The sequence below is a fragment of the Puntigrus tetrazona genome, chromosome 19 (assembly GCF_018831695.1).
Source record: "Puntigrus tetrazona isolate hp1 chromosome 19, ASM1883169v1, whole genome shotgun sequence".
NCBI lineage: Eukaryota > Metazoa > Chordata > Actinopteri > Cypriniformes > Cyprinidae > Puntigrus > Puntigrus tetrazona.
Genome location: NC_056717.1, coordinates 14,239,908 through 14,361,240, shown reverse-complemented (window position 1 = coordinate 14,361,240; position 121,333 = coordinate 14,239,908). Strand labels below are relative to the sequence as shown.

At 36.7% G+C, this 121,333-nt stretch overlaps 3 protein-coding genes and 1 long non-coding RNA gene across 4 annotated transcripts in view; 3 read left to right on the top strand and 1 right to left on the bottom strand.

Moving 5' to 3' along the window:
- krit1 (KRIT1 ankyrin repeat containing) overlaps window positions 1–4,510 on the top strand; it is a 6,539-nt gene extending 2,029 nt beyond the window's left edge. The window contains exons 6-17 of the mRNA XM_043216966.1: window positions 376–619; window positions 952–1,067; window positions 1,204–1,347; window positions 1,496–1,652; window positions 2,178–2,285; window positions 2,364–2,520; window positions 2,608–2,759; window positions 3,215–3,381; window positions 3,468–3,555; window positions 3,670–3,876; window positions 3,973–4,089; window positions 4,168–4,510. Of these exons, the coding sequence (XP_043072901.1) occupies window positions 376–619; window positions 952–1,067; window positions 1,204–1,347; window positions 1,496–1,652; window positions 2,178–2,285; window positions 2,364–2,520; window positions 2,608–2,759; window positions 3,215–3,381; window positions 3,468–3,555; window positions 3,670–3,876; window positions 3,973–4,089; window positions 4,168–4,257 (1,747 nt within the window). The 3' untranslated portion in view covers window positions 4,258–4,510. The remainder of the gene's footprint in view (window positions 1–375; window positions 620–951; window positions 1,068–1,203; window positions 1,348–1,495; window positions 1,653–2,177; window positions 2,286–2,363; window positions 2,521–2,607; window positions 2,760–3,214; window positions 3,382–3,467; window positions 3,556–3,669; window positions 3,877–3,972; window positions 4,090–4,167) is intronic.
- A 12,853-nt stretch (window positions 4,511–17,363) lies between these two features.
- On the bottom strand, window positions 17,364–18,632 carry utp23 (UTP23 small subunit processome component). The gene is made up of 3 exons (XM_043218208.1): window positions 18,248–18,632; window positions 17,992–18,166; window positions 17,364–17,907 (listed from the first exon to the last, which is right to left on the bottom strand). The coding sequence occupies exons 1-3, from the start codon at window positions 18,433–18,435 to the stop codon at window positions 17,509–17,511; spliced, it is 762 nt and encodes a 253-aa protein (XP_043074143.1). The 5' UTR covers window positions 18,436–18,632; the 3' UTR covers window positions 17,364–17,508.
- A 299-nt stretch (window positions 18,633–18,931) lies between these two features.
- Window positions 18,932–70,700, top strand: eif3hb (eukaryotic translation initiation factor 3, subunit H, b). The gene is made up of 8 exons (XM_043218207.1): window positions 18,932–19,210; window positions 28,458–28,614; window positions 50,573–50,740; window positions 53,682–53,781; window positions 55,744–55,893; window positions 65,412–65,532; window positions 67,809–67,941; window positions 70,358–70,700. Exons 1-8 carry the CDS (start codon window positions 19,136–19,138, stop codon window positions 70,453–70,455), a joined length of 1,002 nt encoding a protein of 333 aa, XP_043074142.1. The 5' UTR covers window positions 18,932–19,135; the 3' UTR covers window positions 70,456–70,700.
- A 17,822-nt stretch (window positions 70,701–88,522) lies between these two features.
- Window positions 88,523–92,974, top strand: LOC122324095. The gene is made up of 3 exons (XR_006247102.1): window positions 88,523–88,695; window positions 89,788–89,835; window positions 91,818–92,974. It is a non-coding gene; the product is annotated as an uncharacterized LOC122324095 (long non-coding RNA).
- The last annotated feature ends 28,359 nt before the right edge of the window (window positions 92,975–121,333 follow it).

Here is a 121,333-nt window from a genome sequence, read left to right as displayed (position 1 = left end):
AGATGATATAATTTCCTAGAAATAATGTCACTAAAATGTAAATTATTTTACAAGGGATTTTTAATAAGGGAACACGTCTGAAATCAGGGGACACCAATACAATAGATAGTATATATATATATATATATATATATATATATATATATATATATATATATATATATATATATATATATATATATACTATGCCAAAAACATTGCTTAACAATGAGACTGAATTGTGTTCATGTAAAAAATGTATGAATAAAAAAATGCAAATGTGATTGTTATATCATTTTCCAAGTTAAAACCTGACCAAAAAGATTAAGTCCTTTTGGGAATACACTCAAACTCTCTCAAAGCTTTCAGACAACTGTACGTCTCTGTTTGTGTCAGGTGGTTAGCAGAGCAGCACACTGTGCCTCATGCCATTCCCGCTCTTTTTCGGCCGGCTCCGGTAGACCGTGTGAAAACTAATGTGAGTAATCCGGCCTATGCAGTGGAAAGCAAGAAAACTGACAGCCTGCTCCACATGGGCTATACGGCTTTGGAGATCAAGAGCAAGATGATGTCCCTAGAGAAAGCTGACTTGTGCATTGAGAACCCGCTCTATGGGACAGATCTGCAGTACACTAACAGAGTAAGACTCGATTTCATTCGGGTTCATAGACCATGCCTATAATTGAAATGACCCAAGTGTTCAAAAGTGTGTGCTCAATAAGACAGAAATTAGTACTTTTCATTGAGCAAGGATGCATTCATTGGATCAGAAATGACAGGAAAGACATTTCTAATGTTATAAAAGATTTATAAATGCTGTTGTATTATATTAAGTAAAAATATAAAAAATGATATTCATACAGAGGTTTTAAAAACCTTAAAGCACCTTTAAACTCAGTAGTCCTATGTATTTTATTTTCACTTGAATGCTTAATAATATTTCTGATATAACTATTAAACTCTTGCATCAAGGTGGACAAAGTCATCATCAACCCTTACTTTGGCTTGGGAGCACCAGATTATTCCAAAATTCAGATTCCAAAGAGAGACAAATGGCAGCACAGTATGACCAGCGTCACAGAAGACAAGTCAGTACATGACATTAAAAAGCCATTGCTCTTCGGCGTGTTGTCTTATTAAGCCGTTAAACATCGGAGATCATTCAATACCAAAATAATCCAAATATACATCCGCTGTTGGTATGATCATGTTTGTGTCCTGTAGGGAGCGCCAGTGGGTGGATGATTTCCCTCTTCACCGCAGTGCCTGTGAAGGAGACACTGAGCTGCTGTCCAAACTGCTGGAGGGAGGTTTATCAGTTAAACAGCTGGACAGTGACCACTGGGCACCCATTCATTATGCATGCTGGTATATATCAGCTTCCTGTTACTTTAAATTAGTAACTGCACACAAAGTGTTTGTTTAGGTCTCTTTGTTTCTCATTAGGAAACAGGAGATCTCCAGATGTAAAAGGCCATCTAGAATATAAATTCATATGTTTTTCCTCTGACTTCAGGCATGGGAAGGTGGAGGCCACCAAGCTCCTGTTGGAGAAAGGGAACTGTAACCCCAATCTGTTGAACGGCCAACTGAGCTCTCCTTTACACTTCGCAGCCATTGGTGGTCATGCAGAAATCGTCCAGCTCCTTCTTCAGCACCCGGAGATAGACAGAGTGAGTAGTACCACATTTTATATTTAATTGTCTATGCTAATTTTAAAACACTATTCTTAATATAAGTCATATTAATATATGTGTTAATTAATATTATGCATCACATGAAAGCTGTAAAAGCTTTTCATTGATGTATGGTTAGGACAGGACACTAATTGGCTGAGATAAAAACTATTTGAAAATGTGGAATCTAAAGGGTGAAAATAAATCAAAGTATTGAAAAACTCGCCTTTAAAGCTGTGGAGTCCTCATCAATGCATATTACTAATGAAAAATTATGTTTTGATATATTTATGGTAGAAGTTTTCCTATTTCTTCTTGGAACGTGGTCATTACTTTAGTATCCTAATGATTTTTAGCATTAAAAGAAAAATAAATAATTCTGACCTAATGTATTAATTCAAATGTATTCCTTTTTTCTATTCTTGCCTCTCACTATGAATACAACTGTTACACCTGACATGACTCCAAATTCTAAACAGACAAATTAATGTGATTATTTTTGGGATTTCTTTTCATTTTAAGCACATTGAGGACCAACAGAAAAGATCCCCCCTTCAAGTATGTGAAGAGAGCAAACAAAACAACTGGGAAGAGACGGTGAAACTTCTTCAGCAAGCCAACAATAAACCAGTAAGTGTGAAACCACTATGTTCTACAACACAACAACAGTCCTGCAGATGATGAGTAGCGTGTTTTGGTGTCTTTCAGTACGAGAAGGTGAGAATTTATCGTATGGATGGATCATATAGGACCGTTGAACTGAAACATGGGAACAACACAACAGTGCAGCAGATCATGGAGGGCATGAGACTGTCGCAGGAGACACAACAGTACTTCACCATCTGGATCTGCTCAGAGAACCTCAGTGAGACATCACACCTGAAAAATCACATCACCTTAACTTTCTTATTTGATTTGAAATGAGACAAATCTGACCCTGTGGTGTTTTTAGCTCTACAGCTGAAGCCATACCATAAGCCCTTGCAGCACTTAGGGATCTGGAGCGAGATAGTGACTGATCTCACTGCTCTAGATCCCCAAAGAGAAACTCCACAGCTCTTCCTGCGCAGAGATGTCCGGCTACCTTTAGAAATAGAAAAAAAGGTTTCTGACACATTATCTTTGATCAATCAGTTTTTTGGTTCGGCTGATCCACATGACGTTTTTAAAGGTGCTGTATGTAAGTTTTAGACTCTGCTAAAGCCTAAAAATACCATAATATGTTTGCAGATATTAATGAACATAAGTTAACATGCTTCTCTGAAAAAGTGTTTTTCTGAAAAACAATGCCACAGTCAGACTGATTGTCCTTTGAAAGTGTTCCGGGATTAAATATCTGTGTTTGTTTTGGTCTGTGTAACCCTCGTTTCTGTGGGTGCTGTCAATCTAGAAACTTGCGTTTGTCAAGTCTGAGGACGAGGGGTGAAAAATTATTTTGAAGACTGCAATTCTTAATTTAACGACTATGTTCTACAATTCTACATTCAGCACATTTAAAGCAATGGTTTGGAGTCTCCTTCTGCATCCTGCTGTGAAACTCATGTGAGTTTTCCTCTTAGGTTGAAGATCCAAAGTCCATCCTCATGCTGTTTGATGAAGCTCGCCACTGCCTCCTCAAAGGCTTCCTATCAGCGTCAGACAGCAAGCTAATTACTCTCGCCAGCCTCCTCCTGCAGATCATTTATGGAAACTACGACAGCAAGAAGCACAAACAGGGCTTTTTGAAGTATGTCGCACCATCCCTAATCGATTTCTTCATATTGTCAGTCACTGTTAGTGATGAAAGACGTGAATATTTCTTGTTTAATGCAGTGAGGAAAACCTCAAATCCATAGTTCCGATCTCGAAGGTCAAGAGCAAAGCACATCATTGGACTAACAGGATACTTCACGAGTACAAGGTGTGTCAGTTCAGGTCATTTTCAAATTGTTGGTTATGGTAAGATTTTTAACATAATTGCACTCTTACGCTTATCGAGGTGATACGATTTTCTCAATTCTTTGCGTGTCTGTAGAGTTTGAGCACCAGTGAGGGTGTGAGTAAAGAGATGCACCACCTCCAGAGACTCTTTCTGCAGAACTGCTGGGATATCCCCACCTATGGGGCGGCTTTCTTCACAGGACAGGTGTTCACCAAGGCCAGCTCCAGTACCCACAAAGTCATTCGAGTGTATGTGGGGGTGAACACCAAAGGCCTGCATCTAATGAACATGGAGACAAAAGTGAGATTCCAGTCACTTTATATCAGATGGACAGATGCTTTTGCATTTAATTTATCCCTTGAATTTTGTGTGACGTTGTTGTGTTTTATTAATCAGGTGCTTCATCTCAGTTTGGAGTATGGGACATTTATGTGGCAGCTGGGTCAGGCTGACCAATACGTCCAAATACACAGTCTAGAGAACAAGAAGAACTTTATTGTGCACACCAAACAGGTTTGTGTCTTCGCATCTTGAAATTCATTGTGACAACGTGAAACCAAAGGTTGATCGTCTGTGTGTTTTTTACTTCAGGCTGGCCTTATCGTCAAGCTGCTGATGAAGTTGAGTGGACAGATCACACCAAACGACAGAGCTGCATCAGATAAATATGCTTATGGTTAGTTCAGAGAAGCACGTTGTTTTTGCCTTTTGCCTTTTTTTTTGCAGTTGTTTTGATTTTTAAGCTATTATGAAACTACATGACTAAGAGTTGTTTATACCAAAATGTGAGCTATTACATATCCTCATAAATGTTAACCTTATTTACCATACAATATTTTCTTACTGTATATGACATGCATTTTATAATGTAATGATCAGTTTTTGCTTTTAACAGTTTTTGTAAATATTAATGGCCATTTTAATAAAAAAAATCAGTTTGAAGCGTGTTGTGATGAATATTAACTAAATGTTTTTATCATTAATATTCTGATTTAGATAGCACATTACTCATTACACATGTAAATTAGTATATAACTATATACACACACATGCACAAGTTTTGTTTTGGTTTGTTTATTTTTAAAGCCTATCTCCAAAACGTATTTCAGACTAATTTGTAAACCTGCTGGAATAACTGGGAAAAAAAAAAATATATATATATATATATATATATATATATATATATATATAAAATATAAAATATATACAGACGTGGACAAAATTGTTGGTACCCTTTGGTCAATGAAAGAAAAAGTCACAATGGTCACAGAAATAACTGTTATCTGACAAAAGTAATAATAAATAAAAATTCTATAAATGTTAACCAATGAAAGTCAGACATTGTTTTTCAACCATGCTTCAACAGAATTATTAAAAAAATAAACTCACTAAAACAGGCATGGACAAAAATGATGGTACCCCTAGAAAACACTGAAAATAATGTGACCAAAGGGACATGTTAATTCAAGGTGTGTCCACTAATTAGCATCACAGGTGTCTACAACCTTGTAATCAGCCATTGGGCCTATATATATGGCTCCAGGTAATCACTGTGTTGTTTGGTGATATGGTGTGTACCACACTCGACATGGACCAGAGGAAGCAAAGGAAAGAGTTGTCTCAAGAGATCAGAAAGAAAATTATAGACAAGCATGTTAAAGGTAAAGGCTATAAGACCATCTCCAAGCAACTAGATGTTCCTGTGACTACAGTTGCACATATTATTCAGAAGTTTAAGATCCATGGGACTGTAGCCAACCTCCTGGACGTGGCCGCAGGGAGGAAAATTGATGACAAATCTAAGAGACGGATAATCCGAATGGTAACAAAAGAGCCTAGAAAGACTTCTAAAGAGATTCAAGGTGAACTTCATGCTCAAGGAACATCAGTGTCAGATCGCACCATCCGTCGTTGTTTGAGCCAAAGTGGACTACATGGGAGACGACCAAGGAGGACACCATTGTTGAAAACGAATCATAAAAAAGCAAGACTGGAATATGCCAAACTACATGTTGACAAGCCACAAAGCTTCTGGGAGAATGTCCTGTGGACAGATGAGAGTTTTTGCCAAGGCACATCAGCTGTATGTTCACAGACGAAAAAATGAAGCATATCAAGAAAAGAACACTGTCCCTACTGTGAAACATGGAGGAGGCTCTGTTATGTTCTGGGGCTGCTTTGCTGCGTCTGGCACAGGGTGTCTTGAATCTGTGCAGGGTACAATGAAATCTCAAGACTATCAAGGAATTCTAGAGAGAAATGTTCTAGCCAGTGTCAGAAAGCTTGGTCTCAGTCGCAGGTCATGGGTCTTGCAACAGGACAATGACCCAAAACACACCGCTAAAAACACCCAAGAATGGCTAAGAGGAAAAAATTGGACTATTGTAAAGTGGCCTTCTATGAGCCCTGACCTCAATCCTATTGAGCATCTTTGGAAGGAGCTGAAACATGCAGTCTGGAAAAGGCACCCTTCAAACCGGACACAACTGGAGCAGTTTGCTCATGAGGAGTGGGCCAAAATACCTGCTGAGAGGTGCAGAAGTCTCATTGACAGTTACAGGAAGCGTTTGATTGCAGTGATTGCCTCAAAGGTTGCGCAACAAAATATTAAGTTAGGGGTACCATCATTTTTGTCCAGGTCTGTTTCATGAGTTTATTTTTTTAATAATTCTGTTGAAGCATGGTTGAAAAACAATGTCTGACTTTCATTGGTTAACATTTATAGAATTTTATTTATTATTACTTTTGTCAGATTAAAGTTATTTCTGTGACCATTGTGAGTTTTTCTTTCATTGACCAAAGGGTACCAACAATTTTGTCCACGTCTGTATATATATATTATTTTTATACATAATTCTACTTTTCCTGGTATACGCAATAATAAAGTTTACAAAATAATTATTTTATAATTAAGTGAAACATCTGTCATCCCCCTTTACAACTCTTAGACTCAAGAACATGTTAATTGTGCAGATTTCCATTCATTATTGGAACAGAGGCTGTCTTTTCTTAGATAAATGGCTTATTCCTGATAGTCACGCCAAGCAGCTCATTCAGACTCTATTATATTGTCATGTCGTTCTCTGCTTTATGGCCAGAAAACGTAATCTCATTTTTATGTGCGGTCCACTGAACGCAGCGTAAAGGTTGCATTATTTCAAGCAACGCGTCCAGCAATTGTTAATGTTTTGTTTGCATAATCTATCACATTTACTGATGCGCTGAGACCTCATTAAGTTAAAGACCTAATCCATAGTCTACAGATAACTGAAGGAAATGCATTTGTGCTTGCATTTTATTCTCCTCTATGCACATATTGTGTCTCTCATTCAGCTTTCTTTAGGTGATGTACAAAAGATCCTTTAAGAGCTGATAGGATTTGATCAGTCATGTCTTTCAATACATTCCCTCCTTCCTTTTCTCACTTATTCCCTTGTCGCAGTCATTGTACACAACAGAAGGCAGAACACTAGACTTCTGTTCCTGTTTCTCTAGAGAGCGAAAAGATTGTTCTCGGACTGCCAAAACGATGTGGATTTTCCCGTCCTCTGAGAATCCCGTGTCTTTATCCGCAAAAGTGATAAAAACGTTCTCGCTCTCAACAAACTGTTGAGTAACACGGTGTCCGACTTCCCAACCGCTCATTTGTTTGCGGCGCTGAAAGGGAGAGCTTTCAGCTGCTAAAACCAGTCTGAAGGTCAGAAAAAACTTGCTGTAAAACAGAGACAGTGATGCCTCACAAAGACGCGACTGAGATCTTTCTCACACCCTATTTCTCACACAATGCTTGAATGGGGGCTTAGAGGAGCAGAATGAAGGAGAAGGGGAGGGGAATCTTTTCAGTTCTTCAAATGCAACAATAGTCTTTGTCTACAATGTCCCTCCATTCTTATTGGGGTTACTGACGGGGTGGAGGGGCTGGATTGCCATAGAAACAGTGACAAAACAAGCTGGTCCCAGAGCAAGAGAGACACAAAAACATGCTTCAGATTCGGGACGGAATCTCTGTATCGATCTCTGCGATTTAGTTAGAGGAGACAGTGTGCCAAAGGAGGAGGAAGACTTGTGTGAAAGAATGGATGCAGCTTCAGTTGGATAGAAGAATAGGCAATAAGAAATACTGGTGCGGTATAAAAGCACTGAATTCTTTCCGAGGGACGTTTTGGACCAGGACTCAGTTGTGCTCGACCGGATATCACAATGAACTCCGAAACTCAGTATGAGGACTCTGTGTCCATCATGGTTCTGGAGAACATCAAGAACAAGCTGTTGCATGCTTTCAGAACATCAGCAGAACCGAGAACATCTGCTGAGACAGCTATTCATCCGATCGGAAAGAGTTTACAAGTGAACGAAGAGCTTCGGAGAGCCAAAATAGATGGAGCCATAACTTGGTTAAGATTAGAACTGGTAAGTTTAGAAACCACTTTTACATCTTAAGTGATTTTTCAGAATGGATTGTTTGGTTGTTGCATTTGTTGCATGTTGTTGGTTAGATTTGGACATAAAAAAAACAGATATATGGATAGATAGATAGATAGATAGATAGATAGATAGATAGATAGATAGATAGATAGATAGATAGATAGATAGATAGATAGATAGATAGATAGATAGACATGGGCCAAAAAAAACATACATGGAAGGATGAATTACAAAAAGACAGATATATGAAAGGAAGGGTGGACAGAAAAAGAGATAAATGGAAGGATGGATACACAGAGATTGATGGGCAGAAAAACAAATAAAAGCATGCATGGTAGACAGAAAGACGTGAATGGATGGATGAAGGATGGATGGACAGAAAAACATGGATGGAATGATGGATGAATAGAGATGGAGGGACAGAAAAGCAGATAAATGAAAGAATGGATGATAGACACATGGAAGGATGGATGGGTGATAAATGAGAGATAGACCGAGATGGATGGAGAGAAAAGCAGATAAATGTAAAGCTAAGTGATAGACAGAGATATATGGATGTACAGGCAGAAAAACAGATAGATGAAATGATGGATATAGACAGATTGACATATATGGATGGATGGAAGGATCAAGAAACAGAGATAGAATGACAGACAGAGATAGATAGATAGATAGATAGATAGATATGTTATAGAATGTGTCTGATCTGTTGTGATTTTCATGCAGCTGGAGATGCGCTCTCAGGACCGTCAGCTGGCTCAGACTCTGCTGGGACTCAATAAGGAGATTCAGAGGCTCAGACGGGAGAACGGATCTCTGCTCCTGGACGCTGACGGCGCTGAGCACCTGTGACCCCACGGAGCAGAGCAGAGCTTAATGAGAGAACAATGCCCCGGCGAGCAGATAACTCTCCTGGAGTGCACTTCGCTGGCACTTTGTTAAAACGTCTTGTTGGGAAAACACAGTGATGGCATGCTCATGTACGTGAAAACCTGACCAAAAATGAGTCAAACTGGGTGCTGAGTTTTTAAACTCAAAACAATATATACCTCCCTTTACACCTGGCACTAACATACTGTTTTTGGTGATCAAATCACGATTGGAAAGCAATGTAAATGCATCCCAAACACAATGTAATCATAGATGGGTTCTGATTTCTAGGTGATGATCAGACTGGAGAAGCATTGGAATAACAGTGTAAATGCAAATGTCCTATTAATAATGTGTATAATACTATTTGGATACAAAAAACGTTAATAGGAGATGTAAAGGGAACTAGCCTTAAGAAGGTTAGATGAGACTTACATGCTTGGCATAGATACAATTTCTATGATTATTTTGTCATATCTGCTCTTATTACTAATAGTATTGTGTGATTATCTGCTGTATGACTGAAAAGTCAAGTGTTGATATTTGTTCAGCTTTGAACATGAATTATTAGCATAGTATGCAAACATGGCAACATCTGTTTATTAAAAATGTCTTGATTTAAACCCCCTACTGCACCGTGAAATGATTCATCTCGACATTGATCAGGTTTGTAGGTTTTTATTATAATACTTGTGGTAATGTGTCAAGTATGACGTCAAAGCATGTCATAGCATATCGTTAGTGATATTTGTCACAGAAAAATTAGATTATCAGTGAAAACAAACAAACCAAAAAAAAGCGTTCTTTATTTTCCATTGACTCCAGTTGTTCGTTGTTTCAACTTTCAAAACAATGTTCTGGTAACTTTCTTTTGCTGTCAGTGTTACACACTTAGTTCGAAGAGGCACTTCAGTTTTGTAATACGAGAGAAAGTATAAGCGTCGTTTGATTAAAACAAACCTCCTCACTGTATTCTATGTATCTCTATTAGTCTATTCAGATAGAATATCAGTCTATCACAGTGTAAAATGGATTACCTTTTCACTTCGTAGCATATAGCATGTTTCCCAGTTGTTTTAAATACAGTATCCTGTATGACAAGTCATGTTTTGTTCTGTGAGACTTGACACTAATGTAACATGCGTACTGAAACGTGTGAAGTGATCTGAAAGGGAGGTTTCAGGGAACAGAGCTGCGTCTGCTAAAGGCCCGTTTGGGCAGGTAGGTTCCAAGAGGAGCGGGGCTCATACATGTGCTAAAGGAGAAGATAGAAGGGTAAAAGCTCATTTCTCCCGAGAAGGAGGACATAGTGCTCCCCCCGCCCTCACTCCCAGAATCCCAACACGGTTCCTCTTCCTCCTCGTCCTCATCTATGGCTTTTGCGCACTCCTGCTTCAGTTCCTGAATGCCGTCATGAAGATCCATCAGCTGACGAATCAAAGCTTGGTCCTGAGAGCGCATCTCCATCTACAAAGCAGAGGAATGTTTTTTTCAGATTTAATAAACGCTTTAAACAGTATTTAGGGTAAGCAATGCTCAATATTTAAGTAACATTTGTACACTCTACAATGACTAAAAAACATTTTTAAGAATTTAATTCAGTTAATAATGCACAGTGCAGAAAGTAAACATTACTTAGTTAAGCGTTGGAGCTATATAGCTATATTTTATTCGTATGTATGTATAGCATAACCCACATGAAAAAATACTATAGTAATTTATAGTAAATACTATAGTGTTTTTGAACCATTATACTCTAGGTATATAATATATATATATATATATATATATATATATATATATATATATATATATATATATATATATATATATATATATATATAAATGTAATATTTACAGCAATTTATAGTATTAACCACAGTGAACTAATAAACTACAATAAATACTGTAGAATATGTTGGTTTTTACTGCAGTTAACTGTAGGGTATTGAAGTATAATATTATAGATGAAAACTAAGTAGTTTTTGATAAAGTAATTTGTTTATATTAGGCTACTACGTTGTTATATTACCACAGCTATAATAACTATAGAATTATTTTGAATACTTTAATATAGCATGGTACAGAAAATATATAGTATATAAACTATTACTCATTGTTTTCTGCCTGCATATACTGATGTTTGTCCAGTTACAACAGTGGAGCCTGCTTTTAGGGTAAGACCTGTTAGTGATTCTGATGTTATGAGATGAGAACTATTAGATCTCTTAAATCATCTAGAGTAAGCGATACATCTGGTTTAGATGCTGTTGTGCTCAAAGAGTCAGGTTTAATTAGAGTCAAACTAATTTCTAAACGTATTAATCTTTCAATTTCTCATGGATCATCCCTAAGTGTTTGAAAGTCGAAGTTGAATATTGGACTGTTTCTCGACATTGAAACTCTCTTAGACAAAAATGGTACATTCAGAGTAGTGTTCCTTGATTTAAAGAAAGTCTTTGACACTGTTAATCATAAAATCCTTATGTCTTTTCACCTGTTTTAATTTCTCATCACATTCACTTACCTGCTTAGAGTCATATTTATCAGTGTGTTAGAGTACAAAATCACATATCCAATGATTTACGTACATCAACTGTTGTTCCGCAAGGATCTATCTTGGGTCCAATTCTTTTTGCTATGTATGTGAATGATGTCCTGGCATCAATATGCAAATGATACATTAATTTATATACATGGTATAATTTGACACAAGTATGTATGTTTTTAGCAGCATTATTATAGAGCCGGATGTTTAAGTGTCAGGGTGAGACTGCAGGTAATGCCTCATATATACGAGTACCGATTGAGTCCAAACTTCCATTTTAAGCATACGTTTAAAAGGTTTGTAAGCAGGTTAAAGCTATCATATGATAATTTGATTTGTTCTCTGTTGTTTTGTAGAATTTTGTTTACTTTGAAAGGTTTATCTTCAAAAAACCCCCCCCAAAAAAACACACACACACACACACACACACACAACACACAAAGATGAGAACCGACGATAAAACAGAAGCAAACTGGAACTTAAATACACAGGAATTGACTAAACTAGCAAGACACAGTTGACGACAAATTTGACAATTAACTGAAAGTAGGTCACACTGAACACATTGCACAGGACAAAACAACAAAAGAGTCCACGTGTGACATATCGCCCCCCTTCCCGAAGGTGCGTTCTCGCACCGAAAAAACAAAACAAAAACAAAAAAAAGTCCAGGGAGGTGCAGACGGAGGGAGTAGCCAGGAGGAGGAATGGCTGACCGATGGTGGCACAGCAGGTGGTGGAGGAGATTGAGGCAGAGATGGAGAGCCAGGGTGACACCGAGGTGCTGGAGGACCTAGGCGACGCTGTGGGCTTCGGCGACCAATGCTGAGACGGGGGACGAGAAGGACGCGGCAGAGCCAGAGCGACAGAGGACTGAGGTGGAGCCGGAGGGATGGAGGAGCCTGACAGAGCAGGAGGGATGGAGGGACGAGGTGAAGCCAGAGGAGAGGAATCCTGAGGCGACGGATGGTCGACGACTGACTAAGGTGGAGCAGGAGGGACGATGGAGCCTGGTGGAGCTGGTGGACTGACAGACCACGGTGGAGAGGAGGGAGCTAGGAGCCTAGGGGGAGCCGAAGGGTCTACAGGTCTCTCGGAGGCGGGACGGTGAGGAGAGGGATCCTACATCCACAGCTCAGGCTGGGGGTCCGCGACGCGGGGAGATGGTGGGCTGGGCTCTGGATCGGGACTAGGGCTGGTGTCGTTGTCTTCGAGTTGGACAGTCATTGGTGAGTTACATGACACCAGCACCCACTCCAGCAGGAGGTCGATGAACGGGGAAAGCATTTAGAAAAAGCAAAAAATGACTGTTAAAAACTGCTAATTACTTTAGTACGGTCGGCTTTTCTGTCTGTGCGGTTAGCGAGAGAGAGCACTCAACGAGGAAAAAGTCAACTTAAACGGTTTTAATCTTCTAAAAACTAAATAAACAATATATTTACAGGCTGGCAGGCAGACAGGACGAAAAACACACAAAGACGAGAACTGATGATAAAACAGAAGTAAACTGGAACTTAAATACACACAGGAACTGATTAAACTAACAAAACACAGCTGACGACAAATTAGACAATTAACTGAAAGGACACACTAAACATATGGCACAGGACAAAACAACACCAAAAGTCCACGTGTGACAGTTGAAAACGTTTTAATGACAACGTTGTAAATATTTTTTGGTGGACCAAATATATATATAAACCAAATGCTTAAGTCTTGAGTTAAAGACACGTTTAAGATAGGGCTAGTTGACGACAAACTAATGGATCTGAAAAGATGCCTAAAAACTGCCAGAAATTTCTTTATAAAGCGACCCCCTTAAAGCTTTCTATAATTCCTACAGGTAAAGCTGACGTAGGTCCTACTTTGCATATCCACATCATAAACCATCAAAACCTTTTTGCCTAAAAACCCTATTCAATCCTCATTCTGGGAAACGGTTTGGATTACAATTATCCTTCACCTCAATTTACATTTTGCTCTTTATCCAAAACATCTTTCTAAACTAAACCTCAAGAAAATAAACAGAGTGAGACACTGGGAAAGCTCTGACATTCAAAGTCTCTGAAAGGAGTGACCAGAACAAACATTACAGTTCTAACATATTCACATATTCATGCCAGAATGATCTGGTCAAGGTTAAAGTGTTACTATGCTGAATAAGTTCTTATCCTTGTATTCAACAGCGCGAGTTGAAAGTATTTTAGACGGGCAGTGTCTTTTTCAGATGCAAATGTCTTTTTCCTCTTTCTGCTCTTTTTATTGGTGACCATGGCAGTCTAATTGGATGTATTGAGAGGAAATAATATCCTGCATTCCAGCACATTTCATGAGCCTGTTTCTGACGGAAGAAAGGACGAAACAAGAAGGGTTCCCGCCAAAAACTGCATTAATTACACTGGCAGACTAATAATGGAGCCTGCTTCGGAAGATTTAATCAAAGCAAATTAAAGAGAAAGGGACATGAACTTTGCTGGAAGCAGGTGAAACCATTCCTGGCCACTGAACTGCTCGTAAGAGTGAACAGTACATCTGCTCGAGTGTGTTTATGTGCTTTTCTCTATTCCACTGAAGCACATTTAATGGACCTCAATTTAAACCTGATTTCCTATAGGAGAAAACACAAAACAACACTATTTATGTGGGCAGCTGAGTAAATTGGCATAAATGCTGACTGGAAGTGAACACTGGAACCTGTGGGAGTCATTGGAACTGTGTTAAGGCTGGAAAAGAACAATGACGTGAATGCTCTTTTAGTTAATGAGCAGAATATAGAGTGTGGAACCAGAAGACCCGAATTCACCTTACTCCAGAAGCAGCTTTCAAACGACCACACACTCACTCTTATCAAAGAACAGTCATAAACATGTTCTAAACCAAGCACAGTTAAAATAGCGCTAAAGGAAGAACAATAGACATTGTTCGTGATTTATATTGGAAGTCACAGATGTACTGAAGTGATGAATATAGACCAATGAGACGTAATATTAGCTCGTCTTAAAGGGTTTCTGTGGTGTCTTTTGTGTGAAAGGTTGCCATGAGTACAGAGGCTGTAAATGCCAAGCAATATATCTAGTGAGAACGGGCCCGCTCAGAATTTAACCCCTGGGACGTTGTAAGGGTCGCAACACGAATGTTAATGACGAGACGGTCGTAATTTTTTACTCATGAGGAGTAACGTTGTAAAGACGCAAGCTGACCTTTGATTTCACTCGAGTTTGAAACAACATGACCTATGTCTACAACAATAGACACGCACAAAATGTTTAGACCACCCAGGACACCCACTATACACAGGGAGGAAAAAACTGATCAATAAAATACAAGATTCTTATGAGACTCTTATAAGTGTCTTATGCCAACCACTTAACATTGTTTATATGATAAAAATTATCAAAAATTATTGTAATTATAAATTTAAAAAATAAATAAAAAATTCATTTGTTCATGTGATGGCAATTTTCAGAAGCCGTTATTCCAGTCTCCACATGATCCTTCAGAAAATATTACAGCATACTGATTTGCTGCTCAAGAAACATTTCTTATTCATTTCAATATTCATGTTGAGAAGTTCAAACTATCAGCATTTATTTGAAATATATGTCTTATATTATACAATAACTATTTTTACTGTCAATTGTTATCACTTTGATGGACCCTTGATAAATAAAAATACACTTTGAAACTATAATTATACACATACATTTATTTTATCGTTACAATATGAAAATGTAAATTATAATGTAAATAAACAATCTGCCAAAATATAGGATAATAAAATTATTAAATGATTAAGAATTTATACATTTGGATTTTTGTGAACTAAAGATGAATTCCAGATGATTCTTTATAAGAAAGAGGTTGAAAACAAAACAAACTGTATGGCAAAATATGACAAGAGTTAACTGAAAAAAGTAAGTCTTACACCAGGTAAAACAATTATATTACATAATAATATATGCTAGAGCTTTAATTAGTTTTCCTAAAAATGATCCCCTGGGGGATGCCAAGTCAAAATATTGTCCAAATCCCTCATATTTGCATCCAAATTGCTAACAATGTATCAAACAGTGCTAAATCCTTACCAGCTCTTTCCTGAGCCAGGCCAGAGCGCTCTCAATGTCCAGCCGGCCTGCGTCCCCGTCTCCAGCCATACGCTTCCCTCTGCACACCTCCTGGGATGAGGAATGGTCCCTGCACATCGCTGCTGCTTTACAATGATCAAAAGAAGTTTCTTTACAGGAGAAATCTCTCAGTCTGGTAAGAACTACTTCCATTGTTTCTAAAGGTGCTGATGAGGTGCACAGAGCTCTCTGTTCTTCCTGTCAGCTGTAGATACAGCTCTGTCACTGTGTCACCCTGTCCACTACTGGCGAGTCCACTCTGGGATGGACACTTAAAACACCCCCTCCCTTCACCCCCCGCAATGCCATAAACATGCGCACACTCTGATTTTGCGTGCGACATAAGTCTGTTTATGTGCAAGGGAGTGACGTAGAGAGACCGACGTCAGCCTCGTCTGTAGTGTTTCTGATTTGCCACGAGCTTTGTAAATGTTTAATGCAGTTGAATAGATGACGTGTTGATCTGGAGTTGCTACGGCTTCGCAGGAAGTACTAGTGAAGGCAGATGGAGTCTATGGAATGTCCTTGGCAGTGCCAGGATGGTAAATAGCAAGTGGACTTCTGTGGACTGGATAGACCACAAATTACGTTTGCCAGGTCATAGCTCTGATCCCATGCAGATTTTAGTATTAACTCATATCAGCTACTGCTGATCCTTAAACTACTCGTGGGTCTGAAGTCAATGGTTGTGAATCACCCAGGCAGCCCTGTGGAGCCGCATGCTGTCACGGCCTCTCTGCGTTTCCCAAGCAACCGGCTCAAATAAGCAATGCATCCCAACTCGGGACAAAAATAGTGAAGACACAATTGAGGCTATATTTAAACCCAATAGATCAAACCAACAACGTCTCTGACGTTACAGGCTTTCAAAGAGACAGAATGGGACCAAGTTCTCTTCATCCATGAAAAGAGAGTCTAGCCTTTCGGTTCTCTTTCAGAACCTCCGCCATGCATGAATCACCAGACTTAAATTCTAGTGTCCTACAAAAAGTTTAGCCAATTTGATTAAATGACCTACATGAAAACATACTGTGCATGTGGTAAATTCCCTTGCGAAAGCATTGGGTTGCAATATTAATGTAATGTAACATTAACAAATGCAGTTTTCACGAGGTCATACTTATAGGATATAGGTTATACCACCCTCTTGTGGTAAAAAAAACATTTAACCTCCCATCTGCCCTCAAAATACCTAAAATTATGACTTCGAAACGTAATTATTAAATAATATCAAACCTTATTGCATTATAATAAATATTATTACATAATTATTAATCACATGTGACCATGGGCCATAAAACATATGTTTTTTGGAAATTGAGAGTTCCTCAACTGAATTCCATCAGTTGAATAAATAATCTTTCTATTGAAGTCTGGTTTGTTAGGATAGGACAATATTCGTCTGAGATACAACTATTTGAAAATGTGGAAACCGAGGGTGCAAAAACTTACTACTAATCAAAAATTAAGTTTCTATACAATTATGGTAGGAAATTAACTAAATATCTTCATGGAGCATGATCTTTACATAATAGCCTAATGATTTTTGTCATACAAGAAAAATTGTTAATTTTGACCCATTCAATGAATAGTTGGCTATTGCAACAAACAGGTACCCGTGCTACCTGTTTGAAGATTTCGAAAACAATGTTAACCATATATATAACATCATTATTTTTGAAGTCATCATTATCTGTGCCCTCCCTCCCTCATGCATTTTTCATTATAAAAACACAAAGCATATATCTAACGTAATGCAATTTAATCTATCCTTAAATAATGAAACGGTCACAAAATGGTAAATGGTCACAAAACAGGTATTGATAATAAAAGAAACACTTGTTTATTAGACAAAACAAGCTGTTTGCTTGCACAAATGTGTGGTCTGGGAAAAGCAAAAACTTTACAATAAAAAAACCGCTGAGGAACAAATAATTGGTACTCTGGCAGAAGCGAGGCTCGTCTCTAGGCAGTTGTGGGATTGGAGCTGGCTGCCGCTTCCTCTCCCCCAGCAGGCTGTAGCTTCCTATGTCTACTCCGCTTCTTTTTCTCTCCATCTGTCTTTTTGGGCTGCTGAGGCATGGGTTTCTTCTTTTTCTTCAGGCAGCTAAGTGGGTTGGGATTGCCGGATTTCCTCTTACGTTTTTTGCCTCTCTTGTCACTACCGTCTTTGCTGAGGCCCTCCTTCTCTTTCAGAGTCTGAATGCTTGACTGTTGTGATGGACTCATCAACTCCCCCCGCTGAACCGCTTCGACGTGCTTCAGCGTTCGCTCCGAGAGCTTGTCTAGCACCATGGTGTTGAGAACAATGTAGAGCAGAGGAACCCCAGGAATCTTCTTCAAAGCCTTTGTCAACTCTTGATCCTGGTGATAAGGATTATTATATGCCATTTTATTATATTTATTTTACAAAATTACATTTTTTTGGACCAGTTATAGAGTCCTTACCTGAGTTGCAATGAAGTAGTGCTGCGGATTTGTCTCCCCAACCATTGACAACAAACACTCTGATGCAGGAACTGGATCTTTCGTGTGCTTGCATTTCCTGATCTGAAATTTCTGTAAGATGAGTTTTGCTCCGTAGAGGTCTTTTGCAAGGGTTTCAAGCTCGTCAAGCGCGCAGCTGCACAGAACGAAACAAAAACGATGTTACACAAGCATACACTGGCAATAAATACGAGAAATAGCGAGGGCGTTAAGTTACCTTGTGGTACAGAGCTGAACTTCTCCCATGAGATACTTTGGCAACTGCTCTTTGATTTGAATTTTATTCTTTAACGCCGCGTGACAAAACGTCCCATCGATTAATATTTGGAAAGGTTCCCTAAAGCAAAAGTTGTACTTGTAGAAACTGACGGTTTTCTTTGCGTGTTTCTGACGTTTTATCTTCATGGTGAATTAGTGATACATGAAGCTCAGACAGTTCAAGCAAATAGATTATCTTGGCTAGATAATAAAAGAATATGAATAAATCTGAACACGCGAGGACTGACGCTCTTGATTTGCGTAAATATGTCAAAAAACAGTTCAACGAAGCTCACGCCAGTCTCAAACATACCAGCATGGTACTGGAGTGGTTACAGTAAATGGTCACCGGGTAGAAAACGGCAAACGGCTGTTGGCTATCTCGTTAGTTCTAAAAAGTAATTATAGATAATGAATGTATAATAACTACTATTAAATATACAAGTTTAATGTATTATTATTAGATAAAGGCTTTCAGAGTGTTATAGTTAACTCACTCTAGGAACACTTCACTGCAGTCACTGTTTCTTCTTTCCACTTTTACAGCTGCACGTTTTAGTGAAGGGAAGTCCGCTCGCGAATCGATTCTTTTCTTTCGAATCGATTCATTTGAACAGCTCATTTCTTGTCAAGTTACCAGTTCAAAAACACAATAACGTGGCGCATAAAAAAAATCACTTGTCACATATTGTTCTTTATTGCTATTGATTTGTAATTGCGTTCATTTTTTCGAACGGTTTAACCCTTTTATTGACTGGGTCCGATTCTAACGAACGATTCATTTGTCGCTATCAAGTTCAACGGAAGGGACCGGTTTAGCGGTTTTGTATCACCGGAGCGCGTGAAGATGGCATCCCGTAAAGAAACACCGGCTGGAACAACCCTGTATTCTCTCGTCAAAAAAATCCAGATCGAAGGACTGGTAAGACACCGTTTAACAGAGTCACCGGAGCTGAGCTTAGGTGTTTGAACGTTTCTGTTGCTTAGTATCATCTGTGCAGGTGTCACACCTATAATAATAATAATAATAATAATAATAATAATAATAATAATAATAATAATAATTTTCTAGTTAGTTACAAATGCAATTAGTGGAAAATTTATAAATGCTGATGATGTTAGAAATTACAATATTTTACTAACTTGCCTTTGTATGATTATCCTTTTAGGGGTTTATTTGTAGTTCTCCTATTTAATTCCACAGGAACATTAGCAACGTTTACTTTTAAGTTAAAATTATCTGCGGAGATGTCAACTTTAAAGAGCGCTTAAACATAAAAGTCTTGAGTTCATGTAAATATAAATCGTTTCATGACTAGAACTGTTTAATTCCTGTCTGCTCCTCTGACTAATTGTAACTTGATAATAAAACAACTACAGTCTATGCATGTGCTCACTTGGCTGGAAAAGATTAACATGAGTTGATGCGTGTTAACAACTTAAGTTGCTATATATATATATATATATATATATATATATATATATATATATATATATATATATATATATATATATTTTTTTTTATTTCGCTTTGGATAAAAGCGTCTGCAAAATGACTAAATGTAAAATGACTAAATGTATTTATGATTTCTACAGAGAGACTTAACATTGTTATCAGTGAACACAGACATGGATATTTTTCCATATTTATCAGCTATTGTTTATGTTGTATGCATCTAGGTTACACATATGTTGGACCCATCTAATCCCTCTGTGCTCCTGTACAGGTTATGTTTGCATTAGTCCCCATTGTAAAGTTGAAAAGGATGTGTCTTACATTAATGAATGAACTTATACATCTTTCTCTTTAGTCAAAAGTGCAGAATTACACTCTTGTTACTCAGTATACATTTTTGTGCCTGATATTTCAAAGTGATGTTGAAACTCACCCTGTTTTTTTATAATTATAAAGTAAACAGCAATGTCTTATTATAAAGCATTTACCAAGCAGCTGTTTGGTTTTTATGCATAATTTAATGGAAATTCTATATAATTGTTCTTAATCACTTTTGTTTTGGTATTACATGTATGTTTTTGTATATTTCTACTTGTATTTCTACTTGTTTTGTTTGTTTATATATATATATATATATATATATATATATATATATATATATATATATATATATATATATATATATATATAATATACACACACAATATGTGTGTGTGTGTGTGTAAATATATATGTATACAAATGTATATGTATATATATATATATATAATTGGTTAAGTGGTTGTTCCATCAGATTGTAGATCATTGCTTCAGTTTTATGGGCTTGAACAGAAGTCAATTTTTTTTTTTTTTTGCTGTGTTTTTGTAGTTAATCTGTTTGTGTGGCCACAATAGGTTTACTGAACCTAATTAAACTCAGTGATGCTTATGGAAGTTTCTCACTCAGCTTTCTTGTCATGGTCCCAGCTGCTAATTGAATGAGTGCAAAATTTTGTGAATGTACAAAAATATTCATTTATAAATTTTTCTTGAAAACCGTTACACTCGGTGTTCTACTTTTTTTAGTTTATAGCCCAAAAAAGCTTTTTTTTTTTTTATCAAGGTGCCTCAAGCAAAGCTGTCATCAGTGATTTCATTGATTTTCTATCCACTTGCCCCACAGCCTTTTTTTGGGGCTTTACTAAAGCTCCCGGTTTCCTGTTGGTTGGAGCTGTTTGAATGATTTTTTTTTGCCCGTGGGCTTTCCAGAACACTCTCTGCTGTGTCTTGATGCTCAAACTTAAAGATGCTGACGGTTCATGTGCCTTCTTGCACATTCTGAGCTGGAACGATGCTTTTGAGGAAACATTTTGGGCTTCCTGAAGGTTATTTGTTGTTTTTTGTTTGTTAGTTTGGTTTTGTCTGTCCCGCGATTTTACTGACTAAGGTTTTTCTTTCGTCTCTCATGCATGCATCGCTGAGAGTTTTGTTCTTTTTGTTCATTGCTCAGTATATGCAGACATCATCATTCATTGTCTTTCCAGCTCTGTGCTGCAGAAAAATGTGTACAGGCATGGATGATGTGTTCAGAATAATGTACCACTTTCTCCTTTTTTATGTTTACCTAAAAGATAAGAACTGTCAAAAGTTTTGTGACTTTTAGATCCCGTTTGAATGCAAGTGTATTGTAAAAAGTTGTTGAAATATACCTTAAGCAAATATACATTACAGTTCAAAAGTCAGTACGAGTAATACTTTTACGTTTACATACTTTTCATTTAATGAAAAGTGACAAGAAAGACAGACTATAAAATATGAAAATTTCTTATTCAAATAAATCAGAAAATACCCAAAATCATAATTTTCATACAAATATTAAACGGCATAACTCTTTTTAAGAATAATATATTACAATCTAAAATACATTAAAATAGGAAAATGTGTTTTTTTTTCTTCTTTTTTATTAAATAAATGGGAGCCTTATGAACTTCTTTCAAATAATTAATGCCAACCTCAAATGTCGGAGCTGTTTTTGTCTCTTTTCTGTAACAAACAGCTATTTTTAAAAATACACGAACTACAGTATGAAACAAATAGTCTGTTTGATGTAAAATATTGTTACAAAAAATTTAATTTAAATGTTTTTAAGCTGAAAAACTTTTGAAACATGATTGATTATTGCTGTCGCTTTCTCATACCCCTGTAATCAACCCCATCCCCATGAAACAAACAATTAGGAGGCTTTGTGCACGTTCATGTAAACTTTAATAGATGCCGTCATCAATCTTGGTTTGTCATTTGGTGACAAATTGTGGTTATGATGGGTACTAATGACAATATCAGTTGACAGTGGATGTCTGTCTTTGGAGCCCCTGGAGTGCTCTAAAGTCTGTCCATCTTCCTTGTTTTTAATAATCAGAATCTATCTATTTTTTCTTTTTCTTTTGGGCTCTTAGTAAAATCACCAGATCCCTTTACATTTTATTCCACAAGGCAAAAGCATATGCAGGTCACTGGAAATGCATCTGATGTGGCTGTTATTGATATGCTAGTTTTCTTGTTAATCCTCCCCCGTGAGCAAAACGGCGACTTAAGAAGGGATAGAGGAAGACCCTGATATTAACCATCTGCTGTATTTTCCCTTTCGGTTCAGCCACCTGAGCATCAGGCATTGTTGCTGTGCTCCATTTTGTAGACCTGCTGTTCACAGAGTTTTTAGATGAATACAAATAAGCTAAATGTATAAAGCAGGTGGATTAGAGGCAACTGCTTCAGGGTGGGTAAGCAGCTTAAGCGGAGAGCTCTACAAATCCCTTCCAGGGATATGTATCTTCTCAGCTCTCTCCGTTATGTGAAACTCTTTATTTTTGACCTTTCAGGCAAAAGCTAAGCACTTTTTAAGCAGTGTGAAATAAGGTCTGCTTATGCATGAGAATAGTGGCAGGGTGATGTGTAACTCATTTGTGATTTATGATTCCCCTAAGATTTTTTTTTCTCTTTTTTATGCAAAAAATATTAGTGTATGAGATGTATAGATTTGCTATATATATGATGAATATTATGTGTGTGTGTATATATATATATATATATATATATATATATATATATATATATATATATATATATATATATATATATATATATATATATATATATATATATATATATATATATATATATATATATATATATATATATATATATATATATATATATATATATATATATATATATATATATATATATATATATATATATATATATATATATATATATATATATGTATGTATGTATGTATATATGTATGCATGGATGTATATATGTATGCATGGATGTATGTATGTGTTTATGCGTATGTATACACACACACACACACACACACACACACACACATATATGTATGAGTATTTACTCACTGTATGTAAGTCTTTGCAAGAATGTTGCCTGTCATCCAGGTGTGAGGCACATGGTCAACAGGGGGCAGCAGTGGTCCACTGAAATCAATGAACTGTGTCGCTCTTTGCTTCATGCACTTCAGCACTACCTTACATTTTTTCAAATAGTGATATTGGTTGTCAATTTTCTTTTGAGAGCACTAAATAAAGAGCAATAACTAGGCATCAATGGGTGCCACTGAGTACTAAGCAGACAGGGATTTGGAATGTTCCACGTTTTATAGCCATATTTTTTCCATATTTATTTATAGATAATAAGATTTTTAAGAGTTTTAAGAGTTCTAAGATTTTTATCCTCTGCTGTAGTTTGTCAGCAGTAATTAATAGTTTGCATCAAACATCCATTTTGCCATTAATTGTAATAATTGTTTTCTCACTGTGCTCCACACAGAGATCTTATTTCATGATCATTATGTCTGTCTGGAATGGCATATATATATATATTAATGTGTGTGTGTGTGTGTAAATATGTACATACATACATATATACATACACACACACACACACATATATCATATTCATCATATATATTGTAAATCTATATAGCTCAGGCACTAATATTTTTGCATTAAAAAAACAGAAATAATATTTTAATAATTTCGGACACCACTGTACGTTTATGCACACGCATATAAATATACACCTTGTCCGTCATCCAGTTGTAGATGTGTGTAGACAGTAGTGTGTGTATATCTGTTTGTATATGTATACACTACTGATCAAATTGAGACCAATTCTCACTATTAACTATGCTTATTAGCGTGCATATTACTATTGTATCATATTGACTATTTGTTTGTTCTTATAATGCACATATTAATGCCTCATTCTGTATGACCATGTTTTAGATCCCTTAAACCTGCCTCAAAACTAAACTTACAGTTACCTCAATCACTTTTGATAAACAACAAATTGTGAGTTTAAAGAAAAACACTTCATTAATAGTGAATGTTTTCCATATTCTAGTGCCACCATAGTAACTGTAAAACAATTAAGATTCAAGTTTCACAGTCTATTTCTTTTTTAAAGACGTTTCTTATGCTCACAAAGCCAAGGCTGCATTTATTTGATGAAAAATTATTATTATTATTATTTCTTTGATTACAGTTTTATTACCGTTTAATTTATTTTATAATGTAATGTATTCTTGATGGCAAAGTTTTTTCAGTGCCTATTACTCTAGTTTTCAGTATAATACGATCCTTCAGAAATCTTTACATTTAAAAATGCAGAGTTACCTCGTTTTTTTCCTATTTAAAAGAAAATGGATGAGTACATATAGTTTAGGCTTTGCATTTTTAAATGTAACGGAGAAGGATTCAGAGTTGCCTTTTCTTGGTAAAAGGAAGGTCTTTTTCCTGTTTAAAAGGAAATGGAAGAATGCATATGGTTTAGTCTTTGAATGCCTTCTATGTTACGATCAAAATTGCCGGTTCCCAACATACCAGTGGATAAATACCCACAGTTTGCACAGTATTGGCAGGTCAGGTTACTTTCCTCCGGTGCTTTTTATGACTAATGTGTTTAGGTTGCTTTAAAAGATGTAGACAAAGTAATTCACTCTCTCAACAACCTTTTGGCAGATTCAGATGGTGACAGAAGGTGAGTGTGAGTGGAGCTTATATACGGCCCTTGAGGGCCCTCTGCGAGGCGATAGCACAGTGACGGCGGGCTGTGAAGTGCAGATTAACAGGCTGAGAGAAGAACTTGATTCGCCGTAAACCTGGAGCACTTCTACAGCAAGCGTAAAAGATTGATGGCTGAGTTGGTGCAGAGGGCGCGCAAAAAGATTCTGGCAAGCAACAGGAAGTAAAGCGAATCTGGATTTTGTATTTGTCCTTCAGCATTCCTCACAATTGCCCGCTGTGCCATTTTCTAGCTAGGGTCAGTGTGCCAACAGGATACTATCGCCATTCCAACTGAAAGCTGTTTTCATCGCCTTTTATAACTCGTTTTTTGTCACTTTAAAGTTTTAAGCATCTTTTAAAGCAGCTTTTATATGGCTTCTGCGCTTTTCCATACACTGACAAAAATGTTGACAAAAAGTTGATGTCCATCTGCCCGAGGTCGTACGTCCACTTTTTTTTTTTTTTTTTGTACAGGAAAGCCGATTGGTGTGCACCTTGCCAAACAGTCTTGCTTCTCTTCCTCATGACTTTCAGTGTCTGAGTTTCAACGTGCTTGACAGATGGACTACAGGGACTAGCACTCAATGCCTGCCTCATTCTCACTCGGGATCCCTGGTGACTTCGGCTTATGTTAGAAATCACTCTCTTTTGGACCTGTGAATGCCACTTGCTCTGTAGCTCTCCCAGTCACCTTGTCCCACCAAGACAATGAGCAAGGGCTTTGTCGAAACTTGACACATCCTGATGTACACATTGCTGTGTGAACCTGTTATTTTCCATTTTAGCCGTTTCTTTGCTGCGTTCTGTCAGAACATTTTGTGCCACTATATACCATTATCCAGTATCAAGTAGATCTACGTAATTACTATCTGTTTAAGCGATAGCGGTTGTTCATGTTTAATTTTGTTATGGTTTACCAACACTGATAGGTTGCATATCCATCCATTTGCTGGCTTGTTTTCAAATTATATAGCATTGCCATTGTTCATTTTTTTGGTCCTAATTTGTCTTTGGACAAAGTTATACTTAAAATATACTGAGTCTGTATTTTGCAGCAACGTATTCACTATTGGCTTTCTGACTAAATTGGCAGAATAGTATTATTGTTTAGATATTATCATAAAATCATACAGAAAAAACTGTTCACAATGTGTTCAGTTTCATTCACTGCTTAGTTTTCAACCTCTGCTACTCAAGTGGGTCAGTACTAGACTACTTTTCTTTATATCTTCAAGAACATTTTGTTAATATCTTGCATAGTCTTTTTTCTTGTAATATTACCATATAGGTTATCAATTAGTCGGGAATGTTTTGTCGGCACCAACGAAAATATTCCTTAATAAAGTTTTGTTTTGACATCATAACATTCACAACTAGTTGATAAGCTGTGGGTAGTGTCTTGTAGAGTCCTGATTAGTACTGAAGGCATAGGAGACCTGGCTTAATGTGACTAAAGCTACAATGGGCTCTTCGGCCTGCTGGAGTCTTGCCTAATGGCCTAAGTGCTCGCTTATTCAGAAACTGTCAGTTTTATTGATAATCAGATGGCAAGCCACCAATACAGCCATCAACTGACAACCAGGAATTCTAGACCCCTGCCAGCTTACAATCATTCATACCACTGTCTCTCGTTTAAGCCATTATGGGCACGAGTATTTGCTGTCAGATTTTGAGGTTGTAATAATTATGTACATTCTCTAAGTGAAATTGGAAGATATGGTCATTTTCACTAATAAAATAGTTGTTCATTCTAGCAGGCTCTGTCAGCGTTTGGATTAGAAAACGGGTAGAATTTAAGGGTAATTAAATGTAAAAGTGAATTTAAAAGGGATCCAGATAATGGAAAAAATGTATAATTTACCCCTGTATTATTTTACTATTTTATTTTCTCATAAAAGTTTATAAATGAGAATGTGAAAGGCGTTTTGAGCCTACCTTGTGAAGGAAGGCAGGAAGGTGTTTTGGAGGTTCCACTATGAGAACTCTAGATTCTGGTTATAAGTGTCTTCTTAGCTCTTATAGAAATTGCTTCCAAGCACAAGGTCTGGATGAGGATCAGGCTTTGAAGATGAATGGATGGTGTGTTGTATTGATTTTTTTTTTCTTTCCCCGCATTGGTTCCTTAATCCTGGTTAAGCATTGGGAGATTTAAGCATGGACCTATGTCAAAGGTTTCTGAACCAAAATCTTGTTAACCATGTCTATTCTTTTGTGCCCCACTGACCTTTCAGTACTGGTTCGGTGAATACAGTGCACACGTTTAGCAGTTTATCTCTCACCTATTTTTATTTGAAACCTTTGAAACATTTTTTGTTGTTAGGATTTAAATACGGTTGTGCCTGCTGTTGGTCACAATTGAAAATCTATTATTGTGTTAGATGCCAGGCCTCCTGGACCCAAGGATCGATACTGCTTTGTCGACAGATTTGAGCCCCTGCTCTGCTCGGCTGAAGATGAATTAGATTTTTCTATAAAAAAGTGGAGCTTCGCTCTGCTATTGGGCTTATCGCTGCCGTGTGGGACGCTTTACACTTCACCTGTGGTATTTCATCCACTGTTATTACCGCTGCCCCACTCCTGTGCCTTCTCGGATTTTCCCATTCTCTATCTGTCCTCATCTGTTATCTATAGGGGACATTTCTAATTCCAAATGGTTATGATCTGTATTAAAGTTTACGGATTAAAGATTAAGCTCTATTTTGTCTCAAATCCACCTGCTACCAAAGTCCTCTCAGCACCTTTTGAATTCCTTGCACTGTCCACCCTTTATCATTTACAGCTCTAGAACATGCTTTCAGATGGACTATTCAACCTATTCAGAATCTACACACATTTAGACACACCACCAGTCAAATGTTTGATGACATAAGGTCATGTTTTTGTTTTGATTTTGAAAGTCTCTTATGTTCCATAAGGTTACATTTATTTAATTAAAAAAAACATAATTTTTAACAGCCATTACTCCAGTCTCCAACATCATGTGATTCTTCAGAAATGATTAAAATATGCTTTTTGGTGCTCAGATGTTTTCAGTTGTTATTGGTGCTCATTTTTTTTAGAATGATTCTTATTAATTTAAAGTGCCCCTATTATAGATTTCTGAAAATGACTTTTAATGGAGTGTCTAACACAGCTTTATGGGAATGTAAACATCCTGCAAAGTTTTAAATATTAAAGTGATAACTTCATCAATTTAATGCCTCTTTGCTGAATAAAAGTAGTGAATTTCTGACCACAAATTAATTTCTAAAAACAAACAAAAAAAAGAAAACTTGAAAAAAAGTTCAAAATGGCTGCTGAAATTCATTAGAAGAACAAAATAAAATGTAAAAAAATGTAGTATAATTGAAAATGGTATACATTTGACAATTATTATTTGTAACAATATTTTAATTATTATATTTGACAATGATAAAATTTTACTGTATTTTTGATCAAATATATGTAGCATAAGACGCTTCTCAGAAGAAAAATAAAAGCTTTTTAATAATTTCAAAGTTTTCTGTAAATAATAATAAGTACTTTTGAATATGTGCAATTTGTTTAGTTTTAAGCACTCAAGCCACAAGATTTTGAAGAGCATGGAAAAACAGGAATTCAGCCAAGTGTGAGTGTTAGCAGATCTTTAAGGTTGTGTTTCTGTGTTTCAGGTGGTGATGAAGATCATCAAGCATTACCAGGAGGAAGGTCAGGGCAGTGAGGTGGTGCAGGGGGTGCTGCTGGGGCTGGTGGTGGAGGACAGGCTGGAGATTACCAACTGCTTCCCTTTCCCTCAACACACAGAGGACGACGCTGACTTTGATGAAGGTGAGGGAATATAGCTGTGCCCGTTGTTTGAATCGTCCGTTAGCACTATTCAGACAAGATTCATTTTCTAAATGCCTTTTGAGTTTGTGTTTGTAAAGTAGGCCATCTGCTATCATTATTGTTTCTACCGTTTGATTATTTGAATTTTACCCACAGATCAAATTTAGCTTCATTTTGCTTCTCATTGTATCAGCGCACTAAGTAATACCCATCACCCATGCCGCCCGGTCGACTTTCTCTGAAATGAAATCTTTGCTGAATATATTTTTGGCTCCCTGAAGAAGTATTGAAATAATCACTTTAAGCCGCTTTGTGGAGAAAGCGAATGATTTAGTGACATGGATGTTGAGATGTGCTACATTAAGTACTGATGGAGTGCAGATAGAGAATACATACAAATACGTTTCCTGGGAACATTATAAATGTGTTCACCGCCAGATAGTGACCCAAATGCAGTTTAGATCGTTCTGCCTTCAATTGTACCTGATACAGCTCTCTGATTTTGTACGCAGGCATTTGATTAGAAACACCTTTATTATGCAGGGTTCTTTCTCTCCTTTTATTCCCCCCTTGCCTTTCTCAGCTTTTTCACTATGCGCAAACACGTAGAAAGTAGGGAGGGGAATAAGTAGACGTGTTACTAATCATGAAAAGTATTGAACCACCGAAATTGGTGTTGGAAGCCTGTATTTTTAACTGCAAATCTGCTGTTGCTCTGTTCTTCAGATAGCATAAAATGGTTTGGATGCGGCTCATTTGTGCCTTACTGTAGATTTTCGATGACTGCTTAATAGGAAAGCAGACACAAAAATGAAAATTCTGTCATTAATTACTCACCCTCATGTAGTTTCAAACCCTTAAGAAACGAATTAAATCATTTTTTATGAAATCCAAAAGCTTTCTGACTCTGCAAAGACGGCAACGCAAGGCAAGGGCTACATGTTCAAGACCCAGAAAGATAGTAAGGACATTGTTAGAGTAGTCCATGTGACATGAATGATTTAACCATAATTTTATTTTTCCGGTAACAAGTAATCAAACTAATTGCTCTTTCGCCGTTACAATGCCATTAGTGTTACTTACAGTAAAATGCATTGTTACTGTAATTTATTATAGGCTCGGTTCAGCTTAATGGATGCGCAGTGTAATGTACCTGTATTTAACGTACCATAAACTCTAGTTTGAAGTATTGTGTGAGGCACAAAAAGTATTCTCAAAACTTCATTAAAAGTTAAGCGAACTATCCCTTGAATGGTCTCACATATACAATCAATTACAAATACTGATGCTATTATTCAAATTCAAATATTATACAAGTTCTAAGAGGATGCTTTTATTCAAATTTTAGTGTTTAACCAACTGTAAAATTCTGATATATTGTTTTATTTACTGCTGTTTTATGCACACAAAATCTAAATTAAGCAACATTTATTTCAATTACGCCAGGAAATTTGCACTTTTATCGTTCTTCCTTGCAGTTAATCACATTAAACTCCTCTACAAGTGTAAACTTTTCTATTTTATCACAGCGCCGTCTGGGCACAGCTTCCGTTTACAAGCTGCCAGCTCGTCAGTGATAACTAAGGCAGAAAAACGTCATCGTCAATAGTCGAGCTAGTAAACGGCGAAGTAAATTGCTGTGTAATTCAACAGAAACCTGCATCGGAGCAAAGGTTTGGGGCTCAGCTTTTATAGGGCTTCTCCAGAGAGCGCTAGCCGGAACGCCTCATCAAGCTCAGTCTGGAAAGAAGTGAGAATGAGAATGGTCTGCTTTCAGCGCAGAGCAAAGCACCGCGAGTTGTTTATTCGCTTTTACGGCCCGTGAGATCACAAGTGTAGCCGGTGAGATGGCTGTGCGTCATGGGAGGGAGAATGTGGCAGGGTTGCATTATTAAAGTGTAATGGGTTGTAGAGGCTCAAAAATTGAGGCTGCGAAGGATCCAAAAATCGACTAGGGTAGGGTGTTGTTTTGTGGGCCGCCAAAATAGAGCTGGGGTGATATGACCGTATACACTACAATTATAGAAAATATTTTGTTATCCTGTTTATACCGTTTTATGGGGAATCTGGGGGGGAAAAACAACAACAACCCGAGGCCATTTCTAATTTATGTCATCTGTGATCTTGCCTTTTGGTGTGCCTCAATGAAGTTAAAAATGAAATGTTAAAGCATTTTAGTCACTGGAATAAGAATATGCATACTACGTGACTGTATGTGTAACATTAAACTTATTATTTATAAAAAAAAAAACCTACAGATTTCTCAAATGCAAATAACAACGTTCATAATAATTTTAAAACATTTTATTATGTAGTTATTGATGTAGTTACTAGAATAAAAGTAAAGTATTTCATATAAAATAAAAGAAAGAACCATATATTACAAATATTATACAAAATAACAATTTATTATTAGTAGTAGTATTATGGCTGTTGTTAATTGTAATATATATATATATATATATATATATATATATATATATATATATATATATATATATAAGTGCATTTTATATATATATATATAAAATGCACTTATTATATATGTACACTTTGTTCATTGTTACTGTGATAAATTTGTCACATTTTGTTCATACTGTCTACCCCTAACTCCTCTGTGGTGCAGACTAAAAAGCACCTTCGACTCCACAACTGACTGTGATGACTTTCGATGCATTTATTAAGAAGAGTTGAGTTAGTACTAATTCTAAATGATAAGCGTTCAGCCTCAAGTGTAGTACATCGCATCTCTAAGTATACATTAACTCAGTGACTCTGACACTGCCTGTGGTATCCCCACGGTTAATTTATTCTCCTCCTCCGCTACAGGGTGTGTACATATGACAATGTGTGTTTGGGTGACCCTCTCCCACCCTTCCCATCACAGCATGTTTTTTTATTTCCCTGTCTTTAGCCCGTAGGGCTGTGCCTGACAAATTATGGCGTCTAATGGATATTTAAACACCCTTCATATTCAAAGCAAGCATCCTTGAACCGTACAGGCTGCAGAAAGGTGTAAATTCAGTCTTTAATGAGCAGTCACAACTCCTTTGCTTGTTTTTCCTGCGAGGCAATTGCTTTATTTATTACTAGAGTTTAAAAAGGTGAGTTTGTGTTGGCCGCAGTTCTTTACCTCCTTGTGAGTGTTCATTTTTGTTCGTTATGAAAACCTGCCAGTGACCTGAGGTGACTTCCATCATTTCACTCTATTTTTACCTGGTGTTTGACTGCCTCAAACAGAGCAGAAGTCTTTCAGGTGGCTGGATTGAGTCTTATCTGATGGAGGAGTGCAGGTTTGCTTTAGAGAGACTGAAACAGGAGGGTGGAACACCTAAAGAGCGCAATACAAACAGACCGTCCCAGTCGAGATAAGCTTTGTCTGTGACCTTCCATTTTCAGTCTCAGTCAGCCCATAGAAGGAACATTAGATTCAGCTCTGCATATTTATTAAATCTGCATTAATGAATGTTTTTGTTTTATGTGCCTTTTGTGAAGTATGTTTTTAGTTTAGCCAGTGCATGTTATAACCAATGCAGCATCTAAATGCACCTCCAGACTGAAGTTAAAGCTGATTAAAAAAATTTTATAATGAAATTTAAATATTTTTTTTCCTATCATGTTTAGGATTGGTGTAAAAAAAGCCCAGTGTGCAATAAATTTACAAAATTCTTTACAAAATTTACTGTAATATATGAATATTTCTATTAGGGTTTTTTTTTTTACACAACTGTTTAAACGTTTGGTGTCAGTAGGAGTTTTTTAGGAGTAATATATTTAGCAAGGATGCATTAAATTGTAAAAAAGAAAAGACAAATGCATTAATGATCTTACAAAGCATTTGTTTAAAATAAATGCCTTTATTTTGACCTTTACATTCGTCGAAGGATCCTGCATCCTGCAATCCAGCAAAAGTATCACAGTTTCCAAAAAAATATTAAGCAGCAAAACTGTTAATAGACATTGACAATTTATTTACATCTTTTCCCAAATCAGCATATTAGATTTCTGAAGGACAGTGTGACACTGAAGACTGAAGGTGTGATGCAATTTAAATTTAACTTCACAGGAATATATTCGATTTTTATATTTTTAATATTTCACAATACTGGTGTTTTTATTATATTGTGTATATCTTGCAGACCATAAGAGACTTTTAAAAAACGCCTAGAGAAAAAATATTAACAAAACCTACCACCCTCAAACCTTTAAACTATATTAATCCAAAATGCCTAAATATTCTGTGTAATTAACATGATGGCCAAGAAACATTACTATGGAAATAGCCCAAAAAATGTATAAAAATACCATGGTACCTTTTCAAAAAAGTATTATGCAATAAAACAGTTATGTAATGTTAGGCTAATTAAAGAACAAACAAACAAAGTTTCGTTGTTTAGTAGAATTATGTAAGCCGCAGCGATGTTATGGTAATGTGCGTGATATCACCTCTGGGTATTGTTTCTGTGTACATACTTTGACACAGCAATGATTTGATTTCACGGGCATGATTCTGGAGAAATTTGTGAACGTGAATGGAAACTCCAAATATTGGCAGCATACAAAATTGTCTACCGCTGTTAGTCTTGTTTTAGAGTTTGTTTCTATGGCTTCAGCCAGAGAGACTTCAGCCCCTGCTGCTATAGGCAGACTAACTGTTATAAACTCCTCTTAAACTGTGTTTACTGCACTGAATCCAAACTAATCGTGAACAGCACTGTTTCTCTCGGTCTCGGCCTTGCAATCGGTCTGTTACGAATGTTTTTGCTGTTATTTCTAATCTGCCTTCTGCGCCTTGCTCACTCTTTTCTCGTTTTCACGTGGTCACCGGTCTCATCTTTAGCTTTTTTGCAATAGTCGGTTCCTGTTAGATTCCTTCTGTAAGTCTCATAGTCTCTTCCACTAAATGAGCTCAAGCAAAAATGATATCTGTGACAGTACACAGTAGGCAGAGGTTTCTTTAACAGCTGGTATAATGAGTCTTTGAGTGTTTGTCAGGGTTAATTACATTTACACATACACGTTTCAATGTTTATTGCTGCGCTGAACTCTCGTTGTGCGTTTTGTGCTGTTTTTTGCAGCAAAGATTCATCTTTTCATCGTGTTCCAGTTCGGCGCCGAAGCAGTCAATGAGATAACGGCAGCTGTTACCTCAGCCCCTGTCCCACGTGAATGCATCATGATACATTGTCATGCTGTGCGTTTTGTCTTTTCCCTTTCAACCTTCTCTGCGGATCCATTTTGCTGTTTCCTCTTTTGCTTCACCGCAAGAACGTATCAGTAGTATTAATAATCATTACAGTCTGCTAGCAACATTTGGATTTTCCGCTCGCGTTTCTAAAATTTCTGCCCAGTCATGGCCGCGGATGGCACTTTTTCAAATGCCTCATTATCTTTGGGCAGCACTTCTGAATTTTGGAACTGGTGGACATTAATTTTGCGTATTTTGAAAGGCCGCTTATTGGACACGCATAATTCGGGTCGCAGGGCACCAGCAAATGGGTTAATCGGTGGAATTGGGTTTGTTTGAGGAAGCGAGGCTTTAAAAATGTGGAGAGTTGGGTGTCCTGCAGTCAGTCGGTTACTGAACAGACAGCGTTTCTGTATGAAAGTACCTCAGCAGACCCCATAAAGTCATGTTTAATGATCTAGAACAAATTCAACTGAGCTTTACACCGTGTCCTAACCAGGCGCGACACAATACATTTCCAGCATCAAGTAATTTGTCAGTCTCCACACTGAAAGTGAAAATGCTGTCTGACACTACACTATTACAGCCAGTCAGAACATATTCGCTGGTTAGACCAAAGACTCTTGAATGGAACGTTTTTTGCTTGTTGTGTGTGTGTGTATAAAAATAGACGGTCATTATTATTATCTGTATTTCATAAATATACACTATCATAAATTTGTAAGATTTTGAAAATGTATTTGAAAGAATTCTCTTATACTCGTGTGGCTGCATTTATTTGATTAAAAATACAGTAATAACTGTAATATATGTGAAGCAGTAATTTTCCATTACTCTGTTCTTCGATGCCACACAATCCTTTAGAAATTTCTATCTTTCTGTCTATCTGTCTGTTTGTCGATCCGTCTGTCTGTCGTTCTGTCTGTCAATATTTAAGATATTTAATATAATGATTTGATGCAGTCTTCGCACCCACACAATTTATCTGCAAATGAAGCATTTTTAGGTTAAAAATAACATTTTATTCGCCAGTAGATGGCAGTATGGGGCTTGTCAAATATGCCTGTGTGTGTGTGTGTGTGTGTGTGTGTATGGCAGCTCAGTGACTCCAACTGGGTGGGGGTTTTTATCTGATAAATGCATAAATAAAACTGTGTATGACTTAAAGATTGCAGCTCTGTGCTGTCGGAGGTAATCCGCATCCCATATTTCCTGGCAGAAAAATTGAGTATTCATTGTGGAAATGATCTTGTAGATTAACTCGGTTTCAGGCAGAGGTGCGCCGAGAATGGATTATCCATTTAGGCTGTTTGTAAGTTTGTATTTTGTACATGAGCGGAGCATTACGGCTTCACCTCCGTGGCAGGAGTGATATATTTTTAAGTTGATTTCAGGTTTGTGACAGAGCAGGGGAGGAGAGGTGTGTGCCACAGTTAACAGCGCACGGACGAAGAAAAATGAACGCTTTCAGGGATGTCGTCAGTCAAGTGCCGTGCCTGGCATCCTAATGTGCTTGGGCTGCGATTTTTATTTTTTATCTTCTTCATTTTCCTGAACTTGATGTTATATAATGGCAGACCCTGCTGAAAACATCTTTAAACGGTCTAAGCTGGTTTACTCCTGCGTGATTGCTAGTTTAAAGAGGTTAGGGGGCTTTTCAGCTAGTTCGAATAGACCAGATTAAACCAGCTCAAACCAGCCTATCCAGGTTTAAGATATTTCAGGGGAGTGTGCTTAAGTGCCTGTAAGGAAAAGAAAATAATGGACTATTGATAGGAAGTTGTCATGAAGCCTGTATCTGCCTCTCTTGTACCATTGATTATTTAAATGCAGTATTTTATTAATCAGGTTGGTCTTAGTCTGTCTGACACATTCGACTAAAGCAGTACAACCTGAATTCTGGAAATGTTGAAACTTTTTTTTTTTTTTTTTTTACATAATAAAAGCTAAAAGACTTTCAAATCAGATGAGCCTATATTTTATTCACAATAGAACATAGAGAACATGACAAATGTTTAAACTGAGAGATTGTACATTTTTATGCACTAAGTGAGCTCATTTCAAACGAAATGCCTGCTACAGTTGGCACGGTGGCAACAAGGGCTGAAGAAGCAAGAAATCTTGAAAAGATTCAGCTGGGAGAACATCTAGCGCCTGATTAAGTTAATTCACAACAGGTCTATAACATGATTAGCTATAAAAGGGATGTCTTGGAGAGGCAGAGTTTCTCAGAAGTGTGCTTTTGTTTTCAAAAACAGGTAGACCGTATACAGTGGTCGTAATATTCTTAATTTTTTTAATTTGATGCTTTGAAGAGGATAAATTAAAAGAGCCAACTTAGCATAGTATGCTAGCGAAAGCTCTGCTGTGGTCTAATAAAAAAGTCTATCTAGTTACCTTGCTACTAGTCATTTGTTGGGTGACAAGTTGACTTTTGTGACTTATTCCTATTAGCAACTCATTTGCTAAACTGATTTGTCTGTTTCAAATTGGGTTCAAACTCAGGTTGTCCACTTTTAATTGGATGGAGGTTTTGTTCCTAATAAATAGGGCTGCACAATTATTCTAATCGCAATTACAATTATGGATGCCACAATTACGTAATTGTTCAAAAAGGCAATATCGTTATTCTGAGTGCTTAAGATGTGTTTTTTCCCTTCAGGTTATCCTAAGGGTTTTTTCCATTGTTTTAATTATAGTTTTAGTTTACGTTTATAATACTATGTATCTTTTTAAATTTAAGAATTTAAAAAAGAAACCAGTCCAGTGTACACTTGAAATTTAAGACTTAATACTATGGGAAAGCAATACGTTTTAAGTTTTATTTTCATAAAAACATGACATGCGGTTGCTTAAAACAATGGTATAAACATCATTTTGTGTAAATTGTGTTAATCGTTATTAATAATCGCAGTTACATTTTCAAGGCAATGATAAACAATTATGCTGTTTGTCATAATAATGCAGCCTTACAAATAAACTCTAATTAAACTAACATTCAAAAGCATTCATTTTTTCTTTAAAAATTGGTACTTTTAAGTAAAGACATTTCAAACGTAACAAAAGGATTTGTGCTTCAAAAATGCTGTTCTTTTGAACTTTCAATTCATCAAAGAATCTTACAAAAATCCATCATGGTTTCCATATATACATTTTAAATTCTGATTAAATGTTTTAAAAGTTTTACCAGCCCCAAATGTACCCAAAATGCTTAACATTCGTTAATGGCATAGCCCATTCTTTCGACATGTATCATATTTTCACGTTTAATGAGCATTTCTTCTCTAAAGCTTATTACATTACCAACTAAGCTCTGAAAAAAGAAACCGTCTCTTACATATCTTTCTTCTAGTGTACACACACCCTGTTTTGGAGCCCTTCCTGTTGAGTTGACATCCCAAATGTGCAATCCGCCTGAATACCCCATTGCATGCGCTCACTTGTTGTCTCAAAGCGGGCGAGGTTAAGTGTCGCTTGCAGGGACGGTAAGCAGTCTTGTGAAGTTTACAGCATGGCCTAATGACTTTTTGCTCATCAGAGCGAGATCATGTGGCTCTGTCATTTGCTCTGTCGAGGGTGGAGCGTGGCCCGTCACGTCTCCGCCGCAGCCTGTGGCGAGGATTAGAGTCGCGGTTAATCTCCGGTTAGATCAGATCAGGCGAGTGCCGCTTCACTGCCCCCTGGGCACCGTTCACCACCCTCGCTCTCCCAGCGCGAGGCCAGAAATATTTGCTTTGAAATGCATTGCTCCGCAGCTTGTCTCCACCATAACAAACCCTTATTTTTCATTTCCTCCCCTCCAGCAACTTTCCTCTACTCCCCCTCCTCTTTTTTTTTTTTTTTTTTTTTTTCCTCCCTCACTTCTCCCCATGTCTTCTCCGTCTGTCCCGGAGGATAGGTCTAGGACGGTAATGAGTGCCCAGAAGGCCCGTCCCGTCTCACAAGCTGGGCTGCATCTCACCCCGAGGCGAACCTAATTCGGGTCAGGGTCAGTGGGAAGCATGTGTGTTTGTGGCAGATGTTTGGGTATGTTTGTCCACTAATGGCACGAAAGACTGCGCTCACGTCCATTTCCATCTTTCCATTTGTAAATTTCACCCTAAGACATATTTTGATACTCCCATTAGCATATTTCAGCCTGCGTTATTGCACATCATTCATTGACTAGTGTTTATTTCCTGTGATTTGTTTTCATTAGGCGGTCAGCATCACAGAAATGACTTCTGCCTCTCCTCATGGGCTCAGAATATCATATTAGGCACTGCGCCTGTGGTTCCTTTACTTCGGACAACATATTAGTTGTTTTGCACTATTGGGGGAGCGTTGTAGCATTCAGTATGCACCTTTACAACCGTTCCCGATCCGTGCCTGCTACCTATGACCTGTTCTATCATTTTGAGTCATTTTGTAACACGCGTTAGATTTATTCTCTTAATGAAGGTTGACATTTTCTAATTATATTATTACTATTATTCCACCAGCATGTTCAAGATTTTAAGGGTTTTAGAGGGTTATTCCTCCCCAAAATGAAAAATTAGAAAAATCACAGTCCCATTGACTATGAAAGACGTTGTCTGAATACCCGTCTGCCATCAGTGGTTAAACCTTAATGTCATGAAGCTACAAGAATAATTTTTGTACAGAAAGTAAACAAAAATAACGAGTTTATTTAACAATTCGGCACTGTAAAGTCGCTGTAGCGTCATTTTGTAGATCAACCCAAGGACGCTCATTATCAAAACAATTTGACATTTTCAAATTAGTCCAGTTTAAAGATGTCGTTATCTTGAGTAGCACACGTAGCCACTTAGTTGCTGCCAGTACCTAATGTATTAAGGCAAATTTCATGAGAAAAAGTTTAGCTTGTAAACAGAAATAACATTGTTTGAGGAATTAAATTAACTACACACTTTGATTGTGCTAAATGCCCATGATTATCTATTGTCTTGTGCATGAAGCTTCTTGGACAGGAGAGTTTGAAATAATACAAAAATACATGATTTATTCTAGTTTGTAGTATTTATATGATTTGTGATTAGTTCGATTTTTTGATTATTTTAATGGTTATGACCACAAATTACCCATAAAAAATAAACGAATTCATAAAACTACGAAGCTGGCACTGTAAAAACAGTGGTGTTCCTTTGCTATCCCAACTCAAGGAATTGATTTTTCAATCCCTTATCAAACAATGATGGAGTAATTACACAAGTAAGATTTTTTTTTCCGACGCACTTTCATATGTTTTTTATTTTGGCATGTATAACTAGTAGTAAAGTCTAAAAGAGAGGTCACAGAATTAATTTGTGCCTATCTCCTCGGATGCGCGGTCTATCAGATTACACTTTGTGCCTTGCTTCGGACGACATTCGACATTAGTTTGTAGGGGGGGTGGGCACAGCGTACCTCTGCAGCCGCTTCCGATCCCCGCACAAGTGTTATTCACATAGTGCCCAAATTGATGTCTCACCTCTTGCATTTGCGTGGCTTTGCTGAGAGTAAGGAGATGTCTGGGCCAAGGTGTTTGGCAGGCTTGGGATTTGAGCGTTTCAATGGGTGCGCATGTCTGTGTCGGGAGATAAAGTTATCTGTGTCGGGCACACACTGGGTCGGCTCCATCCTTCACGCAGACTCCTGAGTGGAGAGCGACGCCGGAACTCTGTGTGGTAAAGTGGAGGTGGTGTGGTGCGGGATACTAAAAGGGTTTGTTTCGCACAGCAGCGACAAAGTGGATGAAAGCGCTAATGCTGCTAATGACTCGCATCTTCCCCGACACCACCTCCTCATCCTCCTCCTCCGCATCCCCCGCTCTGTGCAGCTGGTAGGCACAGCAACCGAGACAAAGGTGAGCGCCTGAGGGAGAATTGAGGACAAGAGGTGACCGTGTGAGTTGGGGATAATTGGAATGATGCCGTGCCCTGTATGCTAGTTTCAAGATGAAAAAGTCGTCTTAAAATGTTAAACGAATTTGCTAAATGTGACCTTCTCTATCATTTTGAGGTGTTTTAACCTAGAAGTTTTCTTATTATATAATTATTATGTTTCTACTTCAGATATCATCAAGCTATGATCATTTAAATGGTAGCTGTAATAAAAAGTTTGAGAAAATTTGAATATAGCCCATGTGATATTAGCGTTTTGAAACGTAATTGAAACACTAAGCTTTGAGAAAACGAAGCTATGGGAATGCTTTTTGCGCACAAGCAAAACAAAAATATTCTAAAAGTATTGTCATAACTTTATAACCACTGATGTCACATAGACTGTTTTAACAATAAAGACATTCAAAATTGCGTTGTTTAAATTGCATGATAAAACTGGCATTTTGAAGTATGGGTTATGAAACTTGATATTTTGGTTTTGGCAGTCCCAAACAACAGGTTGATGCAAGCAAGGTCAAAATGCTTTCATTTTCTTATATGCATTTATTTTTACCTTATTTGTTTAACAGCTCCCAAATTATTTATTCAGTGATTTATTTTTTCCAATCCTCTCCGGTTATTTCATTTAAAGGAGAATTTGCTCCGAAAGCGGCACTTAGTGGCAAAGAATGAATTTGCATTTTCATTTAGACCAACTAGAAAAGACCAACAAGTGGGCGGAGTTGACTTGTTCCTTTGAGAGACAATCATTTTATACACGATACACTTTTAGATTTAAATCTTTGCAGGATGTTTTCATTCACACCGCATGAAAGGTCATTTTCAAAAACCAATAACAGGGGCATTTACCAAATACCAAACATCAACAGTTTTTTTTCAGTTGGCTCATTGTGACTGTGTAACTAGAAATGTGGCACCTAAATATTCATTATGTTGTTGACATTTTGCATGTGCATATGAGGTCATTATCACATTGAATATGGCAACATCATGATTAAACCATGTTTGTGACATATGGTGCACCTGCTCTTGTAAAACAGCCTTATGCTCCTTGGTCGTTATATGATCATGAAGAATAATCATTGGATGAAATGACTTCCATTCGACAGCTGGCCTTACATTTAATGCCCTTGCATTTACCACTTGACAACCGACATTGATGGTTCAAGGGCTTTTTTCAAAAGTAAACCCATTTGCTTTTGAGAAATTGGGGTGAAAGAAGATACAACAAACTAAAATGCTTTTCCCATCATTTTAGAGAGCTCCTTACCGCAGGTTATGCTCAACCAAGGAAAAGGTTTCATTTTCAGGAAAATGAACAAGAAATTGCGATGCTTAAGTCAATATGGGTGTAGGATGCAGAGTCCCCACTCTCAGTTAAATTTTCAGCTATAATGTGTGCGTTAGATAGAGGAAACTGAAGAATTGTATATCTTTTAGACTGATTGATCACACTTTATGTAAAGTGGCCTTTAACTACTATCTACTTGCATCAAAACATAAGTACAATGTACTTATTGTGGTTGAGGTGGGATATGGGTACGGTTAGGGAGATGTTTGGTGGGATGGGTAGGTTTATGGGTGGGTTAAGGTGTGAGGGATGGGTCAGTAGTGTAATTATAAATGTACAGTTTTAATTATAAATGAAAAATATAAGTGCAATGTAAAAACATAATATATGAAGACCACAATATGATATTTATTGCAATATTTAAAACGGCAGTTTTGTGTTCAAAATGTACAAAATTAATATCATAAGTGAGTGCATCATTTTCCAAACTGTCTTTTTGGCTTATCCTGCCTGAATCACTATGGTGTACCTATGATAAATGCTATTAAGGGTTTATTCTGACTATTTCAGACTGGTGTAAGTGCTGTGGAGTACCACAGTACCTGCATGATTCTTTAAAGACTGAGAGAAGTAGCTCCAGCTACACTGTTCTTCTTCAACTTCTGTTTATTAACCAATAGTTAAATAGTGGCGGCAATAGTTATAGACGGCAGCTTAAAAAAAGGCACATTTTGTACATTTTAAAATTAAATTATTCTATCTAATGCACTTTAATAGTTCACAATTAAGAGCTCCAATACATGTCGTTAACTAAGAAAACTTAATCAGAAAAAAGTTGGTAAAACCTGTACCTGAACTTTAAATTTGAAATGCAATGCAGGGAATTCTGGAAACATCAATTTTATAGGAATTTGCCATTAACCATTTAACAGGTTTCTACTGCAGAATTTTGACTTTTTTTTTTTTTTTATCACAGCCATTTTTACAGTGTAGCTACAGTGTTTCATGTGGCTTAGCTGCTGAAACCAAACCTTAGCATTAGCAGAAAGAACTTGTAAATGCTAGCTCTTTGGTAGATTCTCATAGCTTGAGGTACTAATAACCAACGCACTCATAACAATGAAGAAAGATAAGCTCAAGATCCAAAATTTCAATAAATGTTCACCGTTTTAATGTTTAAGCATTTGATCACAGTAATTCAAACTGCAGTGGTAGTAGCAGTATAAATGAGCCTTATGCTATTCTGCCAGGGGATCGTTTGTGGAAAATGGGGATTTACAGGACTGTGTGGGTCTGTGATTCTGTCAAGACACTGCAGAGTTGAAGCAGCCAGAGCAGATGCCTCAGCAGATGGAGTGTACAAACACTAGTCCATTTTTGGGTTGGTTTGTGGATCTTGGGCTTAATGTATTATGGTCTGTATGTGGAGAATTAGACATGGTGTGCAGTAACTTGCATTGTTGTCTAACTAGATGTTTTAAGACCAAAACTCTAATGAAAGTCAAAGTTCAAAGACCAGATCCAGACCAACATGTTTTGAGACCAAGACCGCAGACCTTTTGAACTTTGCAGGGTACTTTCTGATCGACTACTCCAGTCCCTCGCAAAGTTTTTTTTATGAACCTTACATCAAATAAATCTCGTCCACAACTAGATTTGGGAGTTTTTGTAGTTCATGCGCTGTCCAAGACCTTATTCAAGGCTTTAATAGCTTATTGCTTGTTCTGGGAACATTTTAGCGATTCCTGGCAATAACACGCCCTGTTTCTGGGGCACACTTACTTCTACCCAACCTTAGTTTGTGTTCTCCAAGGGTACTTACTGACTTTGTTGGTCTTGTCTCATTGGCTGTACTCAACGTGAGTTGGCTGACTTGTACAGCACAGAGTTCTCCGAAGAAACGGGCTTATCGCCACAGGGGCCCCTCCCTGCCTTCCTCACCACAGGCCGTTCACTAGCATCAGAACACTGTGTGCTGTGTGTGATTCACGGTTTTATTTTTGTGGGACCCCTTGTGTCATAAAATAGGGCGTCTTTCTCGGCGCCTGACAGAAAGCAGCAACTAAGTGATGGATATGAGCTTCTTGCTGAGGCTCGCTTTGGTCATGCTCAGCAAGACATCAGCACCAGGTTATCTCTTTAACATTGGGGAATCAGACATCCTTCATATGTCTCCCTTAAAGCCTGGATCTCTCATGTTCCCATTTTAGTTCGTTTTTTTCACCCCGCTGGTATCTTCTTAGGAATGCACTCTCTGTATTCACATTGGTTTCAAAAACTTTTTATGACATTTTCAACACAGTTTAAATTACATCTATACATATATATATATATATATATATATATATATATATATATATATATATATATATATATATATATATATATATATATATACATTTAGCAAATTTTTCAACTTAAAGTCACAGTAAAGGCATTTATATTATTACAAAATATTTGTATTTCAACATTAAATGCTGTTCTTTTGAATGTTCTGCTCTTCGACAAATCTTGAAAAAGATATCATGGTTTCCACAAATATTTTAAACAGCATAATTTTTTTTTTTTTAGCATATTTGAATTTCTGAAGGATCTTGTCTTGTCTTGGCTGCTGAAAATTCAGCTTGGCCATCACATACATAAATTACATTTAAATATATTAAAATGGAAATCAGTTCAATGTATTCACAACATTACTATATTTACTATATTTTCATCATGTAATGGCATCCTTGTTGAGCGTATGACACTTTCTTGCAAAAATACTATATTCATACAACTGCAAGCGTTTGATTGGAAGCATATAAATTGTAGTGTGAATAAATTAATGTATAAAATACAACTTACATTTCTGGACCCAGGAAGCTTTGATATACCTTCAACCTCCTATATCTTCATTGCTTTTAATCTATATCTGTCACATGTATATTTGCAGCATTTCGGCACATCTTTTATGACTGACGAATTGCTTTGTTGTTCTTTCCATCACAGCACTCACGCCCTTTGATTTACGAGAATGATCCTGAGTAAAAATAATAAATAGAACTAGATCAAAGAACAGCAGTAATACAAGACAGTAAAGGGGATGTACGAACACACAGACAGCAGACTCGCGCCTCTTCCATCCGAGCTTACGGAGCCCACCAGGGAGCTGTCGATCTCCTTTAGCTTTCTTTCCTTCTCCATCTCTTCAGGGCAGAAGCAATGCCTTGCTGCTCAGCGGAAATATGATTGACAGATCGGCAGGAGCTTGTGATGTGGTGTAGATGATTCCTCTGGTGTAATTAGGAGGCAGGGACCATGGAGTAACGGAGAGAGAGACCGATACACCTCCCGCTTCCCGAGGGGCATAGTGTTCACCGAGGCGGTCAGATAGCTGAAGGGGTTACAACAGCTTAGTTCGGCTTGCCTAGCAGAGAGAAAGGCCTCAGGACATGATGCTATTAAGCGTTGGGACGTATTGACACTGTGTCTTTGTTGAGAGACGTGTACGGGGCCGTGTCAAGCTTAAGACCTTAGCCAAACAGCCAGGAATGTCTCCTGTTTGATTTAGATTCAATTTATGCCGTATATTTATGAATTATGGAAACCAGTAGCACGCTTGTTTGTTTTATTTGCCCTGCTGATTACTTGCTTGTTTGTGTGTTTACATGTGTGTGTCGGTGATTGCCTGCAGATCATACAGATTTCCAAGTAGAGGTTCTGATTTATTTAGGACATGACCAGAAAAAAGTGCTTACCCTAGGTGGCGCCATAGCTCTTTAGCTAAACTCTAGCTTTTCGTTGCGCTTTTTTTAAAGCATGAATAGTGTCTTTAATGCTTCACATCCTTGTTTAGATCGGCACAAGTATGACTTCAGCTTTGACAGGTCTGCTATTTCTGCTCCTGAAAGTTCTTATCAAAAGGACGAATATAGAAGAGCATAGTAGACTGTCGATGCGTAACGGCTGGTGTGACGTTAGCTGTGGAATTATAGGTTTAAGAGACAGGAAAAAGCACGTTAAGAAACAAAAGATCAAGGTTTTTTGAGCTCTGAGGATATATTTATTGCTGGTGTAGCCATTTTTGAAGTGTATAGTATTGAATCAGAAACCCATGCCTGTTAATTCTTATGAGTTTGTGACATCCGTAGAGGAACGTATAGTCTCATATGAATGAGTATGTGAACCTGATTTATGATGTTCATTATTAAACAGCTCATAGTTATCCCTCTTTGAAACAAAAACAAACAAACAAAAACAAATCTGCACTGGTTGCAGAAAAAAATATTTTTGGAGCTTGAAATCCCCTGTGAAAAGTTATGCAAGTTTTTGATGACAAGAGAGGATGTAAATGATGGCAGGATTTGTAGAAATTGTAGACAAACTATTTAATGACAGTGTGTTATTATTAGATGTATTAATTCTTTTTTTTAAATATATTTTTGCATTAAGCGTCGCCATCTTTTAACGTTTAAATTTAGTACCAGTGTTACCTTATTCCAAAATAATTTTTTAAGAGAAATATTAAAATGAATAATAAATACTTTTCTTCAGCATTCAGTCATTAAATGTATTAAAATGGGACAGTATAGTCTAGGTTTGTTGTCAAAAATTATTTTATATTAAAATAAATTCTTTGAACTTCACTTCCAAGAATAAATAACGAAAAATAGTAAGAAAAATACTTGTTTTCAACACACACACACACACACACACACACACACTATACAAAATTAAAATAAAAAAGAAAGCACATAATCAGCATGTTTTACTATATTTTTGATTAAATAAATGCAGCATTTATAAGACTTAAATCTCAATGTTATAAATCTTACCAACCTCAATCTTCTGAACAGTAATACATTTTTTATTCATAGTGATGTGATGTTCATTTTATATGTATTTTAATTTTTGATTTATTTATAGAATTTTACCATGCATGGCTGTTAATTAGTTACCGGCAGTATTGTGAAAATAATACTGGTTTTCCTTGAATTTTCATTTTGGATGACCTACAGCTTTAAGTGCGCTGAGATCTTGAATTTGCATGCCTTTCGGCGAAGTAGATCTTCACACATTTTTCGTGGCTATCTTACCCTGTCGCAGAGACCTGACAGGCTGTCACTTTCTGAATTTATCTAACAAGTGAGACAGGAGCCTTGTATCAGAAACGGAAATGAAGAAAAGGACCAAGAGATCGAGAATGGTGCATAGACGGAACAAGAGTGAGATGGCGCCTCTCATTAGCACCCCAGGTGCTGGGCTGTAGCATCGCGAGCCACTGCTCCTGGTTTCAGCGTGTGGAGACAATGACATGTGTCACCTGTGATCCTGTTCTTATTTATCCAGGACACGATGAAGGAACACACCTGTCTGAAAATAAATAATAATAAGACTAGTGCTGTAGTGGTCAGGTTTTTTTTGCATGTTTTATTCAGCCAATAAACATTTTAATTAATATGATTTAATAATGATTATTATTCATTTGTTGATAATCAGTGACTAAGTCTTATCAATTATCTTTCACAGTGTCTATTTTATAGAGGAAAAACAGGTTCATTTTGCACATTTTATTTAGCTAGTAAATATTTTAAAATTAAAATTATTTGTTTGATCAATGATTTAATTATCATTCAAAATGTTCTGTTTTATTTAGAAATTATTATTTTGAACATTTCCTCTAGCCATTATTTTATCCATAATTATTATGCATTGATAATCATTGAATTTACCATTTAAAATGTCCTATTTTATTAAAAAGAATAGCTTATTTGCTTACAAATTTTGACATAATGATACTTTTCATCAATATCTGAAATAAAATGCATTCAAGCCTATCCCAGAATGACTGGTCCCTGTCCTGAATGCCGCACTTGATGTGGATTCGCGGCCATGGGGTGTCCCGTTTGACATTTTCAGGTGCTCACGAATGGCACAATGTGCCCTTTTGCATTGGTGTGGTCTTCACAGCGGATTATTACCCAGTAGGCCATGTTACAAAGTGTAGACTCTGGTGCCGTTTGGGATGGGGCCAGTGGCCCCAGTGTCTTATGTAAGTTACAGACTGAGCCGATTAGCACAACACAGGCCTGTTTTTAATATATATATATATATATATATATATATATATATATATATATATATATATATATATATATATATATATATATATATATATATATATATATATATACCCATCCTCCCATCCTCTGCATGGAACTGAAGGATTTAGAAAAAGTCACATGATGAGCTCTCGTGTTGAGTCTTTGGTATTAGAATTAAATTTAGTTTGAGGTTGTATTAAGATTACTTTAAATAATATACACGGTTTCCTGTGAAAGTAGGATTCTGGGATGGAAAGTACTTTTTGGTTTCCTTTTGGTTAATTTGGATCCAAAACATATGAACAAAAAATATACTTTAGCATTTTTCACAAGTTAATCACCACCATAATATGGTTGCCAGGGCGTTTCTGTTGGATTACTAACATGTTCTGAGTGTTTTTTTATCATGTTGCTAGCGTGTTGAGTGGTTGTTTGCGCACCCTAACACTGAGAATATCATATTCATAGTTTTATGGTTTGCTAGGTGAAAATTGTTAGTCCAGTTGCAATATAGCACATTTCTCTGTAACAAGCCACATGATTCAAGTACAGACAAAAGCAATGGTTATAATATTTACACAACCCAAAATACACTCTGCCTTACTACTTTGACCTTGAGGTGATAAAGAGCGATGATGATGATGTACTGTTTAATTTGACGTCTTTAATCATTTCTTTTTTTGGCTCTACTTTAACATTAGCGTTTTGAAATCGAGGCGCCTACATTGCTGTGCAGATCTGCCATTTTTAGGCCTCCTTGTTTTTCTGTTTGTAAACCACAACATTTGAAGTGTCCACAGAAGAAGTCAAAAAGTTAATGCGAGGTCTCGGATCATGCAAAAAAAAAAATTCTTCCATGCAAAAAATCTGCTGGGTTTGGCCTTGTTTTTATATTTTTTTAGGGTGGTGTTTTTTCCGTATGAAAATCCATTTAATTACAGGATGCCATCAGCAAGACTCTCATTATCTTGTTTTTTGTGTTGTTGTTTCAAGTGTTTTAGGGGGTTTGGGTTTGTTCGTTTTGTCTCTTTTTTTTTTTTTTTTTACATCTTTTCAGTTTTTTTTTTCTTTATTCTCATGCAACTCATTTGTCCTTGCAAAATCTGGTTTGTGGTTTTAAAACTGTGCCGTGTACTGGAATGCACACATTTTTAACTGCTTTTGAAGTCCCTTTTTGTATCCACTCTAAAAGAGCCATTTGTTTTAGTCCCCTCCAACCCTCTTTTCTCACACATTTCCTCTCAGATATGTGCTCCCCCCAAAGGATCAACCATTTGATTAGTTTCAATTTTTGAGTTACTGTTGCCTTGCATCCTACGGCTAGTCCTCATATCGCAGATGTTTTCTCATGAGAGCAGACCACTTCTTATTTAATGTACCTTATGAGACTTTAATAAAATGAAGACCCTTGTTATGTTCATCCTCGACATGTTTCCTCTGTTAATAATCCTGCTATCTCCCTTTTGCATTCAGGATAAAACCAAATGGCCTTTGAATTGTCAGAGGGGGTATTTTCGGGACATCGGGATTCTGGCTTGGCACACGAGAGTGGAAATTGTTGTCCGGCTAAGCCGAGGAGTTAATGTGTCTGTGTTCGTACATTTATCGCTATCTGTAGTACCAAATCTGGCCGTGTTTGGGTTGAAGTTTCCAGGGTTGACAGGAAGCCCAGTGCTCCATAAGTGCATTCTGCTGAACTGCATTTCTGTCCTGAAAGTCTGTGTCCTTGCACAGATATTCCTGCGATCATACACTAGAGGTGTTCTAATATGAGTTTTCTTAGCCCTCTATAACATGCTTTTTGCTATTTTTAATACCCTTGTCAATATCTTCTTTTTAGTAACATTGACCTGTTGTGCAGCTTTGTTGATCATTCGCTTGTGTATACGCTGTAGAATTTAATTATGGTGCATAACCTTTTCATCCAGAATGAAATGTAGTGTTTAATAGTAGTCCAGTAGTAAACAATCATAACTGGCTGTACCACAGTGAGATTGGACTGCTAATAGAGGTCTTAATTGTCCAAGACTTAGAATCCATTTCATATAAGCATGAAAATCCCCATCAAGTTTGTCAGAGAATATTTTTTTGCTAATAAGCTCGTGGTGCATATGCTATAAAAGAATAGAATGTGTTTTTACATAGCACTGAAGCACAGCCGATTCATAAACCGAGCATGAACAGACTTCTGTTTAATCATTTGTGGCTTTCAATAAGATTACCACGATCTTACTTTGGTTGTCCTCGGTTATCCTCAGTCATCCTCAGTTTATCCTAAAAGCCTTCTGAATATTAAGGCATCCAGATGCTATTGTGCTAAATTGTGAATATAGGTTTTAAAGTTTTGAGTTTAACAGGATAACAGGATGCTCTTCTTTTCATATGGCTGAAGCATTCAGTGACCAAAGAAAGTCAGTAAAAATAAAATACACCTAATGGAAAATATACTTATTCATTTCTGAAACAAAGATGAATTATTATTAATTATTTTACTATTTAAATAGCAGAATTGTAAATACTATGTACATATAGTAGTAATTACAATTATGCAGGTATGCAGTAAAATAATTTTTAATTGTGTGTGTTAATAATAATAATAATAAGAGCAATTTAATAGTAATGATACAAAATCTATAATAATATTTGTGAAAATAATTGTTATTGTTTTTATTATCTTGGGTCCCACTTTATATTAGGTGACCTTAACTAATATGTACTTGCATTTAAATTAATAATTTGGTACAATGCACTAATTGTGTACATACATTACATTTCATTTTTACATTGTACTTATATTTTTTAAAATACCTATATGTAATCACATCTGTAATACATTTTTGTACTCGCATTTACAATAATACCATCGACCCATCCATTACACCTTAACCCACCCATAAACCTACCCATACCACTAAACCTGTCCCTAACCATACCACTATCCCAGCTCAATATGAATACAATAAGTGCAGTCAAGGCCACCTAATAAAAAGTGTGACCTTATCTTGTTTTGAGCATTTAGACCGTTTCACTGGAAAACTAGAAAGAGTCCTTTTTTTTGCACTGTAATAACCAAATGCATTATATTTGTGTTTTGTTTTATTGGTGTGTGTGTGTGTGTACAATTAAGTATTCTTACTTGAATTTCTAGGTTTTATTTCTTCACAATGATTTTCAAATGATTTGTGTATTGATCAAAATGTCAACATCTTCAATTAAGAAATATAGATCTTCACAGCTAAAATCTCATATTGGCTGAATATCGGTCCCCAGGCCCCAGCTTTTAACTAAAATGAAACAAAGCATGCATGATTTTCTGTAAGCCATTTTCCCTCTCAAGGCACTTTGCATGTCCTTTTTGTTTGTTGTGACTGTGACCTATTCTTCAGGTGAAGAGCTGCTCAGAGCTCCATCTAATGAGACAATAATCATCAAGCAAAGTGTGCAATTGAGAAATCACAACATCACACCTACTCCCCCTCTCTAATGCTATTCTCTCTCGTTTCTCTTGTAGTTCAGTATCAGATGGAGATGATGAGAAGTTTGCGGCATGTGAACATCGATCATCTTCATGTGGGTTGGTACCAGTCAACTTTCTATGGTTCTTTTGTCAGCCGGGCCCTTCTGGACTCTCAGTTCAGCTACCAGCACGCCATCGAGGAGTCAGTCGTGCTTATATATGGTAGGTTATAAAACGTTTGTCCTTGTCACTTCGCCAAATGATTTCAGCTATTTTAAAGAGACAAAACCCAAAACAACACTGACCAGTAAAATAGTATAATTTCTGAAGACTCACGTGGTATGATATGTGGATGTCAAATATAAACAGTTGTTAAACATAAAGGTATTGAAGAGAAACACATCTGAAATGAGAGAGACTCAAATGTGTTTTCTACTAAAATTTGATCACAAACCAGTAATAAGTAGCATGATATATTTAGAGCAGTAGCCAAAAATGCATTGTATTTGTCAAAATTATCTGTTTTTCTTTTATGCCACACATCATTAGGATATTAAATAAAGATCATGTTCCATGTAGATATTTTGTGAAATTGAAACTGTAAATCTATCAAAACTTTTATTATTAATATGCATTGCTAAGAACTTATTCTGGACAACTTTAAAGGCGATATTCCTTTTTTTTTTTTTTTTTATAATTTTATCTCTGCCAAATATTTCCATATTCTAACAAACCAGACATCAATAGAAAGATGCTTATTCAGCTTTCAGATGATGCATAAATAAAAAAAGTAATTGACCCTTGTTAGTGGTTTTATGGTCCAGGGTCACATTTTACAAACATTTAAAAAAATTCTAAGGATTGAATAACCTATATTTTGCAACTCATTACCAGCTTTGTGTTAAGGTGGACATTAATAATCTGGATACATTTACTCACCGAATTCGAAATGACTAAAAATATTAAATTATAAATATAAATATAAATATAAATATAAATTTCCAGTAAACATTTTGGTTTATTCAGATTATGCTTATTACATGTATATATAAATATTCCAATAGCTGTGAAGCATGTAAAATCTTCTGAATAAAAGGCATAACCAGAAAATAGAGCCTAATGGGAAAATGATGTGCCTATATAAACAGTGCGTCTGAGGCATTTAGCTGTCCTTTCTGGTATCACCTTGCTCTTTGCTTCTCTATCTCTATTTCTGTTGTACATGCTTGTGCGCGCACACACACAGAGCAGCATGTTTCAGCACCCCTCACCCAAACACACACACACACACTTCTTTCCTACTGCACTGCTTTGCTCTACCTCTTTCCCTTCTCTCTCTCTCTCTCTCTCTTTCTCTCTCTCCGTCTCTCTACCCCATGGTTTCTTGGCTGTGGACAGCATTCCCCCCTTGTGTAAACAGGAGGCTGGTGTGCGTAGCGGGCCCGGCAGCAGCCTCGTCTAGACAGGGTTTCCTCCCCTCTGTTTATTTAGCCTGCTATCGCAGAGCTGATGTGTACCTTCAGGAGTGGATTCAGGACCCGGACACCCCCTCATCCACCGACACAGACGCCACCCATCCCAGATGTCGATGGGCCGGTGGCGGCACGAGGGCGGAGGATTCGCCAGACAAGCTGCATTAACAACAGATCTGTTTCCCTGAACTCACACAAACAAATGCTGTGCACCTCCACTCGCCCACCTAACTGGGACAGCAGCGCTCTGATTCCAGCGCGGATTTGGATGGGAACGTAAACATAAAAGTTTGACTGTTCTTCGCACCCCTCCTTCATTCACACCCCCCTGTCCGTTTCTCGGTCTCGTGGTCCACGCTGTCTGTAACTTTCCTCAGACTTCCCCCTCAGGCCAGATGTGGATCCCTATCAGAGTGTTTGTTCAGTCTCCTCCTTGTGGTGGCAAGCAGGCGCTCCTCACTAAAAATATATCAGACACCTAGCAGCTGCCAGAAACCCCACCCTGCACCAAACACACTCTCCACATGAACAATGAAAGCATTCAGAGGGCCGATGGGTCCACAAACTGTGAGACTTGATAGACGTGGTTTCATATGTTCCTCTGGCTCTCAGGTACTGGGAGGTGTTTAAAGTAAAGGACATGTAGTGGAGCTGAGACCACTAGTGATTTTTTTTTCATTCCTTTTGCATCATGTCATTTTATAGTTTACATTTATTATTATATTTGAGAAATTATTTGGAGGTGTTATTACTTAAAAACGGGATTTTATGCATATTTTAGTAATGGGAGGATCAAACATTAGAGATCTTTTATCCATCAATTAATTGTCAATTTGTGAATTTTTTTTAATTTTTTCAATTTTATTGCTGTATGGTGGTTTTATGTTTTTATATATTTTGTTTTTTTGTGTATGTTATACAGTGAAAAAATGGTTAAAAACTAGCAATACACTTTGTTCTGCTCTGTTTTTATTACGCACTTCTGTTTATTTCTGTATTTGTCTTTTGTTTTTTTTATCATTTCAAGTTATGTACACGGTTTTTGCACTAGGCATTGTGGATGCATTCAGAAGTGGTGCATAAATACATCCTCAAACCTTGCATTGATTCAGTCCACTCCATTTCAACAGGTACTTGAAGAAAACGGACTGAATCCTACCTTTATCTAAGCAGATCTTGAGATGTCCTTGAGTTGTTTTAGATTGCCATTTTCAATTCATTTGGGAAGTTTCAAGACAGTTTGAAAAGACAGATGATCATTTTTCTGTGGTGTCTAAATGCATTTAATATTAGAACAGAGCCTTGCTATAAATCCTGTCTTTGGATAATGGATAACGGGCAGAGCTGACTGGCAAGCTTTGCCCATTTTCGACAGAACATTAATGATTTTTTTTCACACTCAAAATGTCAGTCTTCTGACAGTCAGATTAATCCACTTTGACTGGCTGACAGTTCTGTTCGCTTGGTAGATTAACATATACTGCATCTTTTCAAACTTGATATCTTCAATTTTACCTTTCATACAGTTGTTACAACCTTTACTGCCATTGTATGTTGGACGTGGTACAATGTTTATTGTTTTTGAAGCTTATAGATAGTACCCTATGTTGAACGAGTCAGAACACTTTGATTTGTTTGCTATCTAGAGAAAGACCATTCCATGTTTTGTCTTTGGTTCTCTTTTTCTGTAGATCCCATCAAGACAGCCCAGGGTTCTTTGTGTTTGAAAGCTTACAGGTTGACCCCAAAACTCATGGAGATCTGTAAAGAGAAGGACTTCTCAGCAGATGGGTAAGCCTTCATATTTATTTAAGCCTTCATTCTTACATTTTTTTTTAGATGCACCTGTATACACACACACAATTTCGTTTGCAATTAAGTTTTAATTTCGATGGTTAGAGCTTACAGCTCATGAAAGTCAAAATCCATTATCTCAAACTACTAGAATATGTACCATCACTACAGTATAAATTGCAGGTATCGGTTCTTTGAAGACTGCTGACTTAATAATGGTCCAGAAGTCATTATCACCCTCCTCAAAGAAGTTGAGTCACAGAATGGCATTACTGAAAGGGCTGGCTGTTCACAAAGTGCTTTATCAAAGCATATTAAATTCAGAATTGATTGGAAAGATGAAATTGGGTAGGAAAATGTGCACAAGCAACAGGGGTGACTGCAATTTGAGGAGTACTGTCAAAAAAAGCCAATTCAAACACTTGGGAACCGCTTCACAAGTAGTAGACTGAATCTGAACTCTGTGCATCAAGAGGCACCACTCTCAGATGCCTTCAGGAAAAGTGCTACCAAGCCACTTCTGAAACAGAAACAACGACAGAAGCATCTTAACTGGGCTAAGGAAAAAAACAACTGGACTGTTGCTCAGTGCTCTTGTCAGATAAAAAAGTAAAATTAGCATTTAATTTGAAAAATCAAGGTCTAGAGTCCAGAGAAAGAATGGAGATCAGAAAATCCAAGGTGCTTGAAGTGCAGTGTGAAGTTTCTATGGGCAGTGATGATTTTGGGTGCCATGATGTCTGGTGGTGTTGGTCTGTTGTGTTTAAAGTCCAAAGTCAGTGCAGCCATCTACCAGAAGATCTTGGAGCAATTTATGCTTCCATCTGCTTACAAGCTTTATAGAGATGCTGATTTTCTTTTCTAGCAGAACTTCAACACCTGCACACAGTGCCATAACCATGTCTAAGTGGTTTGTCGACCGTGATATTTCTGTGCTTGATTGGCCAGCCAACGTGCCTGACCTTAACCACATATGGAATCTATGGGATATTTTCAAGAGATAGATGAGAAACAGTCGATCCTACAATCCAGGTTAGCTGAAGGCTCAACAGTAGCTCAGCAGTGCCGCAGACTGATCGCTTCCAAGCTACGCCTCACTGATGCTGAAAGCCTTAATCAAGTACTGAGTGCATACATTTTTAAATCATCTGTATATATTATATTATATTATGTTATATTTAGGTATATATATTATTCCTAAATATTTTTTTACATGTTTTTTAATGGGTGTATAACCTTTTTTACGCATTTAACCTTTTTCTTTTACTTATTATTTAACTGTTAAGTTATTATATATTGTTGTAGACTACATCTAGCATTTTTGCACTGGTGAATGACTGATTGGCTGAGAGTCTGGATAAAAGGTCCATTCCCTTGTTTACTTCAGTCTCCCTTGTAGTTTGGCTTGAGGTACAAAAACTGCCTTTTGAAATCAGTTGACTAATCAGCCTAGAGTGCTTGTCTAATGGAGCGATTAGTAATGGAGAAGAGTTGAAATCATCCAATCATTTAATTAGAGTGATCTGCTCACATAGTGCCTTTCACTCCCACATTGCAGGAGACTCAACCACAAGCAGATTCTAATGAGGGGGATAAAGTCAGAAACTGATTGGGAAGGAGTGGGAGGAAGCAGAAAGGGGGTTCGAAAGAAAGGTAGTGAAAGCAAGTTAGCAATGTTTTTGTCTTCATACTTAATGAACAACAGGGCCTTTTGTCTGTTGATTGGTTTCTGTTTATTTCAGTGGCATGCTGGGTGGCCCTGCCCACTGTGAAATCTGATTGGGCCATAATCCTGCTCCTTCAGATTGGCCACGATTATTTAAAAAGGTTTCACTTTCAATATGGCCTGACAAATTGCTTGAAACCTGACGTATTGTGCCTAGTTAGGCCACAGTGTATCAAAAATGCGATGTCAAATCTTTGTCAATGACAATGAAAATCTCTTTGCTGTGTGTGCAGGCTGAAGAAGGCTAGCGTGGGTCATGAGAACATGTTCGAGGAGGTGCCCATCGTCATCAAGAACTCTCATCTCATCAACGTTCTGCTGTGGGAGCTGGAGAACAAATCCACTGCTGCAGACAAACACGAGCTCTTAAACCTTTCCAGCGGGTCTGTCCACACAGACACACACACACACACACACACACACACACACACACACACATTACTGTACAAGTGCAGTATTTCCTAATGCGAATGAGGAAGTTGGTAAATTTATTCTGGAGCTGAGATATCCCTAATGATGCTTGCTCACATTAGCAGTAACTTATCTCTGATGAGGACTAATGAAGAGGTCATTGCGGCCCAGGTGATTTGCTCCTTAAGGACGTTTGCTTTTAATGGCTTTTCATGCTAGAATATCTAAATAAAAGGCTTTTGCTAACAGTGAAACTATTCATTAGACAGTCCTCAGACTTTTTACCTCTTGAACTTGAAGTGAACATTCAAATATGACAGTTCACAAGCAGCTTTACTCCTCATTCTGACAGAAGCTAGACATCTCCTACCTTTATCTGACAGAACAAATGTGGGGATGAATTTAAAGACACAATTTCTAGGAAGGGTTTTTTCCATGCACTAAAACCCCCTCTGTTTCTAAATTCATCCCTTTTTAAGCACCACCGTCACCAAAACGTCAGTTCTGCAGCACATTCTGTCTTCAACAATAACATCTCAAAACATTTGCTGGCGGCTATTAAATCATGTTTTGCAGCTCCTGCTTTTAAGAGTACTCCATGGGTTTCAGTTTTTATCTGTGAGGAATGTGATTCAGTAAAATTTTATTTAAAGGCGGCACAAACTGCCTTTTTTTATTTTACATTGTTCTCTTAGGTCAACTTATTATGTTATCAGGATTTTTACATCAACAAAGATTTAGAAATAACAACATAATTTAGAAGGGAGACTCACAATTATGAAGTTAACGTCCGCTGCTATGATTAGCTAACAATTGTGTACGTTTGACAGCATGCTTTCTTTACAGAAGGACATTGCTGTGTCCAAAGTTGAAGGGAAATCTGAATGCTCAGTTCCTGACCCTTTTAAATTAATGAATGCTTTTTTCAACAAGGAGAAAATTGATCTAAGGACAGTAGAAGCATGATACAAAACCACTGGACAAATATTAAGCGGCACCGTTTTCAACACTGATAATAAAAATAAATGTTACTTAAATTGCAAATCAGCATATTAGAACGCTTTCCGATGGACATTTTATAGCGTAACCGTTCAACAGTATCTCAATGCAGCCTCGGCGAGCATGGGATAAAACATGAATCAAAAACACAAAAAGTCCTACAGACTCCAAACTACGCTATAGCCCAGTCGTGGCAAAAAAAAAAAGCCCTAGAATTATTGTAACAGATTCAAATGAGTTTCCTCCGCCCCTCAGAGAGATGGTTATCGTGAAGAACCTGTCTTGTGTTAACCTTACTAGATGTATTTGTAGACCCTGCGCTTTTCTGTGACTCTTGACATCGAGGGTTTAATGATGCTCTGTTTGAGTGTTCTTGTGTAAACAGATAAGCTCTGTTTTGCATAGGTCATAACAAAGGCCGAGCTCGCAGCGCTTGTTGAATCGGTGCGCGTGAGGTCAGGTGGCTAAAACAAGCACTCGATTTGGGAATCGTAATTGACATTTCAAATATAGTCTAAATTAGCTTCGATGATAAAATGACACTTTTAATCCACTCGCAGTTTACGGGAGAGATACAGGATATCAAGCGACGCCATTTTCACTCAGTAGTTTTTAGTTAGGCTCGTTTCATTCGCTTTCGCCCCATATAAACAGCTCTTTTCTGCGCAGGAGAGCGAAATACAACATTGAGAAATAGATGTTAATATGAGCTCTTTGAAGAGGAGCCGGCTTGCTTTACGAATGATCGTTTTCTATAGATCATTGTGCTGGTCAATTTTCTTCTTCAGTTCCCCTGTTTGTCATGTTCGGCCCTCAGTGATCTCACGGATGAGACAATACATCAGACCCTATCAATATTTCACACTCTTTTATCATTTCATTTCTCTTCCGCTCATTTTTTCTTAATTTAAATTCTTCCGCCATGTACAGCTTGTAAGGATCTGGGGGGGGAAAGGGAGGGGAGGTTTGAGTTTCCAATTATCATTTTAATCTATTAATTATTTTCAGAGCAGCTATGGTTGAGATGATGCTTTTTGGGATAGAAACATTAATTTTTGCCGCTGCTTTTTGAATTGTCAGAGGTCCAAGAGGGGTTTGAAGGTCTCTCTCAGCTGACTAGAAAGGGAATTTTATCTTTTTAATTTGTCTCTCTTAATTCGGCCTGCCAGATTTGGTTTTTCCAGATGAAAGGAGGAACCTTCGTCGCACTGCTGAGGACTTGAAAGAATACATTCATAATTACCTCCCTCTCTGAAACTGGATGTTCACACGCGCGTAGACACAGATGCATAAACACTCGCACGTCACGTGGGTAGATTAACCGGCATTCATTTATTTATTTTATTTTTTGAAGTATTCATGTTTGTGAATGTTTAAGAAAAGGATGAATTTTTGATGCTGCAGTCTTTTAACCCTTGTTAAGTTCAAAGTAAAAATGCTCAAAAAACGGTCACAAAAACATTTAAAAGCACAGAATTAAGTTTTAAAGAAGACCCATTGCAGATTAAGTAATACTTGTTTAAAAAGTGAAACAAAAGAAAACGTATAAAGGTTTAAGTTTATCAAAATGATTTCTGAACAATATTTAATAAAAAATGCATATATTATTATTAAACATGTTGAACTCTAAACCTGCTAGAAAATTAAAGCCATAAATCTAAATAAATTCCAAATATGAGAATGATATCTCAAAAAATGAGCTTTCTGTAAAATTTTGCTTGGGCGCAGTACCAAATTTCCCCCATTAGGTGCCAGCAAATCTCAGCTGGAGCACACAGAGCTAGGATTTGTGAATTACAGTAAAGTTTCTCTCTCTCAAATATTACAAGAACACGCACAGCTTTTTTTTTTCCATTACACACATACAAACCACACTCTGACATCCATACCCACACAATTATAGCTGCATTATTTATTAAATTGCCTATGGAATATGGAGAAGCAGAATACTGTAATAAAGTGAGAATTTGCTTTTATAGACCAAACCTGAAAAATGGCACCATCCGGTAAAAAATGTAAAAAAAAAATAAATGAAATAAAAAAACTACAATTTTAAGCCTTGCTAACAGAATGAAAGCCTATTAACAAAAAATGCATAAGTATACAGTTAAATGGCACTGTGATTAAAAATAGCCGTTTTGATGGGTTTCACTGAGGACATTTTTGTCCAAAAGGTGCTGAGTGTTTCACTTTTTTGTACCTAGTTCGAAATTGATTTAATAAAAGGAAATAGTGGAATATTAAAGTTCCAATAAAAATACCTGAGCCAAACTTTTTGCAGTTGGCATTAAGAGAGGAAAAAAAAAAACTAAACTTAACTAAAATGGACAAAAATGTACACAAGGGTTTAATATGATATTACCTTTTCTTATTCATACACTCCTACGGTGTGTCAATTAGATTTTTTTTCCAAGTTGTGTCTAAATTAGTCTCAATGTAATAAAGTTCTAAATTGTATTTTATTTATTTATTTATTTTTGTAGGGCTATGTTTGATAAAACATTTGAATTTAAGTGGACCCTTATATTTTATACAGTAATATTCATAACATTAAAGTAATTAATAAATATGTGTGTATAAAGTTATGCTGCAGATAGCATAAAAACTAGACAGTTTGTAAAAAAAATTCTATAAAAATGTCATAGTTCTGATGCCCCAATTGTATACCTGACTGGTTTGAGATTAATTTGGTAAAATATATTTTAAATGGTTTAATTTCTGTCACAGTGTCAACAACCTGTTTATAAACCGATATTCCCCCCTTTTTTTTAAATCAGTAAATCATTTTAATTTCTTCTTATTCTTTTCTCCATTCTTCCCCCCTCTGTCTTTTCTTTGAATCGCTCTGGTTTCTCTCTCTCTGGACATGATTTGCTCTTTCTTTAAACACCAAAATACCAGAAACACTCACAGACAAGGCGGATTTATCTGTGGCTTTTCTGTTTCGTTATTTTTCCTGATTTCTTTTTTCGTCTTTTCTCCCTCCCTCCCTCCCTCCGTCGGGTTCTCCACATCTGTTTAAGTTATCTCTTTGCAGTCTGGTGTTACCCTAGAAACCAAAGCAAACACCGAACCACTGCAGCCTTACTAACACAATACCTCCCTGTCTTTCTCTCTCTCTCTCTCTCTCTCTCTCTCTCTCTCCCTCCTTCTCTTACCCTCTCCCATCCTTCCCAGCAGGCTCACTTCTCATCTGGGGGCGAAATTGAATTGCGTTTTTTTTTCTGTAGCTAAATGAAAAAAGAATTATGAGTTTTACAGTATTTTGGCGTGAGGATGTGATTTGGGTGGGTGTGTGAGAATCTGTAAGTCTGGGGCGGCAACAACCCCAATTTAAAATGAGCTCAACCCTCTGGTGGGTCCAGTGCTAACCCTTCTCTATTCTTTTTATTATTTTCTTCTCTTTTTCTCTACCTTTTCTCATGTTCTTGGCACCCTGGTTCTCTGGCTCCCTTAAATAGTGTGTGTTGCAGCCCAGATGCACATGAGTGTCTTTAGTTACCGCAGTGATTTAGTGTATATATCACCTCCCAGATATATATCTTTGTTGTTGCGCAATGCTTGGATACCCAGACCGGGGCTTGTGGGCAGGAGTTACTTAATCTGAAAACAAAATCAGCCCCCTTGGGTTGAGCCAAATCCATCATGGCTGTCAATACAGCGGTGTTAGACTTCCATCTGGCCTATATGTGGCTCCCCAAACCGCTAAACTCCATGATCCACTGTCCCAGAGCACTCCGGTGGACTTCATTGACTCTACTCAATGATCTGGACACATCATTGGAATCTGTTTGGCCTCGAGTCTCTCTTTAATTGGCTAGGAAAGAGAACGGGCGCCTCTGATCATTTCCTCCACATAAATCCAACCAATCGTCACTCTGGTTGATTCCAGTAAATGCAAGATGCTTTTGCAGAATAAGAGGGGTGTCTGCCCGCAGTGGTTTTGTGCTTATCCTAAGCAGACGTGACGCCACAATGTAGCGAGTGATAAAAGCTATCTCTTTCATTTTTATCTGTGGTGTGTCCTATTCAGCCTGTTTTGTTAGTCGCTTTTCGAACACACTTTTTTTTGTGATTCACAGAATGAGAAATTCAGGCTTCAAAAAGGACAAAATACGGAAAAAATCCTGAGGGAAAAAAAAAAAAAAAAAAACACCCAGCAGCCAGATCACTAAATCATAAATCATTTAGACTGGTTTTGTGAACCGAATCAACAGATTCATAGAGGATCTTGAGTCTCCAAAAACAAAAGAACATTGTTCCTTGATCTGGCATGATAGGTTGAACGTCAAGATTATTGAGATCTGACTACAAAAATAAAAAGTAAATCTGTCATGCTAGTTAGGTTAAATATCAGCAAGAAATAACTGTTTATTATTCATTCAACTATTCCGTTAATAGTGTTTTTCTTACATCTACTGTAGATTTAAAAGACTTTGAATATACTGAAAAAATTGTATTATATTGACGAGAAATAACTAATATATGTACAATTTAAAATGAAATTTTGTCTTACAATTTGGAACAACACTAGGTTGGGTAAATCAGATTTTTTTTTTTTTTTTGGTATGAACTATGCCTTAATATATTGTAGACGTCTTGTCTTGTTAGAATAAATTGTCTGTTTCGGTGCGGAGAGACAAATTACTTGTCATGTCTCGTCTGGATACTGTGTCAACTCGGTCTCTCTGAAATCTCTTGCTTTCTTGTAATTGTTTTCCCAAAGTACAAGTTTTCATGGATGATCAGTATGTCTCATTGTCTGTGACACATTACTGTCATGCGTTAAGATAAGTGGTTTAGACTGACTTGCGCTGGCTCATTGTGTGTTTTGGCCAGTGTGTGCCGTCTTATGCTGTGGCGGTTTGCGATGACTCCAGATGACCCAAACCTTCCGTCAATAGTGCTCTGAAATAGGATGGTGTGATTTTAATGAGTCACCTTTCTCCTGCGGTTCAGCTTTTACTGGGACACCACGTTCTCCGGTCTGACGCTCACCTCGTGCGACTGCATCACTGACAGGTTCCCATTACCGTCATGGATGGTGTTTTCTTTCCTAATCAAATAATAGATAAACAACTTCCAACTGTCTTTTTAGGGGATGTTGATATTCACTGAGTCATTTGAGACTGCAGTCACTGGCGGTTTATTCATGAAGCCCATTTTAGATCAGCAGAGTTTTGTTTTGATTTGTTTGTGTGTGTTTCAGACAGAGCGAGAAACAGAAATGGCGAAATGTTATTAAATATGCTAATGAAAGCCAGGAGATGCAGATAGAGGGTGTAAGTGTAGCTCTGTTACTGCGCTTTTGCTGGGTTTGTGGCTTTTACAATTTAGGGGCAAAACCGTTCCCAGAAAAGGTCAATATAGCTAAATCTTGAATTCAGAAATTATTCAGAAATAAACTACTACTTCTTAGTTTTATAGAAACTATGCGTCCATTTAGAATCTATCTATCTATCTATCTATCTATCTATCTATCTATCTATCTATCTATCTATCTATCTATCTATCTATCTATCTATCTATCTATCTATCTGTGTATGTGTGTATTAGTGCTGTTAAACGATTAATCGTGATTAATTACATCCTAAAACAAGTTTTTGTGTACATAACGTGTCTATATATGTGTATCTTTATATATTTACATGCATGTGTATTTATATTTATAATTTTTATTTCTATATTTTAAATACATATATTTCAATACATATATATATTTCAATACATATAATATAATAATATAATATTAAATTTGTGCAAAAGATTTGTGCAATTTTTTTTTTTGGGGATGCAATTAATTGCAATGATGGATGGATGGATACATAAACTGCAGACAGATAAATTGATTTATACAGCAAATTCGACATATAGTCACGTGTGTAAGTGAACCTACAGTGTATTTTTGAAAGCATGCTGCAGGCGTGTGTGTTGTATGTGGGTATATACAGTAAATGTGTGTGAGATTCAGATAGTGGGACGGGGAAAGATCCATAGAGCTCATTGGACTCTGAATAATGAGGTGCATGGTAAAAGATGGAGGTCATACAGGGATGCTTGCCCTCATTCATCAGAGCTGGCGCGCCTCCACAGAAAGACTCTTCAGAAACATTAAAAACTGCTTCCAGGGCCACACACACACACACATTCCCTCTTTTCTCTTTTCTCTCTTTTAGTCTCCACAAGCTTGCTTTGTTGCCAAACTTGCAGAGCCAGCAAACTATATAACTTGCCCTGTAGGGGCAGTTAAAGGGAAAAAAATCTTTGTATGTGTTTTTTATTTTTTATTTTTTTGCTGTTTGGAGTCCGGTTAAGCTGTGGTTTACGGTACAATCTTCTCTTTAAATATACAGTGAGCAGATTCCCTGAAGTTGTGTCGTCTTTTTTGCTCACTGCCGTTTTTACGGTCATCAGTCCTAATCTGAATTCGTGTTCCTCTGCGATCCACAGCCTTCTGGGTCTTGTTCTCTGTGTTTTGGAAATGTAGCGGAGGGTGCGTCTACGGTTTGCCGCTGCACTTCTGGAGTGTCACAACATCGTATATCAACTGTAAATCAACATTTGGCTAAGGAGTAGAGTCTTGCTTTTGTAAAACGTTTTATTTTAGTGCGCAGTAAGTTTGCTTCCTGTCATGTCACCTATTAACAGAACCATTCTGGCATTCATCTATTCGAACCAATCTGTGTATACCAAAGCCACGCGGTCTATAATAACTCATTGGTTGATATTAGGGATGTTTTTAATTTATTAATATCGGCTGATATTAAGCGGTAATTTAAACTAGTTGTTAGGTAATAATTCATTAAAAATGTTAAATGCAATCTATAGAAAATCTGATAACCATTAAGCAGTAGTTTATTAAGCTTATTGATAACGGAGTCATCACCCATTTGTAGAAGCTGCAAACCAGCTACCTTGCTCCAAAACACTAATCTGGTTTTATCTGGATTTTTCCAGCCGCTAATGAGAGATTTCTTTGTAGTGCACATAGACCTTACAAGATGACTTGGTGTTAACATAAATCTCCGTGTGGATGTGCACCAGGGTATACATGTTCATGCGTGATAGAGAGCTGCTCCTGGTTTGTCCTCACCCCCGGGATCTCACTTCCCCACACACGTCCTGCATTTTTCTTCAAGATTAATGGAACTTGCTGGCGAGGCTAATTTGTTGTTAATGGGGTTTACCAAGAACAGATAAACTGCTTTTGAAGACATTTTCCCAACCCTCGGTCCTACGGGCTGCTGTCCTGTTATAAAATATGGATATCATTCTGCCAGTTACAGTGGGACCTTTTTGCATATCGCATGATACATGCAAATGATCGTGATGTATGCGGAACGGCATGAATTATTAATGAGAAATCCATGTTATCTGCTTTTTTTTTTCATTCTGTGATACACTGTTGATGGTTAAGATGCGCTTTGATCATTTGGCTTTCCCGTAAGATTTCATTTGTATGGCGTTGCCAAGATACTGTCAGAGTTTTACATTTCTAATCCAAGCATACTGAAATTTTAATACAAAAGTGATGTGAGCAAAAAACGAAATCCTTTTATTCGTTTTAGCATTGACAAACATTATTATTACTATAGACATTTAATAAAACAATTTACTTTCACAAATATATTTTCCTAATTGATATTTTAGGAAAAATACAATTTAAAATGAGAGATCAATTAGATTTAGTCTTTAGATCAATTAGTTTTATTTAGTCTTATTAGCTATAATCATATAGCAAATTAAGTGAGGATTTAAAACGAGAGAAAAAAATAGTCATCATGTTTTAAGAATGTTTCGATTTAGTGTTTCTGCAACATTTGAGTTCAATAATAAAATGTATTAAAAAGAAAGATTAAAAAAAAAAAATCTAAAATCATGAGATTAAAGTAGTAATATTTCGAGAATAAAGTCGAAACATTTTGAGAATATACTAAAAAAAATTTTCTTTATTTTCATAAATATTCATTTAAACATTCATTTCATTTTTTAAATATTTTAACTTTCATTTTATAATCTTAGTTTTTTTTAAACAACGCACTAAAACACCATCGTTTTTTTTCAAATATGTATTTAAAAACAATTTAAATGGTAATATATTCTTAAATTAAGAAAAGCCTATTTTTATTTCAAAAATATATTTCTTAAAATACATATAAAATTCTTTGCTTTTTCTTTATTTATTTACTTATTATTTCTATTGATTTATTTTTTAATAAAATATTCATATATTTACATTCAGGATGTTTGTGGCCTTGTTTTAAAAAAAATTGCAACATCTCTATAAATACCTCATTATGGAAAACCTGATTATAAAAGAATTAGTCAGCTTTTAGTCTTTCGGTTTACCCGAGCTTCTCCATGGCATGTTATTCATAAAACACATTTATCTTTGAGTACCGTAAGACCTTTTGAAGAAGCGTTCAAGCGAACGAATGAACGTTCATTATTTCCATTATTGAAACGCCTTTACCTCATCGTTCCTCTGCAGCACTCATCTGGAGAAGAGCCTGCAGATGCTGATGGACCGCGTGGATGACATGAATCAGGACATTGTCAAATACAACAACTACTGCCGCAGTCTCAGCAAGCAACAGCAACAGAAACATCAGGTAATCCATCAAACGACTACACCTGTCTTTTCATCTACAGATTTTCCCACACTGTTTCTCAAATCTCGATCAGATTTTCACTTAGCAGAAGGAACGGAGCCATATCTTGAGACCTGGACGACTGCGACATTGGGGGAGCGCATACTTTTGAATGCTTTGATGTGCTTGTGGGATGAGAGCTATCATAAGCGTGTAAATGCTAGTTACCGTTAATGGTTGCTTTGCTAGTGTGGTGCGTGCTCATGGGAAAACAGGTTGTCACCACAGAGATCACAATGAGGGGCCTGCGCTGAATGAGCGTCTGACGAGGCTTGATGTTTCACTCTTGATGTTATGCTTTGTGAGATATAATTATAATACAGTTGTAATTGATGAAACTGTGCAACTCGAAACCCAGGAATTAGCTCTGAGGCTGTAATCAAAGCTTTGTTTTTGCGAAAACACAGGGTGCACTTTGGAGGGCTGGTACAGTTTTTAGCAGTTAAAGATCTTACTCTTAAATAGGTGTTTATTTGTTAATGCATGGTGTAAACAAGAATGTGTGATTCTCATGAAAACAGACGAGAAATGTTTAGAGCATATTCCACTCTGAAAAGCAAAAGACAAAAATGCGATGATATAGTTCTTGTGCGTTTCTGCATGAAGCGATCAAATAATATTTTAAAGGTTGTTTTTACACATCTCTCCTGTAAATAAATAAATAAATGTACATTTAAAGGATGCATTTTATATAACTATAAGGGAATTATTTTTATTAAATAACAAAAACAATAATAATAATTTATTTGTTATTATTATTATTGTTGTTGTTTCATTATTTTATTTTTCACCCTCTAACACTAGCAATATCCATTCTAATTCTACATAAAAAATAGGCACTCTATTCATTTACTGTTTTCTTAAAAACAACAACACTAGCTTCTTTATTCTTTTTCTTTTCTATCTATTCCTTTTCATTGAACAAATACAGAAAGGTTTCTAAAATAGCTTGCTCTATTCTTTTTCAATTTTATTTGTTTTCTTTTTATTTATTATATTATTAAAAAAACACGTGTACTACATGAGCTGTTTTAGGCTAACCGAGACTTGTCATAGCACTTGCATGTAATGGCTCTTTTGTTGATTTCGATTGCTTCTATTGTCCTTATTTATACGTCACTTTGGGCAAAGGTATCTGCTAAATGGCTAAATAATAATAATAATAATGACAATAATAATATTAAAGCAAATCAGCATATTACTGATTTCTGAAGAATCATTGAAGACTGGAGTAATTGATGTAAAAATGTGTTGCTTGCTATAACAGGAATAAAATTCATTTGAATTCAATTATTAAAATAGAAAATAAGTAAAAAAAAAAACTAATTTTGCACATTTTATATATATATATATATATATATATATATATATATATATATATATATATATATATATATATATATATATATATTTTTTTTTTTTTTTTTTTTCTAATTTATGAATGGTATTGTATATAATCAGGTACGCATACAATATATAACACACCAAAATTAAACAGATTTTTACTGGTCCAACAAATCATTTTACTGTCTGTATGCAGTGTTTTAAGTTGAAGTATGACCTTGCTGTTTCTTCATGAGTTTCATCCAAGTTCAAGAGTTTTCTTTCATTTTCAAATATAAGGCTGCAAATCTTCCTATTCATGCGAGAGTGTCTGAGATTTTCGTGCCATGCAGCCAGCCAAGGCACTGACTCTATAAAGTCAGTGAAGTTAAAAGAGATTTATTGAGTGGCTGTGTATCAAGGTCTGTACGAGACAGGAGAGGCGAGGTGGTAATGGCCTTCCTCAGCGCCGGACTCTGTTGCCCTGAACTTTGTGATTGATTGAAGTACATGTAACCTCCCAAATTCCCCCGATACTGTAATGACATAGTGATTCTCTCATTATTTACTCATTTCTTTAAATCTAATAAATGTGATTGATTACATGAAGGCGCAAAGGACACAGTGCGCTTGCATTATCAGTGATTAGTAGAAAGTGTACTCGGATGTTATGGGAAGTATAGTGCCCTTTAGGTTTCTTTTTCATTTTTCATGCTTTTTAGACAGCACCTTTACAACACAGTCGTCAGTGTGTATTGTTCCAGCTGTCGTCTTCTTCCCCTTATTTTAAATACACTGCCACCTCTCCTGGCCGTCTTAAAAGGTTGCCACTCAGATTTGCTTTTATTCAGGTTAATAAGAAAAGATCGGGATATCAAGTTCAAAATAACGGTTTCTTCTTCATCCCTCTGCAGTACATTCAGAGACGGCAACAGGAGAACGCACAGAGACAGAGTCGAGGAGAGCCTTCGCTTCCTGAAGAAGACCTGAGCAAGATGTTCAAGCCTCCGCAGACGCCTCCACGAATGGACACCCTGCTTATTGCTAGTATGTCATCTTTCCTGCAAGCTTTTGATATTGCAAATATTATATCATGCATTTTGTCACATAAATAATTTGTTATTACGTATGTAATTCAAAAGTTTGGGATCAGTAAGAAGTTCCTCAGTATTGGTCAAAAATACAGAAAAAACTTGTGAAATATTGCAATTATATTTTATTATACTTTTACATTTTCCTTCAATGTACTATCCACATTGATCCTACTTAGCTTCCTTAAGTCACAGTAAAGACTTAGAAATAGTATTGTCGGAAAATATTTCTATTTTGAACAAATGCTGCTCTTTTTAACTTTGCATTTATCAAAGAATCAAAGAAAGACGTTTCACGGGTTTCGAAAAAACAGTATGAAACCGTTTCAACACACATTATAAATTAGCATATTAAAATGATTTCTGAAGGATAATGTGACACTGAAGACTGGAGTAATGAAGCTGAAAATTCAGAGCTGTGTCACAGAAATAAATTACATTTTAACCCCTTAGTAATGGGTAGTAACCCTCCTGACGTACAAATCCCATTCAGAAAGACACATTAGGAATGTTAAAGTATATTAAAATATATGAAAATAAGAAAAGTTAGCATTTTTTATCGAATAAATACGGCCTTGATGAGCAGAAGAGACACCCTTAAAAAACATAAAAAATCTTACTGATCCCAAACTTTTGAACAGCAGTGTATATTATTTATTGTTACACACACACACACACACATATAAATATGATATAAACATCATAGAGAAGATATTTTCCCTCAAGTATGAGTCTCTTCGTTATCATACTATACGAGTCATAAAAACCTTAAATATGATGCCTAACCAAAACCACAAACTTTTTTAATCTAAAAGTTCAAAATCAAACAGTTATTTCATATCAGTTTGTCAGGCTTTCCAGCATAAGTAGAAATATATAATGTTTACACATTAGAAGTTGTGTTTACAAGCTTTAAGTGGATGATTAGTGTCTGCTCAGTAATGGAAGCCAATTCTCTGCTCTTGAGCGATGTGAGGCATCCCAACACAGCGCTAACCGTCTCCTCCTCATTTCATCTCATTTGGATCTGAAAAGATTTGGACTTGTCCCTTTTTCTGTCCTGTGGAGTCGAGATGGAAGGGAGGAGAGGTAATTTATGAGGAACATTACAGAGGCCTTGCCAGAGATTGATTTAAAGCAATTGTTTCTAACTTGTTATGGAGGTAGTATATTATAGATCAGCCGCTGTCTGAGAGAAAATAGCTGGAGGAGGGTGATATGTCTGTCATGTCATCTTGTACCCCGGACCGCTGGACTCTGTGTTATGTAACTCTGGAGACGTGCTGTTTACTCGGCAACATGCTGTTTCAGATTTGTAATGTTCAGCCTTTGAGATGGATTATATTATGAGGCATTTTTGCAATCAAAATGTCGTATTTCTTTACAAATAGAAGTTTGATCTAATTTATTTATCATATATTTAGATTTTGATGCACAAGATTACCTTGAAGACATGTTGCAGCTTATGTTTTTGTTTTAAAGTATTTTTATAGTTACGTATTTAAATGTTTTTTAATTTAATAATATTGTCTGTATTATTTGTACACTAATGACGATATTAATAAATACGTGAAAAATATTTTAATATAATGTAACATTTAAATGAATCTAACATTTTCTAAATATTATTGTATAATATGTGCATTTGTATTATCTATATATGTACAGTAATGACGTTGTATATTTTTAACTATATCATATGCAATATATAATTGCCAAATTAAATGCCAAAAAATTAACACACACACATATATGTATGTGTGTATATGCTTGTATGTGTGTCTATATTATAATTATGCAATTTCATTTGTAAAATAATACCATTTTTATGTATAAAAATGTTACGTCTGTATAATATATACACTAAAAACAATTGCTTCATACAATAATGACAGCAAATTCGTTGTTTTTGATATATATAAAAATGAATGACTCCCCTGTAGGTCGAACTATCCCAGTTTAATAGGAGCCAGCTGTAACATTAAACATCAAGATCAGAAGAGAAGCAAACAAAATGGCATTAACTAAAAGTATTTGTTTCCACGAGCAGCTCTTTGTAGTGCCGTGGAGTAATGGCTTGATTTAGGGCTGAATTAAAAGCTTGTGGAAGGGAAGCGCCTCCTCTCTCACCATTTCTTAAAGTCTTTTCAACTCCAAACTCCTCGATGGCGTGAGCTGCAGCGCTGCCAAGCGGAAAGACAATCACCTAAGAACTTGACGGCCAGCCTTCAGTACATAATGGAGTACATTACCTGAGCCACTTCAGCGGGCGGCCCACCCTGCCTCTGTTTCTCTCGGTGCCTTCTTCAACGCCATAAAATACCGTGTTTATTTGCCTCCGATTTTATATCTCTCTTGCTCTTACTCTTTAGGTCAAATCAGCACATACTGCCAAACCATCAAGGAGTTCACATCTCAAAACCTGGGCAAGCTTTTCATGGCCGAAGCTCTTCAAGGAACAAGCAGCTAGACGTTGATCGAGTCCGTTTGTATGACTTTTTCTGTGTCTCATTTTAATACAGTCTTTTTAGTTTTTTAACACCACCAGACCAAAATGTAAGCTCATAGGTGTTTTGATTCCCATCGGAAAGCTCTTTTTATTTAAGCATGTACAGTTTAAATGCATATTATGCGCAACGGCATGGACCAAACGGTGTGAAACAATGTGTCAAAAGGGAAATTTGACAATAAATTGAATCCACTTTTGCTCATTTAAGAGAGAGTTGTGCCATCCTTCTAGCGTCACATTTTATTTAATGTTTGTGTTTCATATTTTTACAGGAACAATTTGTAACAGGGCAGTTTTGAAGTCTTTCTTGCCAGCCTGCGACTGAGATTTTTCTTTTTCTTAAAATTATTTGGTGAGAAATCTGACTCTAATTGTGTTATATTAGAAAGGAGCAATTTAGGGATCAAAACAGTCAATTCGTACAAAGCCAACGCGTTCTTTTAGGCAAATATGGATGGGAGCAGTCGTAATTAGAGTACAGCGGCGTCGGTTCACACCAGGAGTCTGCCGCTGGACATTAATTTCAGCCCGCTGTTCCCCGTAGTCGAGTGACACCGGGGTTTGCGTGACGTTTGCCGCCCACCACCTCCCCGCCGTCCACCCACAAGCTACCTCTACGGTCGTTAGCCCTCGCTGAATGTATTTTTAAATTCATTTCCACTTCACTTCAGGTGATTAAAGCAGATAAACCGTGACAATAAAACTCTTGAACTTCAGCCACCCTGATGGATGATTGCAAAGAGTTTGAGTCGTAATTGCTGCGATGAGCTTTTGACAGAACTCGACGTGCCCAGCCTTTCAAAGAGGAGTACGCCATTAAAATCCAGCTGCGCGAAAAGAAAAATAAAATGCAAAAAAGGTTTTTAATGTCCTTTTTTACCTCTAGATGCGTTCCGTGTCACCTTTCGCGGGTTAATTACTGTAATTGCGGTACAAACCTTATGCCCTTGTAATTAAATACTATATCCTGTCATGATGGAAAGGATTTTGTTCATTGGAGTAAAAGACAGTTAATGAGATAAATACTATACATGTTCGTCTTTAATAGAAAAAGATAAGTCAGAGGACTTATTTCAGGGACATTACAATTAAAGGAAAAATATGACATGTTTTTCAACCATAAATGCTCGTTTTAGAATTTAGTGTTGGGTTATATTTTTATAAAGCAATATTTATATTTTATAATATAGTATTTATATATTTAATCTATAAATGCTTGTTTCAGAATGAATTTAGACTATAATATATATTGATATATATCTGCATCATAATTATGCTCTATTTATATGTCTATAGAATGCAAATAATTTCATGTGTTTCTTCCATTAATTCTTGTGTTTTTATACAAAAAGTTCATTTGCAGAAACAGATAGCATTTTTAACAATTCTCAAATTCTCATATTCATAGTGCGTTCTAATTAATATCAATTAAACTGAATAAGTTACAAAATGTATATATATATATATATATATATATATATATATATATATATATATATATATATATATATATATATATTTTATATATATATATATGCTATCATAATTATCTTAAGAAACAAAATTACACATTTTCCAGAATCAAAGCTTTCTGGGACTCTTTTCTGTCTATCTATTGAAGAAAAATTCCATGTTTTTCTTCCGTAAATACTAATTTCAGTATTAATTTGATGTTTTCCCACTGTACCTCAACAAATTCTCCCGGTTCCACAAAAATTGATAACTGCTAAGATTTAACCAACTCCATGATTTCAGTCCATTTAAAGGTCAGTTGTTTTTCCCTGACGGTTAATCTAGAGTTTAGCTAACCCGACTCCTTACAGGTGATGATGAGCTGGGTTTGAATCTGCTGTAGTGGAGGGATAAATTTCTCCCAGAAGCCTCATTGATCTGTGTGTGTGTGTGTGTGTGTGTGTGTGTGTGAGCAGGCGGGCGGCTTAGAAGACATTGATTTGAGAAGCAGTAGTAGCGTGGCTGGCTCATTAGGAGCTTTCTTTGAACACTTTCATTGTGTTTGTTTTATGCTGGTAAGCCAGAGGTGCTACAGCTTTTGTTCTATTATTGATGAAGTCCCACTTGTTTTCACACTTTTTGAGGACGTTGCTCCACAAGCCAGCAGAAGTTGCTGTTTGATGTTTGTGTTAGTTGCACCTTTTTTTTATAGGCAATACTGTAAGAGGCCTGTGATTCAGTCTAACAGTTTCTGACACTTTTTAGGAATACACTAGCACAACGTTTGATTTTTTTAAAAAGCATTTTAAGGCACAAATTTTGCGTTTTCGTAAGAACTGGGGTTGGTTAGAGACGCTATTATTCATTATTTTTATTTAATAATTTATTTGAATATGATATGTTTGAAAGGTTACTGAATTGAATAGCTTTTATTTTGAAAACCCTCTGTGTCTTGTATTCCTTTTAATGCTTAATTACAAAACCGCTTACTAATTATTTACTAGTCATTTGCTTTTTTATTGTTCTTGCTAGAAAAAAAAGTCATGTGCAGTCATAGAAAGTGCTTCTTGGGGGTGGGTGAAAATATCAAGTAAATATTTTGCAGATGTATTTTTTCTTTCTGGTTTTGCCCAGTCCCTGATTCCAGACACGATGGAAGAATGATGCATTTAAGGCGGGAGGTCATCAAAAATATTTTTTTGGAAGAAGCAATGTCAAGATGTTCTTAGAAACCATAATGGTCACTCAGCTTCCTTTTGACGACACACACAGAACCCACATAAATGCAGGGCTGTCTGCGTTCAAACTAAAAGCGTAAATGAAAACTGAGCCCTCGAAAAGTTTTTGAGAGTAGCTATCCGGGTTGCTCCGGTACAATGGTTACCACAATCTTCTATAAACAGGAAATTCTTACTTTTCCACTCTAATATAGTTTCTGTAATGAGTACCTGTCTGTACATGCATACCCAGGCTTGATAACTCACACTTTTCCAGGGCTTTTTCTCTCCAACATTTCTTGTCAAAGGTTTGTCTTTATTTTGTTTGGCAAGATGGCAGAGGCAGATGGCAAAAAGCATCTGTGACGAAATAGCTGAAATCAGGTTTAAATATTAGCACCTGCTAATCCACATTTATTGAACATCAGCATATATATATATATATATATATATATATATATATATATATATAATATATATATATATATACAAAGATTTCACTTTCAAAACTACAGGATAAATGAAAATGATTAGCTGAATAAATTCTGATGCTACAATTCCATACTTAGGTCAACCAATGCTTCGTTTTGTTTGGAAAATGTTCTTTTCGTCGGGTGTTTCTCATTAAGGTAAATTTAAACTTGTTACGTGAATTTAACAAATTACGTGTGCTCGTAAATGTCATTTCCCATTAATTGAGTGCGTGTTATTGGTGAACACCTGTATTTAATAACCCGCTGTTATAAGACCTTATTATTTAAAACGAAAAAAAAGAAAAGCCCTAAATAGCCTTGAAATAGTAGCGGGCTGAATACAGTCTAAGTGAGGTCAGAATTTATGGTCTATGGTAAATAATTGCAAATGCTATTAACCTGAAACCCATTTAAACTCTCACTAATAGTGCACTCACTATAAATTGATACAGCTTCGCTAAATGGCTTCCAGTCATCCCTGCAGATATTTCTACTGTTAATTCATTAGAGCTCATCCTCTGCATTGCCGCTGCCGCTCTTGCTGTCCTTATATTGACAGGGCAGTGACAGATTCTTTCTGTCCGCGTGTGTTTGTGTTTGTCCCCCGTCTGGCCGTGGCTCCTTTGTATGTGCTTCACATTAATAAACCTGTTCTAATGCGTTTGCGTCAGACAAGTTATAATGAGAAAATTACAAAATGAGTTCTTTTTATTTAAAGTTTCAACAAACTTTCAACAAACTGAATTGATTTTATAGGTCAGTTGAAAGTAAACAATCCACTGGTTGACCTAAAATAGATAAAAGTAAAAATGAGCTTTTGCCTGAAGACTCTCTGTTTTGTGTGTGTGTGTGTGTGTGTGTGTGTGTGTGTGTGTGTGTGCTGAATTAAAATTCCGGTGGAATCTAGACATTGCATGAGAAGAAATAAAACGGATGTAATAATGAAGGCCCATAATGATTCAAGCAAATGCTTTAAACTCAATGAATTTATGAAAAAAAAAAATTCTATGCATGCATGTAGGCCTATGTTTAAAAAAAAAAAGGGCCTGTTACTGTAAATGAAATAAATGCAGTGTTTTTGTAGAATCCCGTGCTACTGGTTGGGTTCAGGGTAATAAGAAGTGAAGTGTTTAACGGGGGGGCTGTTATGAGCTCATAGTTCTAATGTAAATACACCTCTATGAATTACAGCAGAGAGACACGACATGATGCATACTGATGTCATTTCTCCTTTATTTTTATAAAGTTTTATGCTATGCAGATTGTGTCGAAACGGCAGAACAGTTGATAAACAGAAAATTAGCAGAATCGATTATGGACCCTCAGCTATGCAAGCAGCGCAGCTCTAAAACACAATAGCGGCATTATTTAGTTCAAGTCAGCTGGTTCAGATAAGTTTAGGTATGGCTGTATGATAAATCGCATTTTAATCATCTCCAATTAGGAAGCATAAGATTTGTGCAGCACACTCTTAAAAACAGAAGTTCTAAAAGAGTCAGTGTGATGAACTTATTATGATCTGAAGCTTTTGTGCACTGATTAGGTTTCGTTAATGTTAAAGGTTTCCTAAAAATAGAACCTTAATTTTTAAGAGGTCTTATTTGAATCAGACTGGTTTATAAGGTTTAGCATAAGGCTGCTATACTTATTATATATATATTTTTTGTCTGGATGTTTAAACCACGACACTTGGAATAATTTGCATATAACATCACGCTGGAGAGCGGTTGTTTTTTCGGGGGGAAACAGGCTCAGTACAGCGATTGTTTTGGTTGACCTTTGAAGGGGAAGAACATTTTTGATGTTTCAGACTTAAAACTTTAAATTACTGCAGAGTTTTAGGGTGACTGAATCACCTATGTTGGAAAACTGTAGGAAACTATTACAGCTGTAATTTTCTTATACTGAAAATTGTAGCCTACATTTAAAATATATATATATATATATATATATATATATATATATATATATATATATATATATATATATATATACATCTGCATTGAGCAGAAAATTAAAATATAAAGCCAAGGCTCTGTATTGAAACAGTTTAGTTGAGATACACGATTTGAAGCTGAATCTATTTGCAATTGCTGCAATTACCTCCCTTCTGACTGAACGGGAAATGAACTCTATTTCTTTACGTCCAAAAGAAGGGAGCGATTTTTACATAAGCACTGCACTGTGTCATATATAAACTTGATATTCTTGAATGCAGAAAATTGGGGTCGGATGTGTCAATTGCGCATCAATAGGAAATTGCACAATTGCTTTATTTCAGAGATGCGCGTCAGGAGAGTGATATATTTTAAGCTGAAATCTTGCCATATGTTCTCATAAAATCGAATAACCTCGCAACGCTACTGTGCAAAAGCTTGCGTTTTGCTTTTGACGGAACTATTTTGTTTTCAGCATTGCTTGAATGCAATGGTAATTTATTCCTGTGATGCCAAAGCAAACATTTTCAAACATTTATTTCATGTATCATTTTGTTTTCTCATGCCCTTTGTCGTCTTGAATATTGTCAGATGACCTGGCGGCAGCGAACTATCCTACCATATTTTGCTTTCGGGGTAAGGAACGGGAGGATTCTGTGCTGTGAATGGCATTGAGCTTGGCCAATGTTAATGCCACCTGACAGGGCTGAGATTAAAGCTGGGCAGAAGGTGGAAGAGCAGGGCCCTGCCTTTAGGACGGGGGAGGATATTGATGATGGCTCGCGGGGTAATGACATAGGGTTTAGTGCAGGTCAGAAGGATCAGCTAATGAAGACTTATGTGTGGAGGAGAGGAAAGCATTACTTCAAATCAATGCCGCCTAAGACCGAGCGCCTGATAACCTTGGTTCAGAATTAGCCGGCGAACCGTAAATTGTGAGCAGAGGCAGCGGAAACGCCTCTGACCTCTCATGCACAACACACTGCTTATACAGACTCACACACTCTCTCTAAGTCCTCTGCAGGCAAAGTGCTGTCGATATTGAAATAAGCCCGAGCAATTTGTTTTAAGAGGATGATACAGGGGAGGATGGAATTAACGAGCCAGGTCTCCCGTGTGTACGTGGATGTGCTTCTGAGCTACTTTAAAGAGGAAAAAAAAAATCTTTATCAGTGCGTGCGGGTGGTCCACATGAAATTTCAAGCCGTGTCAGCAGTCTCCCGTGGTGTGACATGCTGTAGTTCAGATAAAAGTACATTAAACCGTTCTTTAAAATTTCTTTCTTGGAAATTCTCACACTATATAGTAAGCAAAGTGCAAAAATATGAGGTCTGTTTAGATGCTTCAAATGTATTTATTCGACTGTAATTCATAAAATGACAAAAAGCTTTCAATGACTGGTAACTTAGCAGATGCATTGCGTAATGTTCCCTCAAGCTTTTAACCGAAGGTTTTCGATAAAAATAAGTTAGTAGTCTATTTTAAACACAATATTGCCGCTTTGACCGTTTTTGCTCCACTAAATTAGATTCTAAAAAGCCACAGTAGAATCAACTATATTTACTTTTCGAGTAAATCAGATGAATGATTGTTATATTAGATTTATCTAGGCATCACCCTCACCAAAGATTTTCATTTATGGTTGTACATGTCACTGAGGATTACTAATTTCAGAAAGGTAAACAATAAATCGAGAAATCACATTAAATTCTTTATTTTGGAATGTAATGGTAACTGAAAAAAGGTAGCCTCAATGATGTGCACAATGTCCGGTGGGTGAAGCCTTCGAAATTAGAGTCAGCAATTGACTCGCTTATTAAGAATAGCGAATTCTTCCCTACTGTAGTATTTGAAAACAGTATGCCAAAAAAACAGTAGGTGAAAAGTACTCAAATAGCTTACTACTGCTGCTGGGATTCTGAAGTGTGCATTCATTAAACTCTTTAATATCCCATGTGGCCTTGGGAGAGGATTTCAGAACTGCAGTGCATGGAGCGACACGTGATTAAAAACAAACATGTCTGAATTTCATATAGAACGCACTTTGCAAAGTAAATCAAATACAGTACCTACTCAGTATTTGGTTCCGGATGCACCAAGTTCATTTAATTTATAAGAATAGGTTTTAATATAATTATATTTTAATTATTTTCATTTACTGAATGAATCAGTGTTGCTGAACGAATCTGTTGAGTGACTGATTTCAAATGACTCGCTTATAAAGACACTCAAATCGACCCTTCGCGGGGGACTTTGATTGAACAGGCAATCTGACCGATCGTAATGCCGATTTTTGCCTGCTTAAACCAACCAGAGCAGATTAACATCAGTTGACTCGAAAAATGGCGTTCCAAACATGATGCTTTCTTGATGTTCAGTCATATTTATTTTGTAGTAAAGTTACCATTTGTAGCACACTTGTAAACATGTTTTATAAAACAGTACACTCAAGTGTAATACAGATGGTAAGGAAATACATTTTTAAAAACAAATATAGTATGTTAAAAGTGCATTTTGTTTTTTATTCACAGTGTCTCAAAATAGTACCATTGAGAACACTTAAATCTTAAATTTATCTTAAGAAGTGCTACATTTTTTTAGTATATTAAGTGCAAAATTCATGCACGAAAATAGGAAATTATGGAAGTGTACTTCTTTTTTTTTTTTTTTTTTTTTTTTTTTTACCTGGGACAGCTTCAAGTTTCACTGCATTGACCAACAGAAGGCCGTTTGATCTGAAAGTGACTTGAGTTGTGTACATTGCTTTTAACAATGTACACGATTTTGCCCTCAAAATGTAGAATAAAATAAGACTTTATTTAGCATAAAATAAGATGTAACTTGCGGGAAGTCACCCCAAATACACTAATGCTCTGATTTCTTGCATGTTTTCAGTTGTATCATTTAAAATAAAAAAAAAACTGTGAAACGTTACATGAAAAGCTCTTCAAAGTAAACCGGCTTGGTTTAGATATTTTATCCAGTGCTACGACATTCATTCACTTTCGGTGGTACACACTTCACATTCCCAGTCCGGCAGACATTATTCATTCTCCACCGCTTTGGAAGACTCTCTCAAGACCACGGGTCATCTGTAGTCTATCAGTATGCTGTGTCAGGTTTGATGGAAGAGAGCAGCGTTTCATCGACAGCGAGGACAAGTGAACGATCCAGGCCTCACCTTGCCTGCCTCGAGCACGCGGAGATTTCTTTTCCGTTCTAGATTTCTTGCTTTCATCTCTCTGGCTGCTTTCTCTCACGCTTAGACGCACATATAACGTCTTTCTTTCTTCCATTACTCTCTATTTTCTTTTTTCAATCGCACGCACATTACCATGGAAACTGCAAAACTCTGAGCTCGCAGGGTCTGGGGGTTGTTCAGCGTGAGTGATGTGAAAGCAGCCCCCTCACATCTAAATATCCCAAAACCTGCAAACTATTGATTGCTAGACGAGAGAGAGGCCCAGCGATCTAATGGGCAAAGGAAACCATGGTTACGCATGTTTAAACAAAATCTTTGTACTCAAGGTTAGAGATACGGCCACAGGGGAGAGATACAGCCTGAATATCTGCACAAAATGAGAGTTTTTCTCAGGTCAGGACATCACAGCAGGGGAAATTGTAAATTCACACTGACGCCAGGAGGTCCTCTTTGTATTATGTATTCAGTTAGAGAGTTGGGAGTGTAATTTGCGGCTCTAGTCCATGCAGTATGGATCAATTTAAGACCATGAATGCCTCTTTTAGATACACATGTATTAGACTTGCAGCAAAGTGACTTGCATGTAAATTTTGGTCCCGCTGTTCACTTTTGAACTGTTTTGAACTTTTCATAGCAACGGAAAAGACAGCTATTGAACATTTTTCTCTAATTTGATATAACAGTTTGTGTTGCTAATTATATTGTTCTATCTGCATGACTGCTGAAAAGTGGAACAACAAAAATACAAATCTTAAATACATAGTTCACTGAAAGTTTACTCATCATTATCATCATTTACTCGCCCTCAAGTTGTTTCAAACGTATGAATTACCTAACAGTTGCTGTTAGAAACTGACTTGTATAATATGAAAAATTCAATAATCTATTGCTACCATTAACTTTTTTTTGTTACCAGCATCAAAACGTCCTTTTGTGTTGGAGAATAAGTAGGCACGTGTACAGGAATTAATCCGTTTAATTACAGAATAAATGTATCTGTAATCATTACTGAGAAAAAACACAAACCCCAAATTTTAGAACATTTTCCCAGACTGCTCTAAATTTGAGAGGCAAATAATAGGACACACGCTTATTCAGCAATTGTTTTATTTCCTATTTGGTTTTATGTATATAATTTATGCTTTGTTTGTTTTCTGTCATAGCTATGGAAAGATCAGGTTTCAAAAACAGCATCATAGCGAACAAAACTATATCTTGTTATGATTTTGAGCCTGCATTTAACCTCAGGACGATCAAACCGCTAAAGTCTGATTTCGGCAGTGCTTTCATATTAACTTACAACCTTTATTCAGTCTGACAGTAATAAGTGTTGAGTATCACTGTAAGGTTAATCCTGCCTGCTATAAATGTACCAAAAAGTAATCAAATGTAATCAGTTACATTACTTAAAGCAACTGAAATAGTTACACTGCTCGTTACACTTCCCATACAATAACTTGCAATCTGTAACCTATTGCATTTCAGAAGTAACCTTCTCAATACTGTTCTTCTGTTTCGAACAACTCGAAGGTGAGTAAATAAAGACAACACTTTCATTTAAATTAACTTTTCCTTCAAAAAAAAATGTGTTAAATTTATGAAATAAATCTTTGACTTTGTGACCCTACTGTAACTGTCTCTAAACTTGATTGTTTCTCAATGAATAAACAAGTCAAAGCTCGGGCAGCAGCACAGCAGTGGCTATAGCAACATAAAGAATGGCTTTCAGATCTGAGCGTATGGAAGACGTCTCCCCTCCTATAGACTAAAGTTTGAGGCTTTAAGGACATGTCTGAGTCACCAGCCACCTACATGTGCATTCTTTTCATTATGTTTTCTTCTGTTGCCCGCCCTTCCCCCACTTCGGCTTTGAAGGCTTCTTGTTGCAATGGCGCTTGACAGTGCTTTCTCATGAATCTGGACTAATTGGATCGTACCCCCATGAAAGGCTGGGTGAGGAGATGTGATGGAGGAGGAAGGGAGGGACAGACGGATGGCGGAGTGGGCGACCGGAGCAGGAGGCAGTGGGTGTTCGGCAGTACGTGACTCTTCTCTGTGTCTGTGAAGATCACCGAAGACAGAATATTCATTTATCTGCCTTATATCTGCCTCCAGTTTCACTGTAAGCCCCTATAATCAATGATAAAAACAATCAATTGGTTCTGACTTCAAAATCCATAAATGTAAGATTTTGAAAGTTTGGACATTTGTATTTTAAATTGTTTATGCATTCATTTTTCCACCTTTCTATCTATAATTCACATTAAGCTAGTACGATAAGTACTGTACGATAAGTTTGTTTATTTCATAATACCAATATGTACGCTGTAAAAAAATAAATAAAATAAAGTAAAATAAGAAAATACATAAAACTATAAACTAACTATAATAATTTGAATGCAGGTAAAACACCTGTAATAAAAATCAATACTGAAATATATTTAATAAATAATGTAATATATTGCTCATTATTATTTTATGATACCTAATACATTATTGAGAGGAGTTACTATTTATTCAAATATTTAGGTATGCAAGGTAATATATATATACATGTATATGTGTATGTATAAACACACACACAGGTGTATATCAAAAATATATATTTAACATTTAATTATTTTGTGTTCTAAGTAAAAACATTACATATTTGTTATTATTTTATTTATTCATTGCTTCTATGCATGTATATTTGTGCAATAGTTTAAGTGTGCATGCTATTGCGTATAATCAATTGCCTTTTTTTTGCTACCAAATGCTCTAATATAAATATTTGTATTCAATTCAATGGAGGTGTACATAGATAATAAGTTAACTTTTAATGGTTATTTTTTTCCAAATGTAAAAACCCACAAAAGACCACAGATTCTTTGACAAATGAATGCTAAATAAACAAACAAATTAGAAGCTACAAACCTCAATTAATAACTTTTTGACATTCAGAAGTTGTAAACATCTAATTGATCACGAGGCAGGACGGGACCCTTAAAAGCTTGCTTGGTAAAGCACATCCATCCTGACCACTCTGAATTCAGCTTGTGTTTTTCTGCTGTATCTGGTCTTTATCTCTGAAAGCCATATGCATTCAGTGTACATACACATTTGTTCCATAGTGGGAGGGCTTGCCAAATGGGCCCAGCTCTTGCCAGGTCCTCGTGGAAGGTATTTTATCAGCAAAATGATCAATGGCTGCCTCTCTGTGCCTTTTTAGGGCTGATGTGTGGTGGTGTGCTTCCAGTGAGTGTCGGTGCGTGGAAGGTCTGGTTTCTTCGGAATCAGAGAAGCACGGCTTCTTTTGAAATAACCGTACAGATGGGGTGTTTCTGGAATCTGTCAACATTATTCCCACTTTATGTTTTCCATGATGCCAGCGAAGCCTGTATACAACAGGCTCCTTTAGAGGACTGTAAAATGTGTCACTTCATGGCTGTAACTTGTGAAGAAAATGCCTCTGAAATGATGAGGTGTCACCTAGCATAAAGTCCCATAAAGTAAACGATTGCAATTACTCCTTCGTATTTGATGTTGACATATTGAAAATGATTTTCAAGCACATTAAGTGCTAAATCTCGGAATCGCTTTGAACATGAGTTGGGCTGACAACAGTTTATGTTTATGTTTAAGTAATTTATGTGTTCATTTACAGTAGTCACTGAATCTGTAAACCTTTGCCAATTCACAATTGTTAATAAGTTATTAATAAGTAAATAAAATGTATTTTAAAATTTTTATATATATATATATATATATATATATATATATATATATATATATATATATATATATATATATATATATATATATATATATATCACTACATTATATATAAATATCACTAAACACTACATGCTACTCTCTCCATGGTAATGCTAAATCATACTTCAGTTATTGCAAACGAGTGTTAAATGTTTAAACTGTACAGTGATATAACCTGGCTTTTAACTCCTTAATTCTTGTCAACTCAAGGCCAGCACAAAGGAAACTGCATTCCACTCCCCAGATTTTTAACGACAGAATAGAAAGAGGTGAATTCCCATGCAATTTCCACCTTTAGTATTGGGCCAATTTAAGGGGTCCTTCACTCTGCGCTTTATCATGTTAAGTGTGTGCAAGAGAGAGAGTTTGAATGTGTATGTGTGCTCAAGTATTTAAGTGACCTTCCTATGTCTGATTGGAAGTGTTAAAATCCTTCACTGGCAGGTCATGTTGGTCTTCAGATAGTACTTCATAGCATTCTCTTTTCTTTTATCTTGTTTCGAACTCTGACATCAATTTGGGCATAAATTACCAGCCCAGAAATCCTTTGAATACATTGTGTGGTAAATTGGCAATTTAAAAAAACTTTCATTTGTTGGCACAAGGTAAAACGTTTAATAACACATCATTCAGGACATATTATTACCACGTTTAGATTTTTGAAAGGAAAGACAAATTCAGTTGTGTAAAGGAAATTGTATGGATGGGATTTACTTTGAAAAAGTAAATTAATCGGATTAGCATATTAAGTAAGTATATAAAAGTATATTAATCAGACACAAGCTAGTTCAGTAATATGCTTCTTGCTTTGCAGTGTAGAAGCAAAATAGTGGACAGAAGGAACAATCCGCAGTCACAAAGGCAGCTGGTTATGGAGAGACTTGCGTCTTCTCATTGGTTCTGGGCCAGGAATGAACAAAGTTATTTTAACTTCTCATTATGATGCGATAATTAGACACCAATTCGGGACCAAGAGATGGAAAAATGTTCCCAGCCCTCCTCCTCCTCTGCAATGGGCAGTATAATTTTTTTTTCAAAATAGACTTTTTCCTCTGTTCATGTTTACTTTATGCATGCATGAATGAAAGGCTTTAATATCAAGTCTTTGTTTATAATCATGCCATTTTGGCATGCCTGCAGAGAGTCGCTCATGCAGCCACTTAACTGAGGCTCTGTAGCTATAATGATTTGTGTCTGAATGGTAAATCCATAATGTGGGACAGCATGAGATGATTGGTCCTCTGTGCTGGCATCTGCTCTCTACGGTCTTATCTGATGTGGATTTCTATGGAGCTTTTCAGAATTTACTCTGCTGATTTCCTCTAGGATGGCTGTTGGCATATGAAGCGTGTTTTTAAGTGCAGAATGGTTTTGTGTGCTCAGATGGTCCTTTATGTTTATACTGCAATATATTTTAATTGTACTAACCGTAACAGAGATATCTTTAAGACGTGGAATCTGGAATGGCACAGAACAATATCAGTCTGTGGACAATATCAGATTGTAAGATTAGAGTAAAAAAATAAACCCACCTCGAGTGGCCTAAAAGTGTGAAAGCTATACTCGTATTTATTAAGGTGATATCTAATTGCCATCTCATCCTGAAGACTGTATCTCTTTTGGCGATAACCTCTTTAAAGTGGGTTGGGGATCTGCAGGCCCTTTTAGAGGCCCCCTCTTTTTTCGATTTTGTGACCGGTCTAGCCAAAGAGTTTTTGTACCCTTGTGCAGGGTATGTTTCTAAGGGCCCCTCTTCAATACCATAGCCCATTGTGCTGCTTTCAGAAGTTCTGATGAGAGTACACCAAGACGGTGTTTCATAGCTTCTGCTCTCCTAGCTGAGGTGGTAGACCATTCTCCAATCCAGAGCTCCTTCTACAAGGAAAGTGTACAAGAAGAAGTGGAGGTTCTTTACTTTACTTTGGCACTTTCAGTGGCCCTCTTTGGCAAACTTTGCACCCGGACTGGTACACAAGGTGTATTCCTAAGGTCCTCAAGGTTGCACCATGGCCCATTGTACTATAGGCCTTTCATCCTCTTCCTCTGTACCAGAAGTGTACACCCTGAAGTGGAAATTTTCACTTCGTGGTGCAGAGTTCGCCAGCAAGACCCTGTTAACTGCCCAGGTGCTACAATTCTGGAGTACTTGCTGGCTAGATTTTCTGCAGGGGTGTCCCACTTCACATTCTCAACTTGCCACTCACAGTTCGATGGAAAAATGGTGGGTACACAGCCCCTGGTGATACACTTCCTCCGCAGGCCAGTCAAAGCTTAATTGTATGTGTCCAGTTTGAGCAATGGACACATATGTCCACAGAGCTGCCCTGTGGATGAAGGAGGATCAACTGCTGGTATCCGTCCTCTTGCCTTAGACACACTGGGCAGGGATTGAAAGTCTGGTGGCATGGGCATCTCGTTTCCAAAGAGTTGTATGATGCAGCTCGAGCTCCAGAAAAGGAACTTCTCCAGGTTGCGTAAGTAACCAGGGTTTCTTGCATGAACTCGAGCTGTGTCTCAGTGCCATACTTCCGGCATCCCTACCAGCGTAGTTTCTCATGACTTGAGGCTGACGTCGGCTTTGCCACACATGCTTTTATGCTTCCTGGTCTCTGACCTTACCGCCTATGACATCATGCCCTTTCATTGGACAGATTGCACAGCAGATTCAGAACGTAGTCACATTAGAGAGCTGAACCATTTAAAAATCAGTTCATTAGAAACCAATGCTTGGTGCAGTTATTATGAGTGAGTTTTGTGTGTTAGTGTTTTAGGTTAGGCGTCGACACGAGAATACAGCATTAGACTGTTGTGATCTTCAGTCTGGAGACTGCTGATGTCAGCTCTTCTCGCAGCCGTATTCATAGAAAATTGCCCTATTTCTCTCAGCCTCTTATTCAGCCTGGCCTTGTGTTGGTGGATAATTTATCGGCTTCTTAACCAGCAAGCAAAATGTAAACATACACTCGAGTTCACAGCCCAAAAACTCGACATTTATTTCATGAAGGCAACCACCAGAAGCATAATAAGTAAAGAGATCTTTATTGCTACAGTATAAGGGGGAAATGTTTTAAAATGTGAAAAAACCACTATAAGGTTTAGTATGGGGGCATTAAAGTGAGTGTAAAAAAAGTGCGCTCCAATGTGTGGAGTAACGTATTTGTTTAGTCTGATTTCTTTATTTATCATAGGATTTACAAGACTGCTTCCATTGCAGTAGTGCATTCGATGCATAATGAGCACTTTATTAAAAACATTTTCAAAGCCCATTACTGATATTAAATACTTTAGATTTACCTGAATATCTTTATTCTGGACAGAAAAAATTCTTCATTATAACAGATTTGGGGAAATATAGCATTATATCACTTGCTCACCAATGGATCCTATGTGTTATCAGAATGAGAGTCCAAACAGCTGATAAAAATATCACAGGAATCCACACAACACCAATTCATCAGTTAACATCTTGGGAAGTGAAAAGCTATGCTTTAATAATTAACAAATCCATCATTTTAACTTTATCATTGCTTCTGGCCAGTCCATAATCCATAATAAACAGGCATATTTTCTAAGAACATAGAACTTTTTCCTTGAGCAATTGAATCAGACAACGTTTTCACCAGAGAAAGCAATATTACAGATAGAGGACTTGCATTTTATCCGAATTGTGTTTGTTTGTTACAAATACAGCTTGTGGAGCTGTTTGGATTAAATCTGATGATACTGCAGAGGGTGACAGGTGGTGAGCAGGTGATGTTCAAAAAAAAAACCACCTTTAATTCCTTTACTCTTAAATGGCCTGAGGGTGAGTACATTTTCTGCAAATTTCTCTTTTTGTGAGAATTATAATTATTATTATTTTGTAACAAATGACGCACACAGTTTTTTATTGAACACACCATTAGCAAAAATTAGGTAAATACATACAGGTGCATATTTTTGCATCCCAGGTTGATGAAAAACATGTCCCTGTGGCAACATTTTTGCAAAAATGATATTCACTGTTTAAAGATGATATTCCGATATTTACATTTTATATGAAAGTAATTTTACCAGAATTCAGATTATGAAAAGATTCTCAGAATCTAATTAAACTTGCAAAACAAGAACACCTGCCTTTTCTATTCGACTCCTCTCCTCACTTTTTCTTCTCTATTTCACTCTGTTCAGTGCTCACTAAATCTATGGCCTTGTGAACAGGGTGATTATCACCTGATTGACCTTGAGGTCAGTCGGGGCTTTGAGAGGGTTCCCATTCCTGCGTGAGTGGAGAATGAATAAAAAATGATAACCCTCATAGAATACAGATGAAACGTCATCTCACATAAGCTTCTCGCCACGAGACAAGCATCATGCACAACTTACCAACAATCCACTATTTGATAAAATGAAGGAATTCATGCTGGCCAGAGCCATTTACTCATCACAGGTTTATTGCGCACTGATGAAACCAATGTGACTTGTGTTGATGAACGTGAATTCAATCTCTGCCGGCGCCTTACAGCATGAGTGTAGCTGATTGCACCGATAACATTTGTAAAACCTGAGCTCCTTGCAAATTGCTTTTTGGATTGTGACACTCGAATTTGGTGACGCAAACTGCATCTTTATAGCATTTAGTTCAATTAACTGGGGTTTTACTACTGTCACTTAATATCCGCGTCCTAAGACTACTTGTAAAAATCAGGGTAGATTTTTTTTTTTTAGATCCTGATGTTTCTACTGGAAATTGTGCACTTTGAAATTGAGTTTTAAAGGCCCATTTATGTGTAAAATTATTCTATATCCACTGTCAACCATGGCAGCATCAGATTTTTAAGCTAGCTGACAAATGAAGCATGTTTAGCCACACAGGAGCTTATGAAAATAAACATTCATGGCACTCCATTAGCATATAGTCATAAAATATAGTATAATACCTGCAGTATAATGAGGTGACATCAGTGGTCCAATCTGCATCCTACATCTCAACGTTTTCAGTTCTGCGAGGATTTAGGCCACGTTAGCCAAGCTAGCACTGAAACAAAAGAGGCATGTGCCTCAGGTAATTTCCTCGCAGTTTCTTTCAGGCACTCCACAACTGCAAACCCTCAGGCTTTGGTGCTGCAAGCCAAGGAACATGTTTCTCATTATCAACAAAAACAAAACCGAGAAACCATATGTCAAAACAAGCAGGCTTTTTGTTCGTCTAAACAGTTCTGACAGTGCAACCACGACAAATGGAGGAGAAAAGAGGAGGGAACTGTTAATCGAGATAAATGCACTGCATAGAGCTAAAAGAGGTCCAGCATTGCTTTTTAAGAGAATTGAATTACTCTGCACTGAGATGTATGGCTTTTGTGGTGAATCCAAAATAACCAGTTTTATTTATACACAAACGGTTTTTATTTGATTGCTGAAATAGGTTTTTGACAAGCCTTAAAAATTAAAATAATGCTACAAAACGTTTCCATAAGTATCTTAAAAAGTACTTGTTGTTTGAAGAGCCATCTGCTGAAAACGAGTGCCCCCAATCTCAGAGCAAAATATGGCATTTTAGTGCATTTTATGTTCTGTAATCATATCCTACTGATAATTCCTAAAATTATAATATGTTTAAACTAATCATTTATACCACAGGAAAGAGCTGTTCAGGGTCTATTTCAACTTTATGCAAAGCTTACCGTGCATCTATATTATCATTGTTGTTGTTATTATCATCATCATCATCATTATTATTATTATAATGTGTGTTGCAGATTTTCTTAATAAACTTAATACCTCTACATCAAACGTTCAGCAATGTTTAATGTAATGACATTTGCTAAATGATCCTACTCTCTAAAAGATATCACTGAAATAACTGTCTTGAGATATGACAGCCATATTCTCTACAGAAAAATACAAAGTGCTGGGGACCCGCCTCAGGACCAGCAGCCATTTTTGAGGCGCTTTCAATCTGTCAATCATTTTGCGCGTTCACAGCCGACGGACCATATGGGAGGCCGGAAACTGAGCGCGCGATGCAAGACGCGTTTTGATTGGTTTGAATGATCAAAATTGTCCTAAAACGAATACGAGACGACGGACGCAAGAGGACGCGAATAAAGCCTTTCATAGCTGGAAAAAAAACATACACTTGAAAACGCTTGAAAACAGACACCGAAGTTGTTTCTGCCTGACAGGTAAATATACTGTTTGTACGCTTTTTTTTTGCGTCGAAGAGTCGTAGTTGTAGAAAGAGAGGGCGTCTGAAGTCTGGCGGAAGTTCTAGCAGGTAACATCACGTACAGTACCTGCCAGTCCTTTGAATGAAAACATCACTTACAGTACTTACCTGTGGATTGAGCTTTCCTAGGCCACCAGGCCCGAAACACTAAGCTTTTAAGGATACTCGACGTCTATACAATGCTTTTAGTCCTTCCATCTGCCCACACACTTTAACCACGAACAACTGAGACAAGAGCTGGGCTTTCATTTCCCCCCTTCCTTTTCAGTGCTAAATAACAAGCTGGCCTCGATAAATGGAAACCCCTCAACTTGTATTTATTCTCTTGCCTTTGCATTGAAATTTAAACTGTCCCTACACAAAATCCCATTTCCAAAAAACAGTGAAAGTAAAAAAAAAAAAAGGCAAAAAGCCGCATTGGAAAATAATTGACTGCTTGACAAATAAACAGGAGTGAAAAAGGTTGCAGAGCCCATAAAATAAATTGAGGAGGGTAAATAGCGTGTTGCTTTTCTGTGGCCCTGGTGCTTGTGATGAAGTATACAGATTTGCAATTTCCACAGGCAAAGACAAGCCCAATAAACCTCATAATAACATGCAGGGTTAACAGAGGTGTTGTTTTCACCTAGACAGTCATGGCTATAAATTCGCGTTTAAACTAGCTGAACATGGTTAGGCGTGGTATATTTATTACCCAATGCCCTAGCGGGTTGCGATGGGCCTTTGTTTTTTTTTGTTTTTTTGTTTTTTTCCGCTTTATGGCTGTCTGTTAAGTTTATATTTTCCTTGGCTCTATGGCTAATCAATAGTCACATATTGAAGGCATAGATCTTAAGAATAACTCGCTGAATCTTGCTGGTCTTTCCCGAAATGCGAACGTGTAACAAATTTCATTACCAGTTTCAATAATGAAAACAGCGGGGATGTGAGTAGTTCATCAGGATGTGTATGTATGTGTGTGTGTGTGTGTGTGTGTGTGTGTGTGTGTTTGTGTGAGAGAGAGGGAGAGAAGAAGAAAAGAGGTTTCAGCTTTTTGTTTCTTTTACAGTGATCCTGACACGAACCAAGGCGTCTCCTGTGCTGATGGTAAACAATGGTGAGTATAAGTGTATTTTGAAAGAAAGGGGCAGTCAGGCAGCAGCACTGGGATGGCTCTGGGGCTGGGAGACATATTTATTTACTTAAGCGATGTGTGTATATTTGGCTCCGTCGGATTGTTCTCTCTGAGGTAGCAGGCCGGTGGTGACCCTGCGGCTCCCTGCTGCTCCCTGTGTGAGAGGGTTAGCCTGCTGCTGCTACAGGGCCCTGCTGATAAGACAAGGCTGCCCTGACACTGCCCAATGAAGAGCGACCCAGAGAAAGACAACAAACATTGCCTAACGCCTCCATGCTGCGACCAATTTAAAACACAGAAGCGGGCTCTAAAAACCTGAATACAATGGATATTGAACACAGACACACCTGAGGGACAAACAAATAGACTGCTGTTTATAGGATTGCAGTCGGTTCTCTGTGTCTGTAGTATTTTTTTTTTTTAGAGAAAACGTTTATACTACATAAACGCTAAACATTTTTTTATGCTACACTGGAAGTGCAGTAATTAGTTTGTAGTACTGAATAATTGGGAAATTTATGTATCGTACCCTTAAAAGTTAGCTCTGTGATGATCTCAGATGGTAATGCTACAGATATGGTACTTGGAAACTAAAATGTATACCATGACGTTTAGAACTAACTTGAGAATACTGTGGTACTGCTGTGGTATCATAAATACTGTAGTAATATGATATGATAGTATAAGGTGCTTTAGTAGCATTTTGTCCATACTTCTAAAAGAACTTCAGTATATTATGATACTGGCCTTCAAAAATGTACGACACTTAAGTCTTTAAGTGTAAAAATGACTTTAATTAGATATAGATTTAGATAAAAAAAAAAAAAAGAAGAAATAAAGTATAAACACACACACACATCTTTTTGTTAAATAAGATTTTTTTATTTATTTTTTGACAGAAGTGTGTTTTGTGCTCACCAAGATTTTTATATATACTTTGTTATAATTTTATTTTGTTTGATCAGATACATAGTAAAAATGTAGTATTGTGAGTTATTAAAAAAAAAAAGTTTTCTTCAAATTATTCTAGTGATGAATTCTCAGTTACATAATCCTCAAAAATCATTATAATAAGCTGTTTTGGTGTTCAAAAAACATTTCAACATGAAAATGTTTTTTTTGTGGAAACTGTGATGCTTTTTTCAGGATTTATTTGATTAATAGAAAGTTAAAAAACGTAAATTATTTAAAGTTGAAATATTTTGTAATATTGTAAATGTCTTCACTATCACTTTTGATCAATTTAATGCATCCGCAAAAAAACATTTAGGCAGGTTTTGGTTTCAGATGTTAGTGGAACATGCTTAATGAGATGAGCTACATCAGTAGTAACTCTGCAAGGACACCTGTGGAGACTTGCAAATGATTTATCACTTAATATAAAGTTCAGAAAATCATCTTTTTTTTTCTTATAGGTTACATGATATTTTGTTATCTGATGCAATGAAATTCATAAAGTGTCTGAGTACTTTTCACAGCTGCTGTAAAAAAACATTTTAGAAATAAAAATATAGGAAATACGTTATAATAATATTCTTTACCAGAATATGCTATACAAGTTCAAAAAAAGGCACACAGCTGCAAAGGTACTGAAAGCTCCTCAGCATCTGTTTGCAAATGCAGTTACACATCGCCTCTCAACTCTCCTGTCAGGCTTTTGTCTTGTGCCTGTTAATATGATGAAAACTGCTGCGATGATTTTATTAATAAATCCAAACTGGAACGCTGCAAACCTGTTGCCCATATGTTACATATATGTGGACTCCATCATCAAATCAAAACCAGCAGCTGCTGTGACTGTTAAAAAAAGCCAGCTGAATAGTAGTACAGTTGTCTACGCTGGATAGAATAATATGTTTATTATACTGGCAATGGAGTGCCATTGCCAGGAAATACATAATATATATACAGCGATGTATAGGAATATATTACTCATCCCTTGTGTGGTGTGGGCCTCCTCGCAGGTAATGGATCCAGCACATGGTTTTGGACACACTCCTGCATCCCTTCATCACAGATTGAGCGATGAACCCCTGACTGTAAGTGCATTACAGACCTGACTCTCCGGCTACAGTCCTGCCTTTAAAGATACTGCATTTAGCCCGTTCAGAAGGGTTTTTCTTTCCTTCCTAAACACAGAGCTGAATGTCGCTCATTTATTTCAGCCGCTCTCCTATGAGGAAACATCGGAACATGCCAATGAGCAATGTGATTAGGCTCAGTCGAACCTGAGAGATTGTTATTTTTGCATCAGTGCCAGGGTATAAAAGCACACCTTGTACATTATGTGATACGCTCGAGCTCAGCGTCTCTGACAAGGGGGGAAAAAATATAGTGCTGTGTTGGTTACGGTGTGTTATAGCCACTGTTCCTTTTTAATGATTTGGACTTTCCCCCGCCGCCGGGACCCAGAACTCTGCGCAATATATCTAAATTCATATTATGTCCATTTTGTTTTCACACATTGTCTTTATTGTGCGCTGTAAGTTTTGTGGCGTGTACTCACATTTAAGGTGTTTGCTGATTTATTCTGCTATCTTTTAGTTTGATAATTAATCACACTTTCCAAGGTGTTCCATTTAGCCGCCACGCACGTTTTAAGAGGTGATATATTCTCGTACGTCTTAAAAAATCCATCGTTCATGCAAAGTACTAGTTAAAAAATGTAATGCACCATCATTACTCATCTTATGTCTCAGTGAATTGCTTTTTTGATGAGAAAAAATAAAGCTAGAGAATGTGCAAGCAAGATGAATCAAAAACACATGAATGAATCAACAATTTATTACAATCACAATTCGGGGGGCTGATTGCAATCAGATGATGTCGTATACGTTTCAGTTGATTGCTTTATATGTATCATTCCAGTTCCACCTCATCCCAGTCTCACGTTTAGAACCTGTAGAGCCTATCATGAGGTTTAGCATATATTATTAGTTATAGTAATCGTTTTGCATTACCGTAACTCTACTGACAAATCACTGCTTGAGAGAGAAGTCTGTGGATGTTCTGCATTCAAACTCGCATGAATCCTGAATAAATATCCTATTAAATTAATCTTCAAGTCTGGAAAGTAAATAAACGGAGGCACCAAACTGCCACCTGTCACCTTCCTCCTTTATGTAACATACTGTACAAATACAGACTTTTCTACTGTACTTTATGAAGGACTGCCATTGATCCACAAATAACACTTGCCGTAACATCAACTGTTTGGCAGGGGCAGGTTTAGTTTGATTTTCCATGCTTTAAAGTTCCCTCAAAGACTTGTTTGCTTACATTATGGGTACCAAATGTTCCCACAAGGAGAGCAAAAATTTCAAACGTATGAGAAAAACAGCTTAAATATCTTCACACTATATATGTGTTATTATAAATATGAAGTAATTTTTTTTTTACGAATTACGAAAAGGGCATAGACAATAACATTAATGACTATATTGTTATTTATATTCTAAATAGTATATCAATAATATAATACACATAATAAGTATGAAATGTTTTTTTGGACAACGTGAAAGGTCTTAAGCAGATTGCCTGACACGTGCGGAAACTGGTTTTGTGAAACCTGTTGAAGCAGAAAATAGGTTTTGATTTTTACAGTAGCATCACATGTATCGCTAATTCAACATTGACAGTATGACAAATGTAATGAAAAATTTGCATAATTTCCCTGCAGCTATACGCTTCCCTCAGGGGACCCCTGAAGCTACTGTGTCATTTATTTTGAAACCGTTTCAACGTATGCAATTATTTATTTTGACTAGATCGGGTGATGATAACTGCGTTTGTTCTTTTATATTCCTTTAGCTGTCATAATGAAAGATCATGTCAGCTGCTTTTGTTATCACCCTAGTCTGGTTCATTCAGGAAGATAATGCTTATGATGCACCACTACAGTCTCTGTCAATTCTAACTCCCTTCCATTTAATTTTGAGGAGTATGTGCCTTTCTGTGCAGTCCTGAAGTGATAAAGGACAATGCGTAGAGGTTGTTGTTGCATAAGAATAGCAGAGCAATGATTTGCCCACATGGGGGTGCTATAAATACTCCATAGTAATTTTGACAGTCTCTGTGGTGTGAAAGAATCGCAGTGAAACAGACTACGTCTCCGTTAACTACAGTTCTGGGGTCAGTAAAACTGAACAGATGGGTCATGCCTTACTGACTCTTGAGCTGGTAATCTGAGCAGACAGAAGCACAGCAGGCCCAGACCAACTAGTAGACTATTTGTTCAACTGTACAGAATTTGGAAGTGTTGCTAACCCCGTTGGAGGCTATTTAATGTGGAGAAAAAATGATTGTTGGCTGGTTAGGTATTGTTTCGTTTGGCTGTCAGCTGCTGTTATAATTTTTGGTTAAAGCTGAATTGGTCAAAACTTAATTTTAACTGTCTATTGAAGACCACATAGGGGAGATAAACATTAGAGAGGGAATTTTTATAGAAAACTCTTCCACTGAGGAGCGTTTAATTCACCGGAATATAGAATTAATCAGATTTTGTAGCAAATGAAACTAAATTAGCCAGCGGCATTGTCATTTTGTGGATAATTAAACAGAATGGAACAATGTTTGACCAAAATTCCTCTGGGTTTTTATTGCACACAGTATCTTACTGTCTCTGTTTTGCAAACTCCCCTTTTTGGAAGAACCAAAATAGAATTTTCCTTCAGTTCTCCATCCCAAGTTTCCTGAGGCAAAGTCTCTCTCTCTTTCTAGATGTCAAGCGGAGAGATTTATAAGCACGTTTTTTTTCTGTGTTCGCAGTGGGTACGGTAAGATGTGTCACTAAATAACTTACCATGTCAAAGATACAGACAAGACTATTTCATTCAGAGCTTTACTTGCCGTTTCATCTCCGAGTGTGTGTGCACATGAGAGAAATGGTATCATCGAGGAAAGTACCTTTCAATCGGTGACTAGAACCCATCATCTCCGGATTTATCCACACAAAGCTTTTTGAAACGTAGCCTTTTTATTTTTTCTCGAGTCGGCTGTGTTCAGGGCTTTCACGGCACGTCTTACTGTACGTCACTGACACATCCAGATGAAGAGATTACACCCAACATCCACATGAGAGAGGGGAGCCCTGAGGGAATTTTCCCATCTTCACTGTCATGTGGGATCACATGAGGAGACAAGCTATTACAGTGGCTCAGCTCACCCATTGGATCATAACAACTCTCGTGCATTTCGTTATAAGAGATCTGGCCCATTAAAGGAAGTGCTGGTCATTTGCACAGGAAAGGGGGGTGATGTCATTGCTTTACCGCTCTTAGAGATTTAGTGCAGTGGTTGGATCGCAGCCCAAAAATGAGTCCCATGAATCTGTTTTGATGGGTTGTTGAGAACAAGCAAAATCATTTCTTTTGTCGCTTGCATATATTTTAGATTTAAAAAGTTACATTTAATTTAATTTTATAATATTTTAGTTTAATTACATTTTTAGATTTTTTTCATTTTAAATAATTAAACTGCTTAACTATATAGATCTTCTTGATATGACTTCATCCAATCATTTTATCTTGTGATTGAGGCATGTTTGCAGAGAAGAGGCACGTATCGTGAGGATATCTGCAAACAAATATAATTGCTTCATCATTTGCCATGTGGACTTGCCATTTTTGGTCTTCCTGTGCTTATTATTTATTGTTTGAAATAATCAAATTGAAGAAACATGTGTGGAGCTAAGTGGATCGCTTGGAAAAAAAAAAAAGTGAAATTATGGAGTAATGTGCTTTGAAAATCGAATCATGCTGTCGCAGAAACAAGGATTTAGGATGTTTAGAAAGGCACAATTATTGTTTGCTGTAACGGATTTGTGAAAATAGTAGACTGCTGTTTTAAAAAGTGAACTAGACAAAGCAAAGCCTTTTACCTCACAGGAATGTTGCATAACAGAATAAACAGCATACAGTGCCGGCATATATCTACAGGAGACAACTTTTTACATTCAAGGACAACTGTATAAAATAATAATCAGTCATTTCTTGCATAATTGCGCCTGCATGTAAATATAGTTTAATTTGCACATATTTTATATGTAGTTTAATATTGAAAAATACTAATTACACTTATTTTGAATGTTTTCAGCATTTACGTTTGCTAATAAAAGTTAAGCTATATTTGACATAATCTGAAGAAAAAGTTTTTCTTTCATCTATCATGCTCTCAAACCTTTCTGTTAATATACCGCAGTGCAAGGCTGTGCCGTTTCAGAAATGTTCCTCATGTTCTCAGATTAACGTCTACATTTACATACATCGCATAAGCGTCCTTGACTGGAGAATAGCATTTGTTCTCTCTTAGATGACAGTCCTTGAGGGCCTATTTCTATGTGTGCTTTTTCATTTGATCGCTATTAGCTCTTAGCTCTTAGGGCGCATTCAATAGCTGGAAGCGGTTTTGAGTGTTGCCCATGGGCCAGTCTTTTGGAACTGTTTTTGTAAGTCTGAGACATTACAAAAAGCACACTCACCCACAACAGTCCCTATGGGTGCATAGGAATGCAGAGATGATTCAAACGACAGCCTAAGTTACTATGTTTGTTAGCTCAGATGCAGATGTGCCATGAAGTAGAAGAGACAGGAATCATTACATCATGAATGCGATCTTCTGGGTTGTTTCTTCTCAAAACAATTTGGACATAAGGCAATATGGATGATTAAAGAATAATTTTCTCTAATTAAAATGTAAAAGGTAATTTACTGTATATCTCAAATGAGATGTTAGATTTTACAATTTCAAATTATCACAGTTATATATTTTTTTTTAACTGTGAGACAAAGAAGGTTCTGTAAATGTATTATATATATATATATATATATATATATATATATATATATATATATATATATATATATATATATATATATATATATATTTTATTCTATAGATACAAAGTATTGTAAAATTCTAAATGTCATTTATTTGGGAGAAATACACTACTGTTTAAAAATGTTTTTTAGAAAGCCGAATACATTTAATCAAAAATACTGTAGTACTGCGAAATATTATTACAATAAAAAACTTTTCTGTTTCACTGTATTTTAAAATGTAATTCATGTCAGTGATGGCAAAGTTGAATTTTTTTGTGCCACATAATCTAATATGCTGATTTAGTGCTATATACATTTCTTATGTTATTATCAGTGATGAAATTCAAGATGCATTTGTTTCAGGATTCTTAAATAGAAAGTTTAAAAGAACAGTGTTTACCTGAAATATACTTATAAAAAGCCACTTTAAAAACACCATTTTGTAAATAAATTTGTTAAACTTTCAATTATAAAGCAATATATAGTTGTTAAATTGTTTAGTCATAATTAATGTGATAAATGAATAATAAACTACACCTATGATTACTCTGCTCCAGGAGAACAGTAATTAAATACAATTTTGTTCAAGTTCATTTAAAAAATTAAGTTCATTCTGATAGAATTTAGTTTCATTGCATTGATGATAAATGCAGCGATTGCAGCTTTTTTACGTTGTTTTCAGACTATTTTGAACCCACCGTATATACATTAGGTGTCTATGTGTCATGCAATACTGTCGTTGAAGTCTCTTGAGCTCCCTGACTGTGTATTTCTGGCAGACAGTGCCCAGTGGTTTGTCTATCTCTGTCTCTGATGTTATAAGATGTGCGTGTGTGTGTGTGTGTGTTTTACAGCGCAAGTAACCGTGGCTGTTGAAAACTACAGGCCGTCTGTGGTAAAGTCAGCCGGGGTGAGTGAGATGAAAGTCCGAGCCCTCGCGTTTTCTGCCCTCGTATGAGTAAAATCGGCACGTAAACAAATTAGGGGCTGAGCGACGGCTTTCCACTCCGTCTGATTCCTCTGATGCCTGTAGGCCCAGCCCAGTTGGCCAGGGTTAAAAGGCAGCCTGAAGTAGCTGAGTGCGATTTTTGGCCGTCTGCTGCTCCAAAATGAGAATGAAGAAAGATGAATTTAACATACTGGGTATAACATATCCTTTTCCCTTCTCTATTTCTTGCGCTCTCCCTCTTGCTATCACACGTGACCTGGCAGACAATAGACAGTATGGAAACACATCAACATTAAAAACGCGAAGCTGGTTGGATGAGGGAGGGAAAGAGGGTGTTAGGGTGGAGGAAGAGAAAAAAGGTTGCGTCTCCATCGGGCGCAGTCTTGGCAGACCGAGCTCAGCGTGACTGATGAGATACGTGCCATCTCTGACACCCCCGCTGTCCGGCACTGGGAGGGAGAGCGGGTGGGAGGAGACGTTTATGGGAAAGGCAGATCATCCAGTTCTGATGTGCTCGTGCCAGACGCAGGGTAAATCTCTCTCTGGAGACTCACAGCAGCCAGACTCCACCAGCCGTGCCCACGTTGTCACCGTCTGTGATGTAACGCATTCTTCTTTCTCTCGTGCACAGACCGACACCTAATTTGGGCACAGACTCCTCATCTGATGAGACTCCGTTATATGATTTAAACCATCTCTTCTGTTAGCGTTCACATGACCATGCGATCCATATCGTGTGGACATGTATTATATTGGCATGAAATACTTTTAGGATCTTTCAATACTTTATTTAAAACAATTTTTGCAGTTGCAGTTTTTTTTATTGAATAGCTTTGAACTAACACTTGTTAAATAAGTATTGCTCTCTCTCTCTCTCTCTCTCTCTCTCTCTCTCTCTCTCTCTCTCTATGTATATATATATATATATCTCTCTATCTATCTATCTATCTGTCTATATATATATATATATATATTATTACACACACATATCTATATATCTATCTATATATATATATATATATATATATATATATATATATATATATATATATATATATATATATAATTACACACACATAAAAATATTATATAAAAATAAAATATTTTTAATAACATAAAATGCAATATCAAAAGTTTCTGTCATGTTTCATGCCTCATGTTACATGTCAGCTATCCAAATATTCAAGTGAATAACCATTTTTTTAATGCATGTATGTGAATCCGTATTTCTCTAATAAGTATATACTTTCTGATACAGAAGGACACTGTTTTTGTAATTATGTCATTTTTTGTAAATATATAATATAGTGGACATGATATAAAACCTCTCGTTCTCGCTTTTGGTTGGTATATTCATTTGGTTAATGTTACACATGTCTAGTATATTATCCTCATTCTGTTTATTCTTTGTGATTAATGTAGCTGAACACTGAAATTAATCTTGTTTGTACTCCTATTTTATTTTCTATGTGCTCTCTCTAGCTTACAATCATTTATATGCACTCACTTTTGTAGCATCTGCCAGCTAACAAGAACATTTCAATGAACACAAAATCTATGAACAACTTTTAGTCCACAAAGAAGCTTATAGCAACTTGTATAGTACTTTGCGAAGCCCAAAACGCGTCTTGAAAGAAGCCTTAGAACCTTCATTTTTAGAAATTATGGTTAAGGTTGAGTTCAAAGGCACCATAAAAATAAATTAAATAGTGCTCCTAATCAGATGCTCTTGATCAATTACACACTTCATTACAAAACCAATCACTTTTATATCTGTTCTTACAGAATTCTGTGCTCTATTTTACAAACAAGCATGTATTAGGAAATATAAAGGCCTGCTTATTTTTACATGCATTCCCTCAGTCTTTTCCCAGTTCAGAGATTTGCTTTTCTCCAGGCAGACCCTCATTTCCTATGTGCATTTTTTGCACGTAAAGACGTGTTATTTAGTGTCAGTGCTGTTTGAACCTAAAGGGTACGTAAACGCATTGAGAACTTGGCTTATCGTTGGATGTCATCCTTAACTAGTGGCTTAATCTGACTCTCCACAGCTTTCAAGCAGCCAGTTGTAAAAAAAGAAAGGCAGCAGAGAATGGTTTCCAGATAAAAAAAGAAAAACAGGAAAGAGAATCCTCCAAATGTGGAGCCAGATGGCTCCTCTGTTCATGTTCTTGTACATATTTAGTCATAGCGTTTCAAGTGGTGGACATTTGCATGTTGGTTTTGTGATACTAATGAATATGTTTTTGATTAAAAAAAAAAAAAATTATAATAAAATGGCCTGTAGTGACTCTTGGTCTCTTACTCACTCTGTGTCTTAATTACTTCCAGGAGACAGATCCTCCTTTAACCTTTAATAATTTTAATCAGCTTGACTTGAGCCTAATCTTAGATAGTGATTTGTTATATGTTAGAAGTTGCTCCCTGTTGTCTTCTTGAAAGCCATCATTTGTTTTGTTGCTAACAAGCGAATAACAATTAACAAAATGAATTGAGCTATTCTCCTCAGGTCATGTTCATGTAAAGTGCAGTGCTGTGTATGTGTTTAGGTGACCAAATGTGCATTGCATAAAGAGAAATTAGTGTGCAGTGAATTGGTAAATTAACATGAAAATATGACTTACTTATAAATACTTATTATACAAGTAAAATAATATAATTGTAAAATAAAATACAGTAGATGCTTATACCTATATATATATATATATATATATATATATATATATATATATATATATATATATATATATATATATATAATAGTGCTCTAAAAAAGTGGATCCAGGTGCATATGGACCTCAAATCTCAAATGTAATTATTAAAAAGTAATTATTTTGTTTCTTTTTTAGTTAAAAAAAACTTCTCTCTCTCTCTCTCTCTCTCTCTCTCTCTCTCTCTCTCTCTCTCTCTCTCTCTCTCTCTCTCTCTCTCTCTCTCTCTCTCTCTCTCTCTCTCTCTGTACTTCTCTGTGTGGAGTTGGCTGGTGGTTTGATAGGTCCTGCTTGGTGGGATAATTGCCTGTTAAAGTGTTTGGGAGGCAGGTGCAGGACGGCTGTGTTACCAGAGCACTTGCCCCTGAACTCAGCTCAGGGCCCCTGGCAGACGCTCTGAATCAACGCTGTGTTCTCTTACATAGTAAGCTCCTGTAAAAAAACAGCCATCTGCACAAATATGCAGAGTTTTTATAGGTGTACACTGAGAATTAGCTTCAGGAAGGACAGACTCAATGCTTGAAAGATTGCTGACGTCAAGTTCACAGCGTCATTCATTCCAGCCAAGAGTTTTGTTGTAGAAAGGTAGGCCAGCTTCAAATTAATTGACACATGCACTGTTGTAGATTATATTTAGTTTTCATCCAACATGCTTGTTGTCAAATCCAACTTTTTTATGTAGACCAGTAAATGTATTATTGAATCACTGGGGAAGAACTACTCAACGTGTTAATGTTCATACAGTGTGTAGCCTTGGAAACTAATGCATTCTTGTGGATTGGTTCATTTGGCTAAAAAAGTTGTTACATTCCGACATTAGCATTTAACTCTTCTTTCTATTGAGAAATATTTAAATTATCAAATAAAATGATAAATAATAAAAAAGTGTTTCTGTTTATTAATTATTAGTAGTTTGTGATATGTGATCACATATAAGAAGTAATTCATTTTATATTTACATAAAACTTACTTTTTTTTAAACCATGCTCCTCTTTAGAGCTCAATTCAAGTGTGCAATGCATTTTTTTCCTTACAGTTTTTCTCGGAAATTCACTTTCAGTTCAGAGTATCTTATAAGCCACCATTTCGAAACGGGCTTGACATTGACATTTTCTTCATAGTCGTTTTATTATTATTGTTGCAAGTCATGCTGTAATATAGCATGTAAATTCAGTCCTTTCTCAGCTCCAATCAACCTGTCAGGTCAAGATGCGCTGCATTTCATAAGTATCAGCTTTGGCAATAACATTGGATCAGCTGTCTTTGATGGATAATCCAGAACCCAACGTCTCTAAATCATTGCTTGCAATGTACAGAGGTCTCTCTGGTTGTGACCAGCCTATGATTATACGATCGAATATCATATGCTGAAATAAAAATACTTGTATGATGTTTGTTTCTCTGTGTTTTATGACAGGCTGAAAACCTAACCGAGAGGCAAGCAAGTATTCTAAGGTCACTAATGATTTTGTAGTGCACTTAGAGAGAAGCACATTAGGGCAGTTGAGGAAGTGTCTCCGTTTTCTATAATGAAACCACAAATTGAAGTCACAATTTCGGAATACTTTCCTTGTGGTCCAGACCTGGTTTTCCAGGCCTTTACAGTATCATCATAATCAAACGCATATGATTCCTAGAACCTTGCTTTTTGATATAACATTTGATGTTTTAAATCATTCAGGTATTTCTTTTTTATTGTATCAGTTTTACAAACTAGAATTCCTCAAACATGCTTGGAAGATCTGAACCGAAATTCCAAAATGTTTCAGAAATATAAATACATTATATTTTGTGCGCTGTATGAAAGAGCAGAGCAATATGTTTGCAGTCAACATCTGACTGTTGAATGTTATTGCCATGTTTAGTGAATCCAGGGCCAAGCATGCGGTAAATTTAGCTTTGTTTAATGTTCAGTGCCTTTGATGTGTTTCACGCAGAGCTGCATTGCCTCCGAACATGAACAAAATCGCGTGAGTATCCTGACTGATCTCCATTGTTTCCCGTTGTTTTGCATTATTAATTGCCGTTTTGTTGCAGTGTTGTTCTGGAGCTGTAGTTTTAATTATCTGCTTTACATATAAATGACCTTGCAATAAAGTGACTAATTGAGTTTTTTGACATTTGAGAAACCATATGTCTTTTTATGTGGCTTAGGGAGCTTCAGAAACATGCTGGAAAATGACTAGGCTTTGCGATACTATAAACCAACCACTTAAAGAGAAGTTTGTAATGTGAGGAATGTAAACTATTTTAACATAATGTTTATAAATGTGTAATGTTATAAAATGGATGTCGTAGAGTTTGTATGAGATTTGCTATTACTGGGATCGCCTTGGGCTGAATTATTGCTTTAAGAGTGTAATCTATCACCATCAGGCTCTGGCAACAAAAGCTATAGTGTGATGAGAGAATTTCGATTATGGACAATAATGCCTTTTTAGCAGTAATTGTATCAGAGTCATCATGGCCTCGTTTATAGTTTGACAGTTCACCCCAAAACTGAAAATTCTCTCCTCATTTCATTACAAATGCGGCTGCATTTCTTTTGTGGAACATAAAAGAAGATTTTTTTGAAGCCTGTCTCTCTTTTACATGAATTACATGAGTTTGACATTTTCAAGCTTCATAAAGTATCCAAAAGCACCATAAAAGTAATTTATAGGATATTCGAAACAATATTTGTGTCAGGAGCTATAGAGTGGGAGTGAACTATAAACTATATTGTTTATCAATAATCTTTAACTGCTGCAACCTACTCATTGAATCATTCCTAATAGATCAGTCTGACTCCTGAATAGATCTGGGTTTTAAATAATTGAAGGTTCAATAAAATGATTTCTTCACAAATTGGATGCTAATACTTCTGTCATGTGGCTTTAGAAGTCTTAATATTGCATGAGTCATGGGCCACTTTTATTATATTTTGTGGTGCTTTCGGGTCTTAAAAAAACTTCAGTCCTCATTCATTGGAAGGAAGTTGGTTTTGAATAAAATGAGAACATAATGACAACATCTATTCGAAAGTTTTGGTAACGAGATGATAATATGATAATGAGAAAAGTTTCTTGAGCACCACATCAGTGTATTAGACTGATTCCTGAAGGATCACGTAAAAGACTGGAGCGATGAACTTCAGCTTTGCCATCACAGCCATGAATTACATTTCAAAATACTTTAAAACAGGTATTTCAAATTATTGCAGCCTTCGTTGAACCTTACCGACCCTAACCTTTGAAACGGTAGCGTAAATAATAGCTACATTTTCTTTCATCCCTAAACTAATCCTTTAGAATGGACACAACAAGGTAGTTACAATAAAAACTTGCTATCTGCTTCCAGCAGTGTACAGAAAAAAAAAACAAAAAACATTTTGGATGGCTCTGCTGGATCCAAACTGCGGATGAGCTGGGAAGTCTCCTGAGATACTGATGGAATATAGTCATGCCAGCCTTTCAGATGAGAAGCGCATTTCATATTCACGGGCGCCTAGCCTCACTATACCTTACAGTCTCAAAATCCTCATATAATGACATAGACTTTCCTCTGTGCTCCTTCCTCAGTTGTGTTCACAGCGTGTGCAACATAACTTCACACACACACACACACACACACATGGCCTGGCACCTGGGGACCGAATTATCACAACACACATCAGCCACCTCTGCATCTTACTTTGCTTTTATGAGGCTTTTTCTTTATTATTATTATAATTTGTATTATTTATTCATGCCTCTATTTATTTATTTCTAGATGGTAGGCTGAGTGTACACTAGACAAGTGCTGCTTTCTGTTTTACTTGTGTCCCAGAAGCCATGTTAATGCCATGCTGGTTGTGGATCTGTATTTCACATTAACAGTACCAGCACCCAGCTGCTTTATGGAAACTGAAAACGTGGCTGACTCTTAAGTGCCTGCATCAGTGCAGCACGTATGGAAGCGCAAGGTATATGTACAGTATTATAAATCTGGTACATTCACAGTAATTGGTAACTAACTTAAAGTAGCAATGCTGCTGTATCTTTCTTAACTGCGTGTCTGACAGTTCAGTCTGCTGGTTACATAACAGTTTAGCTTTTCCAGCGATTTTTTTTTTTTTTTAACAAGCTTTCCTAGGAGTAGTGGTTTAATGTGACAATACACTGTTTTTTTATGTCACATTGCATTGCACCCGCAGCTTTACAGCCAAGCAAGCCGAAGCAATTATCAAAAAACACTTTCTTAAACTGTCCTCTCTTGCATGTAGCAATTCTGTTTCCTTTTAGTGAACTGAATAGTTTATCTCAATCAGAGGAATCAATAATGGTTCACTAATTCATTAGATTCATCGATGTACCCCTTGCAGCAAAATTTAACAACTGTTTTAAACAAAAAAATGTGTTTCATTCATTTAGTTGCCCTGGCCATTTTTGTTTAGCATATATTCCTCATTAGTGGCTATGCCTATGGGGCTGTTGAAATGTTAACCATTCAGTGAATTCTAGTTGACCTGTTGGGGTGTTTGTGTCTATGTATATCAATGGAGTCTTTGTAGGGTAGGGAGTTCATTGCCATGTTTCTGAGTTCTAGAAATAATGGCATTTCTTGTTTTATTAGTTTGACCACTAAGAGTATCTGTTTAATAATGTCACAAGTTTATTATATCATTTTAGCTTTAGTTTTGTAAACTAAAGCCCAAAAGATTGTAGTTTGTGAGATTTTTGTTTTTGAATCGTGACATGAGACATGCTCACCAATTCGCATAAAAATACAGTAATTAGTTATATAAAGTAAATAAAGCAGTGCTATTGTAATATATTATAAAATCTGTTTTATTCTTGTGATGCAAAGCTGATTTTTCAGTAGTCGTTAATCCATTTTTCAGTGTTCCATGAACCCATCAGAAATCCTTGTATAATGCTGATATGGTTTTTAGAGGCATATTGTTATCAGTATAAAAGTTAATATCTTGCTGTTTTACATTTCTGCAAAACTATATCTTTTTCCAGGATACTTTAATGAATAAAAATATATATTATTTCTTATTAAAATATTTGGTAACATCATAAATATCTTTTTATTGTGTATCTTTAATGCATCTTACTGACCCTAAACTTTTGAGTGCTACTGTATTAGAAGATATTTCCCCATAAATAGCTTTCAATAGCTACCTAGTATTTCAAAAGAGCGGCTTGACTTCTGTTGAATTATGAGTAGCTCGTCACTTGGCACACTACAATTTCAAAGTACCTTTCCTAACACCGCCAAAGGCCTTTTGTTGGTCCCTGCATAGACCCGCCAGTACTGTCTGAAATGGACAAAAGAGATAGAAAAAGACAAAAGGAGAAAATGTTACATTTCCTTTTTGCAGGGCTATGCCTTCATTTGTCCAAACATCTCAACACAGCGTCCTCTTTTCAGCTCACTGGAGCCGAGTGATGTGAATTTCATTTATCATACGAGTGGGCACTCCGCTTCCATCCATCTGCCTCGTGCTCAGAAAAAAGGGAGCCCAACATAAAGAAAAGCATGAGGAAAAAAAAAAAAAAGAAAACAGAACAAAATTAAAGACCTCTTCTTCCAGAATACTCATTTGTGCCGGCTCATCTGCATCAGCTCTGAGTTCTTGTAAGCTACTCGCTGGGTTTTCGAACGGAGTGGGAGGCGGGAGCAACGTTTAATGGACTGCGCTGTTCAGATCAGATCCATCAGACAGCAGAGGTGAAGAGAGGGGAACAGCTTGCTGGTAAAATGTGTCTCAAAGCTGTTTTTAGAGGGACTTTCTCCGCAAGAGCATCTGGCATTTGCATGTGCAAGAGCAGCGGCCCATGACCTGACCTGCTCTGAGCAATAATGAAGCACATCGTTGAGTTGTATTATCATCAAAGAACGCCTTGTGTTGATTGCGATTAGGATGACAATAAGCGTCATCTGTATTGCCACGCTATGTAATCACTCACAGCAGTCGACCGAGCTCTCTGCTATGATGTGCCCTCTCTGTTTATAGTAATGAGTTCATCTTTACACGAACAGACGTGGCTAATTATTAATGCTGCAAGCGAAGATTAACATAATTTTGGATTCATATAAAACACTGATCTCTTTCCAAATTAGAGTTAAGGTTAATTAGAGTTCAAAGTATTGAAAAATCTTAATTCTCTTCTGCGTTTTAATAAGTGTAAATTTGAGAGGGGATGATGGTTTGTTTCCCGGCTAGTGAAGTGTCACAATCATGCATCGGAATTTTTATTTTGTTCATTTCCAATGCTGAAAAGATTTTCACAGAGATCAGATGCTGGACAATATTTTTAATCGACTCTTTCTGCAGGTAAGATAGACCAATAGGTGGCGATAAAAGACTGTCCTACTGAGTGAGTCATTGAATCATTCAGTCAAATGATTAGTTCAAAACAAATTCATTTAGGAAATAAACAAGTGTGTACTGTATATATTTATGATGTATGAATAAATACACACACAAGCATGTATATATTTAAGAAAAGTTAACATTTTTATATATACATATTATAAATTATTATTACATATCAATCAATCATTTTTATTTATATAGCGCTTTTAACAACACAGGTTGCATCAAAGCACTGTACAGTATAATGTAGAAGAGTACAATGACAGGGATGTATAATGACGAGAGTGACCAATTTCTTATTAAATGCAGAGACGGTCTCTGTAGTCAATTCGACGTTAAATCACTAGAAGTTAAGTGTCCCCAACCAAGCAAGCCAGAGGCGACAGCGGCAAGGAAACAAAACCCCATGCATACAGAATGGAGAAAAAAAAAAACCTTGGGAGAAACCAGACTCAGTTGGGGTCAGTTCTCCTCTGACCGGACGCCCAGCACTTAACTTCCAGTTCAATTTTAAACGCAACTGTGTCAGATAGTGTAAATGACTTAGTGTGTGTGTGTATGTGTGTGTGCATCAGGATCTGGTGATCTGTCGACGGGCGCATCTAGGTTTTCTGGTCTCTGATGAACAATATGTAAATATTGTAAATCTATGCTGTATGTGTATGTTTTTTTTATATACACAATAAATACACACATGTACACACTTATTATGGAAAGAAAAACTTTAGTAACACTTTAGAATAGGTAACATTTGTTAACTATTAATTATGACTTTTCCCTTAATATATATAATCCATTAATAGTTAGTAAGGTAGTTAAGTTTAGGTATTGGGTAGGATTAGGGATGTAGAATAAGGCTTTAATGCGTGTTTAATTAACACTACTTTATAGTAATTATTCTAGTATTATGCACGCTAATAAGCAATTAATAGGTGTAATCGTAAAAAATAAAGTGTTACTTTTATTTTGGATGTGATTTAATCGTGATTTATTGTTTGACAGCACTATTCAACATGTTCACACTTATACTTCACACTAAACTTAACGTGAGTCATGTTATGTTGCGATTAATCTCAGAGCCGCGTGGTTTCGTTTAAAGTTTAAATCTCTTTAGTGAATCATTTCTCATGCCATGGATTTGCTTTCTGGTTTGGAATTTTGTTAAAAAAATATTCATGAACCACCTGGCAGTTTAAGACAACCTCTCTATCCTCAGTTAGGGAAAATCTGTTAGGGAATCAGTGGAAAGTTTTACATAAACTTAATGCCATACTCTCTTTTTTTTTTTTTTTTTTTGACTGCCTCTCTTGTTGCTTTGGTGGGTACTTGGAAATCGCGCATAGATATCACAGTGTCCAAACCATGAAACACAGACATAACCGTGATAAATAGCCTCCTAAACCAGTTCTGACGCAGTCTAGAAAGCCCCAAACCGTCTGTGCCATGCAGGCTGAAGTGAGAGCCAGCTTATTGTATTAGTATTGTGTTTTTTTTTTTCTCTGAATTCCATTATGGGTGTATGTTTTTTTTCTTCCCACACCATGTAATGTTTTCCTGTGAAATGTGTTTCATAAATGATTTGCCCAGACTTCATGTGTCATTTGAGATGCTCTGACAAAACTTCTCTTCCTTTGAGTGCAAGAAAAAAAACCCCGTTATCTTCAAACGGCAAACTTTCTTCCTCGGGGACTCGCAGACTTCATCAGTGGCGCCTTATTGTTCAGTTTCCATTCTCTTGGTTTTGAAGCTACAATAAAGCCCTATGTCTGATACTGTGTGATGTGGTTTCGTCCGAGAGAAAAACAATCCTTTATTTTTAAAGAAAATCCCATATTCCCAAATGAATTGATAATTACAAACAGGATCGTTGAGATCTATGGCTAATGCGGAGACTGAAAATATGGTCTCGATGTTGGACGACATGTTTTATGAGGTTGGAGAGTGAAAATAATTAGAAATTCTTATGATGGTTCTGAAAAGACAGGGTGATAAAAGACATACGACCCACAGCTTGCGAGCTGACTGTTGGGCATGTCTTTTCGCTTTGCGTTCGTATTGCTTTGAGGCATGAGTGTCAGCGGGCTTCTTCCTTCGCTTTAACAGCGAAGAGGAGAGCTAGCGTGCGAGAGGAGCGTGGTGGGTCAGGGTTTATGAGTAAGCACATTCAGTTTTAAGGATTACGCTGTCAGTTTAGCTGGTGATGATTCCCTGTGTACAAATGTGGGTCAGGAACCTTTAAATATGCCTCTTATTTCTGTTCGCGTAGAGAGAAATGTGAGATTCCATGCATTTACGCCGAATAGGCGAGCACTTTTTGACCCTGTGCTTTTTAGAAAATAAATCATTTTAAAAACACACGTCTTAAAAGGTGTTTATTCATGCGTTACTAGAGAATTGTCTTTTCCTTTATAAAGCTAAATTCTTACATTTTTATCATTTTTGGAATAACACGGCCTACTCATTTGTCTTTTACAAGGCTAATATCATTGTTATTTTTTTGTCAACACAATTAAATAATATTTTCACACTTTTTGCATAATTTGACAATGATTGATTGAAGTGATGCTGTAAACTATTCTGTGATATTTATCCTCATTTTCTTTTTTCTTCACACATCATGCCTCATATTTCATCTCAGACAGGTTCTTCACTGGCACTGCCGGCTCCTTTCATAGCCAGTACACTAACTTTTGATGGTTGTTGGTTATAAAACAAGGGAATTTTGCAAGAAAATACTATTTATTTCTTTCTACTTCAAAATTTCAAATGTTGCTTGATGTTTCCTTATTTAACAGGGCTGACGAAACATAGGACGTGTGGCTTCATTTGTGAGCTTTACTGAACAGGAGTAGTCAAAGACACAAAGGCAAACAATGGCAGACCATATCGAAAGCAGATCACAAAACAGTCCAGTAAACATTTACGTGTGTCCACTATTGGCTAACCGTATCCTGAGAGCTTGACAAGAAGGGTAATCCCTTCTACTATTCTACTAGGAATAGAAAGCTAAAACTAGACTTAGGAAACAAGGATCTGGCTCCATACAAAAGCTAACGCTAGGAGAGTGATATACATTATGCAATACTCAGCATGAAACAGAGAGAGAAACTTTTATTTAAGGTGTGTGAGTGATTGAATGCAGGTGAGTGCGAGATGAGTTTTTCATCAGTGCAATGGATGATGGGAATTGAAGTCCAGAGTGAAATACAATTGTGGCGTGGTTAAAGAGTCAGTGTGGTGAGGGAGTGATATCTGGTGCTGTGTGAACGGAAATTCGTGGACCAGATTTGTGATACCTTGTAATTATTTGTAAAATCTACATGTACTTTTCATGAAAGTAGCTTTAAAGTAAAGTGTACAATGACTAATGCCACATCTTTAAAAAGTAAAAAGTTTTAATGTTTTAATTTTACATTTTGATTGAAGTCCGCTTTGTGCTTAAACACCCATGTAAACAGTGTGTGTGTGTGTGTGTGTGTGTGTATGTGGTAATATGAAATGCAAGAAATCCTCTGAGCAAGCACCTACCCAGTGAGCATAATGCATTTATGTAGATATCGTCTGACCAGCTCCATACAGAAGTCAGTTGCTGTTTAATAGGATGGCCTGTCATCATGAATGAATCCGGTTCAGATGAGGTCTATGAAAACAATGCTTTTTCAAAATATCAATAGACCAAGACTAATGAAATTTTAATGAGACTTCTAAAATGATATTTTAGCTATGCGGCATAGTTTCTGCTAGAACAGCAATAAACAAGGAATGTCTCTTCCTCAGAGGATAGATTTGGATCTAGGAACCAGATATTGCCAAGAATTGCTTGGTTAGGGACCATTTGTAAAAGTATAGAAATTGAAAGTAGGCTTTTTTTAAAAACTCCCAAACTGATAGTCGACCACACTGAGAAGCAAAAGCCTCCATCTTGAACATTTCCAGCACCGTGTTCACTGCCATTCATGATCAGAACAGGTTAATCATGCGTGCTCTTTGAAAATAACAACATAGCATAATAATTGTATTTTATTTTTCCACGAGAAAGTCAGAAATGCAATTACTGTTCACACGTCGGCCAATTTGATGTATATATGCAATTTTTACCAAATAGTGGTGCTATTGCATAGGAGGAAAAAAAACAAATCGTATCTGAAAGCGACTTGAGTTTATTGCTAGTTCGTCATGTTGACATTCTGGACATTTTCATGAATACATGGTTATTTCTGGTATCTCTGCAGCACAGGCATGTCTGAGGTCAAAAATTGTTTCCAGTCTTTAAAAGCATAACAGACGCGTCTCCTTAGGGCCGTGCAACTGTGACATGTTCATTGACACGGCTTTGAGCATGAGCACTCGGCAACGCTAGGACCTCACACATTCACCGCTGACATTTAAAGGACAGCGTAAAGCTGTGAACAGAGCATCCGTGTGTGTGACACATTGCCGAAACGACATCTCAAGACTTTTTTTTTTGCAGAGGAAAAAGGGAAAGGGGGTGTGTTTCATACGAGTCAATTCACAGAAAGCAGGCTAACCTTTGGCTGCAGGTGTCTGTATGGAGGCAGACGTGTGGGCCCACCCCTTCATGAAACCATTTGTTCACAATCTAGTAGAGTGTAAAGGCTGACTTGTCATCTCTGGAGCGTAAAACAGAGGTTTGTCAAATGTCAGAGGATGATTCTTGGGAAGCCAATAAGGCTTAATGCTGCACTGTGGCCGCCAAGTTGAAACAGTACAGTAGTGTAGCTACAAATAGTGAAGCTCAGTATTTCTAAGTAGAAATGCGCTATTTTGGATTTGTTTTATTGATTTCGTAGCTTGATACTTGTTGCCACTAACTATTAAGCTACATTTTGCATGACAGTATCTCAGCAATCAACCATTTTCTGTTAACCAGAGAGATCTGATTCATGAATAATTCACTAGCGCGAGTCAGTTCTTTTTAATGAATCAGTCATAGGGCTTAGCCTAACTATTAAGCTGATGATACATGGAGCCATTTCTTTTTTTTTTTTTACAATTAAATGTATTCTAGAGATACTTTATCCTTAACAAATGCCCCTCTTTTCATTAACACATATACTACTTTTCAAAAGTTTTAGTCTTTTATGCTCATCAAGCCTATATTTATATTGATTGCTTTCTATTTGAAATAGCTATATTTAAAGTTTTATTTGTAATTTATTATATTGTTTCTTACATGTGTTGGCACAGTTTTTATTGTCTTCTGTGCCACATGACCCTTCAGAAATCATTATATCATGCACATTGCAACTGTGATACTTCTTATGTAACATTGTAATGGTCTTTACAATCACTTTACAAACAATTTAATGCATCCTTCCTGAATGGAAAGTATAATAAAAGCATAATGAAGTATACTGAAAGTATACTGTTTCAGATGCGTGTTCATACACCTGGAGTGAGGGCAGACATGTGCAGCTGATGAATGCAGCAGCCCATCCCAGGTGACAGGGCTAACCGGGTCCGAGCTGACAAGAGTCCCTGGAGAGTTCATCCAGACCCCTGGCACGACTGCGCACACGTTTTGCTTATACACACTCTTATTCAAGCAGCATTCTGTCTAAAGTGGTAGGGGCCCGTGTCATAATATATATATGTCACTGCCTAAGTGACGGCACCATGGACTCATGGACTCCAGCTATGGTGGACATAGAGGACATGATGGGTCCATTTGTCATCTTTCTGTCAGGGTTCCTAGGGTGTTACGGGGGTTGTGATGGATTGGGCTGAGGGAAGCGGTGGGAGTATTGATTTTCACGTCTAGCTTTGCCATAGAAACCACAGGGAGGCGTAGTTACTGTACCTGTTGTTGTCAACACTTATTTGACAACTATGTGCAACTATAAAGTCCAACATGTGCAGGATAATGCTCTTGGAAACAAGAATATGAGCACTTTTTGTTGCAGGACCAACTAAATCAAGGCTGAAAATGTTTGGTTCATGTTATAGTTTTTATTTGAAACATACTTTAATTGAAAATATGGTGTGTGTGTGTGTGTGTGTGTGTGTGTGTGTGTATATATATATATATATATATATATATATATATATATATATATATATATATATATATATATACACACAGATTTTATAAAAAAATTTGTTTTTAAACATAATGTATTTAAACCTTTGATAATATAACTTTAACCGTTTAATTTTGTATGTTACAAATAATAATAAATAATCACTTATTAAATTGAATTACATACTTTAAATTTTTTTTTAAATGATAACAAATAGCTGCTTAAATGCTTTTGACAAAAGAATATTTTTCTCATAAGATACATAAAATTCCAGACATGAAAATGAATGACAAAATAACATGTAATTTTGGTATAAGAATAGTTTTGATTCACGTTGATGTTTAAATGACATCAGCCTAATCAGATCATCACCTATGCGTGACAGACTGACAGCCATGTAACGTAAAATGATGAATCACTTTTTTCCCCTCTCTGCTTTGTCTTTGTGGTATTTAGTGATCCGTGCACCGACAGAAGCGAAGCAAAATAAGATTGAAATCATCGGGCCACACATGCTGTGCATGCTGGGAGGGGGCCAGGGGGCTGCTGGCTGTGGGGTGATAAAAACTTAATTGCTGAGTGCTGCTTTACAGTCGTGTTTCTGCGGTGAGGCTGTGAATAAATTCCCCATGACAATGTCTGTGCTCTGTGAGTAAACACAACACTGGCAGGTCCTTGTTTGCATATTGTTAATTTGTCCACGTCGCACCACGGCTCCACGGTGCTCTTGGAACCGATGTGAGCCGTCACGCTGCCACCCGTGCCCTTCCGCCCGCCGCCCACTGACATGTTAGCATTTGTCTGAGAAATGCCAGGCCACGGATGTGACATGGTGGCGGCGTACCACATGGTCTTGGACCAGGGTGATGGACCTGCATGGGGTGGAGTGGCAGTACAATTTTAACCCTGTCTGAAACACTTCACATGCAAAGCGGACCCCCTCTTTGGGTCTGATGAGGCCATATAGCTAAATTAAAGATCGGTGCTGCACTCGATTTGTTTTTGATGCAGCTTGGACTGGGGGTGGAAATGACAATCGACATGAGGCAAGCTGTCAGTCAGCTCACAGGGGTTTCACAGAATATGTTCCAGTAACATTAACTGGCTTGTTGTTTAGTGTTATACAAGAGTAAGCTGTCCGTAAAAAAAGTTACAGCTAGGAAAAAATGCATGAATGCAAAAGGAGAGACTGGGGACAGTTACAGCATTGGATGAATTAATGCCGTGAATTTAACCAATTTTATACTGGGTCGCAATCAATACGGCCAATATCATCCAAAAGCACATCAGAGCTGTAACTTTTTAATTAATGTAATTTATACATTTTTTTGAGACTATGTTAATTCTTCTATTAATGTTACAACTCAATTTGTGTTTAAATTATTAGATTTTTTTGGAAAGTTTTGCTATTATTTTAGTTTTATTTTTTTTTTGTTTTATTTAGTAAAGACAAATTTTTCAGAAGTGACAATAGTGATATTTATAGTAAATATTTTAGTCCTGGCCTTTAGAATTTTCTATTCATTAGATTAAAATTAAGCACAAAATTTTAGACAGACATAAATTAAAACATAAATTACTTAATTACTTAACTTCAGGTACACTTTAAATACCTTGCATTTAAAGAAAAATGGTATTCAAAGATCATAAAACCCTCATCAATAGTGACATTATAACATATTTTGCTTAATATCAAGGCATTTTGCAAAATTAGTACTCCAAATAAAGTTTACTTATAATTTAAATGGCAGTAAGTCTTGAGCGATATGTCAGATAATATGTTAATGGACTTGAACTTAGTATAAAATAATGTATTTTGAATATATCACTTTTTTAATATAAAGTACGTCAAGTTTTAAACAAATTGACAAAGTTAAAGCTTAGCAAATAAAATTTCTTATACAACATTTTTGTTGTCCCCTGTTACGTTCACAGTGTTTTTAAACTCATTTTAGCGAATATGTTTATTGCACAGAAACGTCCTTTTTTATACCCTGCAGGTTTAATTATATGCTATTTAAAAATGTTTATTATTTTGTAGCCCGAAGCCAGTCTCCTCCACAAGGCTTTTGTAATACACTGTAGCATGAGTTTTTGCTTCTTCCGTTGTTTGCTTTGAGCCGGTGTGAATGTGCTGACTAACTGCTGTCATGGTCCTGCTCACTATACGGAACATTACAACCACAAATCCGAACACAGAGACTCTCAGCTCTTATTGATCTGTCAAAAAGGTGAAAAGCTACAATCACAAAAGCACCCGCACAATACGATAAAACCCGGAGAAAGTCATTTGCTTGTACAGCTTTCGAATAACTTTTTGACGTTTGGACGTCAGTTTGGTTTCATAGATTTAATAGCAGGGTTCAGGGGAGAAGAGCGTTTGTTGAGTCGAACGGTGAAAAAAAAAAAAAAAAAACCAATCACTGAAACGTATTTTCCGTTATTACTGGCATAAATCGCAAGGAAGGCCACGTTTGCGTCAGAGTTAAAGGTTTTAACTGGAGACGGAGTGGATGATGGGATTGCAGGGGACATATATATGAACATTTTTGTGTGGAGAACAGAAGGAGGTGTTGAAGGATTAGACGTAAAACACATTTAATCTCGATCTCAATCACAAAAAGTGTGTGTGGGTTAGGTTTCGTCTATATCGCGACGAGTTTAATAATGTATTTCAGCACACAGATTTGCTTAAAATAAAGCTCAACATACAGCAAACGTCTGCACACATGGTTTAGCTCATAAATGTGCTAATTTTATTATTCATAAGAGTTTTCTGCCAGATCAGTCCCTCTCACCGATGATGTCTCTTGGCCGGGTTGTTGTTTTGTCTCTGAATTAGCAGTCTCAAATGTACTCCTTGTGATACACAGATGCATTTTCCAGAAGACTATTTATAATAAGCCTGAAGTGTATCTCCAGAAGAAAAAACAGTATTATGGGAAAAAAGGTCACTACGAAATGCCTCAGAAACGTCTGTCCCTGCCATTCCACACTGCATTGTTGTCCATGATTTATTCAGCGTCTGCAGACGTGATGAATTTTCCAACATTCTCTATATTCGGCCAAAATGCGTAACCAGAGTCCCTCTTCATCACGTCTATGTAATGTTGCTGAAGCATTTTTTGAGTATAAAATACATTTTCTCAGCGCACTCGAAATGCTAATTAAACGAACCCTGAAAAAGTGCAGTACTTTAACTTTTTTTTAAAAAGCACTAATTTATGGAATCGTTCTACTGCAGCAGCGCCTATAGCGTTATACGTTTCCTTTTGTGTTAACTCCATTTTTCTTCTCGCGTCCCAAACGGACTTGTTCTGATTAATTAGCGGCTGAAGAATATCGATGGCAGGCACATTTGCTTGGCTCGCAGGAGGGTGCGAAGATGCTCGCTGTGGTGTCTAAGTGCATCCAGATATCTGTTAATTGGCTCTCTGGATATTCTAGATGTGCTTTTGCCTCTTGTTTTACCGCCTATCTTTGATGCCGGCATATCACAACAATTACTCCAAGAGCCTGATAAGAGATACCATCAACGTCACGAGCGGCGCACAGCAAACACAGCGTGATGCTGATGAGTATAGTGAGTGTTTATCACTTTCTGGTTGGTCGGCTGCTCGTGGATTAATTATCCTTTTAGTTTTGTACCTCAAACTCACATTAGCTTAATTGAATCTTGCAAATATCACACACAATTGGGATATCTTCTGCGTAAACAGCTGCAGTTTTTCTTTTCCCCGTTTTCTTCGTAACAGAGCATCTCCAAATGGTATCATTTATATCTCGTCGGTTAATTAGGCGATGCATCGGACTCAAGCGCGGGGTCATTGTTTATTTAAAGATTTTTCTTTTGCAATGCAAGTATCGCTGCTTAACTTGCTCGGCAAATATAGACCTCGAGTAAAGATGGGTTGTAAAATATTTATCAATGCTAGTGATTTGAATTCTCCCCTGAATGTGTAAGACGGTATGTTTTATAGTAAATAAATCCATGCCTTTACAAGCATATGTTTACATGACGATTGCTATAAGGGTAAAATGGTTAGGGCATAATTCATATTTGATTTCTACAAACAGACATCTGTACTTTAGCAGTGAGAATTGATCCAGCCATTGATAAGCGCATACGTCTGTGTATTCTAGTAGTTATTCTGAACAAAGTAAAAAGGTTTAGTACTTCTGCCAATACTCTTTCTAGCACAACATGCCAAGCCAAAAAAATTCAAAATCTCACATTTTAGAGATTTTTTTGTGCTCTATGTCTATGACTTGTTGCATAAGCTTGGGCAGAATTTTGTGGACATTTGGTATGACGTAATGTTTCTTTCTAAAATGGATATATTGTTATTGAAAAAATTCAATTCCAGATTTACATTTTTCTAGTACTGTTGTTTTAATATGTAAATATACATAAATATTTAATTAATGAAGAATGTACATTTTTCTGATCATCGTTACCATCTTTCTCAATACGCCTTATTTTCAACATTCAGTGAAATAAATATTGGAATAAAGCTTTCTGTATTAAGTCCCCAATGTCGAACAGAGTAAAATGAATAAATATCTGTGTTCCACCAAAGAAAGAAAGTCATGTGGCGTTTCAGCTACATAAGAATGAGTAAATTATTACATAATTAAATTTTTTTAGGTAAAACTATCCCTTTAAGGCTCACAGCCTTGGCAATAAAAATGTTTCCTTTTACATATCTATTTTTATCATATAATTTATCAGCACTTTGCTTATAGTAAATCCACAAATCCTCTTTAAAATCTGTAATCTCATCTGTTTGAATAACATTTCAGCAGTAAATATAATGTCATTCTATTCTGTCTGAATAAACAGCTGTCCTATTAAATAAATCTGTGAAGCGTAACGAGGAATTGTTTTGATTTCATTGCTATCTTGTTTGTCCTTGCTATATATCTTAGAGATTTTGTTTAGATCTATTTTATTTCACAGCATACGGCGGACTTCATTTTGTCTGTCTGGAATAACGCTTCAGATGTGACTGAAAAGAACCTGGCTCTCATTTTTCTCAAATGAAAATATTGGTCTATTAATAATGTGACATTCTGTTGCGTTAAAGTTAGGCAGTTACCAGCCACCGAACCGCCTGTATTGGTGCTTCAAGGTCTCTTAATATGCAATACGTACCGTCTAAATGCACACCTGCTAGACCCATTAAGTCTGCAGGATGAAACTTTTCCAAGTCTCAACAATTTGACGATTTAATAGTGATCTATAAAAATGTGTGAGAGGGGCTCACGGGGAGAAAGCGAACAGCAGGGCTCTCCAGAAACATATCGGTTCAGTGTGTGCACATTATAAGGAGCCTGGTCCTCTGGCTCGATTCTACGGGAATAGTTTTGTGTGCAGACTATGTCTAGATGTGTGTTTGTGCATGTGTGTGTGTATATATGCATGTATATGTATATTTGTGTGTGTGTGTGTGTACCAGTCTGCCCTCTTCCCCCATTCTGTCGACTTCGTTCCACTTGTCTCCATAACTCTTTTGCTTGTTCTCCTTTGCAGACAGCTGAGGCAGTGGAGTGGAGGAATAAAAGATATCATATGATGTAAACTGATTGACAGAGGCGGGACAGTTTAATGAAAAGGAGAAAAGAATTCGGCCCAATTTTTGCAGGTGAAAGGGATGCTGGGAAATCTGAGACGGATGATGAATCGTCATCTTTGTGAATAGCTTTCTAAGTGTGTGCAGGGGAAAAATGTCAAACAAAGTTGTGATAAATTGACAGCACATGTCCGAACGTGCCCACTATCCCTGCTAGATGACAGATCCTTCTCGTGGGAAGACAGTCAGGGGTAATTACATCAAACGAAGACATTTAATCTGTGTGGGGTGTTTAAGATTTAGTGCAACTGAATTGATGCAATTTTCTTCACCCCTTTTGCTTTATTCACTACTTAACCACATGAAAATGCTTCTATGCTTCTCATAGTTGCTGCTAAAAACAACAATTAGTATTTCAGCAACGAACAATAGAGTAGAATGAAATGCACAAATTCCACATTGTGTCCTTTCAAAGATGTGTTTTGTTACTCATAATGGACAATATCATTTTATTTATGTATATGCTTTAGGACCTTTTTTACTATTCTGTATTTTGCATTGGCATTTATGCATTTAGCAGATGCTTTTATCCATGGCAGCTTGCATGGCACATTCATATTTTTCAGTATGTGGCTTGTTCGACAATGGTTAATGCTTTTTTTGGTACCGTTTATTATTTTAGGACCCATGATGTTGACATTTACATTTATTGTTTTAAAAATAAAAACTCCATTTGCTGTTTTACAATAATATAAATAAACTAAAACAGTCGTTTCACCTGAACATTGTTCACCCTAAATAAAAATTAAGTCAGTTACAAGGATGAGACCATGTTGGTTGTTTCTTAAAGAATCAATTTACCACCAAACAGTAGCTTCATAACTCAGTAGATAACAGTTACATTACCAGCCTTTTCTCCCACCGGCAATGCAGCATCGCAGCTCGTTAGGCCTTCACCAGATTAATTAGCTGGATATCTACAACGCTGAATAATACTTTGCAAGTTACAGACATCCTAACGTTCATGGTTAATTGAGAAGAGTATTGATCGCTCAGAGGCGGGAGCCAGCAGTCGGCTGTCTCACAGGTCGATTGATGTGAGACTTACAATGAGAGCTGAGTGAGATCCAGCTAATCTCTCTTGGTCTTTTTTTTCTTCACACACTCACTCTCTTGAACTGTGAGAGATAGTATTGACTGAACAAAAAAAAGGTCCATTGGTTACACTTTATTTTAATGTATCCTTGTTATGGTGTAATACATTTAAATATTAATTACTTAATATTAAATGTTTTTATTATTACCCTCTAGCTATCTATCTATATATCTGTATTTGTTTATAAAAAACGGTAAAATCAGAAACAAATTGTGTAAAAACAGTAATATTATTACAATGCACTATTACTAGTAAATGTAGTACCATTTTAATTACTGTTAATGTTTCTTTTGCAGAATATTCTGTTGCAATATACAGGTTGAAGCGATTTCAGTGTAACATGTAACCTTCAGAAATCATTCTAATACGCTGATTTGGTTCTCAAGAAATCTTCTTCTATATTAAATTTATTTAAAGTCAAATAGAAGTCTTTACTGTCACTTCTAATCTATTTAACGCATCCTCTCTGAATAAAAGTATTATTTCTTTGGTAATAACTTACTCCCCCCAAACTTTTGAACTGTAGTGAATAGAACACGCACACGCACACACACACACACACACACACACACACTGCACAATCTGACTGTGAGTTGAAGGACTCAATGTGCGCAGATAGAATTTAGCATAAACCTGCAATGCTATTATTTTAGTCCTATCTACCGTGTCTCTTTTAGTTCAGTTAATGTTTCTTTGGCCCAGTCTCACCTCTGGACCAACTGCCCTCACCCTTCACAATCCATCCTGACCCATACAGACTCTCTGTATGCCCACTTTACTCAAGTCAAGGCAGCCAACTTCAGGCTAATGACTGTGAGAGGTAAGTTTGCATTCAGTCCCCTAAATTGTGCCATGACACGGCAGACTGCATTTATGACTGTTTTATTCCGCCTGGGATCGAGCTCGTTTTTATGATATACTGTAGTTTGTATTACCATTATTGAATGAGGCCACAGTTTAGTGCTCGTTGCCTGGGCTGTCAAAAGCCATTAGTGCAGTGACTCAACCTAGCGCTGTCACGCTTCCACATGTATGCAATAAGGATGATGCCTGCAACTCTAGCTGTCCTTGTGGGGGATCCAGATCTTATTTGTGTTCTATCTGGATCTGAAAAAACAAGAAAAGAGGATAAAAAAGGAAAATTAATGAGTGAAAGACGATATAAATATTGCATAAAATAAAAATTGTAGAAGTTTTGGTATTTATGAAATGTGTTATAAAATGCATTTTATTCCTGCTTGTCTTGCTGCTGTGGTGCAGCAGACTAAAAACTCCAGGCCTCACTGATACATTTATTTATATTATACATTATACATTATTTGGATATATAAATGTACAGTATACATGGCCTATACATTTATATAAAGAAGATGCCATATATATATGGTGGAACAAAAAAAAAATCTCTCTTTGCTCTCTCTATACACACACACACACACACACACACACACACACACACAGTAGTCAACATTTGAAGTTGGTTAATAAAGTGAAAATTTGTCCCGAGACAAGAAGGAATATTGTTTTGGTTTAGGACAACTTTGATAAAATGTTTGATCCACTTCAAATATTGACTACTGTGTGTGTGTGTGTGTGTGTGTGAGAGAGTGTGTGTGTATAGCATCCTTGATCAGTGTACCTCGGGTCGCAGTAGCCTTCCTTCCCACAGCTGTTGTATCTGCTGAACACAGGTCGAGGTCAAGAGGTACAAACTCCCGCCCTGGTTTGACCATGACTTGAACTGCTCCCCCTACAGGGCATAGATAGAAGTAATTTAGAACAGACAATCACTTTTCCGTCTGTGATGTCGGGTGTGCCTCATCTGCATGCTGCTAGCAAACTACAGCTGTCTGGTCTGCATCACGGCATGCAGATATTTCTGAAGC

Coding starts and splice junctions, on each gene's coding strand:
- eif3hb (XM_043218207.1), top strand. CDS start 19,136: ATGGCATCCCGTAAAGAAACACCGGCTGGAACAACCCTGTATTCTCTC. Junction 50,741..53,681: donor GTCAGTCGTGCTTATATATG/GTAGGTTATAAA, acceptor CTTTTTCTGTAG/ATCCCATCAAGACAGCCCAG. Junction 53,782..55,743: donor AAGGACTTCTCAGCAGATGG/GTAAGCCTTCAT, acceptor CTGTGTGTGCAG/GCTGAAGAAGGCTAGCGTGG.
- utp23 (XM_043218208.1), bottom strand. CDS start 18,435: ATGAAGATAAAACGTCAGAAACACGCAAAGAAAACCGTCAGTTTCTAC. Junction 18,167..18,247: donor GTTCAGCTCTGTACCACAAG/GTAACTTAACGC, acceptor CGTTCTGTGCAG/CTGCGCGCTTGACGAGCTTG. Junction 17,908..17,991: donor ACTACTTCATTGCAACTCAG/GTAAGGACTCTA, acceptor CCTTATCACCAG/GATCAAGAGTTGACAAAGGC.